General features: G+C 42.9%; 1 protein-coding gene and 1 long non-coding RNA gene across 3 annotated transcripts; one reads left to right on the forward strand and one right to left on the reverse strand.

Moving 5' to 3' along the window:
- Positions 1-20460: 20460 nt before the first annotated feature.
- LOC141997247 (uncharacterized) lies at positions 20461-76746 on the reverse strand. Of its 2 annotated transcripts, XR_012641696.1 has the most exons (4): positions 76642-76722; positions 63806-63834; positions 60726-61024; positions 20461-20714 (listed from the first exon to the last, which is right to left on the reverse strand). It is a non-coding gene; the product is annotated as an uncharacterized LOC141997247 (long non-coding RNA). The 2 variants fall into 2 exon arrangements; XR_012641695.1 differs by lacking the exons at positions 60726-61024; positions 63806-63834 and adding an exon at positions 32315-32370 and having other exon boundaries at positions 76642-76746.
- Positions 76747-134756: 58010 nt separating this feature from the next.
- BHLHE23 (basic helix-loop-helix family member e23) lies at positions 134757-136076 on the forward strand. The gene has a single exon (XM_074969682.1). The coding sequence runs from the start codon at positions 134832-134834 to the stop codon at positions 135555-135557; it is 726 nt and encodes a 241-aa protein (XP_074825783.1). The 5' UTR covers positions 134757-134831; the 3' UTR covers positions 135558-136076.
- The last annotated feature ends 8103 nt before the right edge of the window (positions 136077-144179 follow it).

Raw genomic sequence — 144179 nt, forward strand, 5'->3', positions numbered from 1 at the left:
TCCCCAGAGAAAACGTGATTTAGGAGGTGAAGCACACTTGTCAGAGCTCCTGGGCTCTATTCCCGTCTCTGCCACTGACCACGTGAGAGATACTACGGCATACATTTTCACTGGCGTGCACAAAATTGCACACTTCTTTGCTTACACTTTGCAGGTGCTACCTCCTGAGCATGCACTTTATTTAGTCTAACGAGTACACAAATGTGATAACACTTACACTCACAAAACTCAGTGGCCTCAGTGAGTTTTACAGATGTAAAATCCAACACTAGTGTATCCTCAGGAGATACATTAACTGAAATGGGCAACAACGTGGTTGGATTTTTAGAGCATGTGAGCAGGTGGTTTGACCTCCATGGCATGGGCACAAGTATGGTTGCACACAATTTTGTGTGTGCACATACAGAGACCAGATAAAGCCCTGATGAAAACGTAACACTATTGCTGCCTGAGTTTGCCTTTGGTAAATTGAGTATAATACTTACCTACTGCCCCTAGGTGTCTTGAGGGTCCATTCAAGGTCAGGTGGTGTTTTGAGATCTTTGGATCCTCCCTGGCTTATGGCACCACTTCTCATTTAGACTCAAGGTGGGGTTTTCTCTGGGGAGTTGAGTCAGCCCCCCCAAGCAGAGGATCTAAGTATTGTATGGCCCCGTGCAGGCCCAGCTGGGCTTGCCCTGTTGTGTGCACGCTGGAGAAAAACGCAGCAAGCCCTCGCCTGCATAGGAAACAGCTGCTGAACTGCAGCCAATCTTCCCAGGGTAAAATTTGCCACTCAGTCCCAGGGCAAAGACCAAGTGATTAGCACTTGTGCAGGCAGTATCCTGGGAGGAGAGTGGGTGCAGAATTCACAAATTGTAGGCAGGGTATGCTGCAGCTTTGCAGCCCATCTCTTACAGCTGGTTCAAACGCTGGGCTGGAATCGTTATATCTCTCTGTGACTCCGATGCAGGGGGTCCTGGCACTCAATCACTCTCCCATCCTGCCCCTAATGCTCCACTCCGTGCCAGCCTTGCCCAGGCCTTCCAGCAAGAGGAGGATTTCACTCTCTGAGTGCCTGGGGGCAGCTAATGCAACAGGCACTTCTGCACAACCCCAAGGCGGCATGGCCAGGCCCACTGGCAGCAGGGCCACACCTGGCTCCTGCTTTGTGCACATGCTAACCTTGCTGGAGGGTCCTGCTGGAGGGAGTGTGTGGTGCTGCACCTTTATCTCAGCGGTACATGCTGACTGTGCTCTTTTCAGGGCCCCTGGGGACAGTTTGCCCGCCTCTGCCCTGCACACGTATAATGGCCAAGATCCTTTGCTTCTTTTACATTCAGCTATATCCCATCGCACCAGCGCAAAGGGGACTTCACCTGCCTTCAGGTAGCAGCCGAAGATTTCCCTAGCACAGAGGAATTCTGAGCTGGCCTAGAACTAGCTGGCCTTATGCCAGACCTCCCTCCCCTCAGACCCTAACCCCTGTGTGGGAGGCATTCCTGGGGCAGGCTATGGGTGGGAGCAAGTCCAGTCAGGGGCTGGAGGGCGTGAGTGATCCTGGCTTGCAGAGCATCCCCTTTGGAACTAGTATCTATTGCAGCAAGTTAGCGTAGGGCAGGGCACCTCAACGTTTGCCCCTAACGACCTCCAGAATCAGAAGGGTAGGAAGATGACATCAAGCCAGCTGTGTCCCTCCTCTCCCCACATGCACTGACTCCAAAATTCCCAGTTAATTTTTTAGGTCTATTCTGTAGCTCGTCAATTCCTCTTTGGTTTTTGGAGGGAGATTTGCCTCGAGGTAGAGAGAGTTCCTAACAAGGTACATGGCGTATAAATACCTCCTCCCGCCAGGCACATGTTGGGTCATTGAGTCCCCATACCTGGTCCTCTACCACTTCCTTTTCCTCCCCTTGCTCCATTCAGGTGTGCTGCCTTTTCCCCCTTCTCATAGTCCCTTTGAGTGTAGTTCCTTAAACTGTTTTTTCTCAGTAATCAGACAAGGGCACTGTGTATCTAGTTGCAAGGACTGTATTTTTGAGGCCTCATCTGTAGCACATCAATAGTTGTCTGGTTTTTGGAGGGAGATTTGATAGCTGAAAGGTTTGGTCGTGACCAAACGTGGCTTGTCATGCTTTTCATCTTCAGGTTCCTGGTTTGAATGGTGTCCAGGTGAGCAGCAGTAACTGACCATGTTCATAATTGGAGGCTTTCTATTCCTAGTAATTGGCGGGAAATTTGTTTCTGATCAGAACAGGAAATAATGGATAGCCAAAACCCCACTGCTACGCTTGCCACTAACTGCCTCCTGATTGCCAGTGTTAAAGCAGAGCAGCCATGGAGTCACAAGGCCTTGAAGTCTGAACTAGCTGGTCCCACGAGCTCAAGCTTGAAGCCTGCGAAGGTGTGGGGAAATTTGCAATGCTTTTCTGTGGATGAAGGACTGCAGACCAGGGCTGGTCAAAACATTTCCATTGAAAAGATTTTTTTTGATGGAAAATGGCCTGTTTTATTGAAACTGAAATTTCTGCAGGAAGGGTCTGGTTTTTATTAATCTTTTGGGTGATAGTTGTCTAAAAAATAAAACTATTTCCATTGTCAGCAAATGGAAATTGAAAAATTTGCATTGATTGTGCAAACATTTAGTAAAGACCCGAAATTTAGCCCAATCAGCTAAAATCTTTCAATTTTTCCATCGATGAAAACTGAAAATGTTTTGAAAATTGGGTAAAAATTTTGTCAAAAAAACAATATGGCAAAATCATTTTGCTCAAAGATTTTTTGCAGGAAAAATTATATCCCGGATAGTTCTAGTTCAGACTTCCTAGCTATCAATGCAGAACCTTTCATTAGCATTAAATTCAATTTAATCCCTTTCCCGAGTGATGTCTGTTGGTGTTCCAGCATAGGTGCTGGAACTAGGGGTGCTGACTTGAAATGGTTTCCATTATATACACGACTTACAGTTTGGTTCAATGACTCTCAGTACCCCCACTATAAAAATTGTTCCCGCTCCCCTGTGTTCCAGTGCTGTAACAGAAAATCTTCTGTCTAGGTTCTTGCAAGGTATCTTCTATCTAGGTGAAAGCAGAATTGTAAGAGACAGAGGAACCTGTCCTGGAATTTTTAGTGTTATTTCAAAGCATCAGCTGGTTTATTTAACCCCAGCATTTTCCTCTCTGCCAGGCCATGTATGTTTTCATGTCAAATCTGTAGTTTGGACCTACTCTTCACTCCTATGTAGAAACAACAATGATCTAACATGGCATGGGTTGTTCAGAGAGCAGCTGCAAGTTCCTTTGACTGACAGTTCTGCAGTGCATGGCTGGAGACTGACAACTAATGGTTAGTTTGCAAATAGCTGCATAAAAGATGAGAAGGATAATATGATAGGGGTGGGAGGGAAATCCCTGGAAGTACTCAGGGAAAATGGATTTCCATGTAGTTCAATACTAATTTTCAACAATAGGGATCTCAATGTAAAATTTCTCCTAGCTTTCACATAGTAGAAGAGTCTTGAAGGGCAGTGGCAATTGTGATTGTAGTTAACAAGGCTGCACTTTTGATTCTACCATAAATTCTGTGAGCCTGATTCTCCGCTCAAACCAGCACAAATCAGAAGTAACTCAGTTTACATCAGTTATGCCAGTGTGAAACTAACAGGAGTGAGAAGAGATTCAAGCCTTCCATCTCCTTTGGAGCTGAAGACATTATCTGTGCACCAGCATTACCGAGAACAAGAAATATGGGTGCATTTGCTCAAAGTGCTCCATTTTTTACTTTCCACAAAACTAAAAAGACGAGGAGAGAGGCTGGGATCTGTAGCGTGTGTTTTAAACAAAGAACTCTACTGAGATTTTCAAAGCATTAATTGCAGTGGCTAAATCCCCTTCTCATCTGTTTTATTCTTAGATCTGAGATTTGCTGTCACAAGGAAGCCATGTTACCGTTCTGCTGTAGGAGTTTTTGGGTTATATTGGCAATAGGTTTTGATTGGTGCACTTTGATATAACTGAATAGGTAATCAGACCACTCTTCATTTTAGCCTGAGGATACCCTCTGATTGGAAGCGGTTGGCCATTTCTTATCTGTGTTTGAAAATGGGATTATTTAAATGTATCCTGATGTTTTTCATGTGGTCTAACTGTGTAGTTCAACATGGTAATTCAACTCATAGCTATACCAGATTGTTATCTAATCTGATAAGATATGAACAGCACAAAGCCAAGATGATGAAACAATCAGGATTGTTGACTCACAGGGGTCCTGCTAAATCCAGTCTGCTTTCATACTTAATTATCCTGTCAAGTTCCTAGAATCTTAGCTACTCCAGCACTATTGTTATGGCAAGAATGGTGGTACTGACACCACTTGGTGAATGTATAAGTTGATCAAAATAATTTCAGCAACTGCAGTTGTTATTTGTGTCTTAGAAACCATATGAAAGCAACTGATTCAAATACCCTAAACCTCAAAATGAAGGAAACAGACCTCTAGCATTTGTAACATCAGTGAAGAGACAATATTAAAAACTATGTGCGTTGATTTTTGATTTTTAATTTTATTTTTGTTGTTGTTAAAGCAAGCTGCCATCTCACTGCTCCATACTACAATGGGAAGAAAAGACCAAGCACAAAATTCAACCCTGTTGTAAGTAAGCACGAGTCCATCATTTTAAATGGAGTTGCACCCACTTACACTAGGCCTGAATTTGGCCCTAACAGCTGTCTTTGGTACGTGTAGCTCAATGAGTTTGTCGCTGGCCTGACACTCAGTTTTTTAATGTATCAAGTAGGGTTAGAAGAGTTTTGTGGGATTTTTTTAAAAGGCTTTTTTTCCCTTATAAATCGTAGAATAGAAATTTCTAAACAGATATGGACATTTTTCTCCCAAATGTTTCTCAGATATTTCCGTTAAAAAGGTATTAATGAAAACAAACAAAATTAAAAGGGTTGAACACTTTGTCTTTCTATATATCGGGTTTCACTTCCTTGCTGTTTTGTTTGGTGTCAGCAATTTGATACCAGCAGTGTATATTTAGGCACAGGCTACTCCTGGTGTAAAGGAGTTTATTAGATAATGATATTTTAAAATCTGACTCTAAGTGACATGGATTCCATTGAATTTCATGTGGCCCTTTTGAGAATTTTACCCATCGTCATTAAATGAATTACATTACTTTTTTGTAGAAGTTGCAGAGTACTGTGTGAGTAAGCCTGCCCCATATTCAGTATGGTGCATCTTCACATATACCATGTACGCTGGTAACCTGCCCTGTCCCTCTCTTTCATAAAGGCTGTACTCACTGTGAAAGGGAAAGACCAGCTGTTGCTTGCAATTTTTAATGCTAAAGGGCTTGATTCTGCTCCTATTCAAGTCAAAAGAGAGACTCCTACCTCTCAGTTCTGATTTCTTTCCATTCTTCCCCCTCTCCCACCTGATCCTCGGCTCCACCCGATCTACACAACAAGCAGCCTCTTTGCGCTCTTCTCCTGCACCTGTTTTCTAACTTTTTTCCATGCTGCCCCTTGTGCGTGGAATCTTTTCCTGAGCTGATCTGCTCTCCTTCCATCTTCTACTCCTCGTCCCTCCAGGAAAACACTTCTTCAGTTAGAGCCTTAAAGCCTAGGCTCGCTCTCCCAGAAAAAGGGAATAGGGTCAGTAATGACCCATTCAGAAAGTCATGTGGCTAGCAAGAGGCACGCTAAACCTCACTGCTCTGTCACTTGTTTTATGTTGTGTCCCATCCGTCCTCCTTTGTCTACGTGTTCTCAAGTTTGTCAGTGCTTCGGGGCCAGGACCACAAACTCACATTCATCTGTAAAGCTATAAGCACACATTCAGCACCACACACCTATAGGGTGAATTTGTGCTTATATGTTTATGGCTTTCCGGACAAATGGTCCCAGTCCCCGCCCTGAAGCGCTGACAATCTCGAGAACACGTAAACAGAGGAGAAGGGATGGGATGCCACATAAAACTATATATAAGGCATACATCAGAGCAGTGTCTATTGCTTTAGAAGGGCGAATGTTTTCTGGAATTACTGCTCCAGAAAGCCAGTTCTTTATACTCTGGTAGATAAGGTTTGCAAAGCCCATGAGGAAAGGGATGTGTGCATGCGTGCTTTTTTGTGTTTGCCCATGTTAGCCACACGCAAGCCTCTGTGCTCATGCAAGTTAGGGCATATGTACATTTTGGGCCAGATCCTCAGCTGATGTAAATCGCTGTAGCTCCATTGAAGCTACACTGGGGCTACGCCAATTTAGACCAGCTGAGCATCTGGTCCTTAGGCATCCGTGGCTTGTTCAGACACACAGAGTAGCTCACACACGAACTGGTCTTAAATCTGAAAGCTTTAAAGCTTTTAAACTTTGACGGTTTTAGAACAAGGGGGTTTGAACGGGCAGAACCTGTTTGTTTTGCTTTTTGTAAATAAGCCACATCCTGATGGAGCTTGTCCCACACCATCCGAGCTCTTTTGTCTGGCTAATGCCACCCTGGTGTGCCTGTCACGTCCACCACGTGTGCATCTGGAGCAAGGGATGACCCTCATTCCTGGTCATACCTGTGCTTGCTGATGAAGTTCAGAATGCCTTAAAATAGGTTCATTTTTAGCCAAGTGACAGAAATAAATTGCTGCCACTTTTGTGTGATGATGACTTTAACCTTTTTTTTTCCCCCTTTAGCAGCTAAATTGCCAATCAGCTGGAAACACACCACAGTTCATCCATTACATAAAGGAAACTGTTAGTCTTATTTAAAACAATATTGACCTTTTTTCCATCCTTTCCATTTTGACTACATTACAGGGTCCATTTTTAACTGTGGCTTTTCTCTGACTGTAACCAGGTGACCCTGGGATATTTATCTATCTATCTATTTATTTATTATTATTTTAGTCACCGTTTTCAATCTTTCTTTTGTACTTCTAATGCAGTTATTAGTTTAATCATTGAGATTTTCAGAGCCCAGCAATATCAGGAAAAGTTATATTTGTATGCTACATACATCTTCCAATTCAGGGAAATCCACAAATGTAGGCTATGAGGATGCATGCTAAGGGCCAAAATTACTCAAGATAGTTAAGTCCAAAGTTGACTGTGAAGAGTTTCATAGATTCATAGATATTTAGGTCAGAAGGGACCATTATGATCATCTAGTCTGACCTCCTGCACAACGCAGGCCACGGAATTTCACCCACCACTCCTGCGAAAAACCTCACACCTATATCTGTGCTATTGAAGTCCTCAAATCGTAGTTTAAAGACTTCAAGGAGCAGAGAATCCTCCAGCAAGTGACCCATGCCCCATGCTACAGAGGAAGGCGAAAAACCTCCAGGGCCTCTTCCAATCTGCCCTGGAGGAAAATTCCTTCCCAACCCCAAATATGGCGATCAGCTAAACCCTGAGCATATGGGCAAGATTCATCAGCCAGATACTACAGAAAATTCTTTCCTGGGTAACTCGGATCCCACCCCATCTAATATCCCATCACAGGCCATTGGGCCTATTTACCATGAATATTTAATTACCAAAACCATGTTATCCCATCATACCAAAGGGATCTCACAAAACTGAGTGAATGGGCAACAAAATAGTAGCTGAAATTCAATGTTGATAAATGCAAAGTAATGCACACTGGAAAACATAAACCCATCTACACATACAAAATAATGGGGTCTAAATTAGCTGTTACCACTCAAGAAAGAGATCTTGGAGTCATCATGGACAGTTCTTTGAAAACATCTGCTCAGTGTGCACCAGCAGTCAAAAAAGCGAACAGAATGCTAGGCACCATGAGAAAAGGGAAAGATAATAAAACAGAAAATCTCATAATGCCACTGTATAAAGCCATGATACACCCACACCTTGAATACTGCATGCAGTTCTGGTCACCCCATCTCAGAGAAGATATGTTAAAATTAGAAAAAGTACAGAGAAGGGCAACAAAAATTATTAGGGGTATGGAACATCTTCCATAAGAGAAGAAAAGAGATAACTAAGGTGGGATATGATAGAGGTCTATAAAATCATGAATGGTGTGGAGAAAGTGAAAAATGAAGTGTTATTTACCCCTTCACAAAACACCGGGTCACCCAGTGAAATTAATAGGCAGCAGGATTAAAACAAACAAGGAGCCACTTCTTCACACAATGCACAGTCCACCTGTGGAACTCGTTGTCAGGGTATGTTGTGAAGGCAAAAAGTATAACTGGATTCAAAAAAGAATAGATAAGTTCATGGAGGATAGATCCTTCAATGGCTATTAACCAAGGTAGTCAGGGAAGCAATCCCATGCTCTGGGTGTCCCTAAGCCTCTGACTGCCAGAAGCTGGGACTGGATGACAGAGGATAGATCATTCAATAACTGCCCTGTTCTGTTCACTCCCACTGAACCATCTGGCACCGGCCACTTCAGAAGACAGGATATTGGGCTACATGGACCATTGATCTGTATGGCCATTCTTATGTTATGTTCTTATTTTGCAAAAGATCTCAAAAATCTCCATTTGTTCTGTAAATTTAGATATTTGGATGTATAAGAGCAATCATCTGCACCCACAATTAACTGCAGGTACAAAATTGCTGAGAGTTATTTGTGGGGGCAAAATGTTGCCTGTAAAAATGATCTGCTTTAAAAAAAATTCAGGCCCGAAGTACGTACAGCTTCTGTGCAAAACTAACATAACTGATTCTGAGAGTTTTTTTCAGTCCAGATATATTTTAGTTGAGGTGGGGGCCTCTGGGTGAACCTCAGCTGTCTGTTTCTGATAACATTATATAACAAGAGAGTGCAGATTTAAGGCTAGATCCTCAGGTAGGGTAAATCATCATTGCTTCACAATGGAGCTACACCAATTTACACCAACTAAGAATCCGGCCAAGAGAGTTTAATACATAGTTCTCTTTTGTTTAACAAAGCAAGTACTACAATATATGAAAGGCAGGGAGACCCTGAAATAAAGGATTCTCTGTCACCTATGCTTTATTTTATAGTATCCAAATATCCTGTCAGTAATGCACAATTTCATGGTGAATACGCTGGATTTATACAGTAATAATAAAAAAATACTACTGCTTAGCACTTACTGTATATAGCTGCGGGACCTTTGCATTAGCTAATATTACTTGGCGTTAGTATCTGAATTAGTGTAAAATTACCCTGCATAATTATTCAATCTCGTGGTAACAATTTAATTTGCAAAGCCATGTGATTACTCTGCAATTACATGATAGTCATTAATCAATTACATCTACAGAGTTTGCCCTGTATTTACAGAGTGTGCTGTGGTTATTTATAAAGGAAGACACGGTATCTGCCCCAAGAAGCTTGCAAATGTTCTTGTTCTGCTAACTTTATTCCCTGGGTAGATGTAATTCCATGACGTCAATAGGCCATCTTGCCTGAGAAAGGGCTGCAGGATTGAACTCTTGGTCAGTCACAGATGACAGAGTTCAGACATGTAATATACTAGATATATGTCCAGGTATGGCTGAGTGTGGGCATGTTTTCATCTAATCATTGGTGGATTAGTATTGAAAGGTTTAACTAAAGAAGTGTGTTTTGAATTAAATCTGGGTGAATAAAGCAAACACATTTCCACAAATATTATCTGTCTGGAGTAGGCACTGTTTTCTTTGTTACTTGTCTGTTCAAAGCCTAACACAATGGGGCTCTTTTCCTTGACTAGGGTTCTTAGGCACTACCATAATATAAATAATCATAATTAAATCAATTCACTTTAGCTGGCTTTATTTGCCTTTGTGTACTCCCTTTCTATGAACCTAAGAGCAGTGCAGAAAATAAATTTCAGCATTTGTGCTGCAGGCACTTGGATGCTCTTCCAATCAGGGGACAGTAACAATGCCATGTGCCTTATCCATCTAATCACTGCAAAGCAACATGGTTTGAAGTTAGAATATCCACAGTTGATGTGAAAAGAAGATTGTCAAATACCTTTGAATAATAAAAATATCTGGTGCAGTCGCAATCTGCTGACAGATATTGTGTGAGCGGGAAAAGAGGTTACATTCCCTGAATAAATTCCTCTTGCAAATTATTCTGCGTTGTAGTTTAGATGCCGAGTGTTGAGGCTGTTTGGTGCCCAAGAAGGAGTGATTTTTCAATAGAAGGGACAGCCTAGGAAAAGACACAACAATGGGAATGGATGAAAGCTACAAAGGGGTACGGTAAATGGCAGTTTGATAAATATTTATACAGTGAAAGAGTATAGTAGGCCATGAGAGCAAAGATGTGAGTCGGAGAAGAGGTATGCAGGACTTTGAAGGAAAGGATGAGAAGGTTGAATCTGAAGGCGAGAAGAAGCCACTGAAGAGATATGAAGAGGTGAGTGACGTAAGAGTAGCATAAGAGCTATATGATTTTGGCAGCGTTTTGTAATGATGATTCTGAAGTAAAATTGGATGTTGGGAAGCCAGCAAGTAGGAAGGGGAGACAAGAGATGACCAAGCATGGCCCAGGGCTTTTGTAGCACGGATGGAGATGAATGAATGGATTTTTAAAGAAGCAGAGGAAAAAGAGACAAAATTTGGTGGGAGCCTGGATATAAGGAGGGAAATGAGTCAAGTGAGACACAAGGGGAGGGCACTGCAATGGATGTGAAAGGAAAGGAGGACTGGAGTGGTTGTGGGTGGAAAGATGAGGAGTAGGACGCAAAAATGTTTCAGTTCTCTATTATGTGCATGAAACCTATGGACATGCCACTTAGCAAAACCCTAAAATTGTTCCCTAAATATTTTTAAATGGCTGATTCCAGCTCAATTACATCCTAATATTTATGGCAACATTCAAGCCAGACCATTCTAGAAAATGAGTCCTTGTTCCCGAGTGACTCTTTTGTGTGCTTGTGGGCCATTAGTTCACACCCGTACAATTTTTTTAGGAAACCAGCCCTCTTCAACGATGCATTTCCTGCATTTTCCCTTCCTCTTCCCATCCTAAAAACCTCTCATTAAGGGGGATCACATAAACACCATCCAAATGCTTTGCATTTGCTTTAAAATTCATTGTTCACTAAAAGCTAATCAAAGCCAACGTAAACACAATGGTTCCATTTTCCTGATCCTGACGTTTCATTTACACAAGAGCTCAAGCAGTCACACCGGCATTCTGCCATGCAGCCGTCAAGCACTGATTGTGCTATTCAGCAGGATGGCTTAATAATTACAGCCCCGGATTTCCAAACCACACCAAAGAGCAGGCTTACCACTGCTAGCCATTGTTACTAATTGTCCTTTAAGATACTTGAGATGAATTACTGTGGCTTACATTTTCCTGTTTTTCCTTTCTCTTCTATTGGGTAAAAAAAAAAATCTTTCCACTTAGAGGACCTGGACGGATCAGACAAGTGTGGCATTGACCGTTGACAGCACTTCATAAGAAAACCCCTCTGACTGCAAACGGTCTCATTGATATGTTCAGCTTGACATGTTAGATTGATTTTCTGATTGTTGAACAAAGCTGGCTCAGTGCACGTAGAAACATGTATTGCTGTTTTCATTACTGAAGCTGGGTAGTTTTCCCACTGACATTTACTAAATGTTAGAGCTAATAAAATAATTTTACATATATATGGCATATAAAGTTAACAAATAATTAAGCCCTTGGATTTAGCCTCTTTTTCTGTTCACCAAGTAACCTCAAAGAAGATAACAATTTCATTTAATTTTGGGGGGAATGTTCAAAATTATTCAATGTTTTCACTATTTTTTAAAATTCTGTGAGTTATGAACAATCCTCTAGGACTTATATTCATTCAGTATGAGCCCAATTCAACTACCACTGAAATCTACAGGAGGCTTTCCATTGACTTCTATGGGAATTGTATCAAATCCTATTTGAACTGTGTTTAGTTGTATTTGACATGGTACCGTTCCTTTTCCCTGAGTGAGTAAACACTTCGCACACACATGAGCGGACAATGTCAATGCGAAGGTCCATACGTGCAAGAAAGAACCTGGTTTTGCATATACATTCTCTACATCTGCATACACAGACCAGGCAATTGCACATGCAGCATGCCTTAGTGCCCACATGCAAGGAAGAGAGATTTTCCCCCAATACACTAGCATAACATGAGGTTATCCTCTTGACTGACATCCCCCCTTTCTTTTGGTTGCTGACAGCCAAGCCTTAGAGATGCCATTCTCCCACCTTCTCTCCAATCCTTCCACCTACCTGCAGTCTATGGCTGTCCACCATTTTCCTTGAGCTCTCTGTCTCCACAGTCTCTCTGATCTCCTCGCTTGCCAGTCATCATAAGCTGCTGTGATCTGCTAACGGGGCTCCAGAAAGGAGACCCACTATCCCTAGTCTTGTTATACATGCTGAAGCCTTAGCTTTTGTCATTGCACAAGTATTCTGTTTAGCCACAGATGCACATGCACGGGGAGATTATAAAACCAATTTATTGGAAGCATGCAAACTGTGACTGAGGGAGAAACCCAGGCTTTTGTGGTTTAATTATGTTTAAGGACACTGAAGTGTCCTGTGCAAAACATTTTGGGCAAAGCACAGACTAAAAATCACAGTTTTCAGCATTGTAGTTATTTGCCACACGTTAGAATGGCTTATGTGGGTTTAGGTACTCCTTTAACTCAGCTGGTAGAGGCCTCTGGTTCTGGGGCTGACAGTCCCGGGTTCTAGTCCTGCTGATGACCCATTGCAGGGTTTCACTGTATAGTGGTGGCTTGTATGGAACTTCTCTGGACTCAGGCTGAGCTTCTGCTGTTGGGAAGTCTGTAAGATGCTGGCTAAAACTGGGTAGACGTGTCCTTCTGGTGGGTGGCCCAGACAGATAATAAAGAGTGGTTTACTATGTGTGTCTAACAGAGCTACTCCTTTAAAAAATACACAGCCTGTGCTGCCAATGTCTTGTTTGAAGGATCTAAAGTGTGACGTGTGGAAGGGAGGAGGAATGAAACCTACAAAGTAAAATTTTAGATAAAGGAGGCACAAGATCCATGTGCCCAAATACCCTTGTTTTTGCACATGCATTTCCCACATCTGCATCCCCAGACCAGGGGATTGTACACACAGCATTCCGATTAGCAATAACTGTGCAGGCAAAGGAAGGCCGACATTTTTGTTCAAATGCTGCTGCTGTTGTTATTGTTTTTTACAAAATATGGCCCTAAGCAGTACATAACTGCTCTCCCTTTACAGAGCACTCTCCTCAGAGCCTGGCCACTCAAACCAAATAATTGTCTGAACTGAAATCACTTTGCTGAGATGATTAAATTAGCCCCTACATGCCGGAGACGTGCAGAGGTCCTGACATTTATATTTGGGTACTACAGTCTGATATTCAAATGTATTCATATTTGAAAACAGCATAATTTAAAAAGTAGCATAAAATCCATTAATATAAGAGGGAAAGAGGGTGAAGCTCTAATTTATTAGGGGCCGTGTAAAATGATCATTTCCAGTGGCTCCATCCAAGGCAAACCTGCATTGTAGACACAGCTGCGTTCAGCCAGTCAGCAGAAAGTGCACTGGTATAGTCACTGGCAGAGGCAGGCAGGCAGGCCAGCGCTCCCCAGTATACAGCGGCAGGCCTGCCTGAGCAACAAACTGCAGTGGATTCAGTGAATCAGTTTCCCACTGGCCTCCCAAATACTACTCTGTTGGAGGCTCACATAGCACCTGCCGTCAGCTTTTCAGTGTCCACTCTCTCCTCCCCAGCATGCATCACAGAGCTGCTTGAAGAGTGTGCTGTGGGGCAGCCAGCGTTTCAGTGTGTTCTTGAGTCCCTCGCAACACCCCATTGTCAAGTCAGAGCAGAAGGAAAGCCAGACACTTTGGATGAAATCCTAACCCCATTGAAGTCAATGGCGCACCTCCCAGTGACATCATTGGGGCCAGGATTTTACCCTCTGTGTTGTACGTAGCCATGAAAACTGTGATGTCATTATTTCCTGTGTACTGCACCTTTAAATGTCTACGAACTCTGAGTGCAGAGGCAGCTGCCATTTTGTTCTCAGAGTTGCAGCAGCCTATAAAAAGGTGGAACAAACACACACACACACACTCTGTTCTTTCATGGAGACTTCACTTTTGTTCTGTTTGGAGTTTATTTTCCTTAATCTAAACTGAATGTCATGCCGACTGAAAGCATGTGGCTGTGTTTTATGCATAGGAAACTTTTGCACACCTCTAGGTACATATAAATTTGTCTTTATTTTAGATAATCCAGACTTTCCTGTTGCAGGTTCAAATATACCACTTGTTTACATTATATATCCTAGCAAACATAAGCAAGCCAGATTGCAGAATTTTAGAATAACCATGTTTTTAAATATTCAAGTATCATAGGTCACCTTGTAGGCAAAATTACAAAAGTGAGGGCCAGATGATGATCTCACTGATCCTGATGTAAATCTGGATTAACTCCATGGTAGTCATGCAGGTTACTCCATATTTATGCCAAGGGTCCCTAAGATTAGAATCTGAGCACAAATTAGGTTCTTTGTTTATAGGACAGGGATGTGGCAGGATATTGGTTGCCATTATTTACACCCCAAAAATTATATTTTTTCCACTCTGATGGGATGGGCTAATAGTATTAACACGTATATTACCATAGTGACCCCAATCCAAATCAGGATGCCATTGTATTAAACACTGTGTGGATACACAAGAGGACATTGACTCCACTCCAGAGAACATATATTCTAAGAATAATGCACAACCGCATCTCCGTTTTTCAATAATATTTTGAATTGGCATCTACAAATGATGTTATTCAATTTGCTGAAGCTATTTCATTCACGATGCTAGATTAGCACTTGGTACCTGAAAGGAAACATCTCCTCTTCCCCACTCCACACCCCCACCAAGAATTTTTCCCCAAATCTTTTTTCAAATTTTCAGCAAATTCTTCCCTATGCCAGCACAGAAGCAGACCAACATTTCAAATCTTTCTGCTAAAATGTGCCAAAGTACCTGCCTATTGGGAGTCCCCCTCCCCCCTTTTTTTTTTCTGGGATGTTCACTTGCTTAAAAAAAAAGTACTTTAAAGAGGTATTTTCAAAATGGTTATCTGTAAAGCCAACGAATTAACATTATACTGTGCTAGCTGCTGGTTCACCTTTTAACAATTTTCTCCCTTTGTATGTCAATACCAATTGCAGAGCTCCTGTCACTGGCAGTTAGTTCTGTGCAGGGGCTTCATATTTAAAGGGTGGAAGCACGTGCACATGCTACTCAGTGAAAGGGAAGAATGCGTTTGTGATAAATGTGTGTGCACTCGCTTTGCTGGCAAATGTCTGTATGTATTTATTATTCTAATCTACAATATTGCTGAACAAGGACTGATTAAGTGCATATAGACCCTTTTCCCTGTACACTTTTTGACGGAGTTTCTGCAGTCAAAGAGAAGCTGGATTTTGTTTTGTTTTTAGCCAGTGGACTAAATACCCTAATGTTAATTCAAATTCATTTTCCCATGCAAAAAATGTATAGATGGATCAGTGCAGGGAATTGCAATCAGTAGTAAAGGTAGGTGGGGAGATGCCGTAGTAGGGCAGTGGAATATCTCATGAGTTTTAAACACGAGCATTGTATTACACAAGGAAAACCTCATTTTAAAGGGGCAGGATAAAATCACATTAAGAGTCAAGATCACTCTTAACAGCACACAAGGAAAATGGCTCAGATGACTAGGACAACTGGCATCCCTCCTTTGGAAAGATGCTGTGGTTCTTAATTAATTGTGAAATACTTGGCACAGAACTGAGCCAGAATTTTTTATTTATACACTCATATACAGTTGTATGTGTGTGTGTGTATATACACATGATCAGAATAATTGTCATCTAACATGCTATAACCATAAGGGGACAGTTATTCTGATCTTTTGTAATCCATCTTGGCTAAATAAATTATCATTTTTGAACAGTCTGGGGAGGAAAAGTAAGCAAAATAGATTATAAGGAGTCATATTTTAAAATAAGTTAAGGAATAAAAGGCACAGAAGCATAATGCCAGGTTTTGTTATGTTATTCTCTGCTTTCCTTTCTTTAGGAGGGAGATTTTAAATGAAATTCAAAGTCTCTACTTTAAATAAACAATGAAAATTAAAAACAGGCTTCCTTGTTGTTTCCCCCCCTTTCTGATTTTTGAAGGTAATGCTGTACTGTGTATTGTTAAAAAAAGGGGGGGAGGGGAGTTAGGTATTAAGATTCCAAATGGGATGGTACATCTTTAATGATACATATGATAATTAAAGAATACAATAAACACAATTAGCATATGTTTTAAACAGTTTATTAGTGAAGCTTACCATAAAATCGGAATATATACAGCTCCAGGGTTTATTGGGATAGCAGCTTCTAATCCTTAGAGTCATAAAATCCCTGGTTTGGAAGAAATGGGCATCTTTAAAATGATTGAATCAGCAGGCCCCGAGTGAAAACACACAAATTAGCAAACTCCAGCAGTTGGGCACTGTGCAGTGTTGCAATGCAGTGCGATGAAGTCATTGCTGAAACTGCCCCAGCCGTTCTGATAGAACACAACAGGGATGTGTTGCTTCTGTGGACATCCAGGGGATAATGACTTTAACTCTTTCCAGACCAGGTATTTAAAAATAAAAAAAAGCGCTTTGGCTTGCAAATAAGTGTCATGGGGAGAAATTAATTTCTAGTTTAGTGAACTGCTCAGGGAAGGCAATGACAGGGTTTTTTTAAAGGGGGTGGGGGGAGACTCCTTTTTTTCTTCCCACCATTGGACCCTTAAACCCATAACAATATATTTGCAAACAGAGGCAAGATGCATTGGAAATGGATCACAGGTGGGTAGCCTCTGACCAGGTGACAAGAATTGTAACTGTGCGGCAATCATTACAGGGATTAATGTGAGATTAAGAAGGTGCATAGCTATTTAATCAGGCTGAACAGGGACCAAGACTCTATCAATATCACGCAGCCGAAAACTAATCTTCTTTGTAAAGACACACATATTTTTCCCATTCTTATGGGCGGGGGCGTTCTTTGGTTTATTTGATTTGTTTTTGGATCCCCAGATCCCCTCCTTTAAATCTCTTTCTTCCCCTCTGCTTTTAGTACTGTAAAATGAGTTCATGTTTTTCTGCTAATGGTTAACGTATAAGCTCTTTACATTTATCGTTCCACCGTAGAGAGAATTTTCTCATTCCTTTGTTTGTTTGTAGGAGGAATAGTCTTAACCCTCCAGCACAGATATTTTGTGGCATCATAGAAGCAGCAGGGAAGCCTTGGGATAAGAGTCAGTGTGGGCTGAAAGGAATGAAGCTCTGCAGAATCTTGCTAAAGGGAAGGGGCAAATCTCAAATTGTCAACTTTATAATGAATTCTCATCAGACATGATCACTTTTCAATTCTGCAAGGAGGAAAAAGAATAGCAATTAGGCTGGTGTTTGACCACATGCTTATGGGGAAATTGGAAAGCTTGGACCTTAAATTAGATATAGAGCCAGCTGAACATCTCCATAAAAATGAGAGCTTCCCTCAAATGAAGGCATTTCAAGTTTGCTGAGCCCTGGGTCTAATCTGAGCAAATTCAATCACAGCCCAGTGCAGGGTAAACATTTTGCTCCTGTTGCTGTGGCTGGCAGAATTGTTGGGCATAGCACTGTTTTGTATCGAAGGGGGTGTGTGTTAATTTGAGTGGTTAGAAAACAATTTCTCTGGAATCATTTTAAAAATACACAAAATACTGAACCTGTGTGACATATATGCATGTAAAGTAGCACCACCTAGCCTCCCTTCTTTTTTCACAGCTTGGCACTGGGGGGATGATGATCACCTAGTGGCCCCATTGTGCTACGTGATATACAAACACATAGAAAGAGACAGTCCCTGCCCCCAGTGAAATTACAGTCTAAATAGAGAAGTCAGATAAAGGGTTGGAGGGGGAAAGGAGGCCCAGAGAGGTAAAGTGACTTGCCCAAAGTCACATGGTATGTCAGTGGCAAAGCCAGAAGCAGAATGCAGGTTTTCAGAGCCCTAGTTCAGGGCCTATTCAGTGGACCACTCTGCCTGTCATAGAGTTTGTCTAGTTTGAGAACAATGGTTGAAGTTAGGGTGGGGGGAGCTAACACTCTATCTAATCCTGACCTAACCCTGAATTTTTCCTTAGTATAGATGCAAATTAACACATAATACCTTGATTTAGCAGGTCAAGGTTCAGCTAAAGCAAAGCAAAAGGTGTTAGCCTGTGTCTGCATTAGGGAAAAGGTGGAGGTTAACTAACACATGTTAGCCCAGTCACTTGACAAACCCTGAAGAACTGATTCAAAGCCTACTTCAGTCAATCTGTTAACTTGAACAAACTTTGAATCAGGTTCTAAGTGAGAAAAGAATTAGGCCAGGAATCTCAAAGGCAGTGGGGAAGTACAAAAGTAGTCATAATTATGTATTGTAGCAGTTTGCTTATTGATATGCCGTTGTTGCCGGCACAGAGTGCCCGAGGCAAGCAACAGTTGGGTTCGTTGCCCAGTATGCGTCACGCCAATGACCACAACAGGGTGGAGAAGCAGAGAGTTTTATTTGAAGCTTCAGATAGGGAGCAGGGAGACTGAACTGTCTCAAATCCTGCAGCCCCGAATGCAGATTACAGTATACAATTTATACCTTTGCCTACTTCACTACACAAGCTTATACAACCAATTACCTGTTGCCCCGTACAATACCGTAGCCAATCAGCTAAAGCAGCCAGTTATGTTTTTCCTCATTAGCATTGCCCGAGCCTTGCCTTATTTGGTTCTATTTATTACTAGTTTTTGCTAAACATTTCTGCCTTATCTATACATTTCCCAGGCCGAAGCTGGCCTTGGCTAGCGAGTCGTGTGCAAACCTGTCTGTTTGTGTGCTAGCTTCCTCATAGTTGTGCAGGGTCACAGAAAGTTCAAGGAGCGGAGGGGCTTCAGTTTGCCTGGGCCTAGAGCAAGAGGGCTTCATCAACACTTGTGGTCTTCCACCCTCCCGAGTTACCTAGAGTAGTGCCCAGTGTCACCAACAATGCCCTCCTTTGAGAACACTCAACAAGCTTGTAACTGAGTTTTCTCATATTCCAAGGACAATAAGTGATTAAGTGCTGAGGAGTTAGAATCCTCAACAAGAGGATATAATGGGGTTTCTGTGGAGCGGGAGGCACATATTTTATACATGAGTGCTTTACAACAGGCAAGTAAGAGGAGAATGATAATACACACCACGGCACCTGTGAACAGGAGACGAACAATGCCTCCCCCCAGGTCAGGCAACCATCCCCAGAGTGAGTCAAAGATAGTGGGCTCTCTTTCCTGGGCTTTCCACTGGTTAAGAGCCTGTTCGGCTGACAGGATGTGCTTGTTAATATCCTGTGAATCCTCTGGGACATACGTACAGCATTCATCCCCAATCAGGGCACACACCCCGCCCTGTACAGCCAGAAGGTAATCTAGGGTCTGGCGGTTTTGAAGGGACAACAACCGGAGTTGATAAAGTTCCGTGTTGAGGCTCCTCTCTATGGCCAAGGTATCGTTGGCGAATTTGGTGAGGAATACAGAGAGCTGGCGATAGAGCTTGGCCAATCTACCCACCCCATATGCTGGGAGAAAGATCATACTGAATCTATCTTCCTCACTAATGGGCACGGGGGTGGCATACAGGGACCGCTGATGCCAGAGACGGCCCGACAGGAGGTGGGCCATGACCCGAAGGGGAGGGGTGAGGTATCCCAAATAACAGCTTCCGTGCCAACGGTGGGGTAGCCTTTTATAGGCTGAGTTACCACAGACATAAAAGGACTGTCCATTGGCTACCATGCCATTATGGCCCAATTTGTGGACTGCAGTTTCTAAGGGTGTGTAATATTGAAGCCCTTCGCCTGTGTCTTGGCCAGCACTATTACATAGAGGAATACTGCTATTTGCGGATGGGGACAAATAATACTGACAGGTACTATTGCCAGCAAACCAGGTATGGTTAGCAGTGGCTTCTTGGCGATAACAAAGGAGGCCCATGGGGACGGAGCGTAGCTGGATGGGTTTGGGGGCATGGGTCGCATTCCAGTAGGGTCTCCAGGGATCAGTGTTGCTGCTAAACTTGGCCTCTTTAGTACAGTTTTCTGTTAAGGTGGGCTGCGTTTGCAACCGAGTGGCGTTTGCTTTTATCCACCCGTCACAGAGGTCTGACCAGTTGTGGGGGGGTTGCCCTCCAAGGGAAGCCGGCCACATGGTAGGGGATCTGGGAACATATCCAGCAGTTGGACAGATTAAATTCATGGGCAAAGGTGATTTCAAGGGCCTCATAGGTATTTACATTCAAATTAATGGTTCCCTTCCATCCCTTCCTAAGAGAGAGATATGGGGAATACTAGGCAAATGACACCCACTATGAGGGACCTCATGGTGTATATGCCCTTGTAGCCCCCTCCCCCCCCCCCCGTGCTTATGTCTTTTTAAACAAAAATTTGAGTCCAAGATCGTTGGAGGGTGAGGTGGTGATGGGCTGGACGGTCCACCGTTCCACTGGTGGAGGAGTAGGCACCGCCTTCAGGCGAGAGTGATGGATCCAGTTTTTGTGTCCCTCGACCTTCGCCGCCTTGTGGGAAACCAGCAGGATGGTGCGGGTCCCTTCCACTTTTCTTGGAGAGGCTCGTCCTTCCAGGTACGAACAAGCACGGAGTCACTTGGCTGCAAGGAGTGGACAGGGGCATCCAATGGAAGAGGCTGGAAGTCTTTGGTATACCTGTGGAGAGAAGAGAGAACAGCAGACAGAGAGCACATATACTGAGACAAAAAACCACACCCCATTCCCCACTCCCCTGCCAGAACCATTCATAGGCCATGCCCTTCCAAACATAATTTCAAAGGGACTAAGCCCTAATCTACCCTTCGGGAGAGCACGGATGCAGAGTAGGACAAGGGGCAGAGCATCGGGCCATCGCAGGGAGGCTTCTTGGCACACTTTTGAGAGGTGTCGCTTAAGGGTTTGATTGGTACGCTCCACTACACCACTGGCCTGCGGTCTCCATGGCGTATGGAGTTTCCAGGGGATCTGTAAGGCATCTGAGATGTGTCGAATGATCTTTGATGTGAAGTGCGTCCCATGCTCTACCAACTGAGCTAGCCAACACCGTTACTGATTAATACCCTGCAATTAAAAACTCTGTCTATGTACAGTGCAGTGCTAGGAGGCTTGATCATGTGACCTCAATCTTAGGCCTGCTGTAGTGGTTAATAGTAGAGTGGTGCAGAATTCACCAGTTTGTGGCATTTTCACAGCACCTTGGCACATATGCACAAGGTCAAAGCTGCATTGCAACCTCTCAGGTTCAGGTTCTACTTACTTAATTTGTTTTGATTTATAAAAGCCTCAGAAAATGCTTGCCCTTCTCTGGGGAATACAAAATCTGGTACAGCATATAAAAGCAAGTAACATACTATACTATATCATTCTGAGTGTGAATGGTAATGTTAATAAGAGTAAATCCGTGTTGAAAAGTATTTATGAAGATGTGAATTTTGGAGTTAATTTGCTGGAATAAGATTTATAAATTAAACAGACATTAGTGTAAATTAATATTAATAAACAATCAACAGAATTTTAAATTGTTGCACATTTATGCTTTTTAATGATAACATCCTACCACAGCTGTTTTTGTAGAAGGGGAATAACCTGTCAATAATCAGTATAATGATACATGAGATAAATGTCATAGAACATAATGAAGGTAATAAACTGAATTTCCATCTAGTCACAAAAATGATTCTCAGAAACTATGATACTCCTTTGTGGTTTCTCTGGTGATTGGAATACTTTGGCCTGGCTTTAGTTGCTAGTCAAGTTTCACATTAATTGAAAGGTTTCAGTGCAGACCAGAGAGATGGCCCCAATCTGGCAGGCTGATCCATGGGGATAGATCGCTGCACATACATGGATTTCAGTTCATCTCCATGGATGAGTTCTGGTCCACCTGCACCAATGAACTTACAAGGTTTGGGGCCCAAATGAACTCTGAGTTAATAGCTTCTTAGTCTCTTGGATGACATACCTGTCTCCTTGGAGTCAATGGAAGCTTTGCCATTGACTTCAACGGAGACAAGATTTCACCTTTGGTTGCTAGGTAAATTTAGCAGATTTTGTTATCCTTCCATCTTTGGTGCAGAAAATGTGTCACTTTGGGTTCTTACTCTTTAAAGTGCTGATTCGGCAAAGGAATTAAGCATATGGTTAAATGCTTTCCCAAATCAGGCCCTTAGCCACCAAGTTCTTGGGACTGCCCCACTTTCTACTTTTTCAAGTCTACCTTCCAAGAGATAATCAGTTGTCCCTGGGTTTTAACTGATTATTAACTCCGCAGGCTGTGCTACCTTTAAAAGAGGGGTGGAAAGACACCTTGATGCTTTATAATAAATGATAATAAAACTGAGCAATGTCTCTCTTCAAAGTGCTATACAAAAATAGAGCCAGATTCTCCCTTTGTACTTGAGATTGGGTATCTCTAGCTATACTCAGCAAGGGTGTACGCTCCAGATGAAGCTATTATACTATGGCTGATTCCATCTTAAATGCATTTCAATCAGATGAGCAAATCGGTTTGATTAAAATAAAAACCATTCCGTAAAACGTGAACCAAATCGGAGTCATTCTGAAGGTGCCTAATAACTTGGAGAATATAGTGTACATGTGCATGCACATGTGTGTTTGAGTATGTGCTGTGTGTGTGTGTGTGTGTTTGTGCATCTACCCTTCAAGTTGCAGCCAGGGTCAAACTTAGACATATTGATATGCCATGAGAAAAGCTATTCTTGACCCTACTGATAGGGTGGGAAATCTTATGACACAGCCTATTCTCATAACTATTATTATTATTGTGTTTATTATGGTAGTGCCCAAGGACCAATCAAGAACGGGTCCTGTTTTGCTAGTCACTGCACAGAGTAACAAACAGTCCGTGCCCCAAAGATTTTACAATCTAAACAGACAAGACAGACACAGGTTGGGTGAAGGGATAGAACACACAAGCAGAGTGAACGATGTGAGGGCAGTAAACATTCCATTAGTTTCGCTATTTTGGGGAGGATGGGTTGAATTAGGAGGGAGGGGGTTAGCTAAATGGAAAGAAAAGGTAAAGGAGAGGGGGACAGCATTGGAGAATAGAATAGAAGGGGCGGGGTGGGGCGAAACTGCGGTGAAGGAACTGTGAGAGAGGGAGAGGGCTGGAAGAAACAGCCAATCTGCACAGGGCAGAGAAAGTCCAGATTAACCCGTAGAAAGTTTTCTGAATGTCCTGAGGTCCCTGCTTTGGTTGTTTCTGCAACTGCTCCTACTGGCTGGAGTCTCTAGCTGGTTCCTTCCTGCAGTTTTTCCTCAAGGCCAGGTTGTGGGGTGGGGGGAGACCACCTGCTTTCCAACCTCAATTCTTAACCAAAGTGGATAGGTTTCAGATGGGCAGATGAACTACTGGGTGCTTCTCTGAACCAAGGCTCTGTCCACACTTTCACCATTCCCACATCACCATCTCTGAGACCAACTGAAATCTGAAAACTAAGACATTTTCAGTCAGATGGCTTATTTTTGTCCTACAGTTACTTCAATAGCTTGTTACTGACACCAGGCTACATTTCTGACAGTACCAATTTTATGTGGATTCAAGTAAAAATACAAAAAACTTCAAGGTGGGCCACAGGCAGAGAAATGGGGACATTTGTATGAATCCTCACAGACTTGCATCCTGTTAGTTTCATGAGGTTGTAATCATGCCGTTGAAGTCAACAGACCCAGTGCAGGATCACACCAAATGGTTTAAGGAAACAGCTCTATTTCTAGAAGTGGGTATTTTTGGTGTATAGAAAACTGTCTTAAAATTTAAAAAAATACCATAGGAAATTGTGGGTATTTTTGTCTTAAAAACTTTAGGGGGGTTCCTGGCCATGTTTGCAACTGAGGGGGTCTCTATAAGGAAGCATGTGTGCTGGTCCTAGCAACAGTAAGTCTGCAGCCAGCCAGCCTAGCGTAAAGTTGGGCAAGTTGTTCCTCTCTCTGTTTTAGGGAGCAGCCTGCTTTGTGCCTCACTGGTTTGAGGTTCTTGTGTGTTGTCGTTCTGAAATGTAAGAATAAAGTCGTGTGACGTTGCAACCTTCCAGCCAGAGTATTTTATGTTTTGATCTAACTTCTCTGTTCTGTATGTCATGAAATATAATGGTACTGACTTTGGCCTGCAGGAGATCCCAGGGGTAGAGTAGGTTCCGTGTTATCCAGGATGGTTTCAGGTGGAGTAGCATCATGGCCAGCTTTGTAAACCACGGAGACATGATCCAGCAGGCAATGTTGCGGGGGAACGGCAGTCACAGATGTGGATTGAGTGAGCTTATCTATTTCATTGGGAGGGTGGACAAATCACAAACAATTGACATTATCTTTGGGCCCTATTCCTAAGGGCAAAATTCTGGAAGTCCTAGATGCCCATGGAAGGTCTATAAGAACTATAATACCTGAGATTCCATTGTACCGTGAGGGGGCAGCCGTAGTTGGAGACTGCATCACTTGTAGAGATGATGTTGAACTCTCGTGTGCAGGGGCAGCTCTTTGCAACTCACTGCAAAGGGGGAGTAATGGGGAATAATGACCAATGTCCCGTCCTGAGGAGGGGGAGGAGGGGACAGCATTCTCTATTCAGCCTCATTCTCTCATAGCTATGGCAGCCTGCTGTGCAGGTAGCCCATTTACCTAGGAATGAGGAAATATATATTTCAACCCTGCAGCTTTTTAGCACAGAGCAAAGCCTTTTTGTACATGCTTTACTCCTTCCGTAAGAGTTAACTCACCAGTATACTTTAAACAGCATGGTGAAAGCGTTTCAGGGGTGAAATCCAGGCCCCACTGAAGTCAATGACAAAACTTCCATTGACTTCAGCTGGGCCAGGATTTCATCCCAGGTCTTCACCTTCCTAAGCCCCATGTTAGTGTTTGTCTGCCTCCCCATGCAATGAGGAGACGATCTGCTTTATGGGATATTTCTTCTTTGCTGTGAAAGTGAAATCCTACCTAAAGATTTTCTTAGCAAATATCTCTGCTTTAAAACCTCTTCAGGTCTTTCACCATCAAACACAGCATTCTAATCTTGTCCTACTTGGGACATCAGAATTGCCCTTCTACCACATCATTTCTGGTGACAGTGCCTCTTTTCCACAGTCTATTACCCTTACTTGAACAAAGGTGTATTTGTAGGGACCAGTGTATTTAATTAAAACTGCTTCAATCTTCAATGACTGGATCACTGCCAGTCCATTACTTTTAACAGTACGTTGCACTAAAGTTGTCCATGCTTTCCTCCTTCCCAGCAACCTTGTCACTCTGTTCTGCTCTGGGTTCTGCTCGTCTACTCTCCCAGGCTTCTGCAGGATCTATTAATGACTACATGACTGTATTGTTAATTGTAAAACTCTCATAGCTAACTCTAGAGAATGTAAAACAGCTGGAGGGAAATCAGGTAGCTAAAGATGGAAACATTCATATTTGCACCAATAATTCAAACTGCAGACATGAAAGCTAGGCCTTAGTCCTTTTGGAATTTTACCCCTTACTACGTTTTTGTTTGTACAGCGAAAGAGGGTTGTGGGAAATTATCTAATTTACAAAGGAAATTCCTTTTTCAGAATTAGGGTCTCCTCATACTCATTGCTATTACATATTTCATGTGGTCAGTATAAGACCTGAAATCCTTATCTATTGCAGAGATTCTCTGGGGGCAATATTTTTGTACTGCATTTCAGTGTTTATTAATTCAGTCAGTAAAAAAAAGTGACACTGAGAATCATCTTCACCTCACTTACATGAGGTCTATCAATCTGCTTAGATGGCCCCAGCACTGTAATAGCTGAGTGCTTCGCAAAGATTCATGAATTTGATGCTTGCAACATCACATGGTAAGCTGGTGACAGAGCTGGGCATAGAACTCAAGAGTCGTAACTTCTAGAACTGTGCCCTCCAACATGGGTGAAATCCTAGCCCCATGGAAGTCAGTGACACAACCCCTCTGTGCCTGCTTTTTGCCGATTCAAACATTGCTAAAAAAGACAACATTTGCTCTCAGCCTTTGCTTAATACACATGCATGTGCACAAGGGTTAAGAATTTGCACCCACCAAACCCACTGAGTAATGAGTTTAGTGGAAACAGTTGCTTAACAGTTGTGCACAATGCATGCGGATATTAAACCATTTATAGGGTACATGCAAGGGCTGGTATGTTTGCTAATGTTTGCATCTGCAAAGTCAAATTTGTGCATGCATAATTGTGATGTACACAAGTTCAGGATGATGGCTGCTACACTGTTTCATTGACACATATACTATACTTTCATTGCTATGCTGTATATATAATTTCCAAATGTCCACCTGGTGAGAAAGATACTACTGTCATTGCATACTGCACATATAACTCTCCCTATGACTCTTCTATCATGTTTCCATATTTTAACTCAAATTTTGCTTCTCTCTGTATTTCAGGTTTATTCCAGAGTATGAAAATCGAGCTGCTTCCTGTGCACTTCATACATCATCACCAACAAAGCCAGATATCAGAACCTAGCTCAAATTCCAGGGTGATTATTGTCATGCATGATCTATGGAGCAAATAAATTATAGCTTTATTTTTATAAGGTACAATTGAGCCTCCAGGCTTCAGTAGTAACAAAAACACAACGCAGAACCTTGGTTTAACTAGAAATTTGAGGAAATATGACAAATCTGACATGGAAGTCACAAAGTAAATAAATATGCACATCCATCATTTTGTAAAACAATGCCTTCGCTAGAGAGAGACCTCTGCTTGTTTTATTCTGGAAGGTAAGATATTTTGTTGATTATCAGACTCAGATCCTGCTATAGTAAGAATCAAGCTAGTTATAAATTGAAATCAAACAACTGAATACATGATATAGGGAAATCAGTGGTCTACAAGAAAACAGTGGTAAACATCTGTCCTAGAGAATTAGGAGTATATTGATTTTAGGATATATTGTTTCATACCTGGATGTTGGATTTTTTTTTCATTGCACATAATATAATGGCATCTATTATACCTAAAATATTAACCTAATCTGCTTCTTTAAAAATTAAATGATGATCTACTTCCTCAGAATCAAATATGCCTTATAATTATGATAGAAATAAAAATCCTCCTTCTGCCAACACAGAACAAAAAGCCAGTTTCAGATTCACATGCTGAATACAGTATTTTTGTTTGCACAGTAGAAAAGTGTATTGGGGGAAATTATTATGTAATTTACATATGAAATTCCCTTTTCAAGATTAGGCTATCATCATACTCACCCCTTATATATTTCCTATGGTAGGTGTATCCACTCTAAAGATTGTCTGGGCCCTGTATTTTTAGTGCTTATTAATTCTCTCCATAAAACAATTTCTGGAAAAGTTCTGTGCAACATTGAGAAACATCGTCACTGCACTTTACATGGGGTCTGTCTGTATGTCTATATAGGCCTTGTCAGTGTAGAATCTGAGCGCTTCACAAACATTAATAAGTTTATCCTTGCAACGTAGGAAAGGTCTATCCATATTTTACAAATGGAGCTTTTCCATAGAGATTAAGTGATTTTTCCCAAAGTCCCTCAGAAAATTTGTGGTTAAGGTGGGATTCAAACCTTGATGATATCTTGACTGCCACACCAGTTCCTTAACCACAAGACCATCCTGTCTATAAAGCAAACTTATTGGTCAGAAAAGTAACTCTTTAAACCAGGTATCCACACAAATCTGTTTTCCTTGGGCCTGATTCTTCAATTCTTACAGGCGATACTTTGATTTGAGCCACTAGAGGAATAGTTTATATAAAGAGTCTAGGATCCAAACTTACATATATTCCAAGTCACACCTTCTAATTTACAGTAGAACCTAAGAGTTACGAACATCTCGGGAATGAGGGTGTTCGTAACTCTAAAATGTTCATAACTCTGAACAAAACGATATGGTTGTTCTTTCAGAAGTTTACAACTGAACATTGACAGGTTTCAGAGTAGCAGCCGTGTTAGTCTGTATCTGCAAAAAGAAAAGGAGTACTTGTGGCACCTTAGAGACTAACAAATTTATTTGAGCATAAGCTTTTGTGAGCTACAGCTCACTTCATCGGATGCATTCAGTGGAAAATTTTCCACTGTAGCTCATGAAAGCTTATGCTCAACTGAACATTGACTTTATACAGCTTTGAAACTTTACTACGCAGAAGAAAAATGCTCCTTTCCCTTTATTTTATTTTTTTAGTACTTTACGTTTAACACAGTACTGTACCATATTTGCTTTGGGGGGGGTTTTTGGTCTCTTCTACTGCCTGATTGCGTACTTCCGGTTCCAAATGAGGTGTGTGGTTGACCTGTCAGTTCGTAACTCTGGTGTTCGTAACTCTGAGGTTCTACTGTAGCAAAATGCATGTTGACTGCTATTAGCACTGCAGGGCCAAAGTAACTATCTCGTGCTTCATCAACAAAATTGCCAGCTAAGATCTAATTTTCAATCACCCTGCTAGGTGTTTGTCAGAGAAGATGTACAAAGCAGATAGAACATGTTTAGAATTTCATATAGCGAGTTGAGCTGCAGTGCTGATAGTTAGAAAAATCTTCTTTGGACTCGTACACTGAAAACATTTAATAGAGAAGTCATTGATGGACAATAAATATGAAAAACAAAGCTGTTATATTTTTTCACACAGTCACTATTATGACCATATTTCAGAGTAGCAGCCGTGTTAGTCTGTATCCGCAAAAAGAAAAGGAGTACTAGTGGCACCTCAGAGACTAACCAATTTATTTGAGCATAAGCTTTCGTGAGCTACAGCTCACTTCATCGGATGCATCATAAATGCATATTTATGACCATAAATATCTTTTAAGCATATTGGTGTTTCACTGTAGCTATATTATATTAAAATCCACATTTTTTTTTGAGCATCTACTATTTTAGTGTTAATGAATCTTCTTAAGGCCTGCTTTTCAGATGCCATTGCTCACATAAAATGTGTGCACAAATACACTCTTACCCCAACTTGACGTGCAAGGAGCAAATTATGATCATGTATGCTGGCAATTACCTGATCAGCGTGCAGGGCCACAGCAATTACATACCCAGTTTATTTAAAAATTAGACCCAAAGTGTCATTTACATGTCGGCTTGGAAGGGTTAGATTTTTATTGGCAAATGTCATTAAAGGTTGATTTCACCAAACACACACAGACAAAAAGATATTTCCATCGATAATCAACTAAATTTACAGATAGGCAGAGTAAGAAGAATGTTGCCTGCGAACTTATTAGAGTTCAGTTTAAGTCTGTTTGCTTTGTATGTTTTGACAGGTGATCTTGACCATTTGTGTTTTTACGGTTATAAAGCTTTAACTTTTTGAATCTCAATAGCTACAGTCATTGAATAATTATTGACTGACTCCCCCCGCATAATTTACTGTAACTGTGAAAACGTAACTAGATAAAAATAAATACTAAAATTCTTAAAAAATAAATCTCTATATTATCCATTGAAATTATTTTTTAAAATGAATTCTGCCAAACCTATTTGCAGAGTATCTGAGTTTCTGGTTAACCTCAAAGATATGAATCTTTGTTAAAAGGGGACAAGATGCATAGTGGGGGAATAGATACTAGTGGTAAATGTTCTGACAGCTAGGAAAAGTCATTTATAAAGTGAACATTAGTAAATATTAGTGATGACATATGGATATCAGCAGAAAGTAAATGGCAAGGCAAGCTAGGATGAGGTATTGCACTTTAAATAGTAGCAACTGTGTTTTTCTGGGGCTGATCTTTTTTATATATTAACAGAAATTTACTATTATGCCTCCTGCTTCCCCTATGGTAAAATGCCAGAAATTCAACTGAGATATACTTAAAGTGACAGCATCCCCCATTTTGTCTAAGAAAGATGATTACTAAATGTCACGTCTATCTATTCTTATATAGATCAGATATTTGACATGCTCATGTCTAAGCTTCAGAGTAGTTTGCAACATGTTTTCTGTTGCTCTAAGGGAATTTGAAATCTTTGTGATGAAAATGTGTGGCAGCCAAAGGCGGTGCATTAAAATATAGAAATAAATAAAGATGGGATTCATCCCAAAGGTCTCGGGCCAAAAGAGGTAACAAAAAGACCTGACTGAAACAGACGAAGAGCGTATGTTTCTGATTAGGCTGTGAGACGATTGCAGTTGACCAAACATTCCTGTTTTCTCATCTGAAGTAGAGTCACATTCAAAAGCACGCATTGTTATTGTTCAAATCATTTTATCTTGTTTTAAAACGATTTGAACTTGCATTAGCACAAAAACCATGAAATTTATCAAAGAACATGGACTCTACCATTGCACTGCGGAATGTGTTGCCTTTCTTCTCACATTGTCTCGCTTCCCAGCCTGCATAGATGGGGAGACAACACAGGTGTAAATTGACTGTCAGGGTCACATGTACAGTGAGCACAGGGGGGTTTCCTTTCAGAGTCTCCTGCTTTGCCTAACCATGGAAGGCAGGAAGTGTCTTAAAGAAGGTTGAAAGGATGTGATATAAAGAAAGGCAGGATAGAATGGGATGCCTATAATTATCAGTTTATGGCATTCGAGCTTCTGTGGGTACATCACACAGCAATAAAAAAGCCACAGCACTGAGTCTCAGAATCCGGGTCAGCTGACTCATGGGATTCGGGCTGCAGGGCTAAAAATAGCAGTGTAGACCTTCCGGTTCAGGCTAGACCCCGGGCTCTGAGACCCAGCCCTCACCCCCTTGCAGGGTTTCAGAGCCTGGGGTGCAGACGGAGCCCGAGCGTCTACACTGCAATTTTGGAGCCCTGCAGCTGTGCCAGAAGCCTTTTATTGCAGTGTAAACATACCCTTTGAGGTTTGGGGCCTGAGTCCAGAAATTCTTAACCTAGGGTCAATATGCAGTGTGCACACACTCAAGGCCTGGACTTGCAAACCCAGGGTCAGCAGATCTGAGTCTCACTAACCCTGGGTTTACACTGCCGTGTAGCCATACCCTCAACCATTAGTCAATAATCGACGATCTGACTTTATTTCTGCAGGGTGCTGATTCATGCACATCTGGAGTTCATCGTCCCCCAAACTGCATAGTGTATTATGCTGAAGATTCAGCAGTAGTCACAAAAATATAGTTTGTCCTAATAAAATAAACTCCTGCTAAATACAGCCTTTGCTTTGCAATGCTGCCTCCCTGATTGAGGCAATATTCTTGAACAGAAGCATGGAAATGTGGACTTCCCAGAGGATCATAGATGCCCTGACTTCTCCCGACCCTCTTTTAAAGGTACCTCTTCCTCCTATTGAATACACAACAGTTAATATTGTCATTAAACCTGTTGAGGGCATATGTTTTGAATGTGGGGACCTAAACAAGCCTTTAAATGAAAGATGAACATTGAGAATTAGACACATCATTGCCAATTTGAGCATCTACATACAAGATTTAGCTTGTCTGTGTGGGAGCCCACATTTGGACAGTATGATCTGAGAATATTTTTATCAGAAAATATAATAATTTTGTTGAATTAATTAATGGTTTCCCCTCTGAACCACAGTATGCTGAGCCTTACCCCAACTGTAAGAGTATGGATAAGATTTTCTGATCAAAGATTCTCATGCTGCTTCACAAATATTAATGAATTAAGCCTCGCAGCATCCCTGGGGGTGAGTATTATTGCCCCCACCTTACAGATGGGGAAACTGAGAATGGTTGACAGGAGTCAAGGTCACATGGGAAGTCCATGAAATAATTGCTGCTAGAACCCAGATTTCTTTAGTCTCAGTCCTGTGTCTTAACCTGAAAGCCAACCTGTATTCTCCCTTCCAACAGCCGCCTTCTCCTAGGAAACCTATCCCATATTTCCAATCCCTAATAAATGGTGACTTTATAAAATTAGTATTCTTACATCTGTCTCTTGTAGGTTTTTTTTTTATGTCCAATTTCCGTAACACAAATCAGAACTCCCACCAAAATAACAGTTTAATTCAAAGAGAATCTCCATGCAACAACAAAGATAAGCATAAAAGCCTCCCCTCCAATAAGAAAAGATTTTGTTATCATATGTGGAAGATTAAAGCCACTATAAATGAAAGTACAGTATATAACTGGAAACAAGCTTTCTAAATAGGTGGCATATGTCAGCAAGCATTACAACAGTGTCTTTAGGTGAGCCTTTGATATAGTCTGTTAACTGGTTCAGCAAGGTAGATGCAGCCATAAGAGATTTTCAAATCCTTGATTTGTTTTCCTACTACAGTACATTTGAATAGAACAGAATCATAAATTACCTCTGATTTTACGTCTTTAAAAGGACACATAAAAGCTCATGAGATCATTGCACACCCTGGGGGGAAAAAACAGGAAAAGTATGAAAGATTCATTTTATTGGAATACAGGTTTAGCTATTTCATATTTAATAATATTTAATATTTCATTTACTACCGGGGACTCACCTTTTTTTTCCCAGCAGAATGTAAGATGCAAGGCACTATATATAATACATTAAGATTTTATGTCTGAGTATAACAGTGTCGTAAAGATTGTCGTTGGAGCTGTTTAGCATGATGCAGAGACTGAAAGCAACTAGGTTTCTTTTTCTTTCTCCTGCCACTTCCAGCAGTCAAAGCAGGAATGGAAGACCTTCGCAAAACCACATAGCAGGAGCTGCCAGCAACAGGAGGAGAAAGAAATGTTTATTTCTTCAAGTTGTTTGTAATGTTGTTCCTCTCTGGGAATTACTTTACAAGGGGCAGTAGGGAACCAGGCAATCAGCTGCTTGGGGAAGGGCAAGAAAGGGCATAGCTTTTCAGTGCGGGCATATGTTGTAGGTTAGTTTTCACACTGTTGGAAAAAACTAGGTTTTATATTTTTCCTTTCTAATCAAGACATTGTACAAAGCAGTGAAATTGCAGGAACTTAGCAAATGAGGCATCCATTATCTGCTCAGCAATCGTTTCCATGTTCTTGGGTGCACAGATGGGATGACATGAGGCTGCATGCCACAAGGAGGGTTAGAACTTGTATCTCGAATGTTGGCCTGATCAACATGATTATCCTTTACTCTTTTTCCAGGGGCTCTTTCACTCTGGTTGTCTACGTAGCCATAATTCTGCATTTGGTTTACATTTAAAGGGGCAGTACAAAGTCTTCCTGCCAATCTCGTGTGAGGGATCTCAGAGAGGCACTGCTTTCTCTCTCATGGGGACTTTATATTGATTCCTTCTTGGTTCACTATTTTCCTTAATGAAATATAAAAGTCAGCTCGACTGAGAGTATGTGCGTGTACAGAACTCATAGCTGCCTGCTTTGGGCAGCTAGCCGCAAAGGGAAGACACAGTCTAACCATATGGCCAATGCTCACAACATTGTCTCAAGTGTCAAAATTTGGGGCCAGTTTTGCCAGCTGTTTACACCATGCAAACAGCCACAGGTGGCTCAGGAATTTTTGCCCGAGCCATCTGCAGTTTTCTTCCTGGAAAAGAGTAGAGGCTTTTCTGCCAGCCCACAGCCCTGGGCACCTGGTCTGCTCCACAGGACACAGTATTACCATTCACAAGCGTTCAAAAATTATGAGCCAGGCTATCCAAAAATAATGAGGTTGACTTAAAAACAGGACAAATTTATAATTAAAACTTCATTTCAGGGGAAGGAGGGGATTTCCCCTCTTTTTCTTCAGCCATTAGGGGTCACATATAGAAGATTTTCCTGCAACCAGTAGGGCTATAAACTGGGATGGGTTTTTTTTTTTTCAAAATGAAAGCCAAGATTCTCACACAATTGCATGATTCCAGGAGCTGGGGCTTTAAGAAAAGCCATCAAATATCAGGTGAGCCATGATAAAAACGACAAGACTTGACAGCTAATATCTGCATGTGGAGAACAGAGGCACTCCAGAATTCATTCCCTAGGTGCCCCCTCCAAGGAATTCCAGCTGACTCAGCTAGGCTTGCTCCTGGAGCTGCCACTGAAATACCTCAGCTCGGAGTCCATGGAGCAGTGACTGTAGATTTTCACCTTCCCAGCTTAGGCAACGTATCAGAGATGACTGTAGAGTGTTTCTATATTAACCTGTATTAGAGCCTTGCCTTTCAAGCGTGGAGACATTTTAAGAGCCTTTTTGCTTTTTCGAGGGAGTAAAAGTGCGGATGCATCTGGACGTTCATGACTCAGGTTAATTAGTAGAGGTGTTCTAAAGCCACAGTCCCCGGCTCCACACTGGTACCATCTGGTAGCCCCACAAACACACACTTACACCAGCACTGCCAGTCTGCTGTACTGTGATATGCTATCGTTCCCCCGTGCAAAGAAACAGTGCTGCTGGGAATAACATCAGAGAACTAGCCAGTCTTTTTGAAGCTTTCAGTGAAGGCGCTTTATAGCTAGGTACATGGGCTCTCCATAAACAAACCTGAAAACACCCATATGTTCGCAGATGCCCATGCGCCACATGATATGCAAGCACAAGTATATCCTGACATTGAAACACGCCCATCCTCAAATGACCTGCCGAGCCCTGTCAGATTTCTCCATAACCTTTGGCCTGGAGAGCAGTGCAAGCCTTATCTTGTCAGTCATGCTAAAGATTGTGACACTGACTAATCCCAAAGCCAACTGGAGTCTTTCCATTGACACCCATGAGCTTTGGATCATTGTCAAACCGCTCAGACAGCCTGCTTGTCGCACAAGCTTGTCTCTCTCTTCTCACGTGTATAACAGTTACACAGATATCATGAGACCCAGTATGTAATGCTGGGAAGGAAGGCTCCCTTATGAAATATGCCAAAGCTCTTCATCCTTCCGAATGTTTTTTTTTCCCTTTTCAACTGCTTGTTCCTGTGACCAGTTCAATCCCCATCTAGGGTTGGTTCTTCTGAAGTTATAAGCCTCAAATGGTCTCAAAAGGCCCCAAAAGCACCTATAGGCCAAATCTTGGAGTTTATTCCTAGTTTTTACTCAAATAAAGCACTGTTGGCTTCAGCAGAAGGGGTAAGTAAGTATAATGACCCCCAACATGGCTTTTTAGCAGGAATGGAACCCAAGGCCTTCAGTGTTGCAGTACAGACCCCTACTGCTTCAGCTACAAGAGTAATTCTGTTAGTAATCAGCAGTAGTGGGGTTTCGTCCTCTAGAGGGCCAGCTGCTAGAGAGGGATGCAACATGTACTTTGCCAGAGAGTTACACAATAACTCCAGGATATGGCTCACCGATTGCACCCAGTCAGCTGACGTGAGCTGCGAGACCACTCTTGATGGTACTAATGGTCTCTAACAAATGCAGAAGGTGTCACCTTTCCAAGAGCAGCTGGCTGTGGGATTTTAGAAACAGGTATTTTGCCAGGAGAACAAGTCATTTTCTCTAGCAAATTCAGTGTCACATCTCACTGAGGAGCTATGTCATTTGCATAACTTCCCATGGAAACAGAATCAGTGTTTGACATCATGGGACAGAATCTCAGAGTCAGTTTAGCATTATCAAGCCACTAGTCATCAGTCCACTGTCATTCTCCTATATCGGACATCTTAATAATCAGTCCTGTGCACACATGTTCAGCAACAGCAAACCCTTATGATCTCCCCAGACAACTGCAGCTTGGGTTCATGCACAACGAACATAAACAGAACAACAGTCCTCACTGAGCTCCATTTTCAGTACTTGGAATACACCCTTCCTGTTAAGTGAGGAGGCTATTTTCAATTCCTCTTAAATAATTGAAGATACTACAGATACAATCAAGAGTCAAACTTTTCGAGATGGAACTGTCTAGATGATGAATAAGTTAATGGAACTAAAATCCCAGTCGTGGCTGATTAGAGGACCTGGAGAGTTTATCGGAGATGGGATTGTACAAGCCCAGTCACAGCCTGACCTTGTAACGAATGAGAGCTAAAAAGCAATTAACTGAGAAATTATCAGGGAAAAGAGAAGGTGTATGGTTGGTTAGGTAAAGCAATATGTCAATGGGCCATGGATTGATTTGGCTGGAATAACTCAAGGTCTCTGTTCTGATGATTCAGGACTTCAGGAACTCGCCTAAGCCAATCAATAAAAACAAAACAGGGTCAGGAGCAGGAGTCATCAGTCAATATGGCAGATCAGTATTCATGTATTATTAAGTTGGCAATAGAGGAAAGTTCTCATACAGCCAGCAGCACTCAAAGTTCTTCAACTCTACTTTTGCAATGTGATGGAGGAATAAAGATAGAACTGATCTTCCATTGTGCAAATTACCCTTCTCATTTTAAATGATGGATTTTTAGACAGCTTTGTGTCTTCAGGGGTATTTCATGGGTACAGTTATCATGATTGCATTCATAAAGTGAGTAATTGTAGGTCTTATTTGCACATGCAACTGCAGAAGGCAGTCAGAAAGAATTCCATGGATTTCAATATTCTTTGGATCTAGCCCTAAATGCACCTCTAAAATGTCCCAAAAGATGGTCCCAGGGTCTTCTAAATATCTGGATTTACTTTCCCTCTGCTGATATTTTAACTACATCAGTAACCAGGAAAATCCAGATATATGATTTCGAATTCCTTACTTTATTTTGCTGTTTTTGCAATGCCAAATGCTGCTTTTAGTTATTTGTAGAGTCGACATAAATAAAAGGGAAAGATGTACACCTATTTTTTTAAGACTGACTTCAAACGCTCTATCCTCCTGCACCTCTGCTAATGGCCTCCAGTTGAAAACATTCTTAGGGGCAGATAGAGAAACATTCCCACAGCACAAAGGATTGAAGGCGATGTCTGTACAGAGCTTTGACGCTGTGCAAAATTACAGCCTGAATTCTGACCTTAACCAGGCCACCTTGAGTAAGCAAAACTCTCATTGACCACTCATCAAAGCCACTGTCTTCACTGAAGGTCTGCCTGGGTGAGAAGTGGGTGAGAATGGAAGACAAGGTAAGGGCCAGATTTTGCCCTTACTCCCATGAGCAGGCTCTCCAGATCACAGGTAGCATCGTGGAGAGGAGAGTAGCTTCTATGGAATTGCTATTTCCCTCCCTGTGTATGAATGGACAGGACAGGAAGAAGGTGGAACATTGGATCCACCCACCCGACCTCAACACATCAGAACTATTTACAGTGGGATATGGGACAGAGCATGGATGTTCCCATCCCCACCTTCATATCTGTGATAAAAGCAGATCCATTTGCAGTTCCTATATACAATAACCCTCAATATCACTGGAATTAAGACGGGGCAATTGGACATAAATTGAGCCTCTTCACTGATGACATCCTTCTCTGTCTAACTGAGGAGGCTAAACTGCTGAAGACTAAGTGATCTCATGATGAAGAGACAGAGCAAATGTAGCAGGTTTTAAAGTGAGCTTTACTTCAAATTACATCAACAACAAAATTAAGCCCACCCACCAATTTCCAGGTGACACAGACTCCAAAATAGGGATATGGCCCTCCCCAAATGTAAAATCCCATTGAAATAACAGAATGTGCAGTAATTGCACCCAATAACATACACCATAACTTCTTATAAGAGAAGTGGCATGATTTAGTGGCTTGAGTGTCAGCGGACTTGGGTTCCATTCCCTGCTCTACCCCGACCTTCTGTGTGACCTTGACCATGACATTTCACAGTTCTGTGCCTCCGTTTCCTCTCCTCTTCTTTGCTTTTGTATCAATTATATCAGTGGCTCTCAAAGCCGGTCCGCCGCTTGTTCAGGGAAAGCCCCTGCCGGGCCGGACCGGTTTGTTTACCTGCTGCGTCCGCAGGTTCAGCTGATCGCGGCTCCCACCTGCCGCAGTTTGCCGCTCCAGCCCAATGGGGGCTGCGGGAAGCGGCGTGGGCCCAAGGAACATGCTGGCCGCCCTTCCCGCATTTGCAAGGTGCTTTGGGATCGAAACGTGAAATAGCCTGGGGGGCTGCCTATGCTGCATTCAGGGATGGTGAATGCAGGTCTGCCTGAGCTAGCTGTAATCTAGTGATAGCACTGAAGCCGCAGCAATATGGATGGCCACACAAGGTGTACAGGTAGCACTCGTTTGGGCGACTAGCTCACACTGAACACATGCTGCCGTGGCTTCCCTGCTGTTGGTACCTGAGCTATATAGGTTAAAGCTAGTTCGGGTACCAACATAAGAGTGGGGTCAGAAGAATTGGGTCAGACCAATGATCCATCTAGCTCAGTATACTGTCTTCTGACAGTTGCTAGCACCAGATGCATCAGGGGGAATGAACAGAACAGGGAAATTATACAGTGATCCATCCCCGCTCCAGTCCCAGCTTCTGGCAGTCAGAGGTTTAGGGACACCCAGAGGAAGGGTCTGCGTCCCTTACCATCTTGGTTAATACTATTGGCTATTGGCCTTCATGAACCTGTCTAATATCTACATGTGCTTCAATCACAGTTCTGATTGCAGCATACGTATCCAGTGTAAGAACTAAGTATTATTATTTAGATGAGAACAGCAAATCAAAAGATATCAAAGTGAAGTCTTTTTCTGAAAAAGCGTAGTGTCTCTTCTGACAACCTGCACTGACCTGCACACAGAAGTGCTGACTGTCTCTGCAGCCACGGGGGACCCCCCAGAGGTCCACCTGCACAGAGCTCATTACAGGACATTAAACATCATGTCTCATTCTTTTTTGTGGAACAATTTTCTGTGGAGTTGCAAAACATCTTGGACTCCATTATTAAACTTTTACTAAGGAACTAAAGCTATCTTTTCTATTAGGCCAATACTTTAAATCTGCTTTTGTGGGGGGAGGAGGGGTAAGACTCTTTTTTAAAATTCAATTTTTAATGCTGTGTATTGTTGGTATTTCCTTAATAAAAATAAAATATAAATTTATACCACCCTTCATGCCACAAACATCATTAACACAACTATGGAAGGGGGGGGAGAATTGTAAAGGTTTTAGCAGTTAAATGTGAAATACCCAGTAATGCTAAACTGTAGGATGGTCTGAACTGATACCAGGACTAAGGAGTACAGCCTGGAGGTAATGAAATAAGCAAAAGCTAAAAAAAACCCTAGAACTCCATATCCTTTGGAGAATTCAGGTGATAATAGGAGATGGCACCTCAACAATGACATGTTTCCATCAGATCAGAAACTGTCTATCCAACTGGGCAGTGGTTCTCAATCTTTTCCACACCATGTCCCCATGTTACAACAGAAAAAAGTTTCAGGCCCCCATCCCATAAATTTCAGGACTCACCTCTCATCTAATCTAAAGACACAGAGCCCGGGCTGCAACTCCCTGAAATTTGTTCACAACCCCCAGGTTGAGAACCCACAAGCTGGACTATTCTGTTCAGAATCTTATACTGTGCCCATCACATCTGATGGGCATATGAGCCCCTTCCACTAAAGCAATAAGTGACGTGACTTATTACAGATGTGGTTCTTTCCTCCTGACTTTCCCTGGAGTGGGGATTGCATGATGATTTGTTGTGAATGCATGACGTGCTCTGAGTGCATGTTAGCAAAGGCGAAGTGGAAGGAATGTGTCTTGCACTTGGAACAGAAACGACTTTTGGAGACTTTGGGTGAAATTGTGTTTAAGGAGCTCAACATGCAAAAATGTTTGTCCTGCTTAGATCAATTTCTAATTGAAAGGGAAGGTCAAAGATGTGTGAGTTCAAGCATAGCATGGCACAGTGATCTGGAAACCCCATTAAAATCAAACTCACTGCAAAAAAGCTGTGAGTTTAGCTCATAAAATCTCAATATGTAATAAACACATGCAGCTCCAGTACTTCATTGTACATACCCTTTATTGCTCACCATATATCAAACACACATTTTACATGGAAATTCCAGCAGAATGTAGTAACTGTAGAAGTAAAGGAGCAACCTTATTCCACTGCGTATGGACGTATCTCAAGATACACTCATTGCAGAAACACATCTACTAGATTGTGCTATGCCTACTGCGTTTTTGAATTCATACTGACCCCAGAACTGTGTATGCTGAGGACGGAGTCCAAAAATGAATTCAGCAGAAAGAAGAGAGAGATGCTGAGGTTTAATGAGGTTTAATGCAATATGCCTAATAACTCAAATACAAATTCTGAATTACTGGACCAGTAAATGTATCCAACTCCGGGTCTGTGGCTTGCCAAACTTCAAAGTAACAAAACATTAGTTGGTCTCACTCAAGAACTGAGTAAGAACCCCCATAGTTGGCTCAATAACGCTATAAATGAGAGAGAATGTGAAACATAAGGGCCAACCTCAGGTTCTGAAACCTCAAGCATGACTAAGCAATAATGCCCAACAGGGGTTCATAAAAGAGAATTTCTATCATGGATAAGGCCAAAAGGATTAAATGTCTCACTTCAGAAAAAAGATGCCGATAGAAGCAGATCCTTTCCTTGTTTTACTGGGTAGCAGAGACACTATTCACATCACTGCCATGCAAGTATAGGAAGCCAGAAGGCCAGTGTAGTGATCAGACGCTAAGCTAAGGGAATGGAATAAGAACCTGAATAGAACAGGACAGGACAGAACAGAAGAGTGTAGAAGCTTGTACATTTTTTCCTGTCTTGCGGAGTTCTGGCCAGGATCCTTGCAGAGTTCTGGCCAGCTGGCTGTAAACCAGCACAGCTTCAGTGGAGATGTGCCATTTTACACATGCAGGGAGTCTAGCCCAGTAGGTTTTAGAATCATTCCTAAAAACATATGTTGAATTTCTATAGCGATTTACTGGCTTCATCTCAGTAAGTCTTTTCCATACAGGTGGCTGGAATGGGGCAGAACTGGGCCCAGACTGGTGCTGATAACAAACAATTTGAAACCAACAACCAAAGCACATATGCAGGTGTAACCCCCACACTTTCTGGGTGTGGTGCTCTGTCCCCTGTAGTGGCATTAAGACCACTTAGAGATTAATGAGCCTGCTATAGCCTTAGCTAAGGTCCATGTGGCTTTTAGCTCATGCAGTAGAATCTCACGCATTTAGCTCCAGAGGTCCCAGGTTTGATCCTGCCCGTCAAAGACCAGGGTCTGTCGGTGTAACACAGGCTTTTTAACTGGGCCAAATCCTGTAGCCCTTATTCAGGCAAAACTCCCATTGACTCAGGCCCTGAGTAAGGACAGCAGGATTTGCCACACCCTTAGCAACACATCTTTTATTCTTTCATCCTTTCATGGATTTGCATGCTTCTTTGTCTTCGAGCTTTGGAGATGACATGGTCCTGAAGAGTCATAAAAGCACAAAAGAGGTAGAGTCACAGAGTTTGCAAAGTGACAGAGAATGTTGCCCTATTCTGGTCATTCCCTCTGAAGCATCTTATATCACTAGGAGGGTGATGAAGCACTGGAATGGGTTACCTAGGGAGGTGGTGGAATCTCCATCCTTAGATGTGTTTAAGGCCAGCTTGACAAAGCCCTGGCTGGGATAATTTAGTTGATGTTGGTCCTGCTTTGAGCAGGGGGTTGGACTAGATGACCTCCTGAGGTCTCTTCCAACCCTAAACTTCCATGATTCTATGATCTGGCACTGGCCACTGTCAGAAGACAGGGTCCTGGGTTAGATGGACCATTGGGCTGACCCAGTGTGGCCGTTCTTATGTGCCTGCTCTCTGGAGTGAAAAACGCCCAGAGCACCAGTCATGCACTATCACCTACTGACCAGTTAACAAAGCAGGGATGCAAGGAATCAGCTTTGGAGAAGGTCTCTGCCCTGCCCTTTGAGCTAAATACTGCATACAGCCCTACTCGGCACAGAGGGTGCAAACACAAGAAATACCATCATTAAAATCCATGAGATCCCAAAATGTGACAGTGTGCTGTATGCGGCGGCAGCCTAGATAATGTCAAGGCGGTGTAATAAATTCATGCTTACAATATGAATCAGGGGGTATTTTTGGAAGCATGTTAAAATTGTGTCTGTAGGAATTTTATCATCCCCTGATGATTTGCATGCACAGTTTGTAGCTGGATGCATAAGCCTGTTAATATGGTTTCTGTGCATTTTTAGACCGTGTTGTAGCTACAAGAACCAGGAGACTAAATCTGTGCAAGATTTTTTTTATTTTTAAACTCAGCTGATACCCACAAGCCTTCTGAAAACTGAGCCCTGGAATAAATAAGAACAAAACTAAAACAGGCATGTTCCGCTTGCACGTGCAGTAGCTTTGGCTTTTGAATCACACTGATCCGCAAAAGCTATTCCAGGCTTCCCTCTGAGCTCTGTTACTTCAAGGGAATTAGATCTGAACTGGCCTCTTTATCTTCTTGAGGCACAAGAGGCCAAATTCTGTTCAGAGCAAATCAGGAATCGCTATGTTAATGTCAGTGGAGTGATTCCTGATTTATGTGGGTGCACTTGCCTGTCAAATTCAGACCATGGAGTCCAATTTTCCAACATAAACTACGTGAGGACACCCAGTTTAGCACTTGCATTACTTAAAATGAGTATCTGGGTACCTAAAAGCTGATTTACAAGAGAAAAACTGGTCCTGTATTAAAGGCACTGAGTTGCTTGTGCGGCCCAGTCCAGTCAGAGGAGGTTGCAAGGGTGGCGCACACTTCTAAGCTTTAGCTCAGTGGTTAGAGCACTCAGCTGGACTGTGAGAAACGCAGATTCAAGTACCCCTCCTGTGCCAGAGCGGGAGGAAGGATTTGAGCAAGGGTCTCCCACCTCGCTGAGTTGCAGGTGGGTAGGAGGGTTCCTGCAATCTCTCTTGTTGAAGCTGTACCACTGTGGATAACTAATGAAAGAGTGATTGGAGCAGGGAACCGGAGGCACCTCCCAGACAAGTGCCCTAACCACCAGTCATTTGCTGTTTCTCCTTTTCTGACCCAGTGACTGTTCCACTGTGGATAAATATTTAAACAGTCCTTGGGTCAGAGAGAGAGAGAATGAGAATAGATTGTGAATGAGTTGTAAGCACGCATACCGGCTCAGGCCCACACATGACGGATGAGCACCTGCCTTCCCCTGGTTCGTGAATCACACTGGGGCTTAGGGGTGAGATAGACATCTGGATGCCTAGAGGGAGCAGCAGCAGTGTGCATGCCCAGAGGCAGGCATGGAGGGAACTTTTACCCTGAAAACTTAGGCACTGAATGGGTTTAGGAGCCTACTGGGCCCAGCAGGGGTTTCATGGCTCACAGTGGAGCTTAAAACTGGGACTTAGCCACCAAACCCAAGACTTAGGTTCCTAAATCTAGACTTTAGGCTCCTAAGTACCTTTGTGGCTCCCACCCTTAATACCCTTCTGTTCCTGGATTCTCCCTCTGTACAATGCGGATCATTATATTTCCCTTCTTCAGCGGTGTGTCGGGACGATACATTGATTTGCATTTGTGAGGCACTCTTACTGATGGGAGCTGTAGTAAGTCGGTTTGAAGGCATATATGAACAACCTGACTTAAGCCCAAGATTTTGAATATTAGGGCCAATTTGTTACCAAAGAAGGTCTTAAGACAGGGGTGGGCAAACTACAGCCTGCAGGCCAGATCCGGCCCGCAAACCACACCAGGCAGTGCAGCCCCACTCCGGCCGGGGTGCTGGGTCGGGGGCCGCACCAGGCAGCTCCCAAAAGCTGCAGCATGGCCCCGCTCTGGCTCCTACATGCTCCAATGGGAGCTGCAGGAGAGGTGCCTACAGATGGGGCAGTGTGCAGAGCCCCCTGGCCATGCCTCCGCATAGGAGCCAGAGAAGGGACAGGCCACTGCTTCCAGGAGTGGCTTGAGGTAAGCGCCACTCGGAGCCTGCACCCCCCTGAGCCTCTCCCCATGCCCAAACCCCTGCCCCAGCCCTGATCCCCCTCCCGCTCTCCAAACCCCTCGGTCCCAGCCCAGAGCACCCTCCTACACCCCAAACTCCTCAGCCCCAGGCCCACCCCAGAGCCCACACACCCCTCTCTCACCCGAACCCCAATTTTGTGAGCATTCATGGCCCACCATACATTTTCTATTCCCTGATGTGGCCCTCAGGCCAAAAAGTTTGCCCACCCCTGGCTTAAGAGAAGCTCTCTCTCACCCATTTGGGTTTTCACTCTAAAGAGCTAACAAAATGGTGACAAATATTTCTTGCACAAAATGCTAAGATTTAGTGCACTGAATGAATTCTTAAATTAAAATGAGGGCTTAGCAAATGATTTCTGAGAGAAATGATCTTCTGGGTAAAATTACTACAGGAGAGACTGAAACGTCCAAGATAGCATTATTCTGACAACGTTATGCGTACATTGCCAAAAGAAAGTGAACACAGGACCCTTTTTCATTTTTCCTTTCCCATGCAAAACAACCTTTCTCCCCGAAGGAAGGAAACATATTTGCAAAAGCACAGTCTTGCTTTAAGTCACAAAGAACAGAGCAAATTCAGGATGTCGCGGCACTGTGTGAAAACTGCTGCATGTTCCGGTAATGGGCATTTGGGAAATAAAACTCTGCATTGCAACAGTATATTTTCATGAGTGAACACTGGGCTTTCGTACGCCTTGCCTTGGAGCTGGTCATCAGGAGAGGTGCTTAATGTGGTGGTACAGCTGTCCAGGTGTTTATTGTTCTTAGGTTAAAGAGGAAACTCACTGGCAGATGTGACCTGGAAAAATTCAGCAAAACACATGGCCAGTACTCTATGCATCTATCTTCCATCCACCTAGGGAGACAGTACAAGATTTCGTCAAGTACCCATTCTCCCTCCAGCCTTAACTTTTTTTTTCTAAGCAAAATAATTAAACTAGAGTGCAAAGTAAACCCAAGAAGAGACCTGCTCAAGTTATTTTGTCAAATAACAAATTGCACAAATGGGAAACCTATAAATATTAATTTCGCTTAAGCGTATCTTGTTTTGTAAAGTAAATGTTCAAATACTTTAGTGGGAAAAGGTAAACTGGTGCAAGGCAGCCTGCGTTTCTCTCATAAAAGAAACATCAATGTTTAATTTAAAAGGGCATGACTGTAAGGCAAATACCTCTTTACTTTCATGGTAGCGGCTGGCTATTAATTTACATCGCAAGCACTACGCAGGGGACAAGGAAAGTACATGGTTATTTCTGTCTGCTGAACCAGAGTGCAAGTCTCATGGTAATTACTTTGGATCCAAGTGTAATTACCAACTCATCTGCAGGAACATACGCAGTGGTGACATGCATTCATGGCAGCATTAGTTCCCAATAATAACACACCATCATTAACACATTTTAGCACTTTCATACATTTGCCACAGGCCATTGTGTTCTTTAGGAAACAGCTCACAGTTATGTGATCTAATGGGGCGATTTCATCAAATGTCACCTGAAATCCTGCTTCAGACTCTGTGGGTAGGTGGGTGGGTATGTTATAATAGCCGTAAATATGATAGCCCTATCATGTAAGATAAAGCTGTACCAAGACTTTTCATCGATACATATTTCTTCCCTGTGATATTTCTGGGTTCTGCTTTTACACTTTCCTTTTCAAAGCGTTGCAACCCCTCAGCATGTGGGTTTTCAAGAATAACTGCACCTTTGTGCACAGCTGATACTCCTGGAATACTTATCTATTTGTTTATCTTTGCAACCTCACTGCTTCACTGAAACAGCATCAAGCTAAAAATTGGGATATTTTCTCTTGAGCTCACACCTCATCTGTTCCTCTTTGGGAGCTGGTGGTGATTGTGTTTTTCTTTTTTCTTCTTCTTCTTCTCCTCCTTCTTCTTCTTTATTCTTTTTTTACCTCTCTCCCATGGCTGCAAACATCACAGTAAACAATCAATTTATACTGATGGTTTTTAAAGCTTTTTTTTTTAATGCCTCCAAGAAGGTCAAAGAAAAGCTTTGGAAAGGAAAAAGCAAAAGCTTTTTATGCTTCTGAAAATCCTCTGAAGAACTTGTTACTGTTGCTTCTGAGCACTGCAGTATTCCAAAGACAACACAATTAGTAGAGAGAGACACTCTACTTTTAAAATGATGATGTGGTTTAAAGACAAACAAGTCAAAAGAAATTCTAAGCTTTTCAAATACCTTTAACTGTGTCAATTCCAAATCACAGCTGCTAGGGTTTGGAAAGGAATGGTAAAATGACAAAGCACTTTGCAACTTGATTTTTTTAATCATATTTGAGACATTATGCAAATAAGGCATGAAAATAGCTCCCACTTCCTCATAGAAAACAATCTATTTGTGCACACTGTACAAGTGCAGTGCTATTAAAGCGAGACTGGCCAAGCAGTTATTCCCTGAAGGAGTTTTTCCAGTTTGGTTGGTGGGCGGTCCCTCTAATAACAAGGCTTGCATGTTCTGCATGAGCTAAGTTGCCTGGAGAACACAAGGTCTGAGAAATAATGGGCCTGATTCTGCTCTCACTTGTGCTGTATAAATTGAGAGTAACTCCACTGAACTCAATGAGCCAAATTCTGTTTTCAGTGACTCTGTTGCAAATGAGGAGTGAGCTGCTGAAGGCAAAAGAGGTGCTCCCGATTGCAGTGGTTTACGCTGCTGTACAGCCAGTGCAGGAGGACTCAGAAAGAGGCCAGGTATCTCCCTGTCATATGTTAGAAGGTAGGTTTATTTTTGCAAAGAAGGCAGCACTCACCTTAGCAATGAAAAAGAAAACCAGATCCATAACAGCTCAGATTTCATCTATGCAATTTATCCAATGAGACTTCCAATCCCTTTGCAGGGATACCCTGCTGCTAACTTAGCAGTCAAGATCAGAGCACTTAATCAATCATCCACTGAGGACAAATATGCGTAATCTACATTAGCACAAACCAGGGCATATTTTACATGACAGTTGAACAGATTTGTAAGAAAAAGCACTGGCAAGAAAATTGCATGAAAACAAAATTCCTTCATGTTTATGCTTAAAGTGGTGATTGCCTAAAAGCTATTGTAGGTCTACATAGCCCTGAACATAATGGGTCAAATTCTGTGCTTATTAACTGCATTGGAGTTAGTCCAGATTTACATCAGTGAAATGGAATAGAATTTAGCTCACTGCATATGAAGCAGGAAGAATTCTTTCTCCTGCTGAATTAATAGGAGGGATAAAATGCTTCAATATGAAGGGGCATGATGTAGACTTCATGTTCAAAAGGCTCTATATTTCATCACAGTTAGTAACACTTAAGATCAGTGTTGAATCAGCTCTTTGTGAATCAAAAATTGGCCAGCTATATGCGTCATAAGGTAACCTACACATCTGCAGGTAGCAAAAGGAAGTAGCACTTTGAAGAACCAAAACATCTATCCAAGGGAATGAATCATAGGTCTTTATAATATTGAAACGCACCCTGGTCTTTTTAAATCAAATTAGTTACATGGTGCAAGTCCCCTATTAAATCCATTTAAGAATATTTGTGTGAATTAAACTAAATTGATTTTAAAAAGACATCGTTAGCTGAACTGGTGCAACTTTTAACAAACAGAAGGCCTAGGATGGCTTAGTGCAATCAAGTCTTAAGATCTAGAGGATGATGTTTGCTCCTAAGAATGTCAAGGAGGTTCTCTTCACTACCTGCAGGTATGTAGATTACCATATGGTACGTGCAATGGGTCTGGTTTTGGTTCATCAAGAGCTGACTCAACACTATTGTTGTGGGTGCAATATTGACAAACAAATAGAGAGTCTGAACGTAGGTACAAATGTGCAAACTTTTGATGTTTGTATGAGGCAGCCAGACTGAGCCACTAATTTCTATTAGGTCAATGATGCATGAAGTGAGGATTCATACAAAAATACCAAAAGTACCATAAGAGTCCATTCAAAAATCTTTCTTCTCATTCTGCCCACAGCCTAGATTGTAAATAGCATAGGTTATATAACAATCAACCCACTGCAGCGAATCCAAAAGTAGCAGGAACTCCCAGGAAAATATTTGTACCGTTCACACATCACATAAACCTCCTATTGGGAGACAATTGCAGTCTCCCACAAGTTTTTAAACGATCGGCCAGTGTTGCTCTTGTGAAATATATGCATTTGCCTGTATCAGCTGTGCCTGCAGAAGCATAGAATCATAGAAGAATAGGGTTGGTAGAGACCTCAGGAGGTCATCTAGTCTAACCCCCTACTCAAAGCAGGACCAACCCCAACTAAATCATCCCAGCCAGGGCTTTGTCAAGCTGGCCTTAAACACATCTAAGGATGAGATTCCACCACCTCCATAGGTAACCCACTCCAATGCTTCACCACCCTCCTAGTGAAATAGTTTTTCCTAATAACCAACCTAGACCACCCCCACTGCAACTTGAGACCATTGCTTCTTGTTCTGCCATCTGCCACCACTGAGAACAGCCGAGCTCCATCCTCTTTGGAACCCCCCTTCAGGTAGTTGAAGGCTGCTATCAAATCCCCCCCCCCCGCCCCACTCTTCTGCAGACTAAATAAGGCCAGTTCCCTCAGCCTTTCCTCGTAAATCATGTGCCCCAGCCCCCTGATCATTTTCGTTGCCCTACGCTGGACTCTCTCTAATTTGTCTGCATCCTTTCTGTAGTGTGGGGCCCAAAACTGGACACAGTACTCCAGATGAGGCCTCACCAATGTCGAATAGAGGGGAATAATCACTTCCCTTGATCTCCTGGCAATGCTCCTACTAATGCAGTCCAATATGCCATTAGCCTTCTTGGCAACAAGGGCACACTGTTGATTCATGTCCAGCTTCTCATCCACTGTAAACCTCAGGTCCTTTTCTGCAGAACTGCCACTTAGCCAGTCAGTCCCCAGCCTGTAGCAGTGCGTGGGATTCTTCCATCCTAAGTGCAGGACTCTGCACTTGTCCTTGTTGAACCTCATCAGATTTCTTTTGGCCCAATCCTCCAATTTGTCTAGGTCACTCTAGACCCTATCCCTACCTTCCAGTGTATCTACCTCTCCCCAGAGCTTAGTGTCATCTGCAAACTTGCTGAGGGTGCAATCCATCCCATCATCCAGATCATTAATGAAGATGTTGAACAAAACTGGCCCCAGGTCTGACCCCGGGGCACTCCGCTTGATACCGGCTGCCAACTAGACATCGAGCCGTTGATCACTACCCAAAGAGCCTGATGATCTAGCCAGCTTTCTATCCACCTTATAGTCCATTCATCCAATCCATACTTTGTAACTTGCTGACAAGTGTACTGTGGGAGGCCGTATCAAAAGCTTTGCTAAAGTCAATTCATTATAAAGTCAATTTGCTAAAGAATTCAGATGTGCTCAGAACAAAACAGATAACTGCATGCAAATGGCAACTGACCCATACCTGTATCTAGGCAAACGTAGATTTTGTGTGTTGTCTTTCCCGTGTGCAAGCAGACTTTGCAAAATGATGTTTGAAAATGGAGTCCTTAATTTTATCTTTGTACAAGTGAGCATGAGAATACAGTAAACAGTGCCCAACTTTCGGACATGGACACTTCAACAAGACTTCCAAATCCCACATTTGGATGTTCAGATTAGTAATCAGGAAGGGATTTTTCAAAGCAGTGCCCTAACACTGCTCCTATTAAAGTCAATGGTAAAATCCCATTGACTTCAATGGAGCAGAGTTACGCCAATACTGAGTGCTTTTGAAAAGCTCTCCCTAGGTGTATAAACCTGGGATTTATGTGCTTAAGTGTTTATTTGAACATCCAAAAGCCAAATACAGATGTTCTGTCAAGGCACCAATAATATACACTAGAAGTGGGTCTAAATCCCAAAGTGCAGATCTGGATTTGAGGTTTCGCAAGGTTTAGAGGGCGGGGGGAGTTGAAGGCACAATTTCGGTTTAAGTTCATTTCAGTATTGAGAGAAATAGAAACTTGCTTCTCTGAACCCCTGTGGAGTTAGTGTGAGTGGTGCAGACTTGTTCCCGTAGTCTGTGTAGGCATTCTTGTAAAATGTGCAAATCCTTCTATGTTTGTCTGTTTATTTTAAACTCCTGTTCCTTGCCTTCCAAAATTGATTTTTTTTTAATTGCCAAATTTCTCTGTTTGGGGCAGTTTCACTGCATCAGGTTTGGGCAGCCCCACTCCTTGCTCAGTTTTATTTCCCCGCCTCACCAAGAGTATGTATTGGTGCATGGATCATTTGTGCAGATTGTAGCCAAATAGCCAAGAGAAGGGAGGACAGGTGGCCTTGCAGTGAAGGCCTAAAGCTGGTAACCGAAAAATACACTCTCTCTTCTCAGCTCTGCCTCAAACCTCCTGCGTGACTTGGGGAAACCACCTTGAACAAAACATTTAAACCTGGATGCCTGCAGTCAACCATCTAAATCCCTATAAGAACATCTAAATAAGTGGGCTTGTTTTTTTAATTGTGTTGTTTAGCTTAGCAACATTTAAAATCAAACTACTTATTTAGGTACCTAACTTTAGGCACCCAAATTTGAACACTTTAGCCGTAAGTGCCAATGGGAATAATAGCTCTATGCCAATGGGAATAATAATTCTTATCTACCTCCCAGGGGTGTTGCCAGGCATGATTCATGAAGCTTTATCAAGTGCTTGTATCTCCTCCAATGGCAGGCTCTATTTCGGCACCAAGTATTATTTTGGAGGCAGGTGCTACAGTGGGAGGGCGATAGAAGGAATACTAATAAATAAATAGAAGAGAATAGACTGACCCTTTTCTCCATCCAACCCTTCCCCCCTCCCCCACTGTTCTCCATCACCACTGGAGTCAAACAGTTAATTTACAAGTCCAGCACTTTACAAAGTGCCCCAGCAGCCAATTGTTCCTCTCCAACTTGTTGCCTGCATCTTTGAGAAAGTGCCAGCTGAGACTCCGGGAAAACCTTGTTCCTGCCCTTCTCTAGACACCTACAATCCATTTCCAAAGCACCCTTGTGTTTATTTGTTTTCAAACTAGCTGGATCTGATGTCAGCCAGTGCCAGCCTCATGCTCAAAGCAGCCACGGAAGTGCAGACTGCAGAAATAATGCTGAAATAATCACGCTGGCATGGGCTGCTCTCCCAGCTGACATTGCACGGCAGCACAAGCCCTATGGCTGGACGGTGCATCCTGGTTCATATTGCAAACGTAGCTCAGATATTTTACCCCATCCATAAAGCTTACACATTATCAAGAGCCATTTCCTCCGGGCAGGAATCCAATTGAACAATAACAGAGAGAAAGGGGAGTGCTCTGAGATGGAAAGGATAAATAAGGACAGCGGTAGGGAAAGGAACGAGAAGCGATAGGCTTACAAAAGTGAAGTGAGCCTGGTTGTATTTTTCATGTCTTTTTCTCCCTCCTTCCTCCCCTCCTGTCTCTTGCACAGGCATTGTCGGCCATACTGTTCCAGTTCAGGGACTCTCGCAACAGAAAAGATCAGCTGTTGGAGAACCCATGGAAGGCCCTTGGGGAAGCGCCATGGCCGCAAGGTAATCAGCAGGCAAAGTTATTATCATTATGCTGCTAATTAATTCCCAGCTCATTACGTTTCCTGTGGCTAATTTGTACTCGCCACTGATTTGATTAAACTCATCTCTATGCTAATAAATGTGTTTTCCATTTGTTTTTGTGACTGAAGGAAGAGAGCCCGGTATTTACATATTTTGACGTTTATCAGATAAAACGCAGTGCCTGAATTAATTCTGCCCTGGTTTATAAGAGTGTGGGAAGGGGCGGGGGAATGGGAAGTAAAGGGCCATGCCTAATATTTAATATATGTGTGTGTGTACATACATACACACACACACACATACACACACAGCCCCCATCCTGCAACTGATGCAGGCAGAACCTTGCTCCTGTACTAAGCCCCACTGTCTTCAACATATCCGTGCATTGACACAGAGATCCACCAGCATACAGCTCATTTCAGGAGATTGGCCCTGTACTCAAGGGGACAATAGAGGGCTCCCCTCTGCCTAAGTTTCACTGCCATCTACTCTACCCCAATCTACGGTAATGTTTGTTGTCTCTTTAATGGTTATTTCATACAGACCTCTCACAGAACCTTGGTGACTTGCTACAAAACAGTCATCTTTGCTGATCAGTCACAGGTAAATAGGCAATCCCCACAGGGGGAAAAAGCCTTCCATGTGATCCAGTCTTGAAAGGTCACCCTACCCTGCATTTAGAATATCTGCTAGAACCCCTACAGGACTATTTCCCTGTGTATGACTCTGGCACTGTATATTTAATCCTCTTATTTTTGCTAACATTTGGGGACCAGGGCTTCTCCCCTTTTAATTGCATACACACAGTACACGTTGTGAATTTTTCTTTCTTTCAAAAGAATTACACTGCAGCAGCTAATTATAAGAAATAGGTTTTGTTTCTGTGTTTACTTTGGCAAGACTTACTACCATAATACTTGATTCGAGTCAGTTTGGTTTTTTTTAATTATACAGAAAGAGACATATATGTTACGATTCATATACAGACATATACACCCTTGTTCCCTCTGGTTTTATCCACCTCCAGGTGATCACTATGTCAGGATATTATATCTAGCCCAGAGGAGAGAACTTCCATCTGAAGACTAAACCTTTAGGCCAGATCCTCAGGTGTGAACGAGCATAGCCTACACTCAAGTCAATGATATATTAACTGCTTCAGTATAATTCTCCTCTTCACTTGGGGCAAATTCTAAAACAAACTTTTTCTGAGTAGGGTTTGCAAAAGTGCCTCCATGAAAGTCAGTGGAGTTTGAACTCCTAAGTCACTTAAGTGCTTTTGAAAATCCTGCAAGCTGTCTTTTACTTTTCAAGGTTTATTCAGCAAAACTGGAGATTTTCACCAAATATATATAGATCCGCATGAACTAGGTGTAAAACCTTGTGAAATGTAACCTGCCAGCAAAACAGCTGTTTGGGAAAATAAAATTTCCTTTGCTGGCTGTAGAAGCCAAGTTGGTTGGATAGAGAACTATGGAATCCTGTGGTAGACCTGACCATCCACAACACTGCACACTGGTATGATCCAGGAGTTTGGTTCAGCCAGGAGTGGATTTTATTTTGTTTCATTTTGTTTTCTTTTGTATATTTTATTTTGGATGGTTTCTCTGGCCCCCAGACAAACTGCCTCTCCCAAGTTCACCCATTGTAAGAGTAGCTGCTGAGCGTGGTGATCCGACATGCTGAGTTGAATATTGGATGTCAGCCTCAGTGCTCCATTGTGGCCCAGAGTTTTCATTTTCACTCACAGCAAAAGTTCACCAGAAAAGAAGGGTCCTTGACTATGTTACTTATCACTCTAGCAGTAAGACCCCCTCCTTTTGCCACTTCCTCACCCCAGGCAAACTGGAACCAGCTTGATTGCTCAAGTAACAATTGACACACTTGTCCTTTGGGGGTATTTTTGATGTGCCACACTTGTCTCTTACACAGTGAAGTGCTTTCTCTCCATAATATATTAACTATGGTAGCAGGAACCTATGTGCTTTTCCCTGTTCCTGGACTGATAATGTTGCTGTGTTAACACTGTGCACTGTTCACCTAATGTTACCTTAACACTAGCTTGGCTGGGGGGAAAAAACAAAACAAGCTAGGGTGAAAATCTCTCCAGCCACCCTCATAAAGCATGAGTGGTCAGTGTGGCCATCATCATCCCAGGGCCTAGGAGCTGGGCCATCATGCAGCCTTTGATTCACCCACCCCCACATTCTCTTCAGGGACTGGTATAGCAGCTGCACCCCATGTGTGCTAATTGAATGGGAAACCAGCTGTCACTGAATCCACACACGTGCAGGTCCACATCCTCTCCCCGTGCCTGGCCTCAAACCACCCTGAAGCGCAGGCGTCCCTGTGTGGCCACACAGGCAGCCAACCCGCAGGCATTCCCTGTGCAGGGTTTCCGCAGCATGAAGGCCTTTGTGCCCCTCCTCCACCATGCTGGGGTAAATTTCACCCCAGCTGAGCTCAGCTGCTGTAGGTAGAGCTGAGATGAGGCCTACTCTTTCTTCCTGTAATCTGTAGGCCCCAGTACGCCCCTCCGCATGCCCAGTGTTGAATTAGGCCACCCAGTTTGCAGCTGTAACTACAGGCCATTGACAACCCACTCACTTCCCTTCACTCCCACGTAGGATTTGTGGTCTGTGGATCTGCAGAATTCAGGATGGGTATTCTATTGCCACTCTCACCATGTTCATCTTCACCCCTTCACGGGGACCTTATATTGTTGTTTGCAAGGATATCACTATACAAACTCTCCACAGCCTGTCCCCTCAATACACCCCCCTCTGTGCAATGGGTCCGAGTTTTGGGGCCTTCCGTGGTCCATCCATAGCTAAGAGGATCTTACAGAGCCCTAGAGCTGTCCAGAGTATTTTTGCAGTAGCCATTAGGATGGCCAGCTGGCTCTCTCGAGTAGGGTGAGTCCTCTGTCTGGCCTGCTGAACTTTTCTCTTTCTATAAAAAGACTAAAGACTCTTGCACACACACACAAAATACTGAAAAAGTTGATTGTCAATGTGTAAGAGTCTGTGTTTCCTAGGTGAAGGTGGGACAATGGGCACACGCTGCGTGGTATCAGTGTCACAAAGGGAAGACCAAGAAGCTTCAGCTCCGGATAAATAAAAGTAACATGGATCCTTTTATTCATTTATTTCTTCCAGCTGGTATCAATGCATTAAACAGCTGAAAAACTGAAATTGATTTAAGGCCTTCAGTGCTCCCTGCCAAAAAAGCCTCCCGCAAGTATCTATTCTATATTGAATTACAGTCGGGAAAAGTTCAATAGGTTATTGCACAAACAGACAGCAAAAGCCGTCACCAATAGAATGAAAGAAGATTGTGCAGCCTCCCAGTGAGTTTGCTGCCTGAAAACAAACCCCCAGACTCTGACATTCAATCAGGTTAATTAAAATGTCCATTCTTGTAAGTGTCCGTGCAGAAAGACATAGTTCAAAATATTCACACTTGCCTCCCTTAATTTTGGCCACCTTAATCCATAATTAGGTTCCTAAACAACAGCAGATTTTCATAGCTACTGACCACTTACAACTGCAAATATGTATCTAAAAGATCAATTACAAACTCAGCATTAGCAAACATTCAGTTCTGACGTGTGCACAGTTTAAGTGTGTGGTGCGTTATGCATTGCAGGGAGAGGCAGTATGCCTAGAGGCTAGTACACTGGCCAGGGACTCAAAAAACCTAGGTTCTTGTTCCATCTCCACTAGTGGTTGGCTGGGTCACCTTGAGCAAGTCACTTCGTCCCTCCTTGCCTCAGTTAGTGATACTGACCTCTTTTTAAAGCTCTCGGAGATCTACTGATGAAAAGTGCTAAATAAGAGCTGAGCCTAATTATTGTAATTAAGGTTTTGCACTATAGTGTGAGGGAGATGCACATGTTGTGTGTAGTATGTTTTCTTCATCAGCTGGAGGCAGAAAGCAGTTCATTGTGATGGTTTAGGCATCAGGAAATGCGCCATGTGGGCATTAGTGTATAGCTAAAATCATGCCTCACCAATCTACTAGAATTCTTTGAGGGGATAAACAAGCATGTGGATAAAAGGGATCCAGTGGATATAGTGTACTAGATTTTCAGAACGCCTTTGGCAAGGTCCCTCACCAAAGGCTCTTAAGCAAAGTAAGCAACCATGGGATAAGAGGGAAGGTCCTCTCATGCATCAGTATCTTGTTAAAAGATAGGAAACAAAGGGTAGGAATAAATGGTCAGTTTTCAGAATGGAGAGAGGTAAATAGCGGTGTCCCCAGGGGTCTGTATTGGGCCCAGTCCTATTCAACATATTCATAAATGATCTGGAAAAGGGGGTAAACAGTGAGGTGGCAAAATTTGCAGCTGATACAAAACTACTCAAGATAGTTAAATTCCAGGCAGACTGCGAAGAGCTACAAAGGGATCTCACAAACGTGGGTGACTGGGCAACAAAATGGCACATGAAATTCAATGTTGAAAGTTCCTACCCTGCTTTGAATAGAGTCTATTATACACTGTATATCATCCAAGCCTAGCCCATTCTTAGGGTATGGCTTTATTGGTAACCTAAATAATAACAAACCATAATTCTTAGCATAAGCTTTCTCCCCACAACTGGCTGTTTGTAAGGTTTCCTTGTGGGACCTCCTCTTCCCAGCCCCTACTTCCTTCTGCTCAAGGGAGATCATCCATTGGCTTTTATTTCCTGGTTAGAACTAACAGGGTTTCCCTGCCAGCATGCAGTATGTGATTTGCATCTTTATTCAGGGTTCCAGCACCTGAGCGTGGGGAGACTCAAAAGCACATTTTCTCATTCCTGCACAGGGTACTGCACCCCATGACTCTGTCATGGACTAAAAAGGGGCTTCATCTCAGTGCATCAGGCTGGTGCAGGAAGGTGCAATCTGGATCTCTCTGCATTGGCTGGGGTGAAGATGAGGGGTGATGTATGAAACACAGGTCTAGCCTATTCCATATGACATGCACACCATTCAGTAAATAGAATAATTATTTTTAAATTACATCTACACTGCCAGCATACAAATAGATGTAGAATTTTAGATGATAATCAATTAGCACACAGTGAGTGAAGGCTACACTGAAATTTCAGGGACTCTGCCCCAGAACAGGCAAATATTCTATGGTGTTACCGGAAGTTGCAAATTCCTCTTAAAGAGCTGCCAAATGCAGGAAGGGGGTACAAGCAGCTTAAGAAGCAGGTGAAAGGATTTCTGAAACCGACCAGTGAGGAAACCTACGTAAATCAGCTGCAGAACATAATCAGCACAACTCCACTCGGCGAAGGTTCAGAAAGGTGAACCAACATGTGGAATACCAGAAGGGCAAGTCAGGCTTGGCACAAAGTGCTATTGGACCACATCAGGGGGCCAGCTGGTGAACAGGCCCAAATAGAGAAAGAAACAAAGAGCAGGAGTGAGCTGTGGAAGAGAACGATGTTAGCCCGGGAACAGAAAGTACAACAGCACATTGCACCGAAACACTGGAATTAACATCAAAGCAATAGAGGAGCAAATGAGCATACGGCATGCATGTTAATGAAGCTGCTACACTAATCGGGAAGGATGCCTCACTCGGGGTGCAGCGTTGCCAGCGCTCATGATTTTATCATGAGTCTCACAATATTGGAGGTTTTCTAAAAGCTCCAGCTCCTGGAATTCTGGGGTGTTATGAGAATTGCAGCTTTTATTTAGTTTATTTTTAAGTGTGTTTCTCACCCTCGTGTGTGCAGAAAACTTGGAATTGTGACCTGCATGCACCCTAAAGGCTCAATAACTAAAAGGCAGATAAAGAGAACCCATACTGTATTATTTTTTAAAAAAACCTCTCCATTTTTAAGCCAACCATGTCGGGGGGGGCGGGGAGGGGAGCTGATTCATGCTATTTTGTAGACTTGGGGGTTGACAATACTGGGTCTGTGTGAAATATCTGAAACAAAATGCAAGCTTACTGAAAATTCAAGGGGCCTGATTCACGCTTGCACCAGTTTTGCACCAGTTTTACACCAGTATGATGGCATTGATTTCAGTGGTGTTATCCCTTGTCATAGGGCATAGTGCCCCTTTAAAGGCATATCCTGTTCCAAGGTTTGACGCCTTTAAAGCCAAGAATTCTGGGAGTTGTAGTCCTTGGAAGGAGCACATGACTAAAAGGAAGCACTTGACTGGATGGGGTCATGTGACTGCAGACTGAAAGCAGGGCCTGCTATAAAAGAAGCAGCTTCCATTTAGTAGGGTGCAGAGCAGGGTTGAGGGGAAAGTCTGGAGGGTGGGTTGCAGGGCTTGTCACATAGGTTTGAGGAGAAGCAGCAGTTTGGCAGAGGACTGCAGGAAAAAAGGGCTGACCTATGTGGTTATTGCAACAGGCAGCCCTGAAGAAACAAGATAGTTTTGAGATTAGAGAATGCAGCTGCTCTGTGAGCTCGGGTCCCCAGGCTAGTACCTGGAGAAGGGAGGGCATGAGCCACTCCCTTGTGCCCTGATACTACCACAGAGCTGGGGAACTCCTATAGACAAGAGGAAGGACTTAGTTTGGATAGCATTACTGATTGTTGTCAGTCTTGTTCTGGGACTCTCATGCCACAGCAGCTGGAAAGCTTTGAGCTAAGCTGGAGCAAAACTAACTGCCTGGAAAGAGGGGTGGAAACTGAAGCAGGGATGAAGGCATTCAACTTTCAGTTATGCAGGTGCACATCCCACCTGGCTTTGCATCTGAATTATTGAGATTTACTGAATTACTCAGAATTATTGGGAACCAGTGCCAATAATTTTTTTTTAGCATCTTGTTGCACACTGTCAGTGTTCAGACCCATTTTCATGGAAAATTTCACTAAAGTCAGCACACTTTTCAAAAAAGATCAGGAGATTTTCCAGCTGATTTTTCAAATATTCTGATTGAAAAAGAGCTAAAGTGGGCCTATTCAAGCAAAGGTGGCATTCATTTCCATTGGAAACAGATTTCTTTTTTATGCTAAAATACCCATTTCACCAAAATTGTGAACAAAACTAACTTTTGGATTTGTGAATTTTCATACAACAAAATGCTACTGCATGTGTGAAATTCTGCAAAGCAAAAGATATGTATTTCTGAGAGGAGGAAGGTCGTTTTGTGAATAAAGCACTAGGATGGGACCCAGGAGATCTGGATTCAACTTGTAGCTCATGCACAGACTTCCTGGAAGTGTGATTTTGAGCAAATGACTTCTCTCTCTGTGCCTCAGCTGGAGATAGTGATACTCACCTACTGCACAGAGATCTTGGGTTCATTTAACAAGATGCCCAGTAATGGGCTGTATAGGTAGAGCTCTATGCCATCCTGCTACTCGTATTACGTGAATAAGGAAGAGCAGATACAGCAGGCTGGGGAAAGAATAGCCAGACAAGACCCTTGAAGTGGTGCAGATGTTCTGGTGCTCCTCCCAGTTTACAGTGGTTGAGAGGAGGGACAGACCCATAGAACCTTTCATCCCAGGATACCCACCAACTAACTGCATCTCACAGCATCCATGCAAGGGAAGAATTATTATCCCCACTAATAGGTTAGAACAAATTCAGCCCTGGTGTGACCTTCTGTGCCAGAGAACTTGGCCCAAACAGTTTAAGCGACTGCCTCTAGAATACAAACTAAGGAAATCAGACCCTGATTTACACCTCATGCTTAGAATGTAAATTGTCTGGGACAGGACTATGTCGTCATATGTTTCTATAAGGCACCTAACACAGTAGACCTCCACCTGATTGGTGCTTCTAGGTTCTATAGAGGTTCTACGAATTAACACACAACCCCATTGTCTGTGTAAATCAGGGCAATGCAGCCAGATTCCCTTGCCACTAGACAGCCCATCGGCTTGGAAGATCTAGTCTTTAAAAACATTGTAGCACTATACCAATTGACAACTGTGTTGCTCTACTGTAGGTTTTTCCAGTGATACTGGGCATAAAAGCAGCAGATAGAGTTGCATGGCCCATGAAATCAAGCTTGGCTGATAAGCCATAGACTCGGTAGGAGCAGGACCTAGAATGCGGCTGTTGCTATTAACTTTCATTCCTGTGATTTTTACTTAGGTCATTACATGTGAGATTAAAACTGCTTTATCCCAGATGAGTAGTCTATGGCAACAGGCTGGGAAGATGAAATTTCACCCACAATACATAAAACATGAATTAAAAGAGCAAAAGTGTTAAAAATTGAAAAGGTGAGGGGTAGAGGCACTGTCTGAGCAAAGATCAGCGTGGCCTTTTCTCATTGCGTGATGAAGCAGGTCTTCGGGAGGCAGAGAATTAAAATCCATAGTTAAAATGCTGTAGCACAACCAAGTTGATTCTTCTTCGTAAGCTCCTACAGAGACTCTCACTAAAAATTATCCTTCCACTGAGGCACTCCTACACTGCAGAAACTTTTCAAAAACAAAAATACACCCTCCATCTTCTCTTCCTGTTCTGGAGGTATGCAGTACTGCAGTGCAACTGGTGACCTGGCAGCGAACTGAAATGTGCCTAGACAGAGTTGTCAGGAGCTTTTACTTGTGTTCTGCTAAATGTAGCTCCATTATTAATGCCTCTTGTGAAGTGGTAGTGCAGTGAAAATGAAATCCCTGTGGCCTTGCCCTATAACTTTTGGAACAAGATATTTTTCCAGGCTTCTTTACTTTGTGTTACAGTTTAATGTATTCAATCAGTTGCGACTGACGCATGAAGGGAAGTAGCCCAGCCCGCTGCCCACAGAAAATACACTGAGCTTGGCCATGCAATGTTGTTTGCTTTGTGCGGTATACATAGCAACATAAATTAATTCTAAAGCATCCAGCAAAGTGCCCTAAAACCTGAAATCTAAAGGTAAAAAGAGTCAGAAAGCTAAAGACTTAACAAGGAGCCAACTTTTCTCATCACAACCCACATTTTTTTTAAAAAAGTCTCCTATGGGAGTGGTAATGGAATATGGAGCCCTGCCATGCTAAATCACCAATTGGAATCCCACCCAGGAATGTAGATGAGCAAATGTGGTCAGCCTCTTGAGAGTCTTTGGCCACCTATCTGAAGTTATTTGTGGTCCTGGTACAGTTTCTAGTGGATGGGTGTCTATGTCACAAAACCCGCCATCATCTTTGGCACCCTTGCTGATATTCACATTAAAGAGGTATTGGATGTTGTTATGGCTTTGTTTGATAGATTAAAGAGCCCCGTGCTATCTGATCTAAGAGGGCTCTTTCATCTGGGTATAACAAGATCCAAAGGGCTAGAAATTGAAGCGAGACAAATTCAAGGCCCACATTTTTAGTAGAAAGGATCATTAACTCTTGGAACACCTTTCCTAAGGATGTGGTGCATTTTCCCTCACTTGAAGTCTTAAAATCAAGACTGGATATCTTTCTAAAAATGATGCTGTCCTTCAACCACAAGGTATTGGATTTGATGGAGGAATTACCTGGTAGAATTCTGTGATCTGTGCTAGTCAGGAGGTCCCGCCAAATGCCAGTATGCCCTGCTGGCCTTAAAAATCTGTGGGTGAAATCCTGGCTTCATTGAGTCTGTGGCTAGAGACTAAACTACCTCTCTTCCACTTCTACAGAGAATCCCAGAAATGGGTAAAGGCACATTGGCTGGATGGTAGAACAAAGCAGAGCGCTGACCCTGTGCTTGACTTGTTCTGTAGATCAAAAGAAGTTTTCAGTTGTTTCAGTTGTTTCACATCAACTCCCCACCTTTCATCGGTAGTAAATTCACCTGAACAAAATGGAAGATATTCTGTAATTCCATTTGTTAGAAAATCCAAGCACAGTTTTAAAGCTTCCTCACTGGCCTGGGGGTGTTTTCCACAACGCCCCGTCTCACACTGTGAAATGGCCCTGTGGTCTTGGTTCGCCCTGGTACATTTGCCTGCATTTTACAGAACTTCCCACTGGCAAATTTATTCTAATACAGGATGCCATATAAATACCAGGTTAACTGACATTTTGTTACATAAAACCTTTGCTTTGATCAGCCCCCTTCCCCGCATTAAATGTTTTTTTTTTTTCCTACAGCTAAACCAGTTCTCTATGTGAGTCAAGCCAAGTGTTTTTATGCTTCTTCCCTTCCTCTTATCCTCCACAGCCCATGCTTCTGATCAGGAGCGAAAAGATTGCCCTTGGGGGCTCACGACCTCAAAAGCAGCTCAATCTGATGTCCTCCATATCAATGTGGATTAGATTTGGTTCACTCCCTTAAAAAGGTTCCTGACCCCCCTGTTTTAGTAAAATAGCTAGGCTATCTTAGACCAGGTAGATCAGGGGTCGCCACCATTTTCTGAACCATAGTACATCTCTAGTTCAAACGCAGAGTGAAGGGATACTGGAAAGTCACTGACCTTTAGGTTTTATAAAGCTCTCTGAACAGACATGATTTTAGACAAAATATTTCATCTCTGAGCTTCACTTCGCCCATAGCTCAAGCAGTAAAAGCCGCAAGGCAAGAGCACCGAGCTCTAAACAACTGAATCAGTGTGAAAATACAGCATTCATCTGGGGGGAAGATTATTTGATTTTAAAAAGGTTTTTTAATTTATAAAGAATCTTAGACTTACACATCTCACAATAGTTTTTATCATGCCGTCAGCGCTGAGCGTCTCTAGTCCACGATCTAAGGTCTGACACTGGACAAAGCCATCAGATGCCTCTGAAAATATGCACCCGTTTGTCATGACAATTTAAGACTCTATGGAATGCTGTATTACAATTTACCATTGATTTTAAGATGTAAATTTGCAGCATGAAAGCAGACGTGTCCAAAAAAGTATTGCTCAGCTCAAACCTAAAAGGACAGAGATGCAAGATTACAGCACTGAGATGCAGATCCTGGCTCCAAGCCCTTTCTTAGGAACCAGCTTTCACTATGCCTTGGGCTTTTGGTCTATCAGTATCTAATGAAAGATGACAGTGCAGGCTGCCTTGGGGGCTAACGTGGGCAATTTCAGTTCTGGCATTTTAGTTTATCTTTAACCAGCAGTTTTCAAAAGGGTAGAGCTAAAAAAGAACTTGGCTTGGTCTCTCTCTCTCTCTCTCTCTCTCTCTCTCTCACACTCACACACACACACACACACACACACACACACACACACAAAGGGAAAGTTGTGACATAAAATGCATGAGGAGGTTTTTTTCATTTTAACTCCCTGAGATCCTGTTTCACAGGCAGAACAGCAAAGCAATGTCTGCATTGTTTTACAAAGAATTAACCCTATAAACCTGGAGCCTGTGTTTTAGCTAGATGAAGTGGTTTCCTCCATGTTTTATGAATGTTAGTTTTAGTGCTGACAACATCTACTATATTCCGGACAGTAAAGGGCTCGACTTCTACAGTTTATTAATCCCCAAAGTTACATTCAAATGCTGTAATGTTAAAGGGTTGGCTTAGGATCGCCAAAGGCAGTAAATCCAGAACTAAAGGTGGCTAGTTCATCTTTTCCTCATCATACTTTGCCCAGAAGTATTGCGGAGGGCGATGCGTCCCTTCATTATGCAGATGTGAGTCCCATTCATACTGTGCACATGTGTAACCGCCGTTAATGGGAGCTATGCTTCTGCACTGTTGGGAGAATAGATTCATCATGTCAAAACCTCCATAGCTCAATGTTTGTTACTTAAACACAACGGAGAGAGCTAAGCTGTGTGTGTGTGTGTGTGTGTGTGTGTGTGTGTGTGTGTGTGTGTGTGTGTGTGAAATAGGAGATTATGATGGAACTATCAGTGCTGACACATACACAGTCCATAGCGGGTACTGCTGAAAACAACTATGATCATTTCTTGCCTGTGACTCATAACTAGATTCTGACACTGAATTTAACTTCTTTGTTGGCATTTTTGATTTGCACGCAGTTTACTTGCTCTAACATTCTGGATAACATCAACACACCGACTTGCTTCAGTGCTTTCTGAAGGGGGGTGGGAGGTCCAATCTGTCAGAAGGCCTGCAGGCAAAGTGGACTTGTATTGCAAAAACTTTTTTCCAGGTTTGAATGGGTTAAAGATTTTGTTGTTATTAATATCATTATTTCCATGGAAGAATTTCACTTTGCCTTTTTCCCCCTGCTGCCTCAAGAGGACTCGGCGATTCTAGGCACAGCTATAGCAGATGGTTTTGGTGATGTGAAGCACAAGGGTATCGCTCCCAGGAGCTGGTGAGGCAGTTAAGTTAAAAATGAACTGATGCATGCAGCATGCCACGTCCCCTTTTTTGGCCTACTTCAGACTGTTTCCTTTCGTACGCTCACCAGCGAAAGCACTGTTGTATAAGCAGAAAGCTTGAGGTACAGTCTAGTATTGCTCTACGTTTTCTTCCGTGATTTACAGGGTATTTATTGCTTATTACAGGCCTGATCCAAAGCCCATTGAAATCAATGGGAGACTTCAAAATGACTTGAATGGACTTTGTATCAGGCCCCTTATATACGTAACAACTCATTGTTATAGGGGAAAAGACCAAACGTTTCCTTAAAGCAAGTTAAACACAAATCAGAAATATACTTACTGATTATTTCAACGAAACCTTCATGTGGTCTACAAAGGAATATTTAGATGTCATTAAATATAAGCTTTGACCTGCTAGAGAATAAAAAAATCCACTTGTTTACATAGTGTATTGTAAAACCTTAACCTTTTGTCCAAGGCAAATATTGCTGAAATTGTTTGAGATCTGGGAAAGCAAATCAGTATTTTGTCAATATTAGTTTGATAAACAGAATTTGAGGAGAAAATATATTGCACATAGTGAATCAAAGCTGATTTCTCATAATTTCCTCAACATTATTTTCCTTGTTTGTTTTAGTGATCTGAAATCTAATATTATAGACAGCTTTAGATCAAATATAGGGTGATATTGTTTAGCAATTTCCACGTATCTCATTCCTGGGGGCCTAAATAGTAGATCTGACAATATTTTCTTTTCCAAGCTGCTGTGCAGAGTGGATCAGTTTTGTATTCTCTGACGATCTCACAGAAACAGTTCCACTAAAGAAACTGAAAATTATCCATACTTTAGGTCTGTCTTGTGTTCAAAATCACAAGTTATGACCTATTGACCTCCCATTCTAAAGGGAACTTGGGCATTTCTTTAACAAACCACCATGGAGGGGGGAGGTTTAATTTATGGTAAAATGGCACAGCAGAGCACTGATGCAATTAATAAGATGCTGCATGAGGGCAATGAAAATAAATAAAAAGCATGTTAAGTAAAATAAAGACACGTATGTTGAGTCTCTTATTTACATTTGTGAATGGCTCCTTTTCTGAAATTGGGCATCCAGCAAATATTGTTTAAATATAAATAAAATTATATTTTTTCATTGTCTATTTTAAAATCAGTCCATTGTCGGCATCATTTTCTTCAAGCCAGTTATCTTAGTATTAACAATAATAAATGAGCTATATCTGCTCATTTAAAACAAGCCAATGACACTTGCTGCTTAGACCCCATGTCATAAAAAAAAGCACCAAAAATCCATGTGACAACTGTTTTGTGAGTTAAGGTTTTACTGACAAACATCATAAATAGATCAAGCCCTGGTCAATTCCTTTTTCTTTCTAATAGTTAAGCCTCTTTTACATATACACAGATAATAACTAATTTAATTGATGCTGACATTTTAATGTCTAAGTATTAAACAAAAATAGGACAAGGGATATAATAAACATTAGCAGCCCTAATGGACCCGACGTATAACAATGGCCACTGAACTAAACATCTTGGGCCAAATGTATCCCTGATGTAATTCAACTGGAGGCAGTGATGTTACACTGAGAATGGATTGGGCCCTTCTGGTTTTAATCAAGGTTTAGCCAGTGGCTGTTTTTGTTCTCCCAGGCAAATCACTGGATCTCTTGATCTTGCAGGCCACTGTGAATGAGGGTTTCTTACTATAACTGTAAACTCTCTCTCTCTCTCTCTCTCTTCCCTCACCCCTTGCCGCTTTTCTATGTGAATATTCTGCTGTGGTGCCGAGAAACTTGCCTCTTGGCTTAGACAACTAAATACAAATTTGCAGTTAACCTCAGTATTTGTGGCATTAAAGATATTGGCTGTACACACTAAAAGGTAATACTGCAGAAAGAGCTTAATCCAACACCCAAAGAAGTCAGCACTGTATGCTACTGTGTATCCCTATACAGAGTGCAAAAATATACATATATATATATATATATATATATATATATATATATATACACACACATAGTTCAAAGCTATTCAAAAATAAGCCAGAACTTTTTTTTAACATCAGCAAAGCTGCCTATTTTTCAGTAACCTTGTTTTGAGAAATGACTGCGCCAGTTTTGCTCAAACTTCAGGCTAACATTTGTCAAAGTTATAAGCAATGGAAAACAAAGGGTTTATACTGGAAAATGTTAGGCAACCCGAACAATAGACACTGCTACTGCACCACCATTTCTCCTCTCTTTTATGCCGAATTTGGTACAACTTCACTGACTTCTGATTTACACAAGTGTATGGAAAATAAAAATCCAACCCATAACGGACCGCTATTATGCATAGAAGAGCTGAACCAAATTTTTCAAATTTTGAAATTTCAATGAAAAATTGAACATTCAAAATTAAAAACAGAAAAAGATGTGCTCATGTCTCCACCCCATAGTTAAACTACGATAAAATTTAGCAAAAACCTTTCTGAGAGAGAAACATGCCCCTATAACTTTCTCACCAGTCACAGGTCTTGCTTGCAACTAGTTTAGCAGTGGATCCAAACCCACAGTTTTCCTTTCACCATTGTTCCTTTTGCCACGTTTTTTGGTTCTTGTTACGTTGTCCCTCCTCACAAGCAACAGAGGAACTTGGATTAAACAGAAAATGAAAAATTCTAACCATGTCTGCAAAGCAGAGTGCAAGTTAAGAAATGGGTGATAACAAAATAAAAGGGAGAGCTTTGTAGCCGTTAAAGCTGGTCAAATCCACCAAATGCTCGAGAAACTGGAAACTGAATTATTGCCTCCATCTTAAATGCATGATGAGTTAAAAATATAGTCTTATTGTTTACTGCAGGAATCTCGCAAGCAGGGAAGAGTCACTGCAGAGTCATATGGCTGACTGCAAGATAAAAGATTAACAGTTAGATCCTCATCAGAAATGGCAATGAGAGTCTTGTTTAAAATGCCTACATAAAAGAAATCTCTTCTGACTGATTGCTGCATGTGTATTTAAAAGAGAGCCAACTACTGACAGGAACAAGCTAGCAGTAATTGAGTGTGCTTTAAATAAGTATATTACTTTCTGCAACCAGGGATAACAAGTAAAAATCGTGGTGTGTGTGTGTGTGTGTGTGTGTGTGTGTGTGTGTGTGTGTGTGTGTGTGTGTGTGTGTGTGTGTGTGTGTGGCATATTTCAGCTTCAGGAAAAAGGCTGTTAGGGAAAACTAGTAGATTGATAGATCAAGTTGCATCTTAGAATTTCTTCTGTTCGATTTCAGTGCCGTTACACAATGCAAATGAAATATCATGTGTATTGTAAACTACTTCCTTGTACAGTAACACATTTGCTACCACTATGGCTCTTATTTAAACATTTGACTACAGTAATTGTTTTATACATTAACTGTACTCCCTGATGGTTGGTCTATTATCTTTTTCCAAAATGGTGCTTGCAGAGATTAGCAGCTTGATTATTTGTTTTATTAACAATTTCAACACTGTGTCAGCATTGATTTGGAGAGCAGTGTGGTATTGCTGGTGACAAGGATTCAGTGGCATAGTTTGTTTAAAAAAAAAAAAAGCTTCATTACTTAGCTCACTGATTAGTGCTAACAATCTTCACTCAGGCAAAACTGCTCTTGAAGTCAATGGGACTCTTGATCTTGATTTTAGCTGCATGTTGAAAATACGTCTGATCAAGACAGTTCACTGAGGATAAGCAACTGGAGACCAGAGCCAGAGCAAGGCAAAAGTCATTTGAGGAAAGCAAGAGTGAACTGCTGGGTTAGAAAGATGGACAGGGATACACAGAAAGTCAGGTGCCCAGGGATACACACACTCTGTGTATATGAGTGAGTGTGTATACACACACACACGCTCAAAAAAGACAGCCCAGTTTTCTCTAACTGTGAACTGATGCATTTGATAGGAAAGCAATTAATAATGCAAATGGAAAGCAGAGGAGAATGCAGGCAAGTAGATGCTAAGCAAGCAGACTGTTATAACTTTTTGGTCAGGGTCCTCAGCTCCTACACCACCGCAAATATAAAACTGCATTACAAATGATCCAAAGCCCATTGAAGTCAATAGGAACCTTTCCATTGACTTCAATGGACTTGGATCAGCTGCTAAAATGATACGTTAGATTCCTGTGTTCTAACAACATAACACATTTGTTCATGTGTCATTTCTGCCAGTAAAAGTAAAATCAGAGTTTGATGCCAGCTATTTACTATCTTCTATACATCTGTGAGGGCTTTCTTTCCAATTGAATTTCCTTTCTGTTGATGCTTGATGTTAATTACTGCATGGAAAGGAAGTGTTCTTTAAAAAAGACTGACTCTTTAAATTCTTATAAATTATATGCACCTTCCCCTTTCTGACTGATAGATATATTGTTCAGCCACACCACCATCATGGCAATAAGTATATGTACTGTTATGGGTCATGAGTTTAAAAATTAAATCAAATGCAGAAATTGAGTCTTGACAGAATCTGAAGAGATAATGTCTTAGCTTCCCCAATTATGCAGTTCAACATTTGGATAAATCATATGAAAGTAAGTATTTAGCCCCATTTTTCATAATCGCTATTAATGAGAACAAAATGGGAACTGAGGGCAGAGGGAGAGAGTTTTGACAAGATAAATAGAATATGAGGTGGTGTTGTCAGCCACAGAAAATCAATGCTGCTTAACCCCCTAAACAGCAGGGGGGAAATGCAGAGAAAAAAGAAGAACTGATCATGTGTCATTATTAGTAACAATCTGTATGCCATGAAGTTTTTGAGGTGGGTGTAGAAAAATGGCTCAGAAGACAGCAATGTCAGGCGAATCCCTCCTGAGGAGTGGAGCTGACCACAAGGAGCTCATATTTTGAACATTGCTGATTTTCTCTGTGCTTGGTGGCAAGTGGTGTTTTCAAACATGCTAAACAATCCATTTTAAAACACCACTCATTTTCCTACTCTGGACAAGTGCCTATGGTTTTAGGACAGACTGCTCTAAATACCTTCCAGATCCTGCAGTGAGGAACGTGGTATAAAAACCTACATAGAATGGAACACAATAGACCTTCAGCACGAGGCTGTCTATTTACTTAAAGACAGTAACAACACAGAAGAAACTTACCTGCCAACCCCGTCTTTTTTATTTAGCATCCACACCAGGACACATCCTAAATATGCAGTGCTTGAATGAAGGATGGGGAGGTATAGGCTCTGCAGTCATTTTCTAGCATTCTTTCCCATCTTTTCCCCCTTTTAATGCTGAACCACTTGAAACATCTTTGGGGAAATTATTCTTACAGAATCACTTAAGAAATGACACGTTTCTGAACTGAATTCATTTTTTTGTCCATTTTGTCATGTATCTAGCACTCACTGAGCCAAATCAGTTGGCTCTAATTGGCTTCAAGATCTGGACCCTGATCCATGCCTCTCTTTATATGAAAGATCAGCGCTCCACACCTGTACTAAGTTTGGTCTGCACCAGCGCTTGTGTACTCTGTATCTGTACTTGTCTCGGGGAGTATACAGTATATTTGCAAGGCAATTGCCTTGCTCAGATATAACAACTGGTTTCTAAAGTAATAGTACTCCAGTAACAACTCGGTTTTCAGTTAGAGCTTGTTTAGGATTCCTTTTGCCTAATGCCAAAGCTCAGAGGCTTAAGTATAAATAGCATCTGAGCCTCTGAGCTTTGCTATACAACAATAGGGATCCTAAACAAGATCTAACTAGAGACCAAGTTGTGTGTGTTGCTGCCTATCAGGAGACATATTCCTAGTACACAAACTACATTGTCACATTGCTGCATTGAATTACAATCACAACATCCCCATTAAAGTCAGTGAGAATTTTGTCATTTTACACACACACCCTGTGCAACTCTGAAAATGGAGTTTATATTGTAAACCTCTGTTTTAAGCTATAAATACCCTGGCAACCCATGGGAGAAGGGACCATTTTGATATCTCATGCAACATTAGCAGCTAACAGATTAAGCACATGGGGCCTGAGAGATTATCTCCTTGACTCAGTATAAGCCAGGGATTCAAACAAACAGCTGGCTGTGTCCCCAAAAATAAAAACATTTGATTGTGGCAAGCTTCAAAGTGACTGGTTGACTCAGGGTGGGTTGGGTCTTTTTCTCCTTCTGGGTTAGAGATGCAGAGGGCAAAATGAACAGGGAAACAAAACCAAAAGATACCACCCTCTTCCAAAAGTCAGGAAAGCAAGTAAAACAGCCCCAGAACATATGGAGGAATCAAGTGTGGGGTCCCCTGTAGGTTTCAGTTGTGCAAGTAATATTAATCCGGGGGGAGAGAGGGTTTTGGGGGCTGAGATCAAAAGAGCCATTCCCATTTCTGTAGGGAAAAGGAGAGCTTTGATGTCACAGAATCTTCCCTGCACCGCTTAATGAACTGAAATTGTGACACAGTGACATCCTGGAAGATTTGAAAGCACTTAGCACAATGACACACCTTTGGGTTAGCTTTCTTTTTTTTAAAAAAAAAAAAGAAGAGCCTTCTTTATGACCCAGCCTGCAAAAAGGAATGGGGGCAGGAATTGACTATTAAGTTTAAATATGGATAAGGGAGCCAGAGAGGGCTTTAGGCAGTGACAGGCGAGCGTTTTAGTCTGGATCACATAAAGGATGTCACACTCCCATGCAAGTTAAAGAATACCAGCGCCACTGAAGATCTGACTCAGGCAGATCAGATAAAGCTGTAAACAAGAAGGGAAGTGGCATAAACTTTCTCACCAGCCCTGTAACATAAAGAGGGGGAGACAAACATGTATTGGACTGGAGAGCAGGCCAGATCCTGCAATCCTTGCTAAGGTCAAAAGAGTTATCCAAGATCAGAGTGAACTGTGCACTAGACTTCACATTCCATATTTTCCAGCATCCAGCTCATGTCAATGGAGCCTTTATTATTATTATGATACACATACACACCCACACAAAGGGCTTGATGCTGTGCCCACTGAAGTCAATGATAAAGCTCCCACTGATCTCAATGGTACAGGATTAGGCACAAAAGGGATTTCTGATTAGGTGGTTAACTAGAAGCCCAATGAGCCCAGAGCATATTGGCCTCTTTGCATTGAGAGTGCAGTGATGGTGTCTTGTATATTTCCACTCTGTTCTCGCTGCAGAGAACATGCCCACACCGGGTGATATTTTTCCATGTATCAGTCAGATTCCAAGCGTTTACTGATTGCCTGTGACAATCTCTCTGGCTCTAGGCTGGCAAATACCAAGTCTCAGTTTGGGCCTGTGGCAGCAAAGCCCCCGGCAGAGAAGGGCAGGGGGAAATATTAAACAATGAGAAGTCAGCCAGGAAATGTTCAGCAGGTGGGGAAATATTTCCGATAGGACTTTTCCTTACATGGATTTTTCATCCTGGCCAATGCAGCAAGGAAAGAGTCTGAATGGTTTAAAAAATCCCTCTCAACAAAACCCTATCAAAACAAAACACTCCATACACAATTTTCTCACAATGAGAGAAAGAACAAACCTCACATGACAGATGTAAGCTATGTTACTTAATGGACAACTGGAAAGCGCTCAGATACTATGGTCATAAGAATAGTAGAAGAATCAACAGAATAGAATCGAATAGATTAGAATAGAACCTTGATGAATTTCACAATGAGAACCCAGAAGCAGCCAGGGAGTCAGAAAAGGAGGAGTGGATTTGATTTTAAGGACAACTTTTCTGGTGGTTCAGCATTACAATTCCATATTTACAGGACGTAAATACCAGGCTATATAATATTATAGTCTGTGGGAATCTTTTTCCTTACATCCATTAGGTAAGGTTTTAATTCATATGGGGAGAGACAGAGTTGCCACTGAAAAAGAGGAAATAGAATGTGAGCCATGGATTTCTTTTCCTGTTTTCAAGTCTGCAGCGGTAAAATCCGTAGGGATTTTATCAAAATCAGTGAATTCCCTTTGGATTTTCATTGGTGTAGCGATTATCTTAACCAGTATTGCTTGCCAGGAGTGAGGAAGGTTCATTTTGCTATTTTGGGTGTCTTTCTACTCCTAATGTGTAGCTTCCTCACAAGGAGCCCGTGATAGCTGATACGGTACTATGAGATACCATAGTAGTTCTACAGACTGTCAGTTACACCAGGGTTAATCTAGAGTAAATCCAATGGATTTAGCCAGATTAACCCTGGTGGGACTGAGAACTGCCTTTGACCTTGTGTAAAAGAAGAGGGTTTTCAATGTCGGAGGACAAACTGATAGCATTAGCCACGCTCGGAGATCCTTTTATCTTTCTAAGCAATTCACAGAGGCCAAAAATCAGAAAAAGATAAGCACCAAGATAGCTATTTTAAAGCAGGCTGGGAAAAGAAATGCTAATCAGTCATCTGTTTTAATTACATTATAGCTAATTTGTTTAGTCTATTCCTTGGACTTGTTTGTATTGTGAAAGCGCTGTGTTGTCTTGATACAAAGATGCTATAGAACAAATAAGGATGACCTACATTAAAATGCGCCTTTTATGAAAGGAATTGGCCATTGAAATCAACTCTTCATTTAAAAGAAACAAAACATAGACAAACCAAAAGAGCCTTTCTTCACTGAGCATGTGGTTTGAGCCTTCTCTTTGCCTGGGCTGGACAACATGCCCATTTTTAACAAGACACACTGGCCTTGCCATGCTGGGAAAATACCTCTCTATATATCTATCTATATATGTTTCTGTGTACAGGGCAGGCTGGCAAGCCTCTCAGATCCACAAGGTGTCAGGATAACCTGGGGGGGGAGGCTGATTCCCTAAAGAAAGGCGCATGGAAATGTGCCTTTTTTATTTAATCTGTGGCAATGTACATGTTGATTTTCAGTGTGGGCCATGTTGCTTTGGTGGGTTTCAGCTAAAGGTGCTGCTTGTGAACGCAGCTTCCCTAAAGTCTTCCCGGTCATGTGAATAAAAGGTGTAAATAGAAGATGGTTTCTATAGCTTATACGACCCAAGCAATGAAAGTCAATTTCTTGAGTAAGGAAAATAATAAGAATCATACGGCAGGGGATGTCAAAGTAGACATATGGGCATGCAACAGCCGGACTAATTCAAAATGGAATTAGTTCAGCTGATTATGTGATATGATGTGTGCCCACATGTGTGTGTATACACGGCTCACATGCATAGTTACTGATGTGCAAGCGCTAAAGTAGAATTTATTTTAGCTTCTAAATTCTTTGATCAGGGACTGTCATTGACTAGACGTTTGTACATGTTTGCCTAGCACAGTGGACTGTGACCTGGCTCAGGCTTCTAGATGCTACTGCAATGATAATGTTTAATAATTCAGTGGGAAAAGTCTCATCTTTAGCTACTCATTCGGGGAAAATGATGCAACTTTGATAGGAAAGGGTTTGCTGTGGCTGTGGTTTGCTGAGGCTTCAGACTCGGGGGTTCCGTGCAAAGTCACACACTAAGCATCACCCTTAGCTGTGCATACGTGTCAGAAACAATACGCAGCCCTGCTGGCGGGACCATCGATCTGTCACTGTCACCCACTTAAAGACGGGGAGCGAAGGCTGAGGTGAAATTAGCAAACACTGAGCATGGAAGAGAGAAATAATGTATAGGTATTCTACATCTCAATGAAGTATGAGTCCTTTGTGAATTACAGTATCGTGCTTGCTGCCGGGGAGCATCATGTTATGCCATGTCAGCACTTCCCAGAATGTTTAAACAGCTAGAAAATGCAAGGGACAAAAGAGCCTAATGTGGGAGATTTCAATAAGGATCAAATCCTGCTCCTGTTGAAGGGAGTTTTGCTTTTGGCATACAGTGGGTACAGAGTCTGGCCCTTATAGGGTGACCAGATGTCCCGATTTTATAGGGACAGTCCTGATTTGGGGGGCTTTTTCTTATATAGGCACCTATTACCCCCCCACACACACCCCTGTCCTGATTTTTCACACTTGCTGTCTGGTCACTCTAGGTCCTTACTTCTAGAGAAGCAAGTGAACAAATAGATTATTTCAGTGGTTAGGATTTCAGTGTCTCTAGCAGGGTTAACATCCGTTCTGGGGTATAGATAGGGCTTTCTGACTCTGCCTCCCCAGGAGAAATCTCAGAGGGGATGAAGGCCCAGGATCTGGGTATGTGGCGCATTTCCTGCACAGCCCTGGATAGACTCTCTGTGAATGTGGGATTTGTTCCCACTGCGGTTAGTGATTTGAATTCTCCAGGACTTTGTCACGAAGGGGTAGCTCCATCCTACAGAAAGCAAGGCAGAGGGAGGAGGAGCCTCTCCCATGTCATACCACAGTGCTGCCTCTCAAAGCTGTTACACAACAACCCTTGACGCTATGTAGGGCAGATTTCCCTTCAGAGGTGCCATTCACCAAATCCCACCCCCCTGAGATTTCACAGAAGCTTGATGACTTTTTAAAATGCAGAGTCCACCCTCCTGCCTAGTTAACCCATGCAGTGCCAACCTGCTAATGCTCTAGAAACATTTAGAATTGTCACAATATTAAAACTTTGCAACAAAACACAGAACCTCAGTGAGACTATTTCACAGTGTGCTTATAAACTATGATCTGTGTGGAATTAGAGTCATTATGGCAGTCATTTTCTCCATCTTTCTTCTGTCATGAAGCTCTTAATAGTCAGGTCAAAAAAGCATTATTTTTTTTACCGTTAAGGGTGTCATTAAAATTCAATAAGCAGAAAGTAGTTGGACTTGGGGATGGGAGAGGTTGTTTGTTTCCCTAGAAAAAGTTCATATTTAACAAATAAAATCCAATGTGGGCCAACATCCCGCACATCCATGATCCTCACCAAAAGAAAATCATACTGATCTGATACCGGATTTGACTATTTCCTTTAGCACAAGGGGGATGGTTTAAAAGAATTTTTTTCAAGCATGCCCTAACAAAAACCACAACATATTCCCCACTCCTGTTGTTGAATTTAAAATAGTAATCTGGATTTGATTTGTAATAGAGAAGTTTAAGAAATGCTCTGTGTCAGGCTGCAGCATCTGGTCCCCCTGAATCAATCAATACATTTTCCAGGAATGCACTGTAAATTGTGAAGAAGCACCTCAGACTTTCTACTGCAGATACTGGAAGCCCTGGCCTCATACACCAACCAAGCACTGTTCTCACTATCAAAACCCTTTCCTGATTGTTAAATGCATAATACAGTGGACTGCAGCAAGGCTATTGTAAATTAGCCCCAGCTCACAGGGCTTTAACTGTAATTGTCTGTTGTTGCGATTGTCTTTTCAACAATAATGGGAGCAGACCCTGGCTGGTGAGAAATGGACTTGTCCTTTCCTGTACTGTGTGGTCAGGAGGTGAAATACCAAGGCATCCCTGGTTTTGTTAAGTGGGCTATGGAGGAAAGAATCCAAAATAAAAATTGCAACCACAACAAACAGTGTCAGGAGGCCCAGATCTTGCTTTCCACAGAGAGAGAATTGCTCCTGCCCCTTCTACGGCTTCCCTGCATACAGGCTACACATAAATCCATGTTAGTCCATTAATAGATCAGACCTTATATTTCAAGGTAAAGGTTTCTAATTTGGGTGATGCGCCTTCCTGCCTCTCCCTCAGCAGCCCTAAGATGGTGCTGCCCTCTGCTGGCCCCTTTCAGCCACTGCAGGCATGACAAAGGTGGGGGGGTGGCGAGGGGGAAGGTTGCATTGGGACAGTGTCAGCTCCACTCAGCATCACAGTTCCAGTTGCCATGGAAACAGGAAAGGGGGCTGCTGCAAAGGCTTTTGGGAAGGATGTGACTGCAGAGATGCAGCTGAATGTCTCATTGCCTTGCAGGAGAATGGGGTGGGGAGGATGCAAGGAAGGGAGTGGGAATGGCAGCTGGGGGGTTGGGAATGCAAATTCCCAAACACCCCCCCACTTCCCCAATCATCACCATCAAACAAACCCTAGCAAAGGCTCTTAAGTAATTCAGAGACTCATAGAAGTTAGCGATGGGAAAGACCTATTAGATCCCACTCCCCAGCTACCTGGACCGCTTGGTTCACATCAGTAGCTTTGCCAGTGCTTTTGTCCAGTCTGATTTTAAATGCTGTCAAGCTTGGGATGAAGTGAACACACAGGGTACCCAGGGAGCAGGGCTGCACTAGTTGGTCTCCAGCCAACCCCCCTCCTCCACCCAAGCGATGACAGCTTCTGAGAGCAGGGCTGTCACGTGGCCAGAGTGACAGTGCGGACATTAATAACACTATTTATATTACTACAGCCAAGACTTACCAGGGACATAATTAGCAACCCCATTAATTCCACCTAGGCTTAGGCTTCCTAATTAGCTTGCTTCAGCCTTCTTCCAGAGCAATATTTCTACTATTAAGCATCTGTAGCAGCGTAAACCCATGTGCTCTACTATCAGGACTCACTTCAAAAATAATTAAGTGCCTTTTGGAGATGACTCGTACGGTATAACAAAGCGAAAAAGGGGAAACAATCCTGCATCAGTGGGACAGATAATTTGAGCCAATAGCTAGTGTAAAAAGACAAGTAGCTGCAAAAGCAGATGCGGGTGTTTGGATTTTTTTTTCTTTAAGCATTGTTTCTTTGGACAGAAATTTGGCTTTTGAGCAGATTTTCATTCCCATATTAGGCACCTCCAAAACAATGTCTTGTTGCAGGGAAACTGCCTGCCACCACCAAAATATCACTTGATTCAAGGTGATTTATTTGTATTTTTCCATCATGCAGCTTTGCTGAATGTTGGATGGCTGAGCTCAGGTTTTACCCACGCAAAATCCTTGATGCACTGGTCTGACTAACACAGTTCGAAACCGTGACAAGAAAACCTGCTTGCCTGCTTTAAAAGTCTTTCCCCTGACTCCCTAGCCCGGAGTTGGGATTACTAGAAATAAGAAAAAAAACCATCTTGCTGCCTGATTAGTATGCACTTCGCATCCAGATGGAGGAGGGACACATATCCCAGCATGCACCTGGGCCAAAATTGCAGACCATTGCTAGTACTGCAGTGGCCATCTGGTTAGGAAACAACAGGCCAAACAGTTAAAGCATAACGTCATATAATCCACCATTGGGGAGCGGGGAGGGGAGAATGCAGAAATGCCAGCAAGAAAGAAGGGAGGAAAAATGGTTTGTGTTATAGGACATGCTCTGTAGTAGAGATCTAAAAGGTACAGTACCTTCCTACTGCGGTGCTTCTGTGCAGAGAGGACAGTTATGCATTACAAGGCTCAGTCTGTTATCCCTGGCAAGGTAGATGTGACCCATCCAACAGTAAGCGTGACAATTTTGTCTCATCCCAGCAATGAGATTTTTATTATGGGAAACGCTAACTGCTGTCATCACTCATTGACTGCACAGAAAAACATTAAGGTTTGCAAGGATTTCCCCCCTCATAAATTAGTATCTTCCAGCTGTTTCATTCTACATAAAATCTCTTCGATTTCTTTGCGTATTTCTTTATGTAACCAAACAGGAGAGTGACTCATGCTAAATAAAGTTATTTGTCTATGTAAATTAATATAGCATATTCTCTCTTGAAATATAGAGTTATTTGTCTCTGGAGAAATCATGTTAAAGACTGACATAGTGTAACCCTATGCATTTGCATATGCAGATATGTCTAATTATTCAACTTCCAATTAAAGGCTTGTGTGTCAGCAAATGAGACTAATTAGATACATTTATCTATGATAATCAGCTTTATTACAAACAAAATAGATTCCCCTTCACTTCACAAGGAAGTGATATGTGTTGGCTGGAGGTAGCTGGTCAGAGGGACTTGTGGACTGGAAATTGCTGATGGAAGCTTCTTGCCTGAGTCATGCGGGCACAAGGTAACAGGGACGTACAGTCACTTCATTATGCCAGAGGGAAAGCAGAGGGGGGCAGTTGTAATCGTTTCATCTATTTATCTTCTTTGCTTTTGGAAATGCATTTAAAGAGCTATTGCAATGGTTTATTCTTTACTCTAAAGCAGGTCACAGATCCAATACAGCTATCGAAAGCCCAGAAATGGGGTAGCATTTTCAAAGGCACCTAAGGCATCAAAAAAAAGCTTACCTCTGATCGGCATGGGCTGGGATAACAATAGAATAGGATAGCCACCTCCTTTTGCATAGGATGGCATTGCATGATCCATTAGACAATTTGACTGCAGATTTGTTGGCTTTTGCAATCTGCTGGTCTGGGGATCACTTATTAGAAATAACAGTCATTTGCTTGCAACCAGTAAAACAAATGAAAAACTAGTTGGGGTTATGAGGAAATTTTCCCAGGGAGCAGTTTATCTCAAAACTGCCTAGGGCAGGGTTTCTTGATCTAGATCAGGTGGTACTGGCCACTGTTGGCGATCGGATATTGGACGAAATGGACCTGGGTTCTGAGCCAGTCTGGCAATTCCTACGATCATATTTCTCTATTTGCTGATGCACGTTTGCATCTTGTAGAAGAAAATGCCAGACAACAACTTTCAAATATCTCCCCTAACTAAGAAGCATGACTAAAAATTAGAGAAGTGGCTCAACCCAAAACTACTGATCTGCATCCTCCTAACTCCAGGGCAGTTGGAAAGGCAGATCTGGGGTTTGCAGCATGGGACAATCTTGACTAACACTGCAACTGGAGGAGAAAAAAGGTTCTTCGCCATGGAGTCCCTGTGTGACCTTGGGCAACTCACTTAGACTCTCAATGCCTCACTATCCCACCTGTAAAATAGGAGTAATGGCCAGGGGTGAAAGTAAGTTAAAGGACTTTCTGGTACACTGGAGTCCTGAGGAGGGAGCGTGGCCTCAACCAGAAGAGGCGTGGCCTGAACCGGAAGAGGCATGGCCTTAAATCCCTAGGCCCTTTAAATCTTGATTTAAAGGGCCTGGGGCTCCAGCTGCTGTAGTGGTGGCTGGGAGCCCAGGGCCCTTTAAATCATCCCCGAGCTACCAGCTGCAGAGGCGGCTGGGAGCCCCGGGGCTTGGGGACGATTTAAAGGGCCCAGGGCTCCAGCTACTGCTACCGCAGCGGAGCCCCGGGCCCTTTAAATCACTGAGGAGCCCTGGGGGCTCCCAGCTGCCACCACTACCCCGGGGCTCTGGGCTCTGGCAGAGCTTTAAAGGGCCTGGGGCTCCACTGTGGTAGCAGCTGCCAGAGTCCCGAGCCCTTTAAATCCCCTAGGGCTCGGGCAGCAGGGCTCCAGCAGGGATTTAAAGGGCTCGGGGCTCCGGCAGCCACGACTGCCCCGGCCCTTTCAATCTCCGCCGGAGCCCCACCACCGCTACCCCAGGGCTTTAAATTGCTGTCTGAGAAAGCCGGTCCTGGTATGGCACACCGGCTCTTGCCAGTACGTCATACCGGGGCGTACCGGCTTACTTTCACCTCTGGTAATGGCCCTGCCCAACCTCACAGGGGTGTTGTGAGGTTAAATACGTCAGCCTGTGAAACCATAAGAGGGGCCAGTGAAGTACCTCAGATAGATAAGCATGTCCTGGTTCGCTTCTGAAAGAACAGGGGGACACATCCATATGCACACACTTCCCCCCACCCCGGGGTAATTGCACATGCACCCAAACATAAACTCCACTGAAATGCAGCCATCTCTGGGGTGAGGGCAACAGAAAGAACACTATAACAGTGGGGGGGAAAGGGATAAGTTGGTTAAGACATTGGGACAAACCCTTAACTGAAAACTACCTTGAGGTTTAAGCTCTGCACATGATATATTCAGCAAGACTCAAATGTCAGCTACATGGAATTTGATTTTGTTTTATTGGATTGATGTGGGTCTGGGCTGACACTGCCAGGGTTGGGACCTCTGGTTTCAAAGAATTTGGGTCTTTCTATCATGGCACCTTTTCTATCCAGGCAATACTAGAAATACTCCTTATCAGTCACAGCATGGCCATATGCTTAGTACTAATCCAGACTAGATTTACAATTAAGTGCTGCATCTATTGTAACGGGTCGGCTACTTACCCCAGTTCCATTACTCTGATGCTAAAAGGATCACATGTTTTGTCTCTTTAAAACTAAAGGAATTAAATTTTGCAGGGACAGGGTTGGGGTCTCACAGCATTCAGCTGGCAAGGAATAAAAGATTAGGTAACAAGGAGCAATTAGAGGAGCAAACCACCCCCTTTCATGGAACAAGAGGGAAAATTCATAGGGAAAATGCTGTGTAGTTCACCACAGAAAGCTTTTGATGCAGCTGTTTGCAGCTGTTCAGAGGGGACAGGCAATAAGAGAGAGACAGAGACTTAGGCTGCAGTTTCCCTGAATTCTTGGGGGGAATCTGTTGATCCAGGGCATCTGCTAACAACAAAGTAGCTCGGCAGAGACACTAAAGACTGAACTGTCCTCTCTCACACATACAGAGGTAATTCCCTCCAGGCCAAGCTTGAGATATGTGCGGAAGGTGGTATATGGATATTTTAACTGTCACTGCCTGTAGAGAGGACAATATCCTTAAAGGCTGTCCATGAAATATCTTTTTGTGAGCACTGAATTCACTTACAAAATATAAAAAGTGTCTGAAAAGCCAGTTCAAATATCTGACCTCTTCACTGAAAACACTTGCTGTAACTGATCTCCGTAGGCTCATCAGCACCCTCAGTCTATCATATATTCTTATTGTGACATAGCAGCCCATCACCACTTCATAACCGTCTTTGAGATCGACCTAGGCGTTTATACAGCCCTCCTCATGCTAATATCCATGCACCTATCTCCTTTAACCTTTTCAGATTATTCCTATATTGCAATATTGTACCCTCAAAATACTATGAAATGACTCCCCTACCATGGACAAAAGCAACTTCTGCAATAGCACTCGTGATTTTGCGCTTGCGCAGATTTTATTTCACACATCGCGTTTGCATGCAGACTAAAGCTCTGATTTGGATGCACAAACTGCATTTGCACACGGAAACTGGGCAGTTCATCGGCCAGTATGATTTGCACGCAGCATCCTAAGGGTTTTTTTTATATGCACCAAAATTTTACAGGTGAAGAAATGCAGGTGCAAAAAGGTGGGGGCAATTTTAAAAAGTGATGTTAAGGAAATCTGGCTCCCAGCGTCAGATTTTTAAAAGAGTTCAGCTCCCAGTTTGGAGCCTCAATAAGGGCCCGATTTTCAAAAAAGCTCAGAACCCCCAGCTCCCTTTTTTGAAAGTCAAGGCTAGATTGTCAAACGCTCTCGCTCCCCAATGCACTGAACATGTTTGAAAATCTGATCACTTTGGCGCTGGGACCGTCTTTTTGTTCTGTGTTTGTACCGCACCTAGCACAATGGGGCCCGGTCCATGGCTGGGGCTCCTCAGTGCTAGCACTATTCAAATAATAATACTAGTAATTAGCAGCTGTCCCTCTTTAACATATGGACTGTGTCAAAACACTCACGGGCTAAATCTGGCGATCCTTATTGAGGCAAGACTCCCATTGCCCTTTCTGGCAGCATCCGATTAAGCTACAATGTTGTAAAATCACTATCAGCATCTTGGGAGGTGGAGGCTTATCAGCGGTAAATAAGCATTGTATAACCTTCCATAAACACACAAAAAATAACAACAGGGAAATGAAGTTAAATGAAACTGTTTCAATAATGTTAAAGGTCTGATTTCAATCAACGAAAACTAGGAAATTCACAGCCTTTAGAGGCTGTCCCTTCATTTTAACTCATTCTGCAGCTCTACTCCTTTTCACAAAGCAATAAATTAAAGGCATAGTGGCAGATTCATAATAGGTCTGAAATGTACTTTTTGTGTTTAATATTCACTGAAATGGTCGACACTGTTGGGTCCAGTTATTGAGAGGAATAATCGTTTTCAGTTTCATTGAAGCAAAAGATGTAATATAATTCCATTCTTTTTCTGAAAAAATAATCTGAAAGAAGCAGTACAGCAAAATGGGGGTGGGGCGGGGAAAGTGTTAATTATGTATCCATCATATAAAATAGCAGTAATATTATCATAATTTTTCATTAAATAAGGCAAGTGAATTTTTGCAGTCTCCTGGTTCCAAGAAAGAAATGGCTTTAAAAATTCCACTCACTCTATTTCATTGACGCTAACTAATTTTAGGGCAATTAACACTAAACTGTGGAGTCTGCTAACCAGGGACCTGGCAATTCCCTAATTCAGAATCGATTTGTGCAAGGCTCCACACCAATTCTAAACCTTGTCATTGATCACACACACACACAAATATACAAATATCAACTAAGAAATTAACAAGATATAACATTAAAATATATAACAATATACAATTACAATCATAGACAACCTCATCAAATCAAGTAAATCACCTGTGTATATAATTGATCTTAGACAATGATATCACCAGCTATCTGAATCCATACCTGTCATCTGATTGAAAAAAGGCAAATTCCCCCCAAAAGTGTATTCCCTTAACTGTTTGGCAAGCAATTAAACTTACTCTCAGCAAGTGAGTAGACTTGTTCTGCATTATATTATCTTTGGACCAAATCGTCAAATTGCCTCCAAAATTGCACCTGCTAAATTTGCAAGTGCACTTATTTGCATGAAGCCTTTGTGCATGCAGATTAAGTAATAGCATGCATGTCTGTGTGCACAGCTGTTGGGACAATTTGTGGGGTTTTTGTTTTGTTTTTTTCACAAATTTAGGGACCTATCATGAACATCTTATTCACACCGATAGGCTAAGGCCCCTCGTAGGTACATTTTTGGTGAACTTAGTGTGGCTCTCATATTAGAGATGCGCTAGAACTGAACTTTGATTCCAAGGGACTGGCCTCAGCTCCTAGGATCTAGGCCGAGCTCTGTGGTTTTAGTTCCAGGTGGGATCCCAAACCAAAAAGGCATCTGTTTTCCAGCTCCAGTTTGGACGCAGTAAAAAAAATCTCACCAGAACAGTGGCCTCATGAGATTTCAGACCCAGACAGACGAAATCTCACAAGGGTTGCCATTCTGCTCCCACTGTCATCAGCGGGAGCGTAGCCGTCAACGTGGATGCCTGCAGGATTAGGTCAGAAGCTAACTGACATCAGGAGATTTCCACTACGTGGGCAAATATGTCCTGAGAATAGCTCACGAGATTCCATTGCTACGGCAGCTGAATGCCTGCTCCACTTGCCATGATTTCATCTCAAACCCAAATCCTGGCCTAAACCTCCGATGCCCAGACTTTACATCCTAAGGCCCTTGCCTAGCAAGTTTATGATAGCAGCATGAGTACGCAGATAGACAGCCAGACGGTCACTGTTTCCTTGGCCCATCCTCAACTGCAACATGAACTATCAATATTAAACCTAAACCACCGTGCTGGGGCCATTATGAGACCCCTACACTGCATTGCTACACTCTTGCTGCCCCCTGCATTTTCTTCATTGAGTGTCTGCCAAGCAATAACAGGTCTACCCCTTATGGGAAAAACCCATCTTAAAGACAGAAGACGTCAACAGTTTTGAGATAAGCCTGTGCTGTGAAACCCAGGACAGGACAGTTTAGGCCTGTAAAGGTGCAGCATTAAAACAAAATGGTTATATGTTGAAACAAACATGGGTAATTTGATAAAAGACACAAGGGGAAGGAAAAGAGCTGCGACTGCTTTAAATTAAAATACTGCATCAGCCAGTCCCTTAGGAGTTGATAGAAATCTAATTAGTCAGACAATCTGGCACCAAATGTCCTAATTTCCCCAATCCATGTGGGAGCTAAGTATTCTCTTCTTCGCTGCAGTTCTAAATTTCAACCTGAGCCTTTGTAACCTCTCTGGTTTCTGCACAGACATGGGACTGGAGGGAAGGTGATCCCTATCAAAACCTAATGGCTTTTCATAACCCTTTAATTAATTAGACTCAGGCTCATGAAAGGCACTTAAAATATTGACAAGCTGTTTAGAATCGCCGCAGCTTCATATTCATACAGAAACCCAAATGTAATTAATGTGAATGGGCACTTCCTCAGCACAGCCTGCGGGGATAAGACCCGTCCCTAAAAGCCTGACTGGACTGCACCAAAGCACTCAGAAGGCAGAGTCAGAACTTCAACTCGCGCTGTTTCCCTTTGACATTGCAGTGGACTGAGCTCCCATCAGAATGCTGCACGCAGTACGTGTTTGGGGACCTGCTGCAGGTGCAGCTAAGGACGGGGGAGATACATTCGTTGCATTTCTCCTTGCTTTTCAGGACCTCATTCAGGCTTATTCAATAACTATGATCTAATATGTACATTGGCTTTGTTGGAACATGTTTAATGATGGTTTTAAAAAAGGCTTAATAAAGACAGAAAATCCCATCGGAAGTTTGCTATATAGGACACACACCTATAATCAGCAGATTGTTGATGCAACTGGGTCCAGTCCTAGGAGACACTCAGCACCTCCAGTGAGATGCTCAGATGCCCCTGAATTCCCACTGACGTCAACAGGAGCTAAGGATGCTCGTTTTACACAGGATTAGGCCCATAGAGAGTAACAGATTTTTTTTTTCAGAGCTGCTAGGATCTGTCATGTCAATGCCTTCTATTAAAGTCTCTAATCCCCAGATTTTCGACACAATAGTTCCAGAGGCCCATTTCGGACAGGAGCTGGCCTATTGTGTCAATGCACATTGCAGAAGTTTTAATCTGCAAATGACTGGCATGCAAGCCCCTGATGGGTTCATTCAGTTGTTTTGCATATTGCATCAGTGGGAATTGAGTATTTATAAGGATAACTCCAAATGGGCCATGTACCGTATTCCACCCACATGTGTGTAACCCCTATGCGATTAAGGCTGCATCAGTATAAAACAAACACAGCAGCCAGAATACCTACGCATAGGCCTGCTCACCAGAAGCCCCCAACAGTACTGCTTAACTCCTAGTGGCGAAAATGAACATTAGGAGGATGCTACACGTGCCAAATTTCAGCCCCAGACTTCCTGTGTGACCGTGCTGGTTTTGTGTTTCTTTCTTAGATGGCCAAATTCTAAACGCCTGAAAAACAAGGCTGATGGCAAAATTGCCAAATGACCTTTGAATAATTAGTGGAGGGCTGGGTTGGGGGAGATTTAGCAGGTGCGAGGTAAGAATCTGTCTCAAAGAGCATGCCATGTGGAATACAGATAATTCTTAACCTAGAAGGTAGCTGCTCATTAATTTTATATTCGGCAATGGAAAGACTCCAGCATCTGTTTCTCTTAAGCCTTTTGATAAACATTGCCCTGTTTAAACAGCATGGCAGATTTCAGAGGATGTCAGATCTCAAGTGCGGTGGAGCTGATAGGAAGTCCTGCTGTAAACTAAGAGAAGGCGTCCTGCTTCCCCCAGAGCAGAGCGCTCTCTCTTATGCGTCTTACTGCCAGCACTGCCCATTGTTTAACCCACTGAGGCCCATACACCAAGGCTGCCCTTGTGGCCGGCTCTCCTCCAGCTGTGTTCACACAAACACTCACACTCTCTCTCTCTCTGCTCACTTCTCAGGCCCCAAGTTCAGGTGGCAGCCAAACCAAAATTAGCAAGAAAGTGTTATTTAAACAAGCGTTAACACGGAGAAACGTGGGGTTGGTTTGGTAGTGGATGGAGCTGATCCCGCATTACCAAACAGAATCTTTTTAATTACAGGGGACAGCTGGAATCTGAGCTGGGTTATAGATTCCAACCTGCTTTCACTCACCCCTTTTGGTCCCTTTGCTTATGTGTTCGGGTGAATTATTCCTATTCATTGTTTTGAAAACTGGTTTGCCATTTTTGCACCAGAGTCTGCACTGGTGCAAACTGCCCAAGTTCCACTGAAGACAATAGAGCTAGTAACGCCAGCTCAGAATCTGGCCCAATGCATGAGCTAGAATGTACCAGGTATCTTCCAGCTCAGGCATCTCATCCCCCTGAAAACTACAAACCTAAAGACTGATCCTGCAAGCTGCTGAGCTTCTTCTGTGCCTCTTGGACTAGCTTCTGCTGCCCTTACTCATATTGGGTGATTCCTATGAAATGCATGGGATTCCTTGAAAGGAATGGGAGTCAAGGTGGCAGCTTCTGTACCACTTGAAGTAAAAGGTCCTCTGCACCTTGCAGTATCTGAACTCTAGTCAGTGGCTTGCTCCTGCAGTGTGCAGCGGAGTGTGAAGAGCAGGTGTGCACCTACTGACTACATATGCTTGCTCACCAGGTGTGGAGACAGCAGCCACTTAGGGTATGTCTACACTGCAATGTAAGCCCCGGGTTAGCAGAACTCGAGCGAGCAGACCGTGGGTTTGTTAATCCAGGGCTTGAGCATCTACACTCATTTGTAACCCCAGGTTAGGAATTGTTGAACCCTGGCTTCCAACCTGGGGCTCCAGCATCTGCCGGCCCAAGTCCAACCACCCATATCCCAGACTTCCTAGTGACCTCCCAAAATGTGGCCCCTCCAGTTTCAGGATCATGCACTCGTTATAGATGATTTCTGCTCTTAGGCTTGAGTCTGTACCACTGAAGTTAAAAGGAAGGATAGCCCACTGGTTGAGGCACTGGCTTAGGACTTGGGAGACCTGGATTCAAATCCATGCTCTGCCCCAGGGGTACTGGAACAATTTGTAGAGTGGGAGAGTTGAGAGCCATTGAACCAAACTGTAAACCCTGGATATGATGGGAGCCACTTCAAACGGGGGGGCTGCCGCACACCTAGTTCTAGCACCTATGGCTCTGCCACAGACTTCCTTCATGACCTTGGGCAAGGCACTTAGTCTCTCTGGCCCAGATCCTCAAAGGTATTTAAGCGCCTAATTCCCATTGATTTCAATGGGAATTAGGCACCTAAATGCTGTTGAGGAACTGGGCCTTTGTTCCCTATCTGTAAAAGGGGGATGACAGCGCTACCCTGCCTCACGGGGTGTTGTGAGGATAAATACATTAATGACTGTGAGGCTGTATAGTATAGTATGGTAATGAGGGCCATCTCAGTACCTAAGACAGAGAGGCAGAAATGTTGCATTGACTTCAATGGGAGCAGGAGTGGGCCCTTAACTAGGAAAATATCCAAATAAAAGCTTCAAGAAAAACGGAGATGTTAACTCTAAGGCATTCCCTGGGATGTAAAGAGCTTTCAGGTGCATCCAGCCCCTCCCATGCAAATCAGCCAGAGCTCAGGCCCTCTTACGAATCTCTTTTTTCCCCCTGAATTCTGTCAATCTGTCCCAAGAAATTCCCCTTGATAGGCCTTTGTCTCAGGGAAACATTCCTACACACTTTTTATTACCTGGTCCATTTTCCTACATTAATCTTAAAGCACAGGTGCTGAAACTACTGTAGGGGAGGAGAATGGAGCGATTGGGTAATTTATCGATACACGGCCACAGTTCAAGAGGTTGTAGCGTTCTGAAAATTACCTTTGCTTTCTGGTTCCCAAAGTTGTTGGCAGGTTAAATCGCGAGGGGATTCTGTTCCATCTGTCAGCGGCAGAGCTTTTGGCTGTGACCTCCTAATGATTCGTGCTTTCAAAAAATTATAAATAAAGAAAAATGACTAATTAAGTTGAGCACAATAATTAAAAACAGCTCCTGTAAAAGCTAAACATGTTCCTACAGCATTTAGCATCCTAAATAAAAGGGGCTAGAATGCCTCTGGGATTTTCCAACATTTGTTAATTGGGCTGTAGCAAAGCGTTAATTCAAGGGACAGTATTATGCAGACATGTCCACCCAGCCATATGCAATGGCATGCGTTCTCAAAGAAGGCTGCAAAGTCTGCACAAAGTGCAGGCCTCCATTGTGTCTGGAGCTGAAATTTGTGTGTGCAAATGGGCCTTTGCAATTACAAAATGGGTAATTGTGTGCATAATTTACCAGCGCTATTGTACTGGTTTGCATCTGCTAATGCGAGTTATAGTGGGTGCAATGGGTATGCAGAGCTGGATCAGTGTGGATTTGAGGCCAAACCAGGTTTAGGTTAGAGTTTGATTCAGGTTCAGATTTGATAGCACCAAAAATTACAAGCTCTTCCACAAGGTTTAGTTCAAGAAATTTTGGAGCGTTTCTGCCGTCTTCATCACCAGGGGATTTTAGCCACATCCAAAAGAGGCTCCTTCCAGTGCTGAATCCGAACCCAGAACCAAAACCACAGGAGAGGGTTCTGAGCCACGAAATTGAAGGGGGTGGAGTCAGAGGGAAGGGATGCAGCCATGTGACTAGCGCTGAGGGGTCAGGGGAAACGGGTGTTAAGACCTGCATTCGTGCCTTTGTACACATAGTCCAGGTGGGCTGCAGTGGTTCAGAGGACTCTGAACTGAAGACGCAGTTGGGGCTAGCATTTTGCTCATAACTAGGATCTGAACCCCTGTCTTTAGAAAAAGAAAGACAGTGTGATGAGCCCACTGCGTTACCACCAAAAGCCCCTATCAATTATATTGCACGACACTCAGGGATGCAGAGAGAACAAAGAATTCACAGAATAAAAGTTAACTCTGCTGTCACATTAAGCCATGTTTCAATGCCCATGTCCTCTTCAGAGCCCAATCCTGAAATCACTGGCTACACAAAACACCCAGGGACTTCATTAGGATCTTCATATGGACTGCAGGATTCATGGGTAACACAATCAGCTTTCCTTAACATTCAGGCATGCTGAATAAAAACACTATCCAGCCCTGGTTCTGCTACTCTGGCTAATAAGACACTCAGGTTAAGACACCAAAATCAATGTGTCCCGCATGCCAAATGAAACCATTTGTATCCACTTGTTCCCCCTCAGGTTTAATTAAGAAAAGCAGCTGAAGGAATACAGAGCACATTTCCTTTCAGAAATCTCCCAAAACTTAGTGACATTTGGAATCGCAGAAGACAGCTGCACTGGGAGATAAGTTAGATGATGTATTCAGAAAAGGCTTGGTTCAGAAGGTTGCATCTTTCATCAGGGGCAGGTGCCGAAATCTGTGTCATGCTCTCCAAATGTGAAATAACTCTTCCTCCTGGTTTACATATATTGATAGATATGTTTGAAAGGTGGCCAGATTTCTATATAGTGTGATGCTTTGTTTTCCTGACACATGGATCTGCGCTGCCAATCGTCACCAACCTGATTCGACTCTCTTCTTTCAATTCACCTGCTACTAAGTACATGGCATCTTTCCACAAGCCTATAAAACACTACTATATACAGACACATACCATATTGTGCTTGCACATATTGGAGCTGATTTCCCTATCAGTGGTGGGGGATTTATGCACAAAACTCCAGTTGATATGCAATGAAGCTACACACATAAAGAGCCCAGAAAGTGAGGGGACAATAGATCCCATTGGTTTAAGGCAGCGCTGACAGTATAAAATGTCCTAAAATGGCCTGACTGGGGACCAGATTCTGATCTCAGTTACACTGATATGAGTCCGCCTGAGTAACTCAATTGATGCCAATAGTACCTGTATCCCACACTGCAAGAACCAGCCCCAACAAATGGTTAGGGAATAGCACAATGGCTTCAGAACATTGTTAATCCAAGTAATTCACTGACTCCAGTCGCATTATTAGGACTGACACTAGTGTAGCTGTGAAATGAGAATCAGTCCAGCCATAATCAAGTATTTGTATTTTTTTTTAAACGTTGGTCTCGGTAAAAGTCTGTGCTGAAAAATATGTATCTTTTAAAAATATTTTTGTCCTTTTATTTTGCAGGACTGCCCCCACATCTCTCCTCTCTTGGACTAATCCAATCCAAGAGGCGAGGATGGGTGTCTTTATGGACCTGCCCATGGGAATCTAGCAGAAGTTTGTATTCTTAGGGGCATCTCAGTGACCCAGGATTGAAGATGTATACATATAATGCACACTGCTTGTAATGTATAATACATACAATGTGATTTGTCTAATAATACTGGGGACGATGTGTTTTGCAGCTTCACATTCCAACGTTGGGGTGCATACAGGTAGTAGACTATTTAAAGGGGGGCATGTACAAGTGTTTGTGTAACCCACACATCTCCTGGGTGTGCTGTTCTGTCTCCCCCAATGGCACCTAAACCACTTAGAGATTAATAAATCTGCTACAGCCTTAGCTAATGGTCACGTGGCTTTTAGCTCATGCATTTAGCTCCAGAGATCCCAGGTTCAATCCCGCCCACCAACGACCAGGGTCTGTCAGTTTTACATGTGCACCTACAAAATGTAGGCACAGGGATGAGCACATGCAAATTGGAGGCTGCCTTTTAAAACTTAAATCATAATCTCCCCTGGCCAAACTAAGCCCTGCTGGAACTCCATTGAAGTCAGCGATGTTACTGGACAGCAGGGATTAACTTGACGCAGTTTGCTTCCGTTTCCCCATCTTTGAAATAGGGATAATAGTGTTTTACTTCCCTGGCTGGCCTAAGGATTAGTAGTTAGCTTGTGATCAGCTATCTTAATGTGATGTATTGTAAATTTGGATCCACTGAGTGTTTATTGGGACTGAGCGTACGGTGCTTGCCTGGAGAGGCAGCTCGTCCACCAGTGATCATTGCAGTGATGTAAAAATGAAGCAAAAAAAAAAAAAGTCAGACCCCTACCGATGCATGTCAAGTCACCTGAATCTCTCCAGAGGGGGTTATGCTTTTGTGTGATTAGAGTCATATTTATAGGAAAATCATGACACCTCTCCTCACCTTCCCCGGGGTCTGTCAAACACATCACTGCTCTTCTCAATATCTCAAAAATTGGCCGGAAACAAAGAACATGGTGTCTTCTGGGGGGATTTCATTCTGAAGGTCCAGATTGTGATGCATTCAAGGGGCCTTATCCTTCCACAGAATGCAAGTAGCCTCTACTGATCCCAATGGGAGCTACTTATACTGGGAAAAATCCACCCCTGTGCAGAGAGCTCACACCAGGCATATGCACCAGTTAATTCCCTATTTTGGTGGGTTACATGAGACTGTAAGAGCTGTGAATTTCACCCACGAGATAGCAGGAGAATGGGGCCCCATGTGATTCTACTCAGTAGAGCTCATTAACAGCGTGGCTAGGACAGTAAGGAACCCGATGTAATAACAGGGCAGTGAGTTTGCTGAAAGGCCTTGCTGGCTGCTAAGACTCTGAGAACTGCACGGCTCAGGATCATTAGCTATGTCCGCCTGCGAGGAGGATTGTAAACTGGTACGTGTTCCATGCACAGAAGGCTTTGCTAAGTAAAGGGGACAGCACAGAATAAAGCAGAGTTGGACTGAGTCCCTGAGGCATTGTCCAATTATCAAAGGAGTGGTGCGGTCTAGTGGTGTGAGTAACAGGACTGGTAGCCCATAGCCGCTGTATTCTCATCTTGGCTCTAGCAATGATTCCCAATGCCAAATTCTGGTCTCAGCATTTGTGAAGGCAGCCGTAATGCCACTGCCATCAGTGGGATTGGTCCACCACTTAGAAAACTGAGATTTTTCTCCTTTTTTCACCTAACTAATTTATTCCTCAATAATGCACAGCATCAGCCTTTCGTATCGGCATGAAACCTGGAAACAGGGAGAAGAAAACAGCTGGGGGTTAAAAAAAAAAAAAATTGATTCTTGACCATTGCAATCCCCTATATGGTTACTGTTTCCGCATGAATCTGAGAATCTAAATGTGCCCCCAAAATAGCTGTAGGATCTAGAGGGCAACCACTGCTAAAATCAAAGATTTCCTAAGCAAATCATGTATCTATTGGGGGCTTGAGGGGCGGGATGAGGAGAGAGAGCGAGATAGCGCAGGCTTTCTGCTTGTAAACTTGCCTGTGCATCTAAACCAATAGTTCACTTCTGAGCATTCCAAGACACAACAGTGACAAACCTATTTCTCATGCAATGCTGTCAGGTTTCCTAGATTTCGGGCTGTCGCTGTTGGATTTTTAAACATCGCCAAACCCATTGTTTCCCGCCAGGAGCTCCTGAGGCAGAAATGGGGTTGTTTGTTTGTTTGTTTTTTAGTTGTCACGGGGATATGCTATGCAGTTGTTTGTTTGTTTGTTTGTTTGTTTGTTTGTTTGTTTTAAAGGCATTCAGGAAACCAAAGCCCCGACTCAAAGATAAAAGCCTAAACAAGAACACTGGGGTGTTAGGTTAAGGCGGGAGTGGGGAGAGAGAAAGCCATTAGCGACTATAATCCTTTGGAAAAGAGGAGAAATCATTCCTAAGGAAGAAGGGGAGATTAAAGATAAAGAAACGGGAGTACTGAGAGGTACTGTTGGAATGCAGGAAATAAAATGCAAACAATCACAATGGGTCAAGCTTGATTCCTGGTGGCATCTCTACCTCTGGAATAAGATTATATTGTTGATTACACATTACTGGCTGCCGAGTAAAAACAGAACCAACCATGTCATGGCTAAATAATAAAACACAGCAATCGTTTTGTTAGCGTGTCGCATATTACGGCTAATTATTTAATTACCATAATTTAAAGTTTTACTAGATTTGGCATCAAAACATAAAAATCTAGTGATTGCGGTGTTGGAAAGGAATAATATAATTAACGTATTTAGTAGTAACATATTAAACTGTGTTGATTGCACTACGTTAATCTGCAGAGATCACACATAGGAAGATATACAAAATAAATACTGTACCTATATGGGCCTGCTTCTCCATGCACCTTGTGTTGTCTCTTACACCCAGGCAGAGTGGGTGAAGAGTAGGTGTAAAATGGTACTAAATCACTTGCAGAAGTGTTGAGGATCACAGTACGTCAAAGTGGAGAATCAGGCCCATACATGTTTTAGCAGGAGTGTAGTCATATATGTGTGTGCGCACATCATAATGGGTAGAGGTCTGGCAGAAAACGGACCCCAAAGTTACTTGGCTAAAACTAAGCATCAAGAAAGTTGATAAGGTAGAATTAGAAATCTGGAAAGCCCAGACTGGCGTGCTCAAATAACTAGACAACTTTGCCAGACACATTCTAGCCTCATTACAGTCATGTGACCTATCCCCAATTTAGTACTGCATCTCCTAATTCTCAGGGTTAGCTAATGGCTCTCTGCTGCTGTTTTTTTCTCCCCCACTGCAGAGTCAGGCAGCCAACAGAGGGAGCACAAACCAACTAGCAAAGCCAGATCCCCAGGCTGGTGATATCAGATAGCTAGTGCTACTGACAGATAAAGAAGGAAGTAGCAAAAGACCCAGTCCTGCGCAATGCAGTGTGCACTCATCTCCCATTCTCTTCTCTGACACTTGGAGGTGCTCAGCTGCTCAGGGGGCCCACCTCCGAATAAAAATAATGATTTTAAAATATATGCATTTTAATCTCCTATCCATTAAACACACAGGGAGGAAAATGCCAGTTTGCCAAAGAGGGAACAATAAAACTGTGAGCGAGAATAATTTTGCAAGCTTAAGTAGACACCACACACTCTCCTCCAGTATGCTTCCTTGGGAACAAAGAGGAGCGAGAGCAAGAGAGAGAGAGATTAAATTAGATTAAATATCCACCCAGCACACACACATACACACAAAACCAATATACACACGCACAATAAATGAAAATTATACTGCTGTCTTTTTTTCCAGCTGTATGTCTGAAAGTACGACAGATTGGATTCCTCTTTTTATCCCCTACCAGGTACAGTGGCCCATCTCACATTCCTAATGACACTCAACCTTGTTCCTGAGAAAAACACATACTATGGAAGTGGTTACTCCATTCTCTGTGCCAGTCCATTTGTTAGGCCCAGATTATCAAAATGCAGCGTCCCATTTGGTAGACATCATTTGGACAACTAAGACCCTGCTTTGTACAGAAGCTCAATATTCCAGCTGAAAATGCCATTGAACTATTGCTCTTATATTTCGTGGAATATTTATTCAGATATTTCCAGGGTGAATTTTAGAGACGTGTCTCTCTTCAGAGGTAATCTAATGGCTATGCTGCTGTGTGCAGGACTAAACAACCTTTGTGTAGTATCACAACAACAAAAAAGTAAGCTATGCATTTAGACAGTAAAAAGGGACAAGATCCGTCAATAGCTGGTTGTAGCTGCAGAACGAGAAATTGTTCTGCTTGTCTATTACTTCTGATGCCAGGCATAAATTAGGCATCATTGCAGCACTGGAATGGCCTACATTCTTCAAATTAAAAGAAAGTGTTTACTTTATTTTTTTTTCACTGAGTAGCCAAATTCAAATATACTGTTTTTTAAAAAATGTATTTTTCACTTTCCACCCCAGTGCATTCAGTGATTGTGGTGTGATTATTAAGCACTTCATAAATAATAATGTGACATTTTCAGATTGTGCATCTGATTAAGCAGCCATTCTTCTCTCCCGGCCTGAGACTACAGACAGATGAGATTGCTGAAGACGGGGCATTTCCCTGTGGCCTCATCCCTTGGGATCAGGGATCAGAAGTCTCCCCTGTAACCCAATTAAATCCAAGAGGATATGAGCTGAACACCTGGGGCCTGATCCAAAATTCACTGGAGTCAATGAAAATCTGTCCACAGAGTTCAATGAGCTGAGCATCAAGCCAGTGAACACTGTTTGATTCATTTTCTAGGGAGGTTAGTTTACATTGTCAGATACTTTCTCTGGAGTGGGTCATGGTTTTATTCAATTAAGATTAGCATTACTGAGTGTACTTTGAGAACAGTTAAATGCAGAAGGAGACGGAACATGGGTTAGTAAAAATCATGGGGCCAATTTGAGAACAAGCGTAAATGGCATTGTCTTTGGAGGAGGCAGGTTACCTCTGAAAACAAGCAGGTGAAACTGACACACACACATGCCTTTGGTCAAGAATCAGAGCCCGGTTGTAAACAGGCACTGCACATAACCTCATATCATGAAACGACAGTCCTGTCCCAAAGCGCTCACTGTGCCTCTATAGCATAAGGAGCACATCAGAAAACTGTTCAGCACAAGTTGTTTATTAAATAAAGCCAAAATCCAGTGGTTTTAATCTGATAATGATTTCGGTGCCTGAGATGTGGCTATGTTGGTTACCTGAGTGCCCCTGCCTTCTCTGAGCTGTAATGCAGGATAGTGTGGATGCATGTGAGAGGGGCAATATTCTAACCCAAATTCCGTCCCTCCTTCCTGCAGCATTAAGATGAAATCCCAGTCAGAAAACCAAAATACCGGTATTTTTCTGAGCACAATCACCATTCCAGAAAATGACCAAGGAAAGCAGCCCCTCATCACCAACCCACCTCCAGCCATCTGGCTGGCTACCACTGACCTTTAATGTTACGCAGTGGAGCGTGGGTGATGGGGAAATGTCATTGCTGTAACAATGGCTTATTGCATTCGGATAATCTCACTTCTTGTACCAGCGCTCACACGGTAATCTTTCTCCACCTACTGTATGTCAGTAATGCAATAATCTCTCCTTCCCCCTCCCCCCCCCGCATCAATAACACAACAGCCGCCTTCCACTTTCATCAGCGCTGATGAATTCTAGAATTGCAACAGCTCAGATGGTCCACATTGGCTTGGCGCTACCTCCCACCCCCATTACATTTTAATTTAAGTTTAAAGGCCCTTGCTATCACCATTGCTTTTGCTACAGCTTCTGCAAAATAAGAGAGATATGAGGCTGTATTTGAATATTGGAGGTTCCAATATGCTTCTGAACAGTGTTGTTGTTCTCTCTCTGCTTTGTGTGTGTGTGTGTGTGTGTGTGTGTCTCTTTCTCTGCAGATCCTCGGCTGAATAGTTAAGGCTAGGTTTTCAAAAGACATCAGTGTCCAGCATCCCCCATTATTCTCCGTAGGAGCTGCTAGGAGCTGAAAATCTGGCCATTATGTTTCAAGCAAACCAATCCGGCATCAAATTCTTCAACATCAATGGAGCAATGCTGATTTACACCCACTGCTTGTAATTACGCCAGCCCATTATGATTATTAAATTACTAATTAGTATTGTTGTAAAGAACGCACATACACAAATGCTTAGCACACGTGATTTAAAATACATTATGGTAAAAAAATATATAAAAAAACACATAAGTCAAATGATGCAACATAGCTAAAAAACGGTGGAGAGAGAGGGGAGCTCTAAAAGCATAATCAATAAGCATAATATTGGAGAGTATATGGTAAAAATATCTTGTAATAGAATCCTTCATACTACATTGGGCCTCACATACTGATTAATATCACATCCTCTGTATAGTCTAGCCTGGATTGATTCAGGAAGAAGCTAACAATTTTCAGAAATGCTCCTCCTCATAATGACGGAAGATGAGGTTTTATGAGTTATGTTGAGAGTTATTGACAAAGGTTAGGTGATTTCCCACTGGAGCTAGAGGGAAAACATTGCTTGCAAATTACCAGCATTTGTCAGTACTAATGCCATATCCCGCAGTCATCGACATTGTCAACGTTAATAGGCAACTTTACAGCAAAAGGAGGTGAAAATAGTCAGACTGGATCAGATCTTGAAATCAGAAGAGCCGTGTGATATGGAGAATGAAGCAACGGACTATAGTTGTGGTATCCTCTGTCTCAGCTCCTAATATCTGTATCGGTGGCCCTGCCTACCAGGCTCTGCCAATTATCCTGCTCACTTTCTGCCTCTCTCTCATGTGGCCCAACCTTCCTGGCTATTCTTCAGCTACTTTTTCCTCTTCCCAGCACTCACAACTTCCTCTTCCTCTTCGTTTTGGCTACGGTTGTTGCCACACACAACACGAGTATTAAGTTTACACTGAAACACACTTTCTTCCACACCAAGAAGTATGTGTGTGATGCAAGCCAGGCAGCATTCTCTGATGGTTAGAGCAGGGAGCTGGGCACCACAGGAGCCTGGGTTCTGACCCCACCACACTGATCCATTGTGTAACCAGGGCAATTCCTGCGGGGCCAGATTGCGAACTCCCGATTCAGACTGGCAAATAGTGACCCTGCCAAGTAGACCAGCTGAACCCAGTTGGATGGCTCATGGGAGTCACTGCTCACCAATGGAAATAGCTAATGAACGAGCTGGCCCTTACCTGTCCTGTGGCCCATTTCCCCCTTCCCCATCTGGAAATGATGATAATAATCTTGGCTCAAAGTGTTTTGAGATCCTCTAAGGGAAAAGTTAGAGGATCAGTTCAATTGTAAGCTCTCTGGGTCAATGAGTTGTTGTTCTGTGCTGGTACAGCAGCGAGCCCAGTGGGGTCTTAGCCCAGGACTAGGGCTCCTAGGCACTGTCGCAATACAAATAAATAATGATATTAGTGCATTGAGACTTGCAGTATTATAGAGGATGACAGTATTGGTCTTGTAGTCATGACAATTAATGATCAGAAATTAATAATTAATATCTCTTTTGCTGGGCAATCCCTGATTCAGCAATTGCTTAAATATTTACCCATCAATGCACCCACGGTAAAAATATGCTCAAAGAATCCTGGAGGCTAACAGCGCAGCATAGGACAGAATAAAACATGGGTGTCTGATCTGGGACGAAGAACTCACAGCATAAGAACATCAGAACGACCACACTGGGCCAGACCAAAGGTCCATCTTGCACAGTATCCTGTCTTCTGACAGTGGCCAATGCCAGGTGCCCCAGAGGAAATGAACAGAACAGGTAATCATCAGTCTGCTAATCTCATGAGCTATCTCTGGGGAAGCTATCTTTCCCTTCCCTTCTTTCCCCTCTTCTGCCCTACGAAGATCTCATCCACGAGTGGGGCCATTGTGGCTTCACAGTGGAGAAGTGGGGCTTGGTGACACAGTGGGTGCTAAGATGGACACACAAACAACAGTCCAGTAGACAGCACATTGGACTGCGGCTCAGGAGATGTAGGTTCTGTTCCTGCCTTGCTGTGTGACCTTGCTCAAGTCACTAGGTCAGTAACAAATGGACAGAAAGATCATTTCCATTCTGCTCCTCCCTCTGTCAAACTGAAGAAAATGTAGTTTGCTTATTCACCTTGTCTGGCCCCTGAACGATTAACACTTGCCGATGCAATCAGCCTCTGGCCACGTAGCCCCAGTTATATTCATGCAAGATCAATGGGGAGAGCCTTGTCCACTATCGGGGAGAAAGAAAGCCCCACCTTTCAGTGTGTTCATTCTTCCTAGGGCTGCTTAGTGATAAAAGAAGCCATCAAAACAGATGGACAAGCTGGCCTAGGCAGAGATATGAGATTTCTGCTGATTTCTTAAGGGAAAAAACATCCACACTGTGTACATTCTGAGCAAATACCACTTAAGGAACAATCCAAGCTTTGACTGGACCCCAGGGAGCAGTAAGCTCAGCTACACGAACTTCATCATCATGTGCATTAGTGCAATCCCATTTGCTGTCATTCCCTCCCCGACCCAGCACAGCTGCCCCCAGTGCAAGACCGGCTGAGTTTTCCGATCAGATCACAGAGTGAACCTGCAGCAGCTCCCACTGGGGAATAACGGACTGGGAAAGAGACATGGAACAACGTCCCCACTGGTATGTAGTGCCCTGAAACGCAATGAGGTTTTTGCACTCTGACAGCACTTGTGTGCAGGGGATTTTTTTTTGGCAGCTCCAACTGAGGCTGGAGGCAGGTTTATTAGGGGACTTCAAACTAGTATTTGTAATGGTTTATCCTACTATTGCAGATGGTTAATATACCATGAAGTGTTGAATTAAAGACCCAGAATGACTTTCCCTACCGCTCTCTAGCAGCTAATGGCAAGCTGACCATGAGCTTCCTTTAAAACATATCTTTAAGCAACTTCATTCCATACAATATATGCTATCAACACAACATGCACCCAGGAGGACAAACCCTCAGCTTGTATAAATAGGAGCTACACTGATTTACACCTCCTGTCTGCTTGGCTCATGGTCTTCAAATGCCTTGATGATGCTGTTATAATTAATATCTCATCCAAGTATTAATCTAATTTAGAGTATTATTTAATAGCACTCTCCAGGTTCTAATAGATAATACATCCAATTATCCCTTTTGGAGTGCACAATAAAATGCAAAGGAAAAAGATGTTCGGAAAAAATTACTCCAGCCCAGGAAAGTGTAAACTTCACCCTGTTATCTCCTCAAGTCCATTCAAATTTACAAAGTGAGCAAATATAATGATTCCATATAATGAAGCAGCAGTATTTACTCAAATGCTGCAAACGCACCGTCATTCGTGGCTCCTGATGACCCAGAACACAGAAGGTTGCCTTTAACTATAGCAACAGGCTCAGATGTGACAGATCTCAATTGCGCAGAGCACAGAGGCAGTGGTGACTGATGGTAGAAGACGCAGGTAGATAGAATGGAAGATGAGTGAATAATAGTAATATGGTCCTGGATCCCAGGAGAAATAATAACCCATAACAATTGAGATGAATTGGAAGAAAAAGAACAAAAGATCAGAAGTTTTGGATGTCCGCGTGTACAGGCATCAGCACGTACCATTTCTACAGTAGTATTTCTGCTGTGCATCCTCGTTGCATTCAGAATGCTCGTCTTCTCACTGATGCACACATTGCTGGAAATAGAGGACCAGATTCTCAACTAGCATAGATCAGTGTTCCTCCAACCCAGTCAACAGAACTGTGCTCGTTTACACCAGCTGAGAATCTAGCTCATAAAGTTACACACAAGCAAAAAAGCTCAGAAACACAGTAAAATGAGCAGGGATCTTATCTTATCATGGGAAGAGTTGGACAACTTTCATGACAAGCAGTGCTACCAGCCCTGCCCTATATCATCACAGACTTTGGGAAAGTACCCTCCTCACAGAAATAAGGCTCAAATATTCTAGGAAGCATCCGTTTTTATGCATCCAAATCACCTAGCTAGCATTCAAATCAGTGGAGTCAGATCAGGCCCAAATTTGAATGTTCGGTTCTCCATATATGATCCTTTGTGCATGCCAAAACACTGCTTGCAGAATTGTGCCTGCAAAATCAGAGGCCGCATTTTGAAGCATTTGCCCTAAAAGTTACTGCTGTGATCCACATTGAGTTAATAAATGTTGTTTGTTTCTTTTTAAGTGCCATTGCATTCGTTATTCTCCTAGAGTAGCATAAAATGCACTAAAACAATATGCTTTTTTTCCCCTCCTGCTTTTGCAAATGAGCTCCCAAGCCCCTTCTGATCAAGAATAACATGGGCTTTATGCCTTCTTGGAACAAATGAGATTTCTTTGGCATCTTAGTTTTCCATAAATATATTTGAATGGGGGAATATCACCTTGCCTCAAGCTAATTTTCTGCCTTTGCTCTTCCAAGGGGGTTTGTAGTCATTTCCTAACAACGTACAGAACATTAAAGTTCAGCGGGATGTTTGAACACCACAGACCCTTTCCCCAGGAATGTTGTTTATTTGCTTCAGACTCTAGTGGGAGGGGGAACACAACACACTTTCAAAGGCCTGATGTAAATCATGGAAAAGAAGACCATCCTCTGCAGCCCTCCATTGTCCTGATGTGGCCTTTTATGTCTTCCCGTGTAGCTGGATTGTACAAAGCACTTTCCATTAGGTCATACCTAGGGGTGGATTTAGTTAATATGAATAAGGATGAATTCTGGTATGCTTACAAGGGGGGTGTGGTAAACCCCAAATATACTATGACCTCCTCTGTATACCTTTCAATAGAATCATTGGAGCACAGCAGCCAGATACGGAGAAGAGGAGCTGACCACCTGACAGAGCATGTATCATCCCACATTCGACTCACTCCACTTGACCTTAGCCAAAAGCCAGAGAGGAAGCCAGCCAGGAACAAATGGGTATAAGTGGATGATCTGAAATTAGCACAGATTCATATAACCTAGAAATCAGAAACATCTGTAAAGTCATCTAGCCCCTTTCCTTGCCAACACAGAACACATATTTTTAAAGCGCCTCCTTAAAAGCACCTGTAAAATTTTCCAGGGCACCAGTTTGTGAGTGCCACTACGCATGTGTTAAACAGGTAATTCCAAGTAAATGCCCTTCTGCACTGTCACAGGATGGCTGGCCTGGTCCAGCTCCTCTGTGCCAGAACAGGTGCTCCCAGGTGAGCCAATTAAGGGGGTGGGGCTACAACTGATCAGAGGGAATTTCAGGGGAGGCAGAGCTAGAAGGGGAACTGAAGAATGAAGCTGCAGGGAGAGAGGGTCTCCTGCGGGGGTCCCCAAGGAAGGGAGTTGGGGCTGGGTAAAAGAGCCACCTGAACGTTTGGTTTTTCCTTTGGGAGAAGGCAAGGAAAGCAGGCTGGGCCTTGCATCTTCTCCAGCTGCTCAGAGATCAGGAATGGACAGCACCTGTGGGAGGAGGGCTCTGCCCAGTTTAAGGCTGGGTGAAAGATGCCTTTTTTGTGTGGTGGGGGGAGGGGGTTTGGGGGAGGTTTTTTTTAACTTTGTGTTAAAAAAAAAATGCAGTTGCCCAAAAAAGGGCTGTGATTGGAGGAGAGAGACTGTATGGAGTTTGTTTAAGGAGCCCTGAAGAAGGGGAAAATAGAAGCACCCCTGACCATGAGGGGGCACTCAGGATTCAGCCAACCCTGTTATAAGCACACAACCATCAGAGGATTTTGCACCTCCAACACGTGTTCCCAAATGACAGGGGCTCATGCATGCACAAATATTGCTTTACAGATTTGGGTTGGAATTTATTTTTTTTAATTATTATTATTTTTGGTTCTGTCACGACAGTAATTTACACAATGCTTGAATGCTGGGTATGTTTTAGTTATGCTTCTGGTGGTATTGATTGCCAACAGATCACTGCAGAATTTTTTTTTCCTGTCTATCTTGCTGAAGGGTTTGACTGGAATGTCACCATGCAGCTGAGCAAGGCTGTTTATATGTCTTTCCCTGCTGGTTTTAATAACAAAAAAACAAAAAGATGGTCTAGCAGTTAGCGTACTAGGTTGGGACTCTGGAGATCTGAGCTCAGTTCCCAGCTCGGTGATAGCCATCCTGAGTGACCTAGGACAAGTCTCTTTGTGCCTCGTTTCTCCATCTGTAAAATGGAAAGAATAGCATTCCACTACCTCGCAGAGGGGGATTGTGAGGCTACATACGTTAAAGACTGAGGTATTTAGTCACTATGCTCGAGGGCACCCCTATAACTAGATCAGGTCTGGAATTGTTTTGACAAAACATTTTTTTTCATTGAAAAATGCTTATTCATTGGAACTGTTCATGAAACAGGGTCAGTTTCAATGCATCTCCCAACTCCAAAAAACGGTGGGCGGGGCAGGACTTTTGGAATTGTCATAAGGTTTCATTTTGACCTTTTTTAAACAAAAAATTCTCGTTTGCTGGTTCAAAATGACTTTTCGTTTTGAAATTTAAGATAATTAGCTTGAGAAAAGGGTAAACAGGGGTAAAAAGGCTGAAACCTGAGAACTGTCCTAACGAAACCTTTCAATTGACCCAGAATGCAAACTTTGAATTTCTTTCTTTCATGAAAGTTTTCAAGATTTTGACTTTTTGGCCCGAGTCAGGACAGACCAAATTTTCAAACTCTTGAAACTATTCATGAACTGGGAAAAACCATTTCCTATCCTGACCAGCTTTACATATAAGTACCAGAGATAGATTGTCACTAAAGCTGACCATGCCAGGCATGGTTGTCTCTATCTGAACAGGGCCTAAATTAAACTATGTCAATCACAAGCATGCAACTCCTAGGCTGATCTGAAATGCTGTGTTATTCCAGCGAGCCCAGGAATGCTATTCAGCTGGCCTTCTGCAAACACTTTTCTTTGTTGTTAATTTACTGTAATTAAACCACATGTAAGGTTCTTTCACACAGGTAGAAGCAAAGCCCTTCTGCTGCCCATATGCCTAAAAGACAAATGAAGGACAAAGCTCCTGTGAAGAAGGCAAACCCTGGGCTTCTTGATTAATAAACTATGCATGCAAAAGGCCATCTGTAAATGCAGTTGTAGGAGCCCAGTGGTGCCCAAACCTACATAAGGGAGTGCACAAGGAAGATCCAGAAGAAAGCTCTGGTAGCAGACCAGTAACCAGATTGCAGCCTCAGAGTCCCTTACAATCAAGTTTCCAGTTTCCCCCTTGCTCCAGAGTGGGAAATAATCAGCATCAGGCAGGCCCTATCCCTGATGTAGATTCCTTCCCCTCCACAGTGACTCAGTTTTGCTGGCCCATTCTTATGGGCGTGGAGCCAGAGCTCTGACTACTCCCCAGCCTTGCCCATCCACTCACACACATGCACGGGAGGGAACTAGTGCCCTGAGGAAACTGGTCTCCTTAAGCCACATTGCTACCTTTAATGAAGGCCAGCTATGCAAGGGTGTAAAGGGGTAAGTTATGCCCCCTTACTCCACTTTGCAGCTGCGTAAGCCAGCTCACAGTTGAGCCCTTATTTAATAACTGTTCCTCTGCTAATGTATACTGCTAGGAAGAGCCTCTGCATTTCCCCTTTAATGCTGACAGACGCACCCACTCTCACAATTTGAGCAGGAATCTCCTGATACCTGGTGTTCTTCTTAAAGCCTCAGCTCCTGGAGTCATGAGGGGATGTGAGAATCACAGCTTTCATTTAGAATAAAAAGTAAGTTTCCAGCCATAACATTTGTGAAGAAAAGCTTGAGGACTTGACTAGAATGCACCATGGAGGCTCAAAACCTAGAAGGCAAAAACAAATGTATTATTATTTTTTTTAATCTTGTGTTTTTAAGCCAATCTTGTAATTTGGGACGGGGAGCAGCAGGAGGGGAGCTGATTCCTGATTTTTGAAAACATGGGATTGGTAATAGTGAAACTGCTGCAATTTCTTTAAAAAATGACAAAAAGGCAGATTTCTAGCTGTTTGGCTATTTATTTTCTTAAACTCACCAGGCGTACGGTATTAATTTTTGTTGCTGGTCCCAACGCACTTTGACAGGGAAACAAATACCCCAAGTCCCCCATGAAACCTGAGTAAATTGCTAGTCAATACATTTAAAAATAAAAAAATATACAAATAAAGGCGAGAAGCTGGGGTTTCATGTAACAGAACAGAAAGCTGATTCAGGAGAACAAACCGTAGTCATAAAAGATTTATTACGCTTTATCAGCAATATCCACAATCTTTCTGTGATTAGAGTTACATTGGGTGTAATTATCTTATAGAAATTCTGCTCTTTGATGTGCTTTATCCACCATGCTGAAATACAGCTCAATTCTAGTGGGTTTTCATGGTTGACTGGAATTTACATTAAATCCTTTGGGCCCGCAGGGCCAGCATGGTCTGTCACTAGCTAACTCTTCATAAATATTCAGCTATAAATATATATTTACATTTTTCGGTAAAGTCCCAAAGATTCCAGACCAGCACAAACAGGAGGAAACAAAGAGCCTGAATTCCCTGTAACGATCATTGATTAGTATCCCAAAACTCCAGTTTTCCGTCCTTTTTAGCACAAATTAGGGAGTGATTGAAATATTTACAGTAATCTGCAAACAAGATGTTACATTCTGCTCTTTAATTTAAAATGTCCTTGTAAAATTGAGGCAATTGATTTCATGCCATTTCATTGAGTTTGATTTTTCTCAGTTAGAAAAATGCCTTTTTTTTTTAAATCCATTTTTACAACAGGGGAGGAGACGTTTAAAACTGATCAGCATCCTCAATTCAGCAAAAGTTGCAAGTTTTGTACAACCCATTTCTAGAGGGATTTAAAATGCCATCTGCATAAGGTGCTGAACGCCCTCAACCCCCATTGACAATGGGGCTGATTATGCCCTTTGATTTCAATGGGAGTTTTGAAACTGATTTCAATAGGAGCAGAACTTAGTCTTTGAACAGTTGCTCTGGCCTTTGCAGAGATACTCAGTGCCACAGCCGGGTTAGGCCCAATCCTGTAATTGAATCCATGCAGGTGGACCCCCTGCTCCTGTGTGGGGCCATGCTGCAGCCAGCGAACTTCCCCCTCTGCCACCCCACGAAAGATACCACACTGTATTCCAAGGGCAAATGGGTGTAGTCAGTGGGGCTGACAAACATGCAGGGGTCTGATTGCAAAACTTGGGCCTCAGGCTGGAGAAGCACTTCCCTGCACCCCTCATTCTGTTCACTCCTAGCATGACATGCTTGGGCTGAGTGCAAAAGGGAAGGATGTTTTTACAAGGCTTGAGCAAAATCCATTCAGCCATTTTTGAGTTAAGTACGTAACAGTCTGTGGGAGAGAGGAGTGCAGGAACTGGGATTTTGTTGTTGTTGTTCATGGTAGAAAAAGAAAGAAAGAAAGAAAACTGTTTATTCATTTGTTGCTGCATTAATTTTCCCTTTTAACCAGAGCTCTTTTTGTTCCTATGATTTGACATCTAAACGGCGGTTGCTGAGATTAAGAATGTAAAAAAGCTACAGTGCAGTGGCATTTGAAAAGGCAGATGAAATTAAAATGGAAGCTGAAAGACATATTTTTGTCTGTGTAGCTTGAACCCTTCACATGCTATCCCACTGCACCGATCAAGAGCTCTTGATTCACACATACATACAGGACATAGCTTGGCGGTTTCTGGTTGCTTGTGCTTTTACTACTAATGAATGGAAATGATCTAGAACTGAAACAGTTCTCATAATTTGTGGGTAATAAAAACATACACTTAGCGAGCTGGATCTGTCAGTGCAGATTTATAGGGCTAAATCCCGAGAAGGGCTGTGCACCTGCAACACCCAGAGAAGCCAATGGGAGTCTCAAATGCTCAGAACCATTCAGGATGTGGCCCACAGAAAACAGACATGAGCAAAACCATCAAGGGCCCGATCCTGCTCCTATAGGGAGATTTGCTCATTGACTTCACTGGGAGCAGGGATGGACCCACAGTGCATCCCCTTTCCATGTCTCCTTCCAATAAATTTCTTCTTGCTTGGTCCAGGGTAGTTCTCAATGCTTCAAGTTTTGTGGTTTGGGAAGCTATTCCACAGTCTGCTCTCACCATTGGGAACATTTTCCCTATATTTTCCTTTTAACTGCAGGGAGCTCTGTTCTCCGCCCATTGATTCCAAGGTGTATGCTGAATTAGATTATATTCCATTTCAGTTTAATGAGGACAGCAGCCACATTATCATCTTGACCTCATCCTCACCTCCTCCCGACTACTTCTGGGATTGCTGCTGCTGTTCACAATACAGATCTCAATAAAATAACCCAAATCCATGTATCGAAACCCAGGGATATTTGTTATTCTTGTTCAGAAATCTTGGGTTGTTTGGGGAGGGCAGGGGTGCTTAAGTCAATTTCCTGACCACAGACATGGGCTGTTTTGCAAGAGGGGAATTAAAAAACAAAAAAGAAAACGCCTGTCCAAAATCATACTTCTAGGGAGGATGGTGATCATTTATCAGAATACAATTGGACTTAATAAATCCAAATGTAAGCAGGGCAGGTGAGTAGGACTGACGTAATGTGCTGATTTGGGGAGGACAGACGCAAGTGAATATCCTTGTGAGAAGAGCGGGAGAGAGGAAATCAATACATTTGCGTAAGAATTGAAACAAGTTAAGAGCTCTATGCTTATTAACTCCTCACAGCAAACTAATCTGCCGCTGAAAGCAGACAGGGAGGAATATCAGGATGATTGTAATGGAACATAGATCAGTTTAATAGTATCAGAAACTCTTTTGAAGGCAGATGTGTAGCTCTGAGCAGGTGGGGGCAGCTCGACGGGTTGACTATCTCTAGGTAGAGACTTTGTTAAAGGAGAAGAAGGGGGAAAAATTGAAATTCTGTTGTCAAGTAACATCATGCTTTAATTTCATGCCACATTATGACAATCTGGTCTGTAAAGCACTCCCGGTGTGTGACTGCAGAGCCGCTGTATTACAGCTTCTGCTGGCAAAGCTGATAGGCCCAGGAGACCTGCAGCCCTCAGCTAATTGTAAACCCGATTAAATAGCAGTGTGAAGAAGTTTGATTAATTCAATCTATCTTCATGCATCAAGACCAGAACCAGACGTGGCAAGAGCCCCAAATCTTCCGAGTATCAACTTCTTTGTTCTTCACATTTTAATTTTTTTTTTTAAATTGAAGCACTAGGGAAATTATGAAACATAAGCAACAATTCCACTTTCCTGCCTTTAAAAAAAAAAACACTTTGTCTTTAAAAAAGCATAAAAATGATTATTTCAATTAGCTTCTTTATGCACTTACCCAGATAAATTATCATATTAATAAACTTCTGATAGACTTTCAGGGGCTGCTTAACTGAGGGTTTCTGATCCAGCTGAATTCATGGTCTCTTGGACAGCAGGGATTTGGACTTGATTAATTTTAGTTGTTTCAGTGAAATTGTCCATTGCCCAATGTCTACTGAGTGCATGTGAGAGAGAAACAGAGAATGGAGCGAGAAAACCTATTTCTGTTAAGGACACTTACCCCACTGATATGACTGACTGGTTTGAAGCTACTGCATTCAACACATGGCAAAAGACACCAAAGGCTTGTGCCTAGCAATAAATTATATTCAAAGATTTTTGTATGATTGATAAATGTTTAAGCTACTGCTGTCCTCTGTCTGAAATATTATCATGTTAATAAAATGTTTTACCAACATATGAAAACATTTGAATAGCAATTTTGCAAAGAAATAGTGTAAATGTTGCACTTAACTGAATTTTCACCTTGAATGTATATCCTTCAAGCACATACCTGCAGTATATACTGGCTCTCATTTTCCAGTAAGAACTCCATGTGAGACTTGTTTTGCCTATAATGTACAGATAACAGAATTGCTTACAACTATAGGCATCGATCCTGGAGTCACGCACAGACTACTGATCCCATACACAGCTCCATTGACTTTCACAGGCACAAGGGTTTGTACCAGAAGGTCCCATTTCAGGACTGGGGCCTTATTTTATATAATGCTTTACATGCAAACTGTATCCAAAAAATGATTTACAGAGTTAAATAATATCACAGGAAGAGATATAGAGAAGGGAGTAAAGACATGTTTTCAGCTGAGATTTGAAATCAGACAGAGGGTCAATGAAGCAGAAGGGTAAAGGAAGGCGGTTCCAGATGTCAAATGCTCTGGGAAAAAGAGGTTCTAAAGAAGGTCAGCCCTAGGCAAGCAAAAAGAGCTGGGTGGGGAGTCCATGTTGGAGTCCAGTGAGCCAAGGCTTGGGGAAGGCATGATAAAGGGGGTTGCAGGTTGTCAAGCCAAGGAGAGACGATGGCACAAGTGACACAGCAAGCGCCTGTGGCTGACAAATAAATGATCTGATGACATAATGCGGTCAACGACGGTTGCTCACTGGCGTGGTAGTTAAAATGGCCCCTCATCGTGGTGCCTTGAATTTGTGACTATCCTATATATCATTACTGTGGGAAATGTCACTCTTACTAATCTATGAGATCCACTCTCTCTCCTCTTGTTCTGTGAGTAGGACTCACACTGGCATTAGTGGAGATTCCATGAGCAGGTCACAGAGACAGTGGGTGACCTCCTGGCGCCAGTGAAGTCAATGGGAGTTTTGCCATTGACTTCACAATGGTCAGCATTTCACCCAATAAGTACACCTCTGAATTTTTTGTCCCCAACTTTGAATGTGTGTTTGCACTCACAAATCTGCTCCTGCAAAGGCAGATATGTGGACAATTTTGTGGCTGGAAAAACATTTGCATATGCATTTTTGTGGGCAGTAGAGCCGGATGAATACTGAAAAAAAACTGTCCTTGAATATCTATTTGAATGTTTAAATGAATTTGCTTAGCCTGGGTTCTCCCCCCCCTCCCCATTTGTGTTTTTCTGCAAATATTTTAGCAAATGAGTTTTACTCGTACAAATCCTCCCAAAAAGCACATTTTAAACTCCAACGTTCTAACACTTGCCAAATGCAAATTTATGATTACCCAACAACTGTGAGAAGTTCAAATTGCTATCAGTGAGTTTGACCCTCAAATCTGAATGTGAAATTCACACCGATGTTGGTTAGATATGCAAGTCGTCCAGTCAGGGAACAGAAGTGATGCCATATGTCACATAACTCACCAATACACCAGGAATCGAGAATTTCAAATATTTGCAATGAACCGCTGGCAAATGATCTGCAATGAGCCAACTATTTGTGAACAATCTCAGATAGCAAAGAAATTGGAGAACTTCCTTGCACTCACTTTGCAAAGAGAAAAAGAGCTGAAATTGGTCAAACTATTCTTTATAATTTCTTAGAATTTCATACTCTCAATAAAAATTAACAATCCCAGAAATTTAAGGAAGAGTGACATGAAGATGTTGTTACACTTATGCCTATAAGTGATCTGCATTCAACTATCACATTTTTCTTTGTTGCGGCCAGCTACATTTGAAGCAGTGTCGTTCCTAGTGCATCAGGTATTAATAGCATTACTTGTCATATCACCATTGTACAGAGAATGATATTAAATTATTGCTATTCCTCATCAGTATCATGGCTTGACAGGATTCGCTTAAATCCAACCAAAGTGGCTTCCTGCAGCTGCTGATGCTACCACCAAATACATATATAATCTGTGCAGCTACCCATGGGTTTCTTTATTTGTACAATTATGAAATACCTGCATGATCCTCCTAAATTGAAGCTGATTTGATGGTAGAAGCTGAGCAACTGTGGGCACTCAGAATCCTTAAATATTTCAGAAACCAAGAGTTGCAATTTCCTTCATTTCCTTCACTCCCCTAGCAGTAAGCATCGCGGAGGACTTCCCAGTTCCCACTGCACTTCTGGAATGTATTTCTCTCAAAAGCCACTGAACCTCACATTATGATTCCATGGTGAGGCAAGCAGAGAACAGTAGGAAATGATGGTTTACACAAATGGATATGAAAATGCATTTTCTCCTGTACTTAGAGAAATAACAGCTTTCAGGAAAGATCTAAATCCTACCAACAAGCACTTCATAAATGCAAAAAGGTCACCTTTTGGTGACAGGAAGTTTAAAGAAGATTGCTTTTCTCTGCAAACTCATTTAGAGAATAATCCACTTTATCCTGGTGTTAAATTCATAATTTGTATGGTGTTAAAACAAAAGGAAAGTAAAGGTACTATTTATATACACACACACACACACACACACACACACACTATAGAAAGATAGATAGATAGATAGAGTTATATGCACGTTAAGAATTGGAAGGAAATTTTATTGTATCTTACACCATTTTTTATTAATTACCTAGAAAAGAATTAAGGTCCCTTAAAGGCATATTTGAATTAAATACTTTGTTGTTATTATTTAGAGGTGAGATTGGCATTGTACAAACGTATGGGGTGAAATCCTGGTTCCACTGAAGTCAATGACAAAACTCCTTTTGATCTGAGCACCATCATTGCCAGGAGGCGCTGGAGATGGATCGGTCATGTGCTTCGGATGGAAACTGATTCCATCATCAGAGTGGCAATAAGATGGACACCCGAAGGCAAGTGAAAACGAGGCCACCTGAAAACAACATGGCGAAGAGCTGTGGAAGCCAAGCTGAAAAACCTGGGGCACAGCTGGGGAACCATTGAGAGACTTGCCAGAAACAGACAGGAGTGGAGGAGCTTCGTCACTGCCCAAAATGCCAGAGGCGTAATAGAAACATGATGATGATGAAGATGATGAATCCTGAGAGGTTAACGAGAACAATTTTTCTCCCTCCTCCTTGTAACAACCTTTTATGTACTTGAAAACTATTATCATGTCTCACCTCAGTCTTCTCTTCTCTCGATTTTTTCAATCTTCCTTCATAGGTCATGTTTTCTAGACCTTTAATCATTTTGGTTGCTCTTCTCTGCTAAAATGCTTTCCTGAATCAGGGCTTAGCCCAAGATTAAACAGCAGAGCTGGGAAAAGAATGCATGAGTCCTTAGTCCTGGTCCAGGGGCTATGCACTAGATCAAACTGCCTCTCCAAGACAATAGGTATCAGACATTACAAAGACATTTTGAGCAGCACAGATTCAACACAGAGATGCAAAACGAATTGTCTAGCTCTGTTCTCTACCAATGAATCCCTCCAGGGGTGAAATCCTAGCCCCATTGAAATAATGTCAAAGCTCTCATTGACTTCAATCGTGCCAGGATTTCACCCTAAATATTCAGGGGTCTTTGGGGAAGTGGAAGCAAGGTTATCTTCACAGCCATAAAAAAAGAAGATTGAAATCTAAGGTCAATAAAAAGCTAAGACTAAGAAAATAAAAATGGCTTTGGCAATTCTATTTCACTTTGAAAAGATCAACATCATTTTTCACGTAATGTTTATTCAGTAGAACAACAACTGCACTTGTGCTTTTAAGGTGAAATAAAGGGAGGTGGGGGGGAATACGGGGGCCATGCTCCGGAATGTGCTGCCATTCTAGCCTCCTATCATTAAGCCACATCAGACCTTCATAATCATGGTGTTTAATTAAACAACAGAGGCATAGGGCTATGCATTAATAATGAGGCCTAGCACTTTAGCATGTCAGGCTAAATACAGTTTTAAATTAATAATGTAGCATGGCAACATTAGTGAGAAAATGAAATCTTATTAACAACTTAATAAAGTCCCTTATTTGCTAAAGTTCTAGCTCTCAGGGAACGGTGGGCTGGAAAAGCATTTGCCTCCCATACGGGGGCGGATGGGAGGAGGTATGGTTTTCTCACATCTTCTGCACTTCTATTATACATAGCTAGATTATCCTCTAAATACTCCCGGGTGTCTGTAAAAAGACACCATATGTCACTTCTAAACCTAGGTGTGACGTGGGGCATAATCTGCATATGTTCTCTTTATATAGCTAGTAAGGGGGGTTTACTCCCATTTTATTACTGAGCAATTTACAGTGCAATGTGGGAGGCTATTTATGGGGGCCTAGATCTATGTAGGTTCTTATTGTCTTCACCACCGTCATATCTGAGCACCTCACAATCATTAATGTATTTATCCTCCCAGCATCCCTGCACGGGAGGACACTGCTATTATCCCCTTTTTATGGCTGGATAAATGAGGCACAGAGAGAGAGACTAAAGTTGGGATTCACAATTATATTTAGGTTTCTACCTCCCATTGAAATCCCATTGAAAACAATGGGAGTTAAGTGCCCAAATAGCTTTGTGAAGCCCACCTGAATGACTCATTCTAGATCACATGGTGACAGAGCAAAAAATGAAGCTTAGGTCTGGTGAGCCCTAGGTCAATGTCTTAACCAGAAAGCCTTCATAAGAACATAAGAACAGCCATACTGGGTCAGACCAAAGGTCCATCTAGCCCAGTATCCTGTCTTCCGACAGTGGCCAATGCCAGGTGCCCCAGAGGGAATGAACAGAACGGGTAATCATCAAGGGATCCATTCCCTGTCACCCATTCCCAGCTTCTGGCAAACAGAGGCTAGGGACACCATCCCTGTCCATTCTGGCTAATAGCCATTGATGGACCTATCCTCCATGAACTTATCTAGGTTTTTTTATTTAACCCTGTTATAGACTTTGCCTTCACAACATCCTCTGGCAAGGAGTTCCACAAGTTGACTGTGCATTGTGTGAAAAAATACTTCCTTTTGTTTGTTTTAAACCTGCTGCCTATTAATTTCATTTGGTGGCCCCTAGTTCTTGTGTTATGAGAAGGAGTAAATAACAATTCCATATTTACCTTCTCCGCACCAGTCATGATTTTATAGACCTCTATCATATCCCCCCTTACTCGTCTGTTTTCCAAGCTGAAAAGTCCCAGTCTTATTAATCTCTCCTCACATGGCAGCTGTTCCATACTCCTAATCATTTTTGTTGCCCTTTTCTGAATCTTTTCCAATTCCAGTATATCTTTTTTGAGATGGGGCAACCATATCTGCACACAGTATTCGAGATTCGGGCATACCATGGATTTATATAGAGGCAATATGATATTTTCTGTCTTATTATCTTTCCCTTTCTTAATGATTCCCAACATTCTGTTCACTTTTTTGACTGCCGCTGCACATTGAGTGGACGTTTTCAGAGAACTATCCACACTGACTCCAAGATCTCTCTCTTGAGTGTTAACAGCTAATTTAGACCCCATCATTTTGTATGTATAGTTGGGATTATGTATTCCAATGTGCATTACTTTGCATTTATCCACATTGAATTTCATCTGCCATTTTGTTGACCAGTCACCCAGTTTTGAGAGATCCTTTTGTAGCTCTTTGCAGTCTGCCTGGGACTTATCTTGACCAATTTTGTAGCATCTGCAAGTTTTGTCACCTCACTGTTTACTTCCTGCCTTTAGCACATTTATTTCATGCAAAGTAGTCACTGGCAGAACTAAAACATATGTGGACCCTTTCTACTGGCCTTCCCAAGCCAGCTGATGTCAGTCAACAAGCATCTCACCTGAGTAAGGACTGAGCAAAGGCTGTGTCCCAGAATATTTAGCCAATCATCTTTGAATGTGTACACACCATCTGGGTCCTCTTCAGCTGAGAGGACAATGAGAAGGGGCCTCAGTGGTAGGAGTGATGTGGGGAAATGGAAAGATACTCACTTTAGGGCCTGATCCAGAGCTCGCTGAGGTCAATGGGAGTTCTTCAAGAGGCTTTGCCTCAGGGCCTCAAAGAACTAACAACAGCACTATCTGCCCCTGGACACAGTCAGTGATGGAAAGAAGGGAGCCGGCCAAAGGAGGGACTGTTCGGGATGTCCAGCACTCAAAATTTATCTTGTGCAGTAGGAAAACTTGGCTTAGAAGGGAAGAAGGCAATGGTGCAAAAATGGTGACACATTAAAGTTCTGTTACTCATTGGGCCAAATCTTACACTAGACATCCCTCGGAAATCAAAAGCATTGCTCTGGATTTGAGGATGGAGTTTCACCGACTGCTTTGATTTGCTTTTTTAATGCAGAAAAATGCTGCACTTGATCATCTGAGTTTGATCATTTTTAACATTTCATAGGCAGTGTCTTGGGATAGAAAAAAAATCTCACATTAAAGCAGGCGAGATGGAGAGGGGCAGACTGCTGGTGTCCCAAGGGCCAGAAGGTCATCCGCCCACTTACATGGATGTCCCAGGCTGAAGAGGTAGGAGTTTTCAAGACAGAGGACAAGAGAGAAATAAATTCCTTCCTGTGCCCAGCATGGAGGCATCTAAATGGAAGTGTGTGGAGGATTGTTCATGTATTTTATTTCTTTGGTCTAATATACAGTGGTGACACCCACTTTTCCCTAGTTCTGGGAATTATGGGAGGCAGCTCCTCACACACGCGCGCGTGCGCTTCAGCGAGAGTTAGATTGGGCCCTAATTGAGCCATTCTTCTAAGAGAGATGGGCATGACTCCCAGGAAGACTGTTATCTTCCCTATACCATGTTTCCAGACAAACATCTGGGTTTCCCATGCGAGTCCCACTGAAGAGCGAATCCAGGTGTTCCACAGGTTAGACGAGAGACCTCCCATTCTGCCATGTCCTTGTTTCACTAGTGTGAGAGCCCAGCTCCCGCAGGAGGGGGATGCAAAGCCCAGAAGAGGCCTCAAAGTGGGGAGCTTTGCCTTAGCACCAGATGTCCTAGGGAGGTTTGTACAAAGCAGGAGCTCTCGTTTGCCACACAAATACTGCCAGCTCTTCTCCTGCAGCAGATGCCCATGCCTCTGGGTTCCACTTGTTCACAGTCCACGTTTGGAGCATGCAACCCAACAGCTTTCCGAGATGGCCAAGGCTTGCAAGACGCAAAACACCTATGACATTAAAATCATCTCTTGGGCATCCTTCGCTGCCAGTCGCCCCCACTTTACATAATGAATAGACTAATGGGACTGAGTCTGACTGCACGACGACAGGGGACTCCTCGGGGCTACCCCCATCCCAATAAAAAAATCACCATCATCATCTCACTACAACCCCTTGTGTTTCTACATTAGGCTCACAAAACTCCAGACAGCGAACCCTTGTAACAAATATCCTTCATTTGCTTTTTAACTGCGATGAGGACAGGATTTGAGATCTGACCTTTCATTCCTCCCTCCTTTTCTTTCCTCCAATTTATTAATATTTAAATCTCCACACGGTGTAAAAATCATTTCTCCAATGACACCAGAATGGGAGGGATAGAAATCAATAGCCAGTTTCTCACAAGACACATTCAATCCCCTCTTAATCTATTTTCCACTGCTCCCCTGTCTGATTAGAACAGCCGGGACTCTGCTAACGCTTGGATGTTCCGGTTGCAGTGTGGGGAAAGGTCCCAAAATAATGGAAAGACCTTCTGGAAAGGAAAGGAAAGCTCGGCTTTTATCACTCCTTTTGTGGAATATCTGGGGGAAGGTCTAAGAGCCCCAGTCAAGAAGCAGGGACCCCATTGTACTAGGCATTATACAAACACAGAACACAAAGACAGTTCTTGCCCCAAAAACATAGGCACCGACTCCGTGGGTGCTCTGGGGCTGGAGCACCCATGGGGAAAAAATGGAGCACCGGCAGCCCCCCTATCAGCACCTCCCCCTTCCCCCCCAGCGCTTCCTGCCCACTGGCAGTCCCCACCAATCAGCGCCTCCCCCCCTCACTGTGCCTCCCGCCTACCACAATCAGCTCTTTCGTGGTGTGCTGGGGGGGGGGAGGGGAGAGCGAGGACTCGGCACGCTCGGGGGAGAGGGTGGAATGGGGCGGGAAGAGGCGAGGCGGGGATGGAGTAGGGACAGGAAGAGGCGGGGTGGGGGTGCAGTATTGAGGGAAGGGGTGGAGTGGGGATGGGGCCTGGGGCAGAGCCGGGGTTCGAGCATCCCCCGGCACAATGAAAAGTTGTGCCCGAAAAGCTTACAATCTGCAGTCTTGGGCCAGATTCGGCTCTCAGCTACGCTGTCTATGCTGGTACAAAGTGGTTGCCAAAGAGCTGTCCGGTCTCCCCATGGAATGCCCCAGCATAAGAGTCTCCCTTGCAAGCGTCCCTCACACATTGGAGTAGGGCATTCTTCCATGCCAGCTATTCCCTGGACGCCATAAACCCTCCATAAAGCCCCCAGGAGCCATGGCAGCTGGGATGCACTCCATGTTGGCTGCCCTGTGCCAGGAGGAGCCGAACCAGCCCATGGCAGCCCCAGGATAGGGGAGGCACAAGCCACTTCCTTTCAGTTCCCGCATTGGGCTCTGCAGAGATGGCCTGGAGGCCTCAGAGGTTGCGGGGGGGGGGGGGGGGGCGGGCGGGCGGAGGAGGGGCTGCTCCCACTCCCATTGAAATTAGTGGGAAATTTCTCATTGCCTTCACCAGGAGCAGAATATGTCCCAGGTCAGTGCAGAGATAGCCAGCAGAGTGGGGCATGTATGACATGTGGCCCAAGCGCTGCTAAACACCAGATGCACCCCAATGATTTAGAAAGATACCATTTAAAATGCCCCACCCTGGAAGTAGCAAAGTCTGGGTTAGACTAACCCTAGTCCATCCACCTTAATGCCTCTGGAACTCAGGCTTAAGCAAGTGAATCCTTAACATCATCCCTGGGAATAGAACCCTGGTCTCCTGATTCCCAGTCCAGAGTAGCCTGGTGAATGTATTTCTATTCCACCTGGAATGCCCAGCAATTATGTAAGGATAATCCACAACAATTTAAACTACTGAACATGCAGATCACCTTGTCCCTGCCTGCTGCTACTGCAGCTGCTTGTTTATTACTTTACTCTTTGCAGAAAAGTAGCTAACATATTGACAGGGTATATAGTCCCCCCCTTCCAGAGGATGGCAGGGAAAGGGTTAACACTCTCCCTTTGGCTGGAGGAAAGCTCACAGCTGCCTGCCCTGAGCTGGGCTGGGCCAGGCCAGCTATAGGCCATCAACTAATTCCCCACACACCCTATAAGAGAGTTTCTGTGAGGCACTGAGGCTACTATGGGCATGAGAGGAGAAAAGGGGTGGTTGGAGTTTGTTTTGTGTGTGCTTGGGGGTGGGCTAAAGCAGGCTGGGTCTTATCCCCTTGACTTCAGACAGTGACTGGGGGAGGCCCTGTTGTAGCTGAGCCTGGGCTTTAGAGGGGTGGGGTATTTTTACACTGATTTTTTTTCTGTTTTACAGCAAAGCTCCCCCTAAGAATGCAGGTGCTTTCCTCTTCCACCTCTGTGCTGCTTGTCTCACAGACCTCCGAGTACATCCCTTCCTTCGGCACCAACAATGACATATTCTGAAAGCACATAAGGAATATTAGGGGTGTGATACTAGCACCTAGAGGTTCTAACCAATACTAGGGCCCCCTTGTGCAAGGTACTGTGCATATACCGAGCAAGAGACAGTGCCTGCCACTCAGAGCCTCATCTAAATGGACCAGAGGTGGGACAGGAATCAGAGGCAGGATGTGACTTGACCAAGGTCACGTGGCAGATCCGTGGTGGACCTGGGAAGAGCAGCCAGGTCTCCTGATTCCCAGTCTAGTACCCTAGCCACTGGGCCAAGTTGTTCTGAGGAAGGGGAGTGTTGCTCATTAGTCTCACCTTCCTAAAACAGTCTGTGATCACTACAGTCCTGCTTCTGGAAGAACAAATCTCATCCTCTAAGCACAATGTAGGCAATAGGACCCCACCTTTCCCCAAGGCTGAGTATGTCATCACCATGCCCAGCCTACAATGGCTTGAGGAACAAATAACCCCAATGTCCCCACTACGATATCCACAGATCTGCTATGGTAGTCCTCCGAGGCAGTCTCTCTTCTTCAATCTGCAGCCCTTCTGCAGCCTGCGTCTTCACACTCTTACAGCTGACCAAGGTATCAGGTGAAGAAGGGCTGCTTCTGAAATCAGTTCAGCACAACTACATAATTAACCAGCAGAGGGTGCTACAAGACCGATTAATCTGCTCATGCAAATAGAGAGAGAGAGAGTACTGAAACATACAGGGAAGCTATGATACTCCCAACAGCCCATGCAAAGCAAATGGCACTTCCATTCCTCTTTTGAACGTATTTCATAAGTCAAGGCCTAGGCACTGGAAGATTCACCAGCTCTCTTCCCTCCGGGAGAAATCTATTCAAAAGGAGAAACAATTAGAAACTCTCTACTAAATGTAAAATGCACAATATTCTCATAACCATCTTTTTGCTGCCACCTAGTGGGGAAAGAAGAAACATGTAGGTGGCAGAGTGAAACCTGCACATCGGGAGCCTGCTCATTTAATCAACCTCCTGCTACTTTAAGAGACTGCCTGAAAATAACCCCAAAAGTTCTGTGTGGGGTTTTGCTCCACCTCTATTGGACGGCTACCTTCATTAAGCAATTTATCAGTCCCTTGAGAGACAGCTGAGGATTTTTTTAGCGTACAAAGGTTTGTGCCAATGATCATACTCAAATAAAAGCAACAGAGCTTAGAATTGTAAAAGCAAATAATTCTGGCCCAAAGTGTATCCTCGTGGTACAAGTGTCATAAAAGAGGTCTGGGCCTTGCCCTGCTAAGAAGCAACATATTGCCCATCAGCTTTTAAAAAGACATGGCTCCACCACAACCTCAAATGCTCTCCCATCTGTATCTGGCTCCCACACGATTCCTTAGCTGTGATCTCCATCTGTCTGGCCCACTTTGATATGCTTGCTATTCTTTGCTGTATCATTACTTTAGAATGACCATGAACACAGCGTTTAATCCTCAGTAGGGCCAAATTCACATTCAGCATAGCTAACCGATGGGGAGACAAAGGTTTACATCTCCCCCAGTCCTGGGGCTGGCTGGAGACCCAGCTGAATGTCAGAGCAACCCTGGCGGCTCTAACTCACCCCAGCTGGGACTGCTCCCTCTGCTGGGGGTTGGTAGAGGACAGCATACTCTGACCACACTTCCTGGAAACTCCACCTATCCCAAAAATAAACCTGTGCACATAGGGGGAAGCAGGTGGCTTAGAGCCAGATACTTGGGTTTTACACTACCAGGGGTTCTTCCCCCCGCCCCGCCCCCCGACAGGAAAATCCCTTGCTGCCCTTTCAGGGAATCGCTGAGTCCCCTTTGTGACGAAGCAGCACAAAGGGTAGTTAATCTAGGCCAAGAACCTGGCTGGCCAATTAGTTAAAAGCATTGACCGACTAATTCTCGACCCCAATGGGGTAAGCAGAAAACACAAAGGGAGATATTAAGGCTAATTTGTTTAAAAATAAAGCTAAGCCATTAGCAGGTCCATTTGCCCAGAAAACACCTCTGAAAACCAATATAGCAGAGGAATTGGATCCACCACTCAACACCAGCTGCTTCTAAATGGGAAGAGAGGAGATGAACTAAGGAAAAACTGCCCCACCACAGTCAATCAATGTCTCCAGCCATTTGAGAATTGAGGGGCCAGAGTGCAAGCTCACAACCATGTCTAGGAGGGAGGGCACCCAAGACTGTGGCGGCTAAATAGCACAAAACATGAGTCACAGATACTGAAATTCAAGTATATTCCCAGCGAGAACTAGGTGAAAAATCAAATCACTCTGTCATACATAATAATATCTAACTCTCATCTTGCACTCTTCATCGGTAGATCTATCTCGACACTATGAGGGAAAAAATGACATTTTCCAAAACAAATTACTCAATAAATATGTTTGTGAATTATCTGCCGGTTTCTCCCCAAGCTTTTCAAATCAGCCATTTCTTTCTAAGAAACAGCCATGGTACATAGGTGCAGTAAAGAACAGGACATCAGGAATGCCTGATCCAGTTCTAATCCAGTCTCTGACAGTGATTTCTTCTCTGCTTTTGTTTCACCCTCTGTAAAAGGCAGATTATAATATTCCTTTGCATGATTCAGAGCGATCTTGTGAGGATTAATTAATTCTGTAATGTGTTTTGAAGATGGCAATGTGAAGTATTTTTATGCCTTTCTATTACGCTCCCTTCCATGCCCTCGATTGTATCACATCACGGGAGGGAATTGCATCCAGTGGCCTAACTGGCAAAAATGTGAGTTCCACTGAAAACAAGCCAGGAAGTTTGCTACCAGAATAAAAAGAGCCAACTGGTCTTTTTCTTCTCCATGATGGCTTAGAGCCCCCAGTCAGGGATCAGGGCCCCATTGTTCTAGGCCCTGTGCAAATGATTCAAACAAAGACAGAGTCCCTACCATGGAGAGCTCACAGTCTAGGGTTATAATCTGCAACAAGTGGATAAACAGGGGTGGGGAACTTCAGAACAGTGAAGACAAGCACATTTGCAAAAATAAATAGTTTCAGTGGATATAGCGGGCTCAAGTGGCCTTCAGCCATCACCATATACATCCAACTAGGTAATGGTTCATATTTTTTCTGCTCCATTTCCCTTGCTAACTCCGTAGCAGATTCTCTATTGCACATGCTGAAAGGTGTCAGGAAAGAGAAGCCTGTATTTATTCATCAGTAGCTCCACTTCCTTTATTTCCATCTTGTCGAGCACAGTGCACAAGTACTCCTCTGAACTGAGTAAAGTGGATGATTGCCTCATGTCCCTTGACCACACAGACCTGACCCGACCCCAAACCTCTCTCTTCTTGATATCCATCCATTTGCTCTGCAGTAGAGGAAGGGTCCTCGGCTTGCTAAAATGCTAGCTGCCTTTCAGAAACCAGGCATAGATTTACATGGAAGGCACTCAGATACCGCAGTAATTGGCAGCGGTATAACACCCTCAGACAGACATTAAAAAGGGTCACTCCTTACCATATCCCTTACCCTTTGGTTCTCTCTCTGAAGTTTTATCACTTTATAATCTCTGGCTCATTGCTTTGGTTAATGAAAAGGATGTGGGGAGTGTTAGGTTAATTTATAACTATTAAAATTTCACAGAGGTCATCTATGTGAATTGCCTTCTGCATTCTTTCATGTGAAGCAAAAAAGTGCAATCCACTAAATGGACACTAGGTGTCAGTATATGACTTTTACAAACAAGAGGCACTCAGTTTCCTGCAAAAAGAACAGGAGGACTTGTGGCACCTTAGAGACTAACAAATTATTCGAGCATAAGCGTTCGTGGGCTACAGCCCACTTCATCGGATGCATAGAATGGAAGTTATTTATAAATGAAGGTATTTTTTTCAGATGTGACCCCACTGAGTGTCCAGTCAAGATACGTAGCACTGGTCGCAGGACCACAGGGGAAGATTGATTCATCAAATACTGTGAACTTTTAATCTCAATACACTAAAAAGGAAACATTTTAATGCACAGTATGTTTGGACACACACATTTTAAAACCCTTGGTCAGTGCACACTGGTCTTATTTTTTTCTCTTCTCTGTTTTCTATTTATATTTTGTTGTTAGTGTAACAAACTCCTGCTATTGTTTTTTCTCTGCTTCTTTCCTTCCCTTTTCAAATGGAAAAATACCCATTTATGACCTAGACCATGTGGTCAAAACTTAATTGAGATGGGGTTGGAACACACAACCAGATTTCTTTTTAAATAAGGTGACAAGTCTTCCCTTGTAATAAGTTTGTTCTTAGGAACTTAGAACACAGGAGTGGAAGGGACCTCCTGGATCACTGTGTCCAGTTCCCACCTGTCTCAGCCAACTCCATTTTATAACCCCATCTGTAAACTGAGCAAGGTCCATTTCAAAACTAGTTGGGTTGTTTGCCCTGTTGTAGTAATTTAGCTGGAATAACAGGACCCAAAGAGTGAAAGGTGTAAACACAACCCATTCACTATCCAAAATTAAACAGTGTTAAACAAAGTTTAGAATCTGGTCCACAAAGACCTCAGCCTGCTTAGTCCCATGGCAAACACATTATTAAAAATCTTTAACGTTGTATTAAAGATACAGAAAAGAAAGAAAAACAGCTAATGCATTTGAAGAGTAAAGTTTTAAGTAAGGCTTTCATTTTAACACCTCTCTCGTTCCCCTTTCCTCCAGCAGCAGAGAGTCTTTAGAGGAAAACACCCTTGTTTTACAGTCTCCTGTCTTAGAGGGTAATGACTCTCCTTTTGGGGGGAAAGAGAAAAGGTGGGTTGAGCTGGGCTGGAGCTGTGATTGTGGCTGCTGTTAAAGTCTAATCCTGCTGCTTTTGAGACAAACACACCCAAAATGGGAAGCAGAACAAATAGCAAAGATAGGAAATGCAGCCTCTGTCTCTGGTGTTGACACTCACTTGCAGCCTCCCTGCTGGAAAAGTCCAGGCACACACCTTCACCTCAGCCACTCCAAAACCTGGAAAACTTGTACCAGCACTGGGCTATTGAAGGTATTGCTTTTAACTGCCTCTTTGGTCACAGGCTGAGAGCGGTGTTGCAAAATACAGCCTTGGCCAGCTAAATCAGCGTTATTTGACAGAAGAAAAAAAGGAGAGGGAGAGGAAAGAGAAGAAATAAGGTGGGGAAGGAAAAGAATACACCAGGTGTTGGGGGAGAGGGCAAGAGGGGTGACAAAGGCTCATATCCCTGGTGGAGGTGGGGATTTAGCCAGAGCCAGTGGAGGTGCTGATGCCGTCTAGGTCCCTCTCTCTGGCCCCGTCTGGTCAAGAGATCTCTCCGGATTAGGAGGAAGAAGGTCCAGGGTCCCAGGAACAGTGGAGATGGGGGTGGCAGCCATAACGGTGAAACTCTCTCATTCCCCTTCTTTCCGTCAGTCAGCCTCACAATAGCTTCCCCCAGCTATTCCTCCCATAGTGTCTTTGATTTTTTTAAGGACCCCAAAAGGGAGAGAGGGGTGAAATCCCCCTCCCCTCATTATTTTGTCCACCAGTTAGGCCTAGTTTTTGGCTCATTGATTTCTGGTCTTGCACTGCTGTTGTTTGCCAGGCATGATCTTCATGCAACCCTTGAATTGTATCACCAGGCCATTTTGTTTGGACTACTTCAGGTTATGTCTTTTTTTTGCACCTTTTCCCACCAGCATTTGATGTCGGTTATTGTGACATTTTATGAACTTTCATTCACTGGTCACCGTTGAGCTCACAATTAGGGTAAATTTGTAGGCCCAGTTACTATAACAGCCCCCACTACTCCTACTGGTAGGGTTGCCAACCCTCCAGGTTTTGCCGGGAGTCTCCTGGAACCGGGCTCTACCTCCCAGAAGCTACTGAAGCCAAACTGGGAGATTTTAGGCTGCTAAAAGTCCGGCTATGCAGCAGGGCTAAGGCAGGCTCCTTGCTTGCCCTGGCCCCGCAACACTCCTGGAAGTGACTGGCACGTTCCTGTGGCCCCTGGTGGGGGCAGGGGATCTCCATGTGCTACCCCCGCCCCAAGCGCCAACTCCACAGCTTCCATTAGCCAGGAACTGTGGCCAACGGGAGCTGCAGAGGCGGTGCTTGCAGGCAGGGGCAGTGCATGGAGCCCCCTCCCTCCTCCCGGGGCCACAGGGATGTGCCAGCTATTTCCGGGAGCACTACGGAGCCAGGGCAGGCAGGGAGCCTGTTTTAGCCCTGCTGCGCCACCGACCGGGAGCCGCCCGAGATAAATGCCACCCGGCCAGAGCCCACACCCCTCACCCCCTCCCTCACCCCAGCCCCCTCCCACACCCAAGCTCCCTTCCGGAGCCTGCACCCCGCACCCCCTCCTGCACCCCAACCCCCTGCCCGAGGCTGAAGCTCCCTCCTGCACCCAAACTCCCTCCCAGAGCTTGGACCCCACACCCCGCCTTTACCCCAACCCTCTGCCCCAACCTCAGCCTGGAGCCCCCTCCCACACGCCGAACCCCTCAGCCCCAGCCCAGAGCCCGCACCCCCTCCCGCAACTCAACCCCCTGCCCCAGCCCAGTGAAAGTGAATGAGAGTGGGGGAGAGTGAGCGACAGAGGGAGGGTGGAATGGAGTGAGTGGAGCGGAGCCTCAGAGAAGGGGCGGGGCAGGGGCAGGGCAAGGGTGCTTGGATTTGTGCAATTAGACAGTTGGCAACCCTACCTACTGGGAGGCTGTTCCTGAACCTCACTCCTGGGGGTGTTAGAACCTTCTTCTAGTTGCCACCCTGAATATATTCATGGCCAATTTATACCCATTTGTTCTTGTGCCAACATTGTCCCTGATCTTAAATAGCTCTTCTCCCACTCTCCCTGGCGATTACCCGCCTGGTGTATTTATAGAGAGCAATCATAGCCCATCTCAGCCTTCATTTTGCTAGGCTAAATAAGCCAAGCTCATCCAGTCTCCTCTCATAAGATAGGCCCCTGATCATCCTACCGGTTCCAGTTTGAAATCATCTTTCTTGAACATGGGTGGCCAGAATGGTGCATGGTATTCCAGATGAGGTCTTACTAGTGCCTTGTACAATGGCATTAATATTTCTCTATCTCTGCTCACCTCACCTGCTACATCCAAGGTTGCATTTGCCTCTTTCACAATTCCTATTTAGACATGGGCCCGAACCAAAACTCCAGTTCTAAACACCCACAAACTGTGGGAAACTTTTTGGATCTGGGTCAAGATTTGGACTCTGACACTCAGCTTTACCTCATTCCAATTCTTTAGACTGGTGTTTCCCAAACTTGGGAGGCTGCTTGTTCAGGGAAAGCCCTTGGCGGGCCGGGCTAGTTCGTTTACCTGCCGCGTCTACAGGTTCGGCCAATCGCAGCTCCCACAATCCAGCCTGGCCCACCAGGGACTTTCCCTGAACAAGCAGCCTCCCAACTTTGGGAAACACTGCTTTAGACATTTAAAATGTTCACTAGTGCCTATATTAGGTTTTCGGGTTTGTTTGGTTTTGATGTGTTCTCTATTGATATCTCACTTTATATGTATCTACTGATAACTACTTCATAAGAGTAGTTATGGTTCACTGTCAAACTAGGATGACCTATCAAGTGGAGTCCCACAGGTGTCTGTCTTGCATCTGGCACTATTCAATATTTTCATTAATGATTTAAATAATGGAGTAGAGAATATGTTTATAAAATTTACAGATGACACCAAGCTGGGAGGGGTTGCAAGCACTCTGGAAGACAAGAGTAGAATTCAGAATGATCACGCTAAATTGGAGAATTGGTGTGAAACCAATAAAATGAAATTTAATAGAGAAGTGCAAAGTAGTATACCTAGGAAGGAAAACACAAATGCACAAATACAGACTGGGGAATAAATTGCTAGGCAGTAGTACTAAAGAAAAGGATTGGAGGGGTATAGCGGATCACAAACTGAATATGAGTCACCAGGGCGATTCTGTGGCAAAAAAGGTAAATGTCATTCTGGGATGTATTAAGAGAAGTGTCATTTGTAAGACATGGGAGGTAACTGTCCCGCTCTACTCAGCACTTGTGAGGCCTCAGCTGGAGTACTGTGTCCAGTTTTGAGCACCACACTTTGATAAAGATGTGAACATGTTGGAGTGAGTCCAGAGAAAAACAACAAAAATGATAACAGGTTTTGAAAACATGACCTATGAAGAAAGGTTGAAAGAATTGGGCATGTTGAGTCTAGAGAAGAAAAAGCTGAGGGAGGACATTAGTCTTCAAATATGCAGATGGTTGTTATAAGAGGAGTGTGATCAGTTGTTCTCCATGTCCACTTCGGGAAAGACATGAAGTAATAGGCTCAGTTTACAGCAAGGGAGATTCAGGTTAGATATTCGCAAAAACTTTCCAACTCAAAGGATAATTAAGCACTGGAATGAAATGGAATGATGTAGTGATTACTTAGTCCTGCTTTGAGTGCAGGGGATTGGATGAGATGACCTACTGGGGTCCCTTCCAGTCCTACACTTCTATGATTACCTAAGGAGGCTGTGGAATCCCTGTCATTGGAGATTTCTAAGAACAGGTTAGACAAACACCTGTCTGGGATGGTCTAGGTAAATGTTATCCTGTCTCAGCAAAGGGGGCATGGATTAGATGATCTCTTAAGGTACCTCCCAGCCCTACATGTCTATGATTCTATCATTCTGTGATTCTATTATGTTCCCCTTTGGTTTGATTTTGGTTGGGTGTATTTTTGTTTGGTTTTGTTTTTACCTACTTTTCCCCAGGGGCCTCCGTTTTCAAGATATATAAAATAAATGTTTAAACTCAAAGAATGTGTTTTTTCTCCCACATGAAAAGAAACTAAAGTTGTTCAATCTGTTGCTATGGTAACAAGTGGTAATAACCAGCACAGATGAGACTACAAGTCCCAAATCCATTTTTATGTCCAGAAGCCACCTTGTTATGATGTCTTTGGGGGCGAGGCAGTGGAATCTGGAAGTTGTGGTTCTGAAGTACTCCCAAGAGGAAGTGACTTGCTTGTACAGCCTTGATTGCTTTATCTTATTGGGAATGCAAATGCTACACATATCCATGTAGCGAGTGTGACTGTCACAGGCAGCCCTACATATTCAAGGCATCAAAGAGAACTTTACAGCAACAAAGTAGAAATGGGTAGTTAAGCAATCAAATTATTATAATCATTCATCATTTAGAGCAGGCTTTGTGCTGTATCAGACACAATCAAGGTAAGAGTCCTACCTTGAGGCACTTATAATTATATATATATTACAATTATAAAGATTAATTGTCTACAATTAACTGTTTAAAATGTTTACAGCAGTGGTTTTCAACCTTTTTTCATTTGCAGACCCCTAAAACGTTTTGAATTTTGGATTTCTCCTTTGGAAATCTTAGCCATAGTCTGCAGACCTCCAGGGGTCCACCGACGACAGGTTGAAAACCACTGTTTTATACAGAGTTCTGAAGATGTAAAGAAGTACATAAAGTCACATTTAAAAGGTTAGCAAATACCATACAGCATCTGGTATATCACAGTTATTTTCTATTTTAACAGTTAAGGGAATATCAAATTCTCTCTTGACACGCAAAGATCTCCTGTCTTTCCAAATTGTTTGGAAGAGTTTACCTCCACACACATTTCTCCATATGGGTCAGTCCCCCGTTACTATTTTTTTCCCCAATCCTCCTCTTTCAGTGCTATTACAGTCCAACCTGTCAAAGCCCAAATCAGCATTTCTGTTCCACAATTTGCAGCAACATCAGTTTTCAATGAGAAACCGTGTCAAATATCGTCAAAGACTGTTGTTTGCAGATGAATTTTGAGGGAGAAGTCTGGACTGGATTCTGTGATGCTTTTTTCTGAACTCCAGATTTTAGCTCAAATTCAAGCAGCATCCAGGCGGGCCCTCTCGACTATGTCTTTTGTGAATACATAAAGCAGTATTGTCAAACAGAGGCGACATGGAACTGTTGATCGTGTGGGGCACAATTTAAAGGTGCTGGTGGTATGCAGCGGGGTTCAGGGCAGGGCATATACACCCTGGCAGAAATCCAGGGTGGGGGAGCCTTGTGATACCTCCCCATGCTTACCCTCTGTGTGTCAAATCGTAATGAGCCCTCATCTCGTGACTGATAGGGCTACCCTTCTGTTTGTCAGTGTTGAAAGGTGGGAATTTCACCTTTTGAAGACTTGATCCATATATAAGTCTTTCCAAATTGTTTGGAAGAGTCGAGAGGAGGGATAGCTCAGTGGTTTGAGCATTGGCCTGCTAAACCCAGGGTTGTGAGTTCAATCCTTGAGGGGGCCATTTAGGGATCTGGAGCTAAAATTGGCGATTGGTCCTGCTTTGAGCAGGGGTTTGGACTAGATGACCTCCTGAGGTCCCCTCCAACCCTGATATTCTATGATAAACCCCCTTGAGCAACTACATAGGAATTATTGACACAAATGACCTTAAGACAGGTTAGACCTACCTTTGAAGCCAGAGTCTTTGTTATTGTCCAGGTTTATTCCCCCCTGCCAACTGCACAATGATGTCTTTATAAAGGAATTTAGTTACATAGATTCATAGATATTAAGGTCAGAACAGACCATTATGATCATCTAGTCTGACCTCCTGCACAACGCAGGCCACAGAATCTCACCCACTCCTGCGATAAACTTCTCACCTATGTCTGAGCTTATTGAAGTCCTCAAATCATGGTTTAAAGACTTCAAGGAGCAGAGAATCCTCCAGCAAGTGACCCGTGCCCCATGCTACAGAGGAAGGCGAAAAACCTCCAGGGCCTCTTCCAATCTGCCCTGGAGGAAAATTCCTTCCCGACCCCAAATATCGCGATCAGCTGAACCCTGAGCATATGGGCAACATTCACCAGCCAGATACCCAGGAAAGAATTCTCTGTAGTAACTCAGATCCCACCCCATCTAACATCCCATCACAGACCATTGGGCCTATTTACCATGAATATTTAAAGATCAATTAATTGCCAAAATCATGTTACCCATCATACCATCTCCTCCATAAACTTATCGAGTTTAATCTTAAAGCCAGACAGGTCATTTGCCCCCACAGCTTCCCTTGGAAGGCTATGCCAAAACTTCACTCCTCTGATGGTTAGAAACCTTTGTCTAATTTCAAGTCTAAACTTCCTGATGGCCAGTTTATATCCATTTGTTCTTGTGTCCACATTGGTACTGAGCTTAAATAATTCCTCTCCCTCTCCAGTATTTATCCCTCTGATATATTTATAGAGAGCAATCCTAGTTCTAACCGTTGGCCCTCCTCTGCCTTGGAGGTAACTTAATAGGATGTGTGTAATTTTTCCAATTCCAGCACTGCATTTAACATGTCTTGTGCAACTATAACTCATTAAATAAGTGCCTGTCATGCCATCGTTCTTCACGGGGGTGCTTTTTACTGACAGTGAGGGCTAATTTCCAGTACTTAGCTTTACTTGTTATAATCACTTGCAAAACAGGATTGTCTACAGATATTATCAATTAATCTGTGCCTGTCTGCATCTGAGAGCAAACATTGGTTGAAAAAGGTTAACATGCAGATCTGTTCAATTAGTACTTCAGATGTCTGACTGTCATGAAGCAATCAAGTGGTTAAAGCAAGTAAACAGTCTTCATGGGATGGAAATCTGTGAGGAGGGCAGTGAAAGAGAGAGACTATATGCAGAAACTGCGACAGATTCAGACTCTGGGGGTAAGCTGTGGGGAGATGAGTAAAAAGGAAATAGTTTGTCCTTTTATTACCCAGTCTCCATGTTTACATGCACATTCCTAGGCCAACAGGATTGTGAAGCTTTACCTGTACATCTATCACAAAGAGTAGCAAAGTGACCTTCAGATTAAAACTCAGAGAGAAAATTAGCACCCTAGCTCTCCAACTGCCTGAATATTGCTATCATGAGAGAGTGTGCATGTGTCATTGTGTATCTTAGTGTTGTTGGTTATAATGTGGAGGAGAAGGAAGGGAGACAAGCTAGTCATTTCACATTAGTGCAAAAGGGAAGGGGAAGTAATGGGAAAAGGACATGCAAACTATACTTTGTACGTACCTGGTGAAAACATGCCACATGCAGTAGAAAGCTTGGTGTCCCCTTTGTTCCCAAGCTGTCATTTCCTGAAACAAATAACCTCCTATTTCCACCTTCACAAACTGGTTGCATCTGCCTTATCAAGATTTCCATCTGCTCACAAGCCTCAACTCACTGTGCCCTTATTACCTCCCATAATAATTACTTCAGCTTCCTCCTTGCTAGTCTCAAGGAGTATCTCCTGACTCAGGCTTTCTCAAGCTATGGGGCCAGGCCATGGGCCTATACAGTGTCTGGCTGGGGCACACAACTCTTGTATTACCCTTCTATTTACAGTCTTGAAACCCAGCAAATACAAATGTCTGCCTGGGATTCCCTGTGAAATTCCCCCAAAAGCTAGTTCCAGCTCCAGCTAAAATTGTTCTCATGCATGTTGCAGGGAATGAGCGGGAATGCCCCTGCAGTAACACCTACCAGCTGTTGGAGGCAGCCATTTTGCTGGCCTTGAGGGCAGGGAGACTGTCTCTCCTCCTCGATCCTCAAACCTCCATCTACTGGTGCCCAGGCAGTGTGAAGCCACTAGGAAGGACAAGGACAAATAGGGGCAAAGGAGGAAGTGGCCACCAGCTGTCTCAGGGAGGGCCTTGCTAGCAAGGTTGCAATGAAGTGAAGCGAGAATAGGCAGTGGCTCCAAGGAGGAATAGAGTCACTAATGATGAGCATGCAATGGGAACAGAATGCGGAGGAGACAGCATGAGGGAAACCCCTATCCCCAGCCTCTTCACCTTCAGCTTTTGTGCCCCCAGCTCCTCATTTCTGTACCCCCTTCCCCCACTCCTGTTTCTCTTTGAGCCTCTCTTCCCCTGCAGAGATAGGTCAGTCTCCAATATCAATCTGGGTTAGCCTGGCCACAGGAACAAACTCACCCATCTCCCTGAAAGGTGTCAAACGATCTCATTCACAGCTGATCTATCTGAATAATGTCTACATCACAATGCCGGGTTTAGCCTCTGATTATTTGCTTTGATAAAGGTGGAGCATGAGGGCAAAAAGTTTCAGAACTGATGCCCTACGGTTCAGTGCTTTGTCTGCTTTGAGGGGCCTTCTGCTTCTTTCACTTGGGAGACTGTTCCACACTAATCAATAGCACCATTAGGCCTTTTTGTTCTGTTACTCAATTTACATTTTCCTTTTCTTAATTTAATCTCATTACTTTTATTTATTCCCCGACAAAAATTAAAACAGAATTAAGATTGAGCATATGTGTCGGTAATTTGAAGGTATAAAACATTCCAGGGATGTTGTAATTATTTCAGAAAGACGCATTACAAACACAGAAAATTCAGAGTTAAGGTCACATAGAAAAAGAAATCCAAGCAAGGTAAGAAATGTATAGCTCAAGCAAAGCCTGCTCCTTCATCACATACTACATTGCCCCCTCATTTCAGTAGTTCTCATGCACTTTAAGGAATTACTTCTTCTAGAATGTCTCAAGACAGAAATAGCTTTCCCTTCTCCATCTCATCAGACATAAGCTACTTGTCTTCACTTTCAAAGCCTTAGGTAACATGAGGGTGGGCTGCCAATCATCTTACATGCTATCAAGGTGTTGACTCCCACCTCCGATGGACCACAGGTGTCCGCCTTCATCACCCACTTGTCAAACTTTCAGACAAGCACCTTTGTGCTTTCTCCCATGCTGCTCCTCACTTATAGGCAAAGCTCCCCATAGTCATCCAGAAAGCCACCGCACTCTCCTCCTTCAAAACCCTTCTTAAAATTCTCCTTGCCATGTTTCCTACAAAAAACTTTACAGTGGTTCAGCAGCTGATGTCCTAAAACCACTGCCTATTACAGGGACCAATACCATTGCATTGTTTTCTTGTACACTCCATGTCTAGCTACATTCATCTCTGTCTCTCGTTGTATACTTAAATTGCAAGCTGACTGGAACAGGGACCATCATTTTGTTCTATGTTTGTACAGTGCCTAGCACAAGGGGGCCCTTGTCTGTGACTGGGGCTCCTAGGCATCTCTGCAATACAATTAATAAATAATAATACCCGTGCTCACCTAAGTTCCCTCTAAGTAGCCTATTAAGCACTGCGCAGGCACTCATGGCTGCGGCAGGGAGAGATGCCTCTCCCCCAGCCCCGGACCTGCCATGGCTCTCCCCCGGCCTCAACCCAGCCCCAACCCCAACTTGCAGCAGCCGGGGGAGAGGTGCTGCTGTGGGGAGAGAGAGCTGGGGGAGAGTCCTTTCTCCCCACTGTAGCCCCAGGGCAGCTTGCACCCCAAACCCCTCATCCCCAGCCCTATCCCAGAGCCGGCCCCCCCAGCCAGAGCCCTCACCACCCCCCCGCCGCACACCAACCCTCTGCCCCAGCCCTGAGTCCCCTCCCACACTCTGAACCCCTCAGCCCCAGCCCCACCACATTAATTTTGTTATGTGCACCAGTATGAAGGTGATGTGTGACACATCACCTCCACACTGGTGCACATAACAAAATTCATTCCGCACGTGCGTGGGAAAAATGAGAGGGAACACTGGTGCTCACCCATACAAACTGGTATTGGAATATTTTGCTGCCCTAGGTGACTACTTGTACAGTGTGTACAATGGAGTCAGCCCTGGTTTCAAAGCATACTGAAGCCCTCGAATGCAATAGCCTTCAAATACCCTCCAGCTGGATACAATAGGCCACCAAATACCAGCCAACTCAGCAAAGATCGGGGGGGGGGTATTGCATTCAGAATGAACCCTCATAGTGAATCCATGAAATAAATGAAAATAGACAAGTCCTCTGCTTTGAAAATCTCTCTCTGCACAGTGGATGCTCAGCCAGCAGCCGTCTTCTCCTAAACCAAGATGGCCTCATAGACTCTACACACACGCTGAACAAATCACAACCAAGTACAAACTACCAATTTCTCTGTGGATTGTTCGACAGAACTCAGGGTGTTTACTTCTCCGTTTTCCCAGGCTAATGTCCTGTGAATGCTTCTTCACATTGGTCTGGCAGGAAGAGAAAACTCTTGACTGTTTCTTTCATCCTCCAGTCAGTTGCTAACTTAACAGTGAGGCTGGATGAGGGTCATGGACTGGAGCCTGGGGGTCACCAGTGTTAGATGTGTATGCCCTTCTTTGCATCAATGCATCCTTCTGTTTGGTGTGTGAGCCACCAAAAAAGTCTGATCTTATCCTTGAATTCTAACTTGGAGGGTCATGCAACAAAATGGTGTGTTTGTAACAATATTAATGTGTGTATTAGGATAAAGTAGATATACAGATAAGTTTACACTGTTTTTTGTACTTGGATCTGTGAATCCAGACATGGAGACCCATACAAACATTGTCTGAGGTTTTACATTGAAATTTCGGTGCCCAGAATGGACACCTAAGTGCTGAGCACCCAAATTCAGAATTTGACAATCCAGTTTAGGTGCCTTCCTTAAATGAGCCATGGTCTAACTCCATGCACTAAATCTCTGTGCATTTTTGTGTTTATAAAAGAAGTATCAAAACAGATATATGCAATCTGATTTTCTTTATAGGAGGTATGGATGGATTAAATACATCCTTAGTGTAACTTCATTAAAGTCAACATTAGGAATGAATTTGACCCATTATAGTTAGTTTGAATGAATAATATCCTAGGTTTATGTATCACACTTCATATCAGTCATGTACATCCGACCAGCTGTGTAATTATACACAGGAATAACCACTGAAATTCAGGTGGAAGGCAGCAGCTGCAGGTGGCAGGGCAACACACTCTACCATAGGAGGTTGCAGGAGGTGATTCTTGGCTAAGGATATTGGGGTAGAACGTCTCGTGTCTTACAAAAAGTGCCATGGGATACTTGGGGGTTGAAGTCTGTGCATTTGGCTGACAGAGTGCAGCTCCAGGCCTGGACTTGGGCTTAAAGACTCCCTTTTTGAAACACATTACAACAAAAATGTAAGTTTTTAGGAACTCTTTCCCCATGGTAAATTGCATGGAACCCAATGTGCCCATCTTAGAAGGCCTAAATTAGCCCTCACAGCTCCAGTGAGTTTAGATATTTTAAACCAAATTTGCAGGCCACATTGCCCTCTTTCCCCTGGTTCATCATTGCAACTATGTTACCCCAAAGAAATTAAAATGATGTCACTGCTTGTAAATTGTGCTGGTCTGACAATCATAGACAGCGAGTCACAGAGTTTAAGGCCAGACGGGATCACCAGATTATCTAGTCTGACCTCCTGCATATCAAAAGCCACCAACAGCACCAGCATACTAAACCCAACAAAATGCTGAAGCCCTATGTTTATTATTAGAGAAAGAACAATCTGCATAGTGGTCGTGTAACCTTCCTCCATACTGCTTAACAGGGGGCATAAGTCCCAACCAGGGGAGACTTCTGGTAAGGCTGAAAGAGTAAATCAGTCTCCATTCCCAATCACGCCTTTGCTCCTCTTCTGAGATTACCACACAAGGGTCTGATCTGTCCGTCCCTCATGCAGGCAAAATGCCTCTTATTCTCATTGGGGAGTTGCATGTATAATGCCCAAATGATCAGACCTCAGAGGGTGCAGTTATGACAAGTGCCTTGTTCTCTTTTGTGATATACATATGTCTCTACCCATGAGGGACTGGACTTGGATCACCAATTTATTTCACAGGGGCTACTGTACAGCCATCAACTGGTAATGATTTTGGTTCACTAATGATTCAAGTCGGATTCACACCAGTGCGGGAGAGGTGAAAGCTTCCATAACCTATTATTTCCAGGCCCCTGACCATGGATTCCCTTCCCACAATAGGCATGTCTGAGGGACAATTCACAGAAAGCAGACTGTATACATTATTATCTGTATTATATTAAAATATTGGAAGGAGACCATTTAAAATATTCACTCAGAACTTCCACACCCCAGTCCCTGGGTTTTCTTTTGGTATGGGATTTTATGTGAGGGCAGGTGTAGAGGAGAGTTTGAAGAGGACTGTCCCTGGTTTTTGTTTTGTATAGTTGGATTAAGGATCTGTGTTTTATCCTTTAAAATGATCTGACTAGAGACACTCTGTTCTTAAGGAAGAATATTGGGTAACATGCCTTTGACTACTACACATTCCAACACTCATGGGCACCCAAAGCTTGCGCTTTTTGGATACTATATAGGCTCAGTTGTGCATTTGGATTTTGTTACAACCACTGCGCCTTTCTCCGGGGCTGATATTTTTAAGAGCAGAAACGTGGTGGACTCCTGGAGAAAGAGCAGGGTGTGCGGACCTCCTTTCAGAGTAGCAGCCGTCTTAGTCTGTATCCACAAAAAGAACAGGAGGACTTGTGGCACCTTAGAGACTAGCAAAAGCGGATAAGTGGAGCGAGGAAAACCAGGAATGAGACTTAAGTAAAGGCCGCACAATGCAAGGGGCTGCATCTCACCGCCACAAACTTTCCACGGTAGCAGAAACCAAACCAAATGACTCAGATTAAAACTTTTATCTTTTTCGCTTCAACTGCCTCCCTTCTCCTAATGAGGTGGGGGGGGGGGGTGTCCGTTTGGCCTCAGCATTGTGCCTTGGTTTTGCAAAGAAAAGTTTGACGGCCAGTGCTGGCTTGCAAGATCCCCATCCATGAAGCTTCCTCCCGTAGCGCGGGTATGAGCTGGAGGGCTGCAGGGGTCACGCCAGACTCCCCAGCCCCGAGCGATCTTTCCCTTCCGGGAAGGAGATCAGAGCAAACGGCATCGCTCAAGCTGCAGCCCCGATGAAGGAAGCCTGTTGGGTCCCAGTTTTCGGGATACAGGACTCCAGCCTAGGTCAGTGCCCGTGTGGAAGTGAGCACAGAGGATCTGCAGGTTGTCACACGGGTAAAGTGATTAGAGCGTCCCCGGGAGGTCCCACGTGGCTCCGGGCGGCAGAAGTTGCAAAGGGTGGATCCTGGAAAGCCGGCAGCGCTCTGACGATTGCCGCAGACTTTTAGCTGCCGCCCTTGCTGCTGCAGGGAACGCGTTTATTGCCGCGAGCAGGCGCCTCTCCGTGAAAAGCACAATCAAATGGCAAGCTCTGAACATGCCTCTGTCCTCTCCACCTGGAAATAAATGCACCATCCAGGACACCTGGCTGTGGGGAAGGGCTGGGCCTTGGCGGGGGGGAAGCACACTGGCTTCGCGGCTCTTAAGTAGCCGTCCCCGCCCGGCCGCTACCTTGGCTTCTCCTGCCGGTTCTTTAACGCCACACAAACCCGTTAATTAAAGAGATCCCTCTGATTGGGCGGCTGGTGAATCCCAGCGGGCCCCTCTCTGTAATATAACGGGCGGCTGGGAAAGGCGATGATTCATATCCCGCCCCCAGCCAGGGCACAGCGCGGTGCCAGCCAGCACCTGAACGAGACGCAGCCAGCCAGGGAGCGCACACCCCCCCGGGGGGGCGCAAACCCGCGATCCACCAGGGCGCAGGAGCGGGGCGCAGCGCAGGAGGGGCGCAGACCCCAGCGCGGGACTGGGGGGGAAGGCGCAGGCACAGTGCCCCGTGCGCCCATGAGTGTCGCCCAGGGAGCCGAGCTCTTCCCGGGCTCCGGGGACCTGCCCGAGAAGGCGATGGCCGAGCTGAAGTCCCTGGGCAGCGACCCCTACCTGGCCCTGGCTCAGAGCTACGGCCAGTCCGCCTTCGCCTACGGCCCGGGGCGCGGCGCGGCGGAGAGCCCGCGGGGCTACGCGGGCGGCGGCGGGGCTTTCCACCCCGCCCCGCTGGGCAAGGCGGCGGAGAGCAGCGGCGAGCAGAGCGGGGACGAGGAGGACGCCTTCGAGCCGGCCAAGGGGAGCCCGGCGTACGAGCGGGAGGGCAAGCTCAAGGCGGGCGCCCTGGGGAAGAAGCCCAAAGAGCCGCGCTCGCTGCGGCTCAGCATCAACGCCCGGGAGCGCCGGAGGATGCACGACCTGAACGACGCGCTGGACGGGCTGCGCTCGGTTATCCCCTACGCCCACAGCCCCTCGGTGAGGAAACTCTCCAAAATCGCCACCCTGCTGCTGGCCAAGAACTACATCCTCATGCAGGCGCAGGCTCTGGAGGAGATGAGGCGGCTAGTGGCCTATCTGAACCAAGGGCAGCCCCTCAGCACTCCTCTCCCCGCCACACTGAACCCCTTCGGACAGTCAGCTGTGTACCCCTTCTCTGGCACAGCCCTGCCCAGCTGCCCTGAGAAATGCACTGCCTTCCCTGGGACAGCCTCCACCCTCTGCAAACACTGTAATGATAAGCCTTGATTTCTTTTGCCTGTCAGCTTTTCTTTCCACTCCATCAGCCCTGGCTTCCAACCATCAGTTAAGTTTCTTGTTTTCTTTTGTATTTTACTATTTCATTTGCTCTCTCATTGGGAAATATTTGAAAGCTGTTTGGACTAAACAACCCTGCTGTTTTAAAGTTCACTTAGCTAAAAATTCTGTAAAATGCTCCCCACCCCTCCCTGGTTTTTAGTGCAATCATGCTGCTTGCAACTTTCTGTAGTGTTTATTTTATTTTCTTCCCAGACTGTTAATGGATTAACTTTGAGCATAACTTTTGCCTATCAACTTGCTTTGGCCCACAAAGTTGCTTGGTCTGTTTAAACGAAGTTTTTAAAACGCACCCATACACAGAGAGAAAATCTGCAAATGGAAATCTCAGTGAGTTTTCTTTGGATTGATCAACCTGGGTAAAAACTATGCAATGTTTTCAGAATGCAAAATCACTCATCCAAAAAAAGGGGGAAATTAATCTAACAGAGCCCACGAATTAAACTAAAATGCCATCTGATCAGCTCTCAGGTGTTTTTTGTGGTGTCGGTAAAACCATGGAAGCTTTACAATTATGAGGTTTCTTTTCAAGTTAAGAACCCATTCTTTGGCTGACAGAAGTCTTTTGATTGTACACTGTTGCCTGCTTTTCTGCCTGTTTCTCAACTTGTTTGGGTTTTCCAGATTTTTCCAAAGTCATTGCTCATCTTTGGTAAACAAACCATAAAATCACTCAACGTATTTAAATGTATTTATTACGAATAAAAGACGTGAATAACCACTTACTCTGTCCTACATCTCTCTGAACCAGTTGGCAGTCTAAGCAAAATAAATTATAAGGTCAATGTAAGGTGTAAAGAAACATCATTTGGATTAGACTGGTGCACGTTAGGTGAGTGAGTCAGTTTTTCAAAAAAAACTATTGGATAACTCCATTTCAATATACTTGTCCCATAAATCTTGAAGCGGGGGGAGTAATTTACTCCTGTCATTTAAAGTGAAATAGTCTGGAGACAGGTTGGTTTGAGTTTGTGCATTTGGATACTTGACTCAAATACTTTGTCCTCAAAGCTGCAGCTTTATTAGAAGGGGATACCTTGGCAGTTATTTTTGTAAGAGTGTAATGCTGAGAACAAAATAAAACTTGCCAGAGAAGACTATAAAGGATTGTTTGAAATCACTGCTATTCTGTTTGCTTGGTTCTCTATTGTATCTGCAAATCCTAATCCCATATTATGTCAGAAGCTTGGCCCACTGTGATCACTAAACCAAAAGCTCTCTCCAAGTGTGTGTCACATTGGTGCAAGTTACCAAGTCAACGCTATAGCTAGTCCCTTAATTGTTGGGATTTTTTTAATGCCGTGATGCCTTCTATGCTTCACAAATCATTATATAATAATAATGGAGATGCATTCTGTGATTTGTGTTCAGACAGGAATACCCACCACCCAATGTCAGAGTGACCACGTAAACTGGTACAGTAGCAGCCTGAGGGGCTAGACCTGTCCATGGTCATTTGTGTTAGGAATGGGGTGTAACTATTTAGGGTTATTAAACCAATTTCCATGGCTGTCGCCAGTGTTATGCTAATTTGGAAAGGACTGCAGTCCCTCTAAAGCAGCTTGTCTGTAGTATTTAATTTTAATTAATACATTTCCAAAAGACTTTTTTGTATTTGCAAAATGAAGTGTGTGATTAAGCCTCATTCGTACAGACATATGCTTAAAACTGGTTTCTACTCATTTCCATTTTTATTTCTTCATCCCTCCTTGTTTTTTTGTTTTGTTTTTGTTTTGTTTTTTTTTCCCAGAAGACCAGTTTATCTGTTTTTATGTGTCAGGACAAAGAGAGAAAGATGAGACTCAAAAGTGTGTTTAAAACACTTCTGACAAAACTAAAGGCAAGAAGAACCACTGCTGAAGCAAAAATGACTGGGAAATGGAGAGATCATTTTAAATTCTGCAGACTCAGTCAGTGCCAGAAATGATTTTTAACAAGATTCAATTTTAACACTAAAGCATGATTTTATGATAAACATTTATTAATTCTAACTGAAAGTGCTGGAAATGGAGCCTTTGGAGTTATTTAAATGCAGAATAGTTAAGTTTCCACTCCTATTAAAATAGCTGTAGAATAAAGTATTTAAGTTTCATATTAAAAACAACTTTGTTTGATTCAGAGACCATCATTAATATGATGGGGTTTATAATTGCTTCTTAGTCTGATAATTATGACAGAAAAGACTTCTGTAACTGCATAGCTTAGGGAAGTCTCCATGGATATAAGGTGTATTGTAGAACAGTGCCTTTGGATATAACTTTTCTCTCACTTTTCCAGTAGAAAAATGTTTCCTTATTTTGTCATATCCATCCTCAGATTAAAATATCCACTTTCTAAGGGACCTTTAGATATTCAGAACTCTGCTCAGAACCAATTTTGAATTAAATACACTCATACCCAGTAGGATTAAAAATGGAATTTCAGACACAGAAGGTAAAGGAAATAATACGGAAACGTGGCAAGGTTACAGTATCTAAGTACTTTTTAAAAGCTGGAAATTCAAAAACAGAAGTGTAGAATTCACCACAGTAATGTTAAAATAACCTCTAAGACACAACTAAAAATATACATCAAGAAAGGTGAGCTTTATAATTTAGAAGTAGAGAAAATCGATTTATTTCCTTTTACTTTCCTGCATATAGAACCAGTCTAGCATTTAACTAGAACAGAGTAAATCATAACTATGTAATGGATAATCTGAAAGCTAGGCACTAGGATAAATTGTTTCCATCTAACTGTGTCTGCAGTACTTACAAACTTTTAAACAGGCAAGCAACTGGAAGCAACACATTATTGAACCCTTTTTCTGTTTTCTTGTTAACCAGAAGGTGTCTGCTTCAGTTTAATTTATATCTTATATTTGTAATGCTGTTAAAGCCTCAGTGAGGATAATTCCTTTCTTTGGATGAAAGAAATCAGGTTATGTCCTGACTTATCTAATAATACCTAATGCGAGAATATGCATTTGCAGGTACAGTATCTTCAGAGTTAACCTTGCAGTAAATTGACAACATCCCATAGATTGTCATTTGATTTCACCCTTTTCATGTAATTTTTAGTTCAAATTCTGTTTTATATTCCAGGTGAGAATAAAATCTGTGGCATTCAGCAATTTTTAGGGCGTGCAAAAGGAGGATTTTGAAATTTTGAGAACCTGTTTTCTGTTAAAATACTCTTGTTCTTATGTTGCCTAGCCTTCATTTTAATATTGTCTTGTATGCTCAGATAATATTGAAATGCAGCTTGTGCATATGAATCTATTATCTTATTATTGTTCTACTTAATTTAATAGAAAACACACTGAATGTCAGCTTTAATTAAAAAATATCGTTTTCTAGTTCCATTTAGTTTTCCAAACTTTAAGAGCAGCTGGTGTGAAACACCTTTAGAAAGACAAGCAAAGAGGGAAATGGTTCTCAAGTATCTGTCGCTTCTAAGATATGTCATGTTAGTCACTAACCAAAATTAGTGTTTTTCTAATCAGTATAATCTTATTAACTGTGAGTAGGAAACAGTTGTCAATTTGCATTGCTAATGTCAAATCTTGGCTGAAGTGTTCTTTAGATTACAAGATAAAACTTGATTAACCAAATATGGGGAAGCAACAGGTTTGAAGATGGAGAGTCCAGAGTACAGCAGTCTACTTCTAATTCTTTTTGCTTGAAACCCAGTCAGTTACAACTTACAGAATGTAGTAAAGGTAATGAAGCCTTTTACTACCCTTTAACCATCATCAGTATCCAGTTTTCTGCTAGAAACCAGGCATCTTGAAGGTGCTGCATTGTTGATCATGCTTCTCTGAATTCCCAAAGCAGTCGGTCATATCCCATTTTAAGTTGTAATTCTATATCTTTGTAGTCATTCTTTTTGTATACATTTCTATGATTTAAGTTTTTTTTTTCATAGAAGTGATGTTTATAAGGAAGCAAGGGATGTAGGGCCCAATCCTGCTCCCACCGAAGTAATTGGCAAAACTTCTACTAATTGCAGTGGTGCTATTGCTTTACAGAACTCAAATTGTGAACTGACCGCAATATGATGCGACTCTATTTATTGTAAAAAGAGCATGAAATTTATACAGCTTTATCCCTTTACTGTTTTAGACCTACACCATGGTTACAAAGCATGGACCACTGGTGGATGCAGGCCTCAGTGCACCGCTTCCACATACTTAGAGCAAGCCAGGTATTGCCAACTGTGTCCTAGCTGAGTGGTATTTAAGTTCTTGGAAGGAAAGAGTCCCAGCATAGCAAGTTCCTGGCCTCCCTTTCCAGAACACAGACTATTTCGAGTAACTCAGTCTACATTACAAGGCCAAAACCAGGCATTCAGTGTTATGAAGGCCAAAAAAAAAAAGTAGTGAACAGTAGGATACTTAGCACAGAGACCATCCTGCAAAGCAGTAGGAGATACTAGGGTAAAATACTGTACATATTAATATTCAATACCAAAGAGAATAATGAACTGAAGCCTACAAAGCATTTGCATCATTTTATGAACTAAGTCATCTAAGCTATAGTACTAATGTTTTGGTTTCAGAGTTTCATATTTAGCAGGACAGAATATTTAGCATCTCTGCAAAATGAAACAAGATTGTTTAGTTGGCGTTAAGATGGTGTAGATTTGGAAAAGTTCAAATATTTGCATAAATCTACAAATACATTTCCATTGACATTATTCCACATGTAAAAGGCTTGGGTTTATAGCATTATTAAAACTAATATACATGTGCTTTGTTGCCCAACATGTAATTTTACAGTATATGAAACATCCAGAGAGCAGTTTTATCCTAAGTTAACACAATCTTTTTTAAAAACAATGCAATGCACAAAACAATAATTTTAATTAAAAATCTGCTTTCACTCTACTGTTTATCTTCTGACAGTTATGATTGGTATTGCAAAGCAGAAAAGTTTCATTAAATCCTTATTAATGCAGAAAAGACTCTGATTACAGTAATTTTGATAATGTAAATTTGTTTATGATGTCTTTAATCCCCTTCAGTATCCTAGTCAATGGGAAATGAAAAAGAGGGATTTGTGATGTTTTAAACCAGACATTCCTGGGATGATTCTCATCTCATTTTTCTTGTATCTGAAATATAAAATTCCCTATTTAAATATAACAAAATATTTTCCTACTAAATTAGAAATCTGTGTTACTCAAGTTTAAAAACTGCAGATATCTTACGATTAACTAGAACAACTTGTATCAAGGTACAGTGTTCTGTCATTAAATTGAGGCATACGTTTATAGAAGTAATCAGTCCGCAACATGGAAAAATACACTACTGTATGTTTTTTTTTCAAATCTATATTTGAAATTTCTGCCATTCTCTTAGAGTAATCTTCAAAATATGATTTTCACCATGACTGTGGTTAATCTTTTTCCCCTGATTAAAAAAAAAAAAAGCTGGAATGTATTAACAATGTATAAACACATGCCAGTTCTTAAAATCTAATTTCTAAAATTCTGTCTATTTATATTTATAGATATATCAGATAATTTTCAAGTAATCCAATTTAACCTTTAAAGTATTCCTAATATACTCTACAAACAGTAAAACTTGATTTAATATTTATTCTCCAAATTCATAAAAGCAGCATGCTTACATTCTTAAATATTAATTTTGAAACTAAAACATGTTTGTCTACATAGTTTATCTGTGCAAATAAAGACAACAGAATTGGTTTGCTGTATTCGGCTACATTTTATGGAAGATATGGAAACTGGTAGATGTAAGCCTAACACAAGATAATCCACAAATATCTAAGGATGTACATAATGTGGAATGAGAACAAACAAGTATTCAAAATTATTACATTTACAGAATAATTCAAAATTCCATTTTTGTATCCTTTAAACAAGTTAGTTACATTTGTAAATCTCTGATCACAGTGAATCATGTTCAGTAAAATTACCCTTTAAAAGAATAGTGTGTGTGTATGATTAACCTCTAGTCTCCTGCACTAATATTAGTGTTTTGTTCATCTATCTGTATTAAAACGGAATTTTAGATTTAATACAGCCCAATCCCCATAAGCTACCAATGGGGAAAATCTATCTGCTCTTCCGCCTTAAGTATTTCAAAGAGAGAAACATGGCTGAGCAAAAAACCATCACCACAAGTTTCCCTCCAAGCCCACTTTTGTCTAAAGTAATGAGGCCATAGTCAGTTGGTTCCAAAAAGCGTCGTGATTTAGTGTGACGTACAGTGAATCATTGCAGATCCATTCGGACTGCATTCGTTATTTTAATGAGACAGAGGCAAATCTGTTTTTTGGCCGCAAACCCTAAGATGCAAGCATAATGCGAAATGTTTGCTGATTGCCACAAGGCAACTGACATTATGGATTTTTATCGCCACCATTATGTGGCTTAAAATTTGCCACATCCAAAGATATTTACCCCCTTCATTTTTACTACAAGTGACACAAAAGTTGCAAAGCTAATGAAAAAAGCCTATTTAATTTCCATGCTTTAAACTTTGCTTAGCGTCTTAGGCTCTATAATTTTTAATATTATTAACACGTTCACAAAGGAGAAAGAAAAACCTCCACCAGAACCTGAACGCGGTCACCCAAAAAAGGTCATATTCGTCTGGGCGACAACACCACTGGGAACTCACCAGCCTCTGCTTGATGTAGTATCAGAAATGACAATGAGGCAGGCATATCTCTGCAGAAACAGTAATCAGAGTAATGGTGTTTGTAAGAATTTACCAGTGCTGAACTTTTGTATATTCTGTAGAAATGTTTCCTCTTCTTTAGTGATACCAGTAGGGAAATTTATCATTTTATTTGCCTTCCAGTAAATGGCAGGCCAATCGGTTGTTGAGGGGGGAAAAAAAAGATAAATTCACCTGTATGTATGTATCTGTCTATATTTTCTTTCTCTCTCTCTCTCTCACTCACACACACACACACACACACACAAAATATGTATGTGTGCACAGTTACGATATATAACATATATTCACGAACACTTTTATAAACACAGGAAACTATGTGTGTGACCTGTATCTATAACTTATTTATATATACACATGAACTGTGCCTTTTTCATTTAGGTTTGTTTTTGTGTTAGACTATTATGGAATTACATTTAATCTAGCATAACATATAATTTCATAATGCTAGAGACTAATACATTGCACATACTTACAAACTACTACTTCAAAACTGCTCTAGCCTGCACAATGTGACAATATAATGAAAACATGGACTTTGATGAAGGAAACTATTTCTAATCATTTTGACTTCATTTTAAAAAAATCAATGTATGGTTTGGATTGTTGGTTTTTGTTGTACTTTGTCATAATGGCAGCATCCAAATATTTGAACTGTCTTTTTTTTTTGAGTCACTCAGTACTTAGTAATATTCAGTGTAATGCATTGTGCTATTCACAAGAGATGTCCTGGAAAAATCCTTATGCCACCGATTTGAGAATTATACTGCCTTAAATATTTCTTATCTCCTGGCAGCTTCAGTGTAAAGTAAACTAAACAAGTGACAGCCATAGTGGGCATGCTCAGTATTTACAAAAGAACTGAGGCTGTAGGGGGGAAAGATGAAAATCTCTTGCAAAATGTTAAAATGGCTGCTGACTTGGAGGCCTCTGGGTTAGTTTACATACTTTCCAGTGTCCAAGAAAATACAATTTTACTTATAACAAGTTTTTTTCCCCTTGGCTTTTTTCCCCCTTGCTGCCTCAGTCAGCTTCTAAAAGATTTGAGACTAGAAACCATTTTAGTTACAGGAGCTCTATTACTTCTAATATTCTCTCTTGTGATTAGACGTGGCACGCTGTGGAATAATACAGGTGCCAGGAGAATGCACTACGTGGGCAAGTTCATTCCTGTACTACTCACATCTTCCATCAGGCCCACCCTGGTAAAGAGAAGCACTAGACTTGCTTGCCGCAGTACATAAAAATATACGTGTTTTTTCTGTGCATTTCAATAGAACACCTTTATGGAATGTTTCCTTCGTTCTTAGTGGTCTGGGGTTCAATAGTCATTTACGTTTGATTTCATTAACAAGGTTGGGGAAGGAGGAGGGAGAAATCTCTTGAGGGGCAACTTTCCTTTTACTTATTTTCTATTTTCATGGGAACTTGATAGCACAAAAGGAGCAGGCTGTGATCTCTTCCCCTGCAGTTGTGAGTGGTTACTCACACAAGCAGTCCCAGGGTGAGTAAGGAGTTCGCAATCTGACGCTTAAATGGAAACAAAACTACAGAAAGGAGGATTTTCAAGATAAATGTGTGAAATACTTGTAGTTGAATAGTTGTTCTTTCTCCCTGTTAATTCAAAGACGTTTATATACTTTTTTCTCATTTCTTTTTCTTAGATAAGCAGAGCTCATCTGGGTTTCAGTAATGTCCTAGTGTTTTTTACTTAGTTTCTGACTCCAGGGGCTTGAGGCATAAGAAGATCAAGAAGTCTACCGGCAGCCACACACTGACAGTGAATGAATGAGTGGCTCAACGTAGTTGAACCCAGGACCTTGTTGATTTGCAGCTGTTTGCTGTAATCAGTAGATTACACTGCT

This window comes from Natator depressus, chromosome 13, assembly GCF_965152275.1.
Source record: "Natator depressus isolate rNatDep1 chromosome 13, rNatDep2.hap1, whole genome shotgun sequence".
In the NCBI taxonomy this organism is placed as follows: domain Eukaryota; kingdom Metazoa; phylum Chordata; order Testudines; family Cheloniidae; genus Natator; species Natator depressus.

Bases quoted from the DNA above. Each gene is read 5' to 3' on its own strand.
- BHLHE23 (XM_074969682.1), top strand. From the start codon at position 134,832: ATGAGTGTCGCCCAGGGAGCCGAGCTCTTCCCGGGCTCCGGGGACCTG.